The 117,971-nt window shown below is 41.0% G+C and overlaps 5 protein-coding genes across 7 annotated transcripts; 1 reads left to right on the top strand and 4 right to left on the bottom strand.

The window, feature by feature from the left end:
- Positions 1 to 9,749: 9,749 nt before the first annotated feature.
- On the bottom strand, positions 9,750 to 89,404 carry foxj3 (forkhead box J3). 2 transcript variants are annotated; one of them, XM_084348157.1, is made up of 12 exons: positions 89,077 to 89,403; positions 56,151 to 56,661; positions 32,363 to 32,437; positions 29,283 to 29,366; positions 27,746 to 27,847; positions 23,826 to 23,954; positions 21,159 to 21,333; positions 18,281 to 18,793; positions 17,569 to 17,670; positions 16,811 to 17,002; positions 15,569 to 15,667; positions 9,750 to 15,458 (listed from the first exon to the last, which is right to left on the bottom strand). In XM_084348157.1, the coding sequence occupies exons 2-12, from the start codon at positions 56,469 to 56,471 to the stop codon at positions 15,346 to 15,348; spliced, it is 1,905 nt and encodes a 634-aa protein (XP_084204283.1). In that variant the 5' UTR covers positions 56,472 to 56,661; positions 89,077 to 89,403; the 3' UTR covers positions 9,750 to 15,345. The 2 variants fall into 2 exon arrangements, with proteins under 2 accessions (XP_084204283.1, XP_084204284.1); XM_084348158.1 differs by lacking the exon at positions 17,569 to 17,670 and having other exon boundaries at positions 89,077 to 89,404.
- A 5,384-nt stretch (positions 89,405 to 94,788) lies between these two features.
- On the top strand, positions 94,789 to 98,199 carry ppcs (phosphopantothenoylcysteine synthetase). Its single transcript, XM_084349497.1, has 4 exons — positions 94,789 to 94,879; positions 96,425 to 96,959; positions 97,039 to 97,142; positions 97,487 to 98,199. Exons 2-4 carry the CDS (start codon positions 96,428 to 96,430, stop codon positions 97,811 to 97,813), a joined length of 963 nt encoding a protein of 320 aa, XP_084205623.1. The 5' UTR covers positions 94,789 to 94,879; positions 96,425 to 96,427; the 3' UTR covers positions 97,814 to 98,199.
- Positions 98,068 to 103,890, bottom strand: utp3 (UTP3 small subunit processome component). Its single transcript, XM_084349496.1, has 16 exons — positions 103,700 to 103,890; positions 103,302 to 103,389; positions 102,688 to 102,744; positions 102,535 to 102,591; positions 102,362 to 102,455; positions 102,207 to 102,275; positions 101,985 to 102,106; positions 101,729 to 101,884; positions 101,564 to 101,635; positions 100,228 to 100,268; positions 100,044 to 100,140; positions 99,710 to 99,847; positions 99,462 to 99,598; positions 99,302 to 99,380; positions 98,473 to 98,580; positions 98,068 to 98,349 (listed from the first exon to the last, which is right to left on the bottom strand). Exons 1-16 carry the CDS (start codon positions 103,714 to 103,716, stop codon positions 98,260 to 98,262), a joined length of 1,422 nt encoding a protein of 473 aa, XP_084205622.1. The 5' UTR covers positions 103,717 to 103,890; the 3' UTR covers positions 98,068 to 98,259.
- A 906-nt stretch (positions 103,891 to 104,796) lies between these two features.
- fam83e (family with sequence similarity 83 member E) lies at positions 104,797 to 111,095 on the bottom strand. Its single transcript, XM_084348503.1, has 7 exons — positions 110,544 to 111,095; positions 109,801 to 109,947; positions 108,135 to 108,259; positions 107,611 to 108,051; positions 106,032 to 106,260; positions 105,745 to 105,951; positions 104,797 to 105,332 (listed from the first exon to the last, which is right to left on the bottom strand). Exons 1-7 carry the CDS (start codon positions 111,012 to 111,014, stop codon positions 105,132 to 105,134), a joined length of 1,821 nt encoding a protein of 606 aa, XP_084204629.1. The 5' UTR covers positions 111,015 to 111,095; the 3' UTR covers positions 104,797 to 105,131.
- Positions 111,096 to 112,076: 981 nt separating this feature from the next.
- emp3a (epithelial membrane protein 3a (MAM blood group)) lies at positions 112,077 to 117,234 on the bottom strand. 2 transcript variants are annotated; one of them, XM_084349164.1, is made up of 5 exons: positions 116,519 to 117,234; positions 114,500 to 114,610; positions 114,262 to 114,364; positions 113,965 to 114,105; positions 112,077 to 112,618 (listed from the first exon to the last, which is right to left on the bottom strand). In XM_084349164.1, exons 2-5 carry the CDS (start codon positions 114,575 to 114,577, stop codon positions 112,443 to 112,445), a joined length of 498 nt encoding a protein of 165 aa, XP_084205290.1. In that variant the 5' UTR covers positions 114,578 to 114,610; positions 116,519 to 117,234; the 3' UTR covers positions 112,077 to 112,442. The 2 variants fall into 2 exon arrangements, with proteins under 2 accessions (XP_084205290.1, XP_084205291.1); XM_084349165.1 differs by having other exon boundaries at positions 116,539 to 117,234.
- Positions 117,235 to 117,971: the final 737 nt, after the last annotated feature.

Raw genomic sequence — 117,971 nt, 5'->3', positions numbered from 1 at the left:
CTACATTGCAGCTGCATACAGTTCCTGTGTGGACATGTTGCCACATCAGTCCCCAAGTACGCACAGTACAGAAGTCATATTGGTTTCCAAAGGGCAAGATAGGTAATCCTGACTGTTATCTTTCTCTACAGGTAATGTCTGCGACCACTAGAGGCTGCTGTGCCACCATAAACAGGCTGTGCCTTCCTCAGACTGAAGCGGATCTCTGCACATGTGTGAACCTCTCTGCAACAAGGTGTCTCTGTATCTATTTCAGTTGTGGTTTCTTACAAAAACCCTCCAAGAATAAAAGTTAACAACATCCCTCCTGTTAATAATTATGAAAGGATCAGTGTTACACCTTCTGAAGGCGTGACTTCATGCCACATTAGGGCACAAGTTCTTGCCCTGCAAGTCTGGCTCTCAATGCACCTGAGGGTGCTCAGCCAGGGTTCTTATATTACAGCTAACTGCATGTCTTGTTAGCAGTTTTCCACTTCTATTCACTCCGACATATCCCAGTAATGCCCTGACAAAAGAGGAATCACATTGTGGAGCTGTCAGCACCTCATTTGCTTCTTAGTGTCGGTAACCTCAGCGATTAAAGCTCTCTCAGCCAGATGTGCTGATTCATGTGCCCCTGTTCACGAGCTTTCCCCTCTTACTGCTCAAGCAGCACCAGATTCCTCCACCCTGATGCAACGTCCACTGTCCATCAGGCAGGCAGCTGTCACGGGTCCTCCTGCTTTTTATGAGAGCCGTAACTTTTCTCCCATATGAGGTTGTCCATTAACTTCAAGTGTTGTTGGACTGATCTGACTAGTTCCCTTAAATGAAAGGTTCAAAATTGTTCAAGTCTGTCTTAAAACAACAGTCAGTCATTGAAACAGGAACCATATATTAGCTTCAAATAAAAAACTTAAGACTGTTTTTGCATGAAAGGAGAGCTGAAGCTTTTGTCCCACATCACATTCCTTGGAAGCACATTAGGAATGGAGCCTGTGTGAGCAGAAGGAGAAGGATTGGATCAAGCAGAACCTGTTTCAGTGTTCATATTGTTTCAAAACAGTTTGAAGTTTTGACGAGGGATGTGCGAGATTAGTCAGCAAGTCAATTAAAGGTTGATACACTCATGAGGTTGGCACCAGGAATACCCGTCAGTTAGACTTATTACCTCTGCCAAGTAGGTTATGTTTTCGCACGTGTCGGATTGTTGGTTGGTTGGTTTGTCAGCACGAAAACTACGTAACAGATTTCCACAAAACCTGAATGGAGGAAGGGTCTTGGTCCAAAATAGACCCTATTATCTTTCAGTGTCTGATAAAGGGACAGATCGAGGAAGGTTTTCTCTCTTTAACGTTGCATTTTTCAACATTTTCACTAATTTCTCAGGGATTAAAAGGTGGATCTCGATGAAAAGAATCAGGTGTATTTAGGTGGTTGGTATCTATATGTGAGTACAATTTGATGAGGATCTGAGTAGATGTATGGAACTAGCGGCTCTAAATATGTTTTATTTGATATTGGATTGGGTTTGATTGAATAAAGGGAACTGTTGTTGGAGGTATGCGCTCTACTGAATATAAATATTGTATGAATGTACACATTAAATGACATTGAAATGACTATAAAAACAAGCATCCGTTCATAACACTGGTTAGCTGTTGCGTCTAAGGTGTAATATATGCAATATTTAACTTTATTGATTAAAATCTGATCAATTCTGACTGTTGTCTGTGTGTTTTCTTAATTTTAGACGAGTTAACTATAGTCTAAGTTTAAACTTCCTTCTAAATGTCGTTCCCCATGTAAACGTACACGGAGGTCACATTAGTGCTGTTGGATTCTCCTGTTAACATTTTTTACCTTGAAACTGACGTTTCATGTCGCTGGTGTTTTGTAACCTGCATATTGCCTCCTTTCATTTTACTGCTCTCATGCATACAGGCTGGACACACAGCCTGTCCTGGACTCTCTGTTCCTCACCCACATGCCCTCAGACACACTCAGCTGAAATGTTCTGCTCTTTATTGAGTGCACTCTCCTAGTTAGTGTGTGTAATGACTGCTTCGTGTGACTGATTTATCCTCTTGTGACAGTATAGATGTGTAATTTGCTCTTAGATCACTCTTGTAAAGAGATCTTGATCTCACTGACACCTCCCCTAATAAATAAAAGCTTTAATAATAGGTCAATTACTGACGCTGTTAAAGTTGCAAGGTACGTAAATCATACTGTGACACTCCCAGTTCTTGTAAATCTGCATTTAATTCATACACGCTCTTTTAAACAAGGGCAATTAAAAGCGTACAACACTTACAGTAGGATTTGTTCACTGTACATGAATTGAATACAGAACACAGTTTAAAGCTTTCATTTGGAACAGCATGTCCCCCTCGCCATCCTAAAAATATTTACTGTGTGTAGGATGAGCCGCAGACATATAGCTGGTACTGCAGCATGCCAAAGTTTGATTGATAGGAGTGCTCTCGTCTCATGCTGCATGACAGAACAGGAAAAGTGATAGGCCTGCTTGGCTCTTAAACATCACATAGGAGACATGTGCTTCTTCATGCCTGTGGTGGACTGTACTGTATGTATGAGCCAAGGGACCGATGGAAATGTACATATTGTACATAGAGGACATTTTGTGATTAAAGGCTGGACAAAGTTTGAATGAACAAGAAAAAAGAAATATCCACTCTTCCTGCACTTTAATGATTCATAATTAAAAAGCTCAATAAGTAAAGTTAGAAGTGCATCAAAGTTTTCATCATACATACATTTCAAAATCAAAACATGATCACTCAATGAGTCAGAGCGTTGATAAACGCTCACTGTCAAATACACATTATGTTTTCAGAGCACAATAACCATCCTTTTTAAAGTTGGTCACATGCTCATGATGATCAGAAACCAGTGCTATACCATTTATAATATGACATTATATATGTATCTACTGTACTGATAACAGCCATTCTACAACTTACATTAGGTCAAGACACAGTTTTAAGATCAGAGGGGGTAAATGTGCGTAAGTGCAATGTGGAGATACTTATACTTGAGTATTTTTATAATGCTTCAAACACTGTAGCATAATATTGTATATTTTTTACTCCACTACGTTTATTTTTACATACAAACCTACGACCATCCTGTAAAATATTTTTACGAGCGCAGTCTCGCATAGCAGACCTGGTCAGACCAGCACTGAGTCAGCACTGACAAGAAAGGTGGATGGGGGGGGGTGTTTGCGGGTGGGTGAGACTTGATATGGTGGAAGACTTGCAATAAGTGAGGTGAGCCCTGGCAATAAAAGTCCCTGCAAAAGAAAAGCTGAGACCTGCTAGTTTGTTTTAATTTGTACCGTTAGTAACCAGATTAGAGTTTTGCCATTTTAAGCGTGTAGGCTGCAAGCTCGGAGGCTGCTGTTGTTTCCTGTAGTGACAGGGATTTGGAAAAAATAATATGCATAACCACAGTCTGCATCCGGTGAGTCAGACTATTACGAGTGGCATCCAGTTTTGAAAGAATGCAATACTTAAGATATTAATAAAATTGAGTTTGCAAATGTTTTCTGAGGATAAAATGCACTCAGCTCTTATGAGAACTCATGAGTACACACAATGCATTCTGAATGTCACCAAAACATTTACTTTTTTAGGAGTACTCGGCTAAAATGAATGAGTATCGTCTGAGTAAAATGTGGTGTGTTTACCAGGAAAAGTACAGACACAACCTATTAGCCCCAGACAGGCACTGAACACACAGAAATAGCACACTGGCTTGCTAATTCTTGTCTCTTTTGTGGTCTGATGCAACAGTTAATTCATCATACCTCCCTCCCTCTGCTTGTCCAGCAGACTAATAGGGCCACGAAAGTCTCAGACAGATTTTTTTTGTGGTTTACGACAGGAAGAAGGTGCCTGTTAGTTGAAACTCACTGCTTTCCTTGCCTTATACCATTGAAATACTTGATAGATGCATTTAGCACGGAGTACAAGGACCATGAAGCCTCCCAGGTTTTCAGCATTTGAAATTAATACAGTATACGCAAACCAATCAAAGGGAGAGTCGAACAGCAGTGGGATCTATAACAACGCGCTGAATATGCTTCCATATTTCTTCTCAGTTAAATATGAACGTTCTTAATACCTCTGCTGCCACCGGTTTCCATTATTATAGTGGCTTTCTGGCTGTCTAAACCTTGAAAAACTGGGGAATTTCCCTCACTGGACTTTTCTTAAGTGAAGATCCAATGCAGAGAATCTGCTCAGTGCTTCAGTTTCTCCAGATGTCGTCAACAGCTATTCAATTTGTCCATTAATCTTCACTTCAGTGTCCTAAAACAGGAGAAATAGCAGTTTAAATTTAGAGACACAAGTCATTTGAACACTAATCCATTTGATAAGTAATTATGGATTCATATTAGATCTGGTGACATTACTCACTTATATTCACCGCAGTTTCTTGGATATGGTCGTCCAAAGAAATCCGATAGCGATAAAAGACGTCAGTGTGAAGAACGCTGCACTGAGCACCGCCCCTCGGTTCAGCAGAACTGCAAGACCAAAACTGTCATTAGTGAAAGCAACACACATAATTGCTTAATGCAGTGACATTTAACTTTTCTCACTGTGAGCTCTTAAGCAGACACAAGCATGTCCTCACAGCACTGTCTGTGCTCTAGAGATCAGTTGAGGTTTTTTCCTGCTTATTTTTAGAAACTGGTATTAATTATATCCTGGAATTTTGGAATATTAGCCAAAGGACGTCCAATCATTACATTGTTGATATAAAAAGATAGATTCAAAATGTGACAGAGGCACATTTACAGCGTATTGAAGTTCCAGTTCAAGGTTTTGAAAATAGCTCCGTGCTGGATTCTTACCTTCAGGTTCTTCTATCAGTATAACTGCAGATTTAAGATCTTCAATTTTTGTGTTCATGCTGGCGCCTTCACGCCATCTCTGACGAGCAGAAACAATTTTTTCCACTGCATCTGGCGCAGGAGCTGTGTCAGGGTCAAGCGCTGCAACATGAACCTCTGTTGCAGCTACTGGGACGTCCTCAACTGGATCCACTTCTGTCTCTATCATCCCAGTATCAGATGGGGCTTCAGTAAATATCTCTGCATCGCTGTCGCCTGTTTCATTTTCCTGAGGTGCTATGTCCTCTTCCAGTTCTGCTTCGCTTAGGAGAGGATCTGATTGGACATCTTCTTCTGTGATGTCCTCTGGAGCTTCTTCTTCTAGGTCTTCCAGGGGAATCAGGAGGATCGGGTCTTCTGAAGCTGGTTCCTCACTAGTAGGTCCCACAATAACAATGACAGGTTCTTCTGGGGCTATTTCCTCTTCAGCCGCTTCCTCTTGACCTTCCTCTTCTGTGTCAACTTCTGCATCGACAAGGACAACAGATTCCTCTTCTTCTGGCGCACTTGGAGTAGGTTCTTCATTAGTAGCAGGGTCCTCTTCAGCATCTTCTACTTCTGTATATCCCTCTGGAGCTTCTTCATCCAGTACTACTGAGGAAACTACTTCTTCTTCATCTACTTCTTCTTCAACTTCTTCCAGCTCTGATTCCTCTTCAGCAGGATCCAAAGGAACAATAACAACTGGATCTTCTGGGTCTTGCTCTTGTGGTGCTGTTTCCTCTGCAGAAGGTTCCACTTGGCCTTCAAGGTCTACAGGAAGGATCGCGACAGATTCCTCTTCTTCTAATAAAGGAGATTCTTCGTAAGTAGCTAGGTCCACTTCAGCATTTTCTTCGAGGACTACTGGAGCATCTTCTTCTTCTTCTTCTTCTTCTTCTTCTTCTGTAGCTTCTTCTTCTTCTTCTGTAGCTTCCTCTTCTTTTGTTTCTGACAAAATAAGAGGGACTGTTTCCTCTTGTTCCTCTTGATCCGGCTCCTGTTCAGCAGGTTCCACAGGAACTATAATAACAGGTTCTTCTGGGACTGACTCCTCTGGTTCTGTTTCCTCCGCAGCAGGTTTTCCTTCGCCTGCCTCCTCTGTTTCAAGTTCTGCAGGGACAAGGACAACCGATTCCTCTTCTTCTGGTGTCAAAGGAAGAGGTTCTTCTTCTACTTCAGTATTGTCATTAGGGGCTATAAGTAAAGGTTCTTCTGGGACTGACTCTTCTGGTGCCGTTTTCTCTGCAGCAAGTACTTCTTGATCTGCCTCCACTGTCTCAAGTTCAACAGGGACGAGGACAACCGATTCCTCTTCTTCTGGTGTCAAAGGAAGAGATTCTTCTTCTACTTCAGTATTGTCATCAGGGGCTATAAGTAAAGGTTCTTCTGGGACTGACTCTTCTGGTGCCGTTTTCTCTGCAGCAGGTACTTCTTGATCTGCCTCCACTGTCTCAAGTTCAACAGGGACGAGGACAACCGATTCATCGTCTTCTGGTGTCAAAGGAAGGGGTTCATCTTCTACTTCAGTATTGTCATCAGGGGCTATAAGTAAAGGTTCTTCTGGGACCGACTCTTCTGGTGTCGTTTTCTCTGCAGCTGGTACTTCTTGATCTGCCTCAACTGTCTCAAGTTCAACAGGGACGAGGACAACCGATTCATCGTCTTCTGGTGTCAAAGGAAGGGGTTCATCTTCTACTTCAGTATTGTCATCAGGGGCTACAAGTGAAGGCTCTTCTAAGACTGACTCCCCTGGTGTTTCCTCTGCTGCAGGTTCCTCTTGACCTGCCTCTTCTGTCTCAAGTTCTGAAGGACCAAGGACGACAGATTCTTCCTCTTCTGATGTCAAAGGAAGAGGTTCTTCTACTACAGTATTCTCATCAGGGACAATTAGTAAAGGGTCTTCTGGGACTGACTCTTCTGATACTGTTTCCTCTGCAGCCTGGACCTCTTGATCTGCCTCATCTGTCTCAAGCTCTGCAGGGACAAGGACAACCGATTCCTCTTCTTCTGGTTCTGTCTTTTCTTCTGCTTCTGTATTGTCATCAGGGACAATAAGTACTGGTTCTTCTGGGGCGGCTTCTTTTTCTGCATTTTCCTCTAGAGCTTCATCTTCTGAAGCTTCTAAAGGAAGGACTGGGATTGGTGCTTCTGAAGCTGGATCCTCCACACCATTCTGTCCTGGGGACTCACTCTCTACAGCAACAGCTGGGACAACTTCTTCTGGAGATGCCTCTTCAACAGCAACTTCTACAGGGACAGTGTCCTCCTCTGAAGACTCTTTTGGATCTGCAGCCAAAGGCTCCTGAGGGGCTGATTCCTGAGATACAGCTTTATCGGAGACCTGATCTTCGATTAAAACTGGTTCTGGTTCTGTCACAACAACTGGAATGTCTTCTTTAGCAGGTGATTCCTTAGCAGATGGAGCATCTTTCTCTGTAACAACTGGTTTCTCCTGAATTGGTTCTTTCTGACTGAGGTCTTCAGGAACTGGTTGTTTGGCAACAACAGGACGCTTAACAACTTTGCGAGCTGCAATAGAAATTAGAGGTTCATCAACAAGTTGAACTGGTTCTCCAGTGCATCAACAGTATAGCCATTTGGTATCTTATTTAAATTAGTCAACAAAGGAAGCCTTATTTACCTCAAATCTGTTTTAATACATATCAAAACAATAAAATACAGAATTTATAGATATGTAACATTTCTGCATTTGAAAGTCTTAAAGGGACTAGACCTTGCATACTTTAAAATGAACCCCATGTTGATTCAACTGTAATTATATTCAAGCCAACGTGCGTTTCATTTGGTTGCCTGTTGCTCTAACTAACATACAGTATATTTACAATGTATTTATTTTCTTTTAATAAATAAAGTTTCTCATTAGTTTTGGATCGCTTAAAATGCACAAATGTTTTTTCTATTTACATTCAACTGAGCTCAATTTAGTGTCACATATTAATTTGTACTTGAAAGCTAAATGTAATCTAAAGGGGTTTTGAAGTAAAGCATCTCATCACAAGAGCCATTTTCCAAAGTAAACCATACAGCACACTGCGGCTCTAAAAATCAAATGTAACGACTGCTGATTATGTAACAGCTAAGATCTCCAGAAGGAGGGTGTGTAGTGATCCAAGTTTAGTTCACATGTCTCACAGGGCAGTCTGCTGTGTCACTGAACAGGCCATGAAAGTATTTTGAGATATATTTGGTTGTTACATTCAGGAACAGGAGTTTTATTCTTGTTTTACGTGGGTGACTGAGGTCAGTTCCCAAACTGAATGCATATTTTTATTATTCATAGCTAGAAAACACCTAAAGCAATATTTGCCTTTCCCTGTCTTCTTTTCTGTTGACTCACAATCTACCTATTATGTAACACCAAACACAGGTTACTAAATTAAACAACAATTTTATGTACTTGTCTCACATATTTCTGAATTAAGCTGGCTGTTCTACATTGTTTTCCAGAGAGGCAATATGTTGATAATGCATAAAGCAGCTTTGCAAGAATATGTCATTGATCGAGGACAATTTAAGTATTTCTTTCTGATATTTCCATGATTATCAAACAAAAGGAGTTTAGAAGAAATACCTGTCTTGCGTATTGGTGCTGATGAGCACAGGTGAACAGTTAACATCAGGGTCAGCAGGAGCAGAGAGGAAGCTTTGAACATGATGTCCGTCTGATCCGAGTCCTTTCATTAGAGTCAAACAACTCCCAAAAACTCCAATACAGCAGTCCGACCGGTGCCCCAACTGTGAGGGAATATCCCACTGAAGCACACGTGTAAGGTGTCAGCATGGACACATGACGTGACACACCATATGGAAATATTGGGAGGGTGCTTTAAGGGCCGGGGGAGGTAAAAAGAGAAACCTTCAGTGAGATCACATGGACTTCTTCTACAAGACACCAACTGTTGGTTATCCTGGATCAAACTTCCAGCAGCTTGAGCACTTTCTTAAAATGGAAAAAAAGCTATATGAAGTTGTATGAAGAAGTATTCACAACAATCTACTTTTGGTCCCTTTGTTGAGTGGGAAAGAAGTTCATGCACTGATTTTTTGTGGTCAAGAGGCAAACTCATTTTCCAAGTTTAAAAAAAATGTAATTTTCCACATTCATTTTTGTTTCCATTTACAAGTAAGGTATGTGCAATAATTGACTATCATGGTTAATGATGACTGCATATAAAAAATGATGAGCTCTCCATTTAATCTCAAAAACATTGGCTACTTTTAAGGTTGAATATTATTTACTCAGAATAAAGAGGAGCCAGAAAACCCTGACACTGTGGTCTGAAGTGGAAGAAAAAGTAAAACTTGTATGTTGATGATACAGTGTACCTCCTAAGAAATGCCTGAATATGTGTTTGCATGTATTTATAAGTGATTTTTTATCCAACTAAATGTGTGTAGCATGTGTTTAAATTTGGATATTGTGTTAATAACTCCAGTTTTTAACCACATTGTGTTTTTATGAAAATGTTCCCATACTGTCCTGGTCTGTTGCTTCTTTGCACCTCTGAGCTGCAGCTTACTACCGCCAGACATTGTTTATAATGTTAATTACCTTTTTTATTGTTATTTCACCTTTTATTTGTTCTCTTTTTACCTATTCGCTGTTTGTTATAGCGTCAAGTAAAGAAGCTGCATACCGATATTCTAATTCTGATTCTTGTGTTGCCAGTTAATATTCATGTTGTTGTTGTTTATGATGTTGTTCAGAGGAGACGCTCCTATCATGACAGATTGTAAAATGGAACAAAAAGATATCTATCTGATCTGATAATAATGATTTTATATTGATAATATTGACAGAACTTTTCAGGAACAAAGCTCAAACAGCACATTAATCCACAGTGAAGTTACCATATTTTATTTCTTTAAGTGCCATTCATGCATATTGGGGGAAGGGGGTGGGGTGGGCGGTGGTATCGACAATTCTAATAACACTTGAGTTATTTTACAGCACTAAACGAATACAAAGAGTAGCTGTGTCACCTCATTGGACAACAAAAGTAATAAACCGTGCAATAAACAAAAAAAGGACAAATAGGAGAAAAAAATACAAGAAATGACAAAGACAAAATCAAAAAAAACAAAAAAACAAAAACAAAAAAACAAACCAAATATATATTATCAACACTGAAACACTGAATGTAGAACCATAGTACAGGTAAAAGGTAGTGTCACACAAAAAGCCAACGCATTTTCATCACATATATACAATATAGATATATACATACTGTCACCCTCTGATTGGACAATAACAAAATACTCTATTCTTTTACCTCCTCTCTTTCGTGAATAAGACCCACCCCCTGCCTTGATACCCCACCCCCAAGAGGAAAAAAGGGATGATTGAAAAGACATATATGTACAAGCACAACAACACACCAGCACTGAATAAAATAGGCCCCAATCAGCAGTACTTGTTGGCAGTTCTCTCCCACATTGTAACAAGGCTTATTTATTATTTTTTTTAATCTTTTAATCTTTTTTTTTCCCACTAATAGTAATCTCTCTGGCAGGTACATGTCCAGCGGAATTTAAAAACTTAAAATCGTCTTTTCTGATAAAAACAACTCACACAAGCCAACACACAAATACACACACACGCGCACACACATACAGACATAATGTAAAATTGTGATTGTGATCCAGTCATTGTCTTCAACTTTTTCCCTTTTAGCCACATCCGTTAGCTCGTTTTTTTTTTTTTGTTTTTTTTTAGTAGCTCGTGCGCTCACAGTCTTCACCTGGAAGAGCTGAAACACACGTCACCTTCACACCAACCAACGACTCACAGGACGTTCTCTATTGTAGCTCCATAGAGTCCGAATGAAAACACAATGATGCTCTTTTTCCTCTGCTGTCTTCAAGTTGCAGTCCTTTGGCCCACACTCACCTAAAAGAGTCACGATTTGGGTCACTCAACTGACTAAGTGGGCGCTAATTAAGAAATTCTGGCAGTTGAACAAAACTCATAGTTGAGATCCACAGGCAAGGCGATCCTCCACGTACAGCGGACATTTCATATACAAAGACAGACAAAAACATCGCAGAAGGAAGCAGGAGTGGACAGGTGTGATTGGCAGGAAAAGAAAACACAAAGCTATTACCTGAAAATATAAAAAAAAATGAATGGCAGTATCATCAGTTGATAGAAGAGAACTTGACTTCATCTGCAGCACAGTGCAGTTTAACAGAAGATCGACGGTATAAAATTGGGCTGGGTCTAGCTTCAAATAACCTACATGTGTCTATTTATATCCGATAAAACAACCGTGTGAGACTTGAAAGTGCCTTTTCTCACAATTACAAATATGTAATATCATAAAAAAGAATCCATGATTGTCATCCAATATGAAAACAAGACTACGGTGACCACTGGAGCCCCTCGTTGCTAAATTATCTTAAAAGGAATAGTTTGATATTTTTGGGAAATATATTTATTTGCCTTCCAGCTGTGAGTTTGATGAGAAGATCGATATCTTTATCATGTCCGACAGACAGTAGACAGTTAGCTTAAAGCTTGGGTTGGTAAGTTCTTCCAGAAGCGTTTTTTGTTATGTTGTAGCGAATTTCTTTGCATCTGAACAGCAATGAATAATTCAAATGCTCACAATAAAAAAATAAATTAAAAAAAACCTGTAACTGCGGCTGTTGCTAGCCTCGTGTCTTTCAGGCTACCTGTCAGTCTGCTGACCTAACCTTTCGAGATAAGCTTGTGACAACTAATTTTCATGTGTTTACATGATTATGGCATTTTGGCTTTTAACACAGTTGTTTATGTTTTGATGAGTCTAAAAGGCTAAGAGAGATTGTCGAATGTAGCGAGCTAGCCGCTGATACATCTCCCAGCTGAGAGCTACGGGGCAGTCTGTTTGGTCAGGCATTTTGCGTTCATGTGTTTCAGAGGAGTGGCTCTGAAGGGAGGAGGTGGGAATTTTTTGGTTGGACACTTAAATAAATTTAGCTCACTTTTGCTGGTTTCTACAGTCCTACCAACCCAAGCTTTAACATAAAAAACTGAAAATAGGGGAAACAACTGTCCTGGCTGTGTCCAACGGTGACAGAATACAGCTACCAGCACCTCTAAAGCTCATTAATTAACATGTTATATCTCCAGAAGGTGACGACACCCAGACAAGAAATAGTCCAGTAAACAACAATAACTCGTGGTTTTTGTAGGGGGGCTTCCAGGTGGACTGCGTTACCTTTGGACACAGTCAGTCTAGCTCTAGCTCCTGTTTACAGTCTTTATGCTAACAGGCTGTAGCTTCATATTTACTTTACAGACTTAAGTGATAACAATCTTTTTAGCAAGAACACAAATAAGTGTATTTCCCAAAATGTTGAACTATTCCTTTTAACAAGGACTCACAGTGTCATAGATGCAAAGCACCACTCAGAGTTCAGCAGCACTGCAGAGGAGAAATAATCCTGTTCACTGTCAACTGTGGACAAAGCCTCATAATTACCTCTCGGTGTCAGATAACTGAGTGCATGAATAAATGACAGAATGATTTAGTGAGTGAGATCCAGGGGGTGCTTTGCATCTTAAAATCTGTTACGATCAATTAAAAGGTGTGCATACGGTGTTTTTAATTTTTCTTTTTAACATAATGTCTCTAAAGTTCAGCACCTGTCTGATTGAGGAGCCACTTGTTCGAGGTTTCCAGAACCGCTGATTTCCCTGTTCTGTGCTTGAGAAACCCACAAATAATAAAAAAAAAACTGCACGTCTCAAATCTCATCTTTACTCACTGTGTGCATCTGCTATTGTGCTCATAGATAGCATAGAGATTGCAGCCATCAATCATAGCCCTAAAATTAAAAAAAAAACCTAAAACACACACACACACACACACACACGCACGCACACACACACACACACACACACACACACACACACACACGCACACACACACAGACTGTATGTACTGTATCATGAGTCACATTTCTCATTCTGTTATGATTGTATCATAGCAAAATCGCACGCTATTGAACTATCGCAACAAAACATTGGGCAGTTAAAAACAAGAATCGTTTCTCCATAATTTAAATGCCAGAAGTGACGATAAACACTGAGTGTAGCATCGAAAACTCACTTTGATGTACGACAGGCGGAAAAAGGCATGAATCTGGACGTAGAAACTTACAGTAAACTTGTGGTTTGTTGCCTTTTTCAAACATCTGATGCATTTCCTATTGATCATTAATCAAAGTATTAGGACATTTATGTTTGGGAAGCTTCCGTTTTTCATTTTAATACATTTTATCAGTCTATTGGTGATTTTTCCGGTCAGTGACGCTTGAAACCATTACTCTCAAAATTGCACACAGGCTATTTATGTTTTACTTATTACACTTTAATGTGGTTTGCATACAACTGAAGTGTAGATTATATGGTAAATATGAAGCCACCTCCAGCACACAATCAGCTTAGCTTACTCTTAGTTAGGGTGTAGTCTAACATTTTAGGAAACATACTTACATACTTAATTTGCAGAAAGTAACATGAGGAGAATCTGTATGGTAAATACGAAGCGACTGCCAGGTAAGTTTGGTTAGCTTAGCACAAAGACTAAAAACAAGGGGAAACAGTTAGCCTGGTTCTGTCTGGTAACTAAATTAGCCTACTAGCACCTCTAAAGCTCACAAATTAACAGAGTAACTTTGCAGGAAGTCTCTTCAACCAGCAAAAAAAAAAATAGAAAAAGTTTTTTAGGTTTAGTTATTACACAGATTAAATAAACAAGATATGTTGTGTTAATTAATGAGTTTTATAGATTCTAGTAGGCGGATTTTGTTGCAATTATACAGAGCTAGGTTAGCTGTTTCCCCAATTTCTGTCTTTGTGCGAGGCTAAGCTAACCATATTTAATGTACAATGTCCTCATCTAACTCACTTAGCAAAATACCATTTTCCCCAAAATGTAGAGTGTACCTTTAAAAAGACCAAGGAACTGACTTGAACAGCACTTTTAAACAACTACTTGCTTGCAAAGCAGAGTCCAACCGACACTAGGTTGTTGAGGCAGATATGAATACCAATATTTGAAAGTTTAAATAGATAATGAGATATTCTTTTTTTAAAACTCTTCCACAATTGTATTTCTTTAAAGAAATCTGACCATGATTGCTGAGCGGGATGCTCAGTTTGAAAATAAAACTTTCAAAATCAAAGCTGTTTCTAAATTATCACAAAAATATCTTTGACATTTCTGTACCGCAATTTTTGGTTACTTATTGGTCAATATTTATACCATTACCAGCTTATCAGTAATGAGCTAGGACTGGCATTACCAATATATCAGTCTGACTCTATTGCAAGCTATTTCATAATTTTTGAATGATGACGACTTGTTTAATGATCAATAGGCTAATCATCTATAACTGATGAACTTTACAATTAAAACTAGCTTGAGAATGTGAATTTGTTGAGTATTTATCAAAAGCTTCTGATTGGTAAAGCTGCACACGGAGAACCTAAACCTCAAGTTACTTTGGGTTGAATGAATCTTAAAAAGACATAAAATGTCTCGACTTCCCTGCTTTCACCTTTTTCTCACACTCATCATATTCACTCATCTTGAAGTGCTTGAGACAGAGAACAAAGAAAAAAAAAGTTGCTGTACTCCCATTACTAGTCTGTTGATGAACCTGATCACATTGGTTGGCTATGGAAAGAGATCACGACACTTTCTGTCATCTCTTTGTTTCAAATCAAGCCTGTTTAAACATTTAACACCCTGTTCAAAACCTCACTTATTGTAAACCTAACGTTACCACCGGTTCAGCCAACGTGGGGCCCACTTTCTCCCAAAAGTGACCAACGAGCACCATCACATTACTCACAGAGACGGCCTGTGTTTCTTAAAAACAAAAATAAAAACAAAATAATTTTTTTTAGAGAGATAGATGATAGATAGATGAGAGATAAACTCATCCAAGAGGCAGCTGAGGCCAATGTCAACACGAGAAGAATTACAAGCTGAACACGTCGCTCAAATCACATAACAGTTACGGAGCAGGGGGTCGGGGGGGAGAGGGGTTCGGACTTTGGAAGGCTGCTGGCTAGGGACGGGGAGAGGGCTGGCTGAGGAGCTGAGGAGCATGTGGTTTAGACGTGAATGTGTTCTACTTGTCTCTAGACAAGTACATAAGCAATCACTTGAACATGTCCGACTAAATATGATTGTCTTCAAATAAACATTTTCTAGTTATGCTTTGCTTTTGTAAAAATGTCAGGACTCTGAAGTTTGTCTTTCTCCAAAGCTTGTCAAATGTTCTTCTGCATCCCGCTCACAGCGGCCTCTTCCTCCTCCACCTCCTCCTCCTCCGCCTCCTCCTCCTCCTGCGGCCTTTCAGCTCAGCCTGGCTTCCTCTGGCTTCCACCTCCTCTCCTCGCTCCCTTTTGTTTTGCAAAAGGAGGTCTGGGAGGGCTAGACAATGGAGTCCCAATCAAAGTCATCCTGGATGTCATCAGCTGGCATGCGATGCATCTGGAAGTTTCTGGTAGGTATCATGTGCTGCTGGTTCATCTGTGCATGGTGTCCTGGAGAGAAAAAAATCAGAATCAGATTCATTAATTAACAGTGGATACGAGGTGTCATTGTGGCTGTAAGTGATTATGTTGTCATGTTTTTCTCCGTGGCTTCAAGTCACCTGTCATTGTGGGTCCTGTGCTGCTCATAGGGGGCATGTGGGGATATCCTGGAGGACCCATCATGGACATGCTCTGTCTGGAGTCCATGTAGAGATTTCCTGAAGAGGGAATAAGAACAAATCTTTATTTTAAGCTTTAATTAAACCAGGTAATACACCTGTTAAGATACAATTCAAGCAATGTACTGTCAATGTACAGGAGTAACGAATTATCTCAAATTATAGCACCTACAGGTGTCAAATCATGGTCTATAGTTCTATTTACATGTCTGGACACATAATATTATCATCTTTGGGGTGGGGTCAGGCTTATATAATTATAGTATTTCATTTTATTTTAATTTAACTGCATTTTATGTTGTATATTATATTTTTCTTCACATATCGTTCAGCTCAACTTTGTAACTTTGGAGTTTGTGAGTTACAGTACATGTGAGCTCAGTCGAGTTACATTAGGCGACACTAATGAGGTTTAGGGGGCAGAAACGAAAGCCTAATTCTGCTACACAAATTTGAGCTTATTTTTTCAGACATTCCTCTCAACTTTTGTTTTTTCCAAGTTAATTACTGAATAATTGTATCTCTTCAGGCATCTAAAATTATGCAAATATATTAAGGAAAAGAAAATATTGTTAAGTTAAGCTGGGCGCAACTGGTATATGACACATGCAGCCGGTAAGGAGGGGTTGTGTTGACTTAAGAGCTCAAAAACCAAAAAGGTTGGGAATACTGGTGTAAAGGGCAAACAGAGCTTATATTATATTATATTGTATTATATTTTATAATATTATATTACATTCTATTATATATTATAAGGACAGAGGATGTTGTTCACTGTACAGATTGTAAAGCCCACTGAGGCAATGTGATTGCGGGCTGTGTGCCACACATTTGACAATGCATATATATTTATTTTTATTATTATTACTTTTTTATTTATTTTTTACACTTTTTGGAGTTTAGAGTTTTAGAGGGTGAAAAGACCTCGTAACTATAGTGACGTTGTTGTTTTGAAGTTTTAAACTACATGAGCTATTCCTGGAAAACAAAACCAGATTACAGGGAGTCAAACGTGTCTGAATCTGTCAAGATGCACGATGTAGATATCTTCCTTTCTTATCACTTTAAAAACATCCAGAAACTTTCCTCATCGTCAAAACAAAAGCTCATTGTGACAGCTACATAAATTAAATCAAAGCGTGACATAAATAGGGTTGTAGGATTATGGAGCGAGCGTTTAACCTGTGTTGATGTGCTGGCTGGGTTTGTTGGGGTGCATGGAGCCATGACAAACAGGAGGCTGCACTGCCCCCTGTGGCTGGATTACACCGGTGCGGGCAAAAAACTGGTTGATGGACGAGCAGAGGTCGGCGATCTGGGTGGGTTCCAGGGACCAATTGTTCAACTCTGCTTGTCTCATACTCTCTCTTAATCCTTAGAAACATAAAAGACACATTTATAGACACAACAAACAGAGTTACTATCAGAGCTAGAGACTGTTTCTGTCTGTAAAATACCTTTGTGACAATGAAATGTATGAAACTGCACCAGCTGACTGTCCATGAATAGAATACATTTTAGTAGGGAACTAATTTACAAGCATGAAGCAGAAACTTTGGTTGCAATATGTATTCATCATGTCAGTAACCTTCAGTGGGTGATATTTAAAAAACATCCTACCTTGCAATCCTAGACTGTAATTGGATAAACTGACCTGCTGAGCTCAGTGTTTTGGTAATTAAACTTGAAGGCAGTGTTATTTAATTGAAGAGCTCAGTTTAATTAAACTCGTAATCAACTCCACAGTGTCAACACTTCAGCACTCAATCAAAAGCTGGGGCAGGACTGTACTATCGGCTCCTGGCTTGAATTTTTTTTATTCTTTCTGTAATCTAGAAAAACTTTAATCTCCCACAAATAAATCAAAAACATTAGAAATATGACTATATGTTTATTTTTTGTAAATGCAATCAGGTCTATTGATAGTGTCCAAACCGCACCTTGGAAAGGTGAAAGGTCGACATCAGCCCAGTTATAGCTGCTAGCAATACGACAGCTTTCTTTCAGTGCATCCAGATTTGGGTACCAGTCAGACAGTAAACCTGCAACACACACACACACAGGATACTATCTGTAACATTACAAAATAAGAGACTTGAAGGATACAAGTAATTCTGATTCCAACACCAAGCTCACTCCTGGGACAAATACAGATTTAGTCCCAATTACATCATTTATGGAAAACTGCACAATTACTGCTGCTGGAATTATTATTTACTGTGGGTTCACTTATTAGGCCAGATGATGCATTTTCATTATAGTCACATTTTTATAGCTGTGCAGGCAGTCTCGTAGTGTTAAACGAATGAGAAGGTAACACCAAATAAAACAGTTTATCAGGCTTTTTAACATTTCAGCTCAGCGTTGTGGCCACTAGGAGGAGCCAGTCGACTCTGCAAGAGCTGCTCGAGTCACTGGATGCAGCATTGCTTTGTTCTCACCACAGCACAGATAATAAATCAGATGATGATTTACTGCTTTACCACCTGTAACAATTTCTCGACGCTTTATGACAAAAACAATGAGGACTGATAGGAAACTGCATTCAGCTGTATTTGTTTTTGTCGATGTGTATGCATGATGAACAGGATGAGGAGGAAACAACACGGCGGCGCTGGTTCAGAGAAGACAACGACAGGCAGAGGGTCTTACCTGTGTTGCAGGCCATCTGTTGCTGGGTAGGATGGGGCTGGTGGGAGAGGCTCTGATGCTGTTGTCCGTGTTGAGAAGGGTGCTGGCTGTGCTGCGTGTGTTGGGAGGGGTGCGGCGTGTGTTGCTGTGGGTGCTGGCCGTGGGACGGGTGCTGCGATGGGTGCTGCCCATGCTGGGAGTGCGCAGCATGCTGGGGATGCGCAGCGTGCTGGGGATGCTGTGGGTGCTGACTGTGTTGGCTGTGCTGGGCGTGTTGGCTGTGTTGGTTGTGTTGGTTGTGGGGGCCGCCGTGCTGCGAGAGGTGCTGTGCGTGGGGCGAGCCGTGGCCGGGGTGGGCCTGGGCAGGATGGGACAGAGGCACCTGGCCACTGTTGGCGGAGTGGCTGTTGGGGTGGTTGTTGGGTTGGTTGTTTGACAGGCTGTTCTGAGTGCTAATGGTGCCACTGGGGGAGTGCTGATAGGAGCAGGAGGTGTGTGTCTGCTGGGAAGAATCTGACGGTATGCCCATCAGACCTGGAAAACAAAACACACCAACACAAAGCTTGAAACAGTCCTGAATCGAAGACTGGATGACAGGAAATGATGCAAACAAATAATTTCAATCATTGATAGCGCTGGTAGTCCCTTTTAATTATAGATTAATTTGCTGATTATTTTCCAAATTAAGGAATTAGTTGTTTTGTCTATCAGATTTTCCCAGAGCCCAACCTGACGTGTTGATACATCTTGTTTTGTCTTCTTCAAAAAATCCTCGAATATTCAAGGTACAATTGTATGAAACAAAGAAAATTAGTAAATACACTGATACACTAATACGCTTTTCACTTGAAAATGGCTCTAACAACTCTTGATCATCAGAATAGTCACAAATTGATTTTCTGTCGACCAACTAATCGTTTATCACGCAAAAAACGCCTAAAGGGCTTCAACTAATGATTATTTTCATTCTTGGTTAATCTGTCAATTATTTTCTCAGTTAATGAAAAGTGTCGATCAGTGTTTACCAAAGCCCGAGATGAAGTCCTCAAAGAAACCTGAAAATATTCAAATTTAAGAGGCTGGAATCAAATAATTTTTACCTTATTTATTTATTTATTTTTAAATTACTCAAAACAATTGATTAAAATTGTTTGAGATTAATTTAAAAGTTGATAACTAGTACCCATTTGTCCCAGCTTCTCAGCTGTGAGAATGTTACGCTTTTCTCCATATTCTTAGTATATATTGAATATATTTGAGTGTTTGGGCGAAAGCAATTTAAAGACGTCACCTTATGTTCGATCAAATCGCTGGATCTAAAATTAATTGAAGAGTTAATTGACGATGGAAACAGCTGTAGTTGAAGCCCTAGCCGGGGAAAAGAGACTTTCACATGGTTTCAGATTGTGTTGAAGTGCGTTATACTTACACAGCTCAAACACACAGACAGCAGGGTCTTCACATGTAAAACCAGCCACTTAAGGTCTTGTATCTTAACATCTTACAATAATGGGATCTGGGCCTCCCGTGTTTTAGTAGTTCTACACTTGAGACAGACCAGCTGCCATTTTGTTGTATCGGGGAATGACTCAGCATTAGTTGTGTCTCTGAGGTTCACGAGCCGGAGCTGCCGTCGCCTCTCCTCTCTAGCAACACAGCCTCTGGATCGTCTTTGACAAATTTATTGTACTGCCACGCGGCTCTTTAACAGACAGGACTGGAGCATGAACATCTGCACAACCTACTGCAATCATCTGAGTGGCAGGGAGTGGTCTTAAGAGGCCCTGTCCTTCACAGCTTTGGCACAGTAAACCTATTTCACTGGAGTGCTTTTAGAGCTGACTCCGGCCCTGCACCTCCACAATCGGCACGTAACACTCACTGCAGGGGTGACAAAGGTGCATCTCTTATCGGCACAGAAAGCCCATTGTCCAACCAGGGAAATACAGAAAGCAATTAACGCGGCACCAGAATAATAATGCGAGCTCATTACCTATTATCAAAGCCAGTGAATTAGCTCACTGTCTACAGCGGCAGAGTGTGAAATCCTCTAGCTCGATTATTTACGCTTTTTAATTGCTAGAGCTTGTCTGACTAAGAGATTTCACTTTTATGCGCATAAAAAAAGGTAACAACTTTCAACTAATGAAACATAGATGATAGATTAAAGGAGAGGAACTCTTTGAAAACATTAGCATGAAATGCATTTGATTTGTGAAAGTAGGTTATACACAGAAAGCTCAGTCTACTTTGCTCATAACCCGCTTGTCAAGTGCTCTTTGTTTATCAGTCAATCAGATTACAAGCAAAAATGCATTTTTGTTCTGCGGGGACTCACAGGCTTTTTGGAAGACTGTGCTCCATCCACCACTATGTATTATATCATACAAATTCCCCATCATTATGACAAATGAACCTCAAATCCAACAGATTTATTGAGGACTTGGGCTGCCTCTAACCTCTTCCACTTCTTCTGATGAATTGCAGCAGCATGAGAAACCATTTCATGACAAGACGCTGAAAACTTTCATGTGATTTGAAACGGTGTACTAATTCTGAATTAGCCATTAAATAAATGCAATAACATCTCTTTACATCCTCTAATTAAATATTTAAGACATGAACTCTCAGGCTCTGCTTTTGAATATGAAATGAGGCCTTTCATACATTGCTCTGGCCATGAATACTACGCTATAATACAGTATAGATTTACGCTATAGACTAGTCCGCCTGTTGAATACCTGCTCACTCCTCAGTAAACCTAATTAGTGCCTAAAGACTCTCTATAGCCACAGCTGTTAAGAACAAATCCACATTAGGAAAATCGTTCTGAGAATCACCCTGTTCCTTGATAAACGAAGCTTAGGTTTCCACTTGATTCTCCCTCGAGGCCACTCACCTTGTTGGCTGAAGGACTGCTCAAAAACAGACTTGTAAAGGCTGCGGAAGGAGGCACTGAGATCTTCAAATTCAGAAAACAGGAGCTGCTTATCCCTGTCTGGCATGTTGTACTGGGACTGGGGGGGCTGCTGCAGGCTCATTGACTGGGACACGGGCTCTGGGTGACTGGTCACCTGTAGAGATGAAGCGATAAGGAGAGTTAGAGATTTACAAGAGCAAAGAGCGATACAGAGAGCAAAGTAAGATGTTTAATGTTTAATCTGTGAAAGTAGACTGGCTACAGTTCTGCGCCACAGACTACAGGGACTACTGATGCTAAGAGAAGCAGGCTATAATGTTCAAACATACACATAAATAATATACATACTGTTCAAAGATACCCCTCCATCATGGAGCCAGGGAGAAAAATAAATCAGAAAACCTTTGGAATATTTAATTCAAAGTGGTGGTTTATGTGCATATACGCAGCAAGTCAAATACGAGGATCGTTTCGAATCCTCTGAGACACTACTGTAAAAATGTTCTTCTGTATGAAGAGGTGTCAGTCAACACAACATTTAAAGAGCGATTACACAAACCGCAACAATCTAGGTCAGTGCTTACCGCCTTGGCTCACATAACATTAAGAGACCAACTCGAATGGACACAAACCCAATACTCAGGTGGCCAAGCAAAATGTATTTAAAACAAAATCAATAGCAATACCTTGTACAAATAAGCAACCATTTCATCCATGTATTTGTGTGGGCAGTCGGTGTTATGCACCGGCCCTGGGTGTGAGACAGAAAGCATTGTTCCCCTCCAGCAACGAGTTTGTCTACGAGATTCATCACGGTGAGAGCAGCGATGCAAAACCATCGCTATTTCACAAAGCGGGACCTGACCCGCGTCCACTGTGGGCTAGCATTACAAGAGAGGTCACGTCCAATTTTTGATCATAACATCTTCCTCTTCCAAGATGTGGGCAGGCTGCTGAAGTGCATGGCTCACAGTCTGGCTTGGGTAAGAGTGAAGAGGTGATAATAAAGCCAGAGTGTTTACTGTGAGCTGCTGCTTTGGCTGCGAGAGAGAGAAAGAGAGAGAAAAGAGAGAGACAGCGAGAGAGAGCACATCCATCAGGCTGAGCCGATCGATGCCCAGAGCCTGGAGCAGGGAGCACTCCAGGATGCGGGAGGACCACACCAAAGAGGGGGCATCTCTGGTGGGAGGACATCAGAAGAAGCGCTTCTCTTTGTCTGGATTCCAGGAGCGTGCACATTTTTCTCTGTTTCCCTTAACCCCCTTCCTGATGTTATACTCCAGCGCATGTCCACCCTGAACCTCGGTCTATTGCTGTCTACGGCTCAGCTCCTGTGAAGAAAGCCTCCTGGGGCTTTCTGATCAGATGAAATATGGGATACAGTGCATTTTCTAAGTCTGGCAATGTTTCATTTTCATTCATTCAGTGACTGCGCTACCCCCACAGTTTGAAAAATGTGAATAAAATTAAAATTTATCATTTGGCTTTGGCACTTAGTGCAAAAAGGAATCATCAATTACACCACATTTATATAAATATCTTGTTATAAATATCCAACTAAGAGACTTTCATAAGCTGCAACATCGACAACCAGGATTACCAGAATCCTCACACCTACACTATTAATTTCTATTCGCCCTTTGAAGGAACAGCAAAGCTCAATATATTTGTGGAAAGAGAAAGCAGGAACTTATTTGGTCTGTGTTTATACTGTAACGGTGCATAACGTAGATTGAAAGGTGCAAATGAACCAGAAGTCTTCAAACAGTCCAAGAGACCTGACCCACCCAGCACGGAATTTGGATCAGGTCCAATTTATATACAATCTAAATGTGTTTTTAACACAAGAAGGGAAAAGGTCATTTATCGCTACTCAACAACTGTGACTGATCGTTAATTAGTGGCGCATCATACTGGTGCCAGTGGCAGTTTTCTCTCTTTATGTGAATGTGTTTAGTGCCGTCAACATTTTGGATCACAGCTCATCATCCTCAGGTATTTTCAGACTGGGGACTGAATTAAGTTTGTTTGTAGTGTACAGCAGAGGGGTGATAAGAAATTAGGAGAGATGGTGAATGACGTGTAACAAACGTCCCTGGCCAGACTCATACTGGGGACACTGTGGTTCACAGTTAGTTCTTCATCCCCAGCTCACCAGGGCAATGCAACTGGGTATCTTTAGTTTAAAATTACTTCAGGCTAGAGCCCGACCAATACTCCAGTAAAAAAATTCACATGTCAATATATCGGCCAGTGTACACTTTTTTTGCAATGATCCCTCAAATGTGGTTATCAAGCACTTGTGATAAAGACGTAATGGAGGCAGGATATTTTACATTTCATCAATAACCTTTTTGTATAAAATGACATCAGTGCACTGACACAGTGAACTTCACCGTGAATGTAATAATTATAAATTACCCCAGGCATCTTTTTCTGCATTAGAGTCCTTTAAAATAAAATAAGTTTTCCTATTGGCACATAACGGACAACATAAACACCGATACTGATATATCTGTTATAGGCCAATATCGGCCAAATGATATCGTTTGGGCTTTACTTTCAGCCACTCCACTACAGATTTTCCAAACTTCTAAGATGTACCCCATCACTGTAGAGTCGTGTCCCTGTGAAGAGTGGTCTTACCGGTGTATAGCTGTGCACGCTGCCCACACTGTTGAGATTGACGGAGGCCAGACTCTGATCAGACAGGCTGTTGTTAAGGCTGCTTCTTGGACTATCACTCCCTTCCTGGTCTGTGTTGTACAACGCCACCTGAAACACATACATGCACATTAGCTTATTCTCTTGCAGACACACACACAGTAACGTTACCAATATCATCTCCAGTCTTGCCATCAGCAAGCATGTCAGCATTCCTCTGAGATAATGAGTATGAAAGGTAATGTTGGTCTATAGTTAAACAATGTAATTTAGAATGGGAATGTAAAGCCTGAGCATGTGTGTGCTGCATGCAGTGACATGCCATAATAGCAGAGTACTTTGTTTTCACTTTATAAAGAGTGTGTGTGTGTGAGAGACACAGGGTGCTGCTGAACACCCACCACAGTCACTGAGGGGTTCCAGCTGAACGTGTAAAGGGGTCTGGAGACAGCTGAGACATTCCCATCACTAAAGGTCACACTACTGGCGATGTCAGCCACATCTGCTCACCAAGCGCAAATCCGTTTGGGACAGCTAACAAAGGATTTCAGTGCAGCCGAGACACTGACCTTTCAATGTAGCAGCAAAACTAGCCGAACCACTTCAGGACGACAATCTTAATTATCGTCTAACAAGGTTTAGCCCTCCTCCCACCCTTCCCAAATAAAGTGCGCCGTCAGACAATTAAGACAATAGTAAGAAGAACGATCCAGATAATGAAATTAATGATACCCTCAGAGAATAGCCCGTGTGTTGAGTTTTGTATTGTGAGAAAGGAATGGCAGTAACGCACTGATGGTGTGGCAGTGGAAGAGGGCCTGGCATTCGAAGATCGGAGTGTGTGCATGTGCTTGTGTGTGTCAGTCCATGACTGACTGCAGCATGGTGGCTTCTGCTCATCACTGTGAGTGGAACAGAGTGGGCTCTGTGCTCAGCACAATGAGACAGCAGTGGCAGCAGCCTTCAGGCAGGCGGATTGGCCCAGCCCTGCCCAGCACCCTGCCTCTCAGCAGCAGCAGCAGACTGAAGCCTCTTGTCTTATTGCTGAGGCGCAGCGAGCTACCACAGAGGCCACAAGGAGGCAAGGCGGCAAGGAAACCCTCTCTGCTCTGACTGATCGGTCGGCTGACTAACGTGCTGGTACGAATCCAGGACCCACACATGCAGAGTGAGAGCGTCTCATATTAAGCTTTTAATATGGAGCTTGGCTCCTGAGCTGGTAGAATGAGATAGAAATACTGCAATTTAAAAAAAACAAAAAAAAAACAGAGCGAAAATGCTGAATCCAAATAACACTGTACAAGGAAGAGGGGTGAGGCTGAGGGAGAGGGAGAGGAGAATAGGGGGCTAAGTAAGAGAAGCTCATTAGGCAACTCTAGCCTTCCTCCACTCAGTGTGGGCTTGGCTCCAGTGTTCATTAGCGTGAAGGGGAGCTCAATGAGCAGCTAAGACTGAAGGCTTAAGCACGTCCACAAAATCAGCCTTACAATGCTAATCAAAAACAGCGCGCCACAGAAATATAAATGTTATGTGTAATGAAGTCATAAAACAGGCTTATAGCCTTAAGTCTCTCACCGCAATCTATTTTTACTCCACTCACCCATAAAGTGTGATGATTTCTAAACCTCACTGCTCTGTGGTTTACGCAGACCCCAGAGTCCCCTGAGTGAAGACGCCCACTCGAGCACGCACTGTCACAGACGAACACCCAGTCACATCTCACCCACATACGTCGTAGACGCATGCACAAACACACATTTCTACAGCTAAAGATGTACACAAAGGTGGGCTAACACACACACGTACAAAAACACACAGACAGAGGCAGGCATGCTCATACAGGCAGGAGCGGCTCCACGGTAAATACTGTGTACGGTGTTAGCTAGCAGGCAAGCGAGTCAGAGATCTATTCTTAGCAGCGAATTAAGTAAAAAGCCAGAGGTGTCTTTTACATGGGGGCCTAATCTGGAGCATGAGACATGGATTATGAAATCAAAGCAAGATTGGCCCAGGTGTCTCCAACAATGCCAGCTAGTGTTCAGCACAATCCCTGCATGCAGGATTGAACAGACAGGGAGAGGCAGAGGAAGAGAGGAGGAAGGGATATGAGAGAGAGTGAGAGAGAGAAGAGGGGAAAAAAGGCCAGACTATTCATCAGCAAACACGCTTCCAACAATCCCCGCTTTCCCTTCATCATCACACTTCAGTGCCAGAGTGTCATCACATTCATGCCAATGTTTAGGGCCACCTCAGAACACAACCTTTGGGGGAGAGGGGGGGGGAGAAAAATCTGAGTCTGGTGTGTGAGAAAGGCACGAGTAAAAGAAGGGGGGGGACGATCTTGCGAGGAATGTCCGACAGGAGAGAGAAAGAGATTCTTGCTGGTTCAGTAGTCGTCTTGCCAGCGTCTCCCATTGGTCTATGTGAGAAGGCGGGAATGAGGGAGAGAGACTGGAATAGAAAGGGAGAGAGAGAAAAACAGAGAGAGGGAATTCCTGTGGCTTGGCACACTGCGCCGATAGAGGCGTGGCCTGTCGTGTGTTTACAGTGTAAAACAGTGAGAAACAAGCTCTCTCCGAGGAGTTAGGCGCTCAGATCTGTTGCTATCACACTTTGTCTTCTGTTCACTTCACCACCGTAACAGGTTTTGTCACAATCAAGTGGAAAAAAGAAAAAAGAAAAAAAAAGAGACAAATCAAAACTTCTTTTCATCAGCACTCACAGAAGTTCGATTTGTGGCGATTTAATGTTTTCTGCTTGTTGCTCTTCTGAGTTATTTGACTGGAGGTATTTGATGGCAGGAGTCCAGACTCTAAACTGTCAGCTCTTTACATTAGGGCCTCATTATGCTGTCACTGCTGGTGGAGACTGGTGCTGCGGCAAGTGCTTGTTTGTAGCAATCAGAGAGGAAAGAGGGTCATCTTTCTCCACACTTAGGCCCCTGAATCTGTCTGTTGCAGCAACATGAAAAACTCTGTGTTCTCCATAGAAGTGGCCCCTGGCTACTTGTCACTGACACGCTCGTCAAAACAAGCAGAAATACTCTGTAACATACTCTACATACATGTACACACACGTTATAACACACGCTGGCATATGCTTAGACTTTCGAGCCAACGTCATACACACATACTAACTCCTCTTTCCCCTGTTCACATTAAACGTTTTTTTTTTGTAATGCTTGCAGCAAATGAATAAGCCACTCTTGTAGGCTTTTTAAAAGTACACCTGAGAGCTGCCCCCACTGGGCTCAGAGGATGAGAGCTTAAGGTTAAAAAGCCTATTTAAATTTCAGAGTGAGCGGCACACTCATAGCTAACAGCTAGCAGTCCCTGTAGCTTTGCTCTGTGATGTACAAGTGTTTCCGAGCTTTTACACATTTAAAAAAAAAAAAGTTTTTAAAAGCTACAGAGAGCAGACGGGACCAAAAGTGGCAGCGGTCACCTGTAATGGTGTCACACAAACTGAGAAACACGACCCTGGGCGTCAACCTCCACTACAGGTGCGAATACAGAAACCCCATGCAGTGTGTGGTGTATCCTATTGCACGTCTGCACGGGACTGTGTAAGGTCTATCAGGTTGCAGCGTGCTAAGTATCAGTGTGAGCATCATATTTCCATGCTGAAGATAACAAGAACCTGCTGCCTGTTGTTGTAGAGGAAAAAGGTGCTGCAGTGCAGATAGTTGTGTATTTTGGTGTGGGTTGCATTGCGGAGAAGCTTTAGGCATATGAGCGTGTGCTTCTCTGTGTGTGCGTGTGTGTGTATCTCCCCTCTACTAGAGTGCTCCTCTCTCTGTGGGGAATAGTGCTGTAGGTGGTTGGAGAAGTGGGTGGGGTCAGGGTGCAGCCGTGTAGCCAGGTGTGTGTTGGAGCTGGAGGCTGGATGGCTGGTTGTAGTACCTTGTTAGTCACAGTGTTGATTGCCAGCGTTGGAGAGGCACTTCCAGAGATCATACACTCCATCCCCAAAGACTCCGACTCCAGGCTGTACGGCGTAGAAGCCTGTGGGGGTTGGGGGTGGGGTGTGGAGGCAGACAAAAAAAGATAAAAATTCAACACTATCCAATTATTAAAACACATGAAATCCCACTGCAGGTTTGCAAGACCTGTATAATGTTTGTGACAAATCTTCAGCGCAGACCAGACACATATCCATCTGCACGGTACAACAAAAATAAAATGCAACTATTGTCACATGACAGAGCAACACCTTTATTTAGGTCACATTTGAACTGTGCTTTCTGAGAAGATGGAGACAACCCCCATCCCCACCCTCACCTCCTACCAAACACACATACAGTACACACACACAGAGACACACACACACGCATGCCCCTGTCTTGCCATATAGACGCACTGTTGTGAGAGATAACTCTGCCATGCCTGTCTCCCAAAACTGCTTACTGTAAGAGGATTGGCTGCCAACAATACCATTTTTAATTCATGATAAACATAAATGAGATTTCACAAACTCTCAATTTCAATGTCTGAGACTCTTAATGGAATGCCTTGTAGGCAGACGGTGTCTAGAGGGATGGGAAGGAGGGGGGAGGGAGGGCGAGCACAGCGCATGTGTCCTACAGAAGACACACTCTTCACTCGGTGCATTCTTTTGTGTCATGCTCAGATCAGGAGAGCTGAATATTAAAAAACAATGTACTTCTCCTGTACCGTCACCGTGTCGTATATACAACCTCACACCAGCAAACAGTTTGTTGAATGACTGTGATAGCATTTCCATGCTGCAGGGCGACTACATTAACAGCATGTTAAGTTTTATGTAGTCTGTGTGCTCGCTTGTGTGTGTGTGTGTGTGTGGGGGGGGGTAGAGACAATGGCGTCTGTTAGCGTGCGCTCATGAGTCTGCCTTGCTGCCAGCCTAACAATCCCTCTCTCTCCTTGTAGCCTCTGGTCAGCCACATTGTGGGGAAGGAGGAGACAAGAGAGCGCTGCGTTGGGATGCCCCAGGGCCAGGTCAATCTGAGCAGCTCACTAAAACCTCTACAGCTGTACGTAACGCTGGACGAAACTCATCCATAATTAAAGACAAAAGCTACCGCTCAGAATAGCCGGCGCACAGCTCTGCATTAATTGATGTTTGTTAAAAAAAAAAAAGTGAGTGCAGAATGTAATGTATGTAATGGCTGCCTGGGGCATAGTTTATTAATAAGGACCCCACTTCATGACAGGCTAGCGAAGCAGCATGGAGAGGAGGCAGTTACATAAAGTCTGGATATGAACTCCTACTGAGTCTCTGTGTGTGTCTATGTGTGTGTGTGCGGTAGAGAAAGAGTGGGAGAGAAAGGAGGGTAAAAGGAAAAGAAAACTGAGGCAGAAGTAGAGACAAAGAGGCACAGATGAATCCTGAACCAAGTAGAGATAGAGACAGAAGCTTCAGCAGAGGAGCAGCATATGTAGTTTCTCTGACTACACTCACCCGCTCTCCAGACCTCGGCCTCTTCTTCGGCCGTGTTGGCAGGGCGTCCTCCTTTGGGTTGGTGTCGATGGCCCAGTAAGAGCCCTGCAGAAAAAAGAAAGACCCGTGAGCTGATAAAACACAACAGATCGCTCTTTCACATGGCATCCCTAGGCTGTTTGGACTGGACTGACGTGACAGGACACGAGCATCGGATCTTTCTTTGGCAATGTATTTAAAAATCAGGAGGCCTCACATCTGCTCTGCTAAAGTCTGTTCCATCAGCTGAAGCCTTTATTTGAGTTGATAGCTGCGAGTTTGTGCGGCGTGTGGGTGGGCTTTGTTAGTACGAAAGGCTTGGCTTTTCCTCCTCTGCGGCTGCTCCTCAATGAGAAGCTGGTGAGGGCAGCTGGTGGTGGTGAAATGCTAAGCCTTTCCTGAAGCTGTACTTCCTCAGCCTCAGGTACTGAGTCAGAGCGCCGTTGCCAAGGATGAAGGCTCCACAGTCTCAGTGCAGGAATGGAGGCAGCGCTAGCCCTGCCGTGTTGCTTTCTTCTGAGGTCTGAGCGAGGCTAATCAAGGAGAGAACAGTTGGGGCTGGCTCTGGGGCTGCAGCGAGCAATTCCACAAGCAGGCTGCATTATTTATCTTTGCATTCGGCCCCATTTAATTTATTTTTCAATGGTGTTCCTCCTCGAAACCAACGAGAAATCAGCTTACAGTACAGATTTTTACCCCAAGGCCCTGCAGGTTCTGAGTTTATTTTTAATATTTCATATGGCCCCTGATAAAATCTCAATTGTCAAGAGAAAGTGAGATCAGGACCTTTAAAATTACTTCCTTAGCAGAGAGAATAATTGTTATTTCCATAAGAAATTCTCTGAACAACAGGAGAGGCCACAGAACAAGCTGTATCTCAAGTATCTATACAATAACGGCTGCATACACAATGGCCTGCTCTTGTTAAAGCTGGAAAATCTGTTATTTTCACAGCTCACATACACAACTGCTGCAATTGTTAAAATGAAAAGCCACGGTTGGCCTATATTCGTCTGGGGGTTAAAATGATAAGTTTTAATATGTACAAGGCTTTGGGGTCAATTAACATTTTCCTCAGAGGGAAGGATAATTCACAGCACAATCAACCAAAGATGAAGAAACATCTCATATTGATGTAGGTTACAGTAAAATGCAGTGGAAACCTCATTACACACCCGATATTTTGTACAAGAAGCTTCCAAAAAAATGTTTGAAAAAAGGTGAGAAAAGTGTCTTGACATGTGATCCATCTCTGTGTTGAGATGCAGGGGTTAATTGCAGGGTGTACAGAGGCAGATGTTTCAAAATTAGGATTCAGACAGACAAAGCCAGGCTTGGTGGTGTTCCTTTTAATTAGGGGGGTGAAGAACACATTAAGTTAGCCCTCATGGGAGGGGAGTTTCTGCATTTCCCTACACAGACCCCAGGAGAGTTGGCAGGGAAAAAGAAAAACATATAAAGAGTCATTAAATTATTCACAAATACACTGCATTATACTGTAGCAATGCCAAGCGAAGTGTGTCCGTGGAGTCTGGGGCAACAACGTCGCAAAGCTACAATATTCACTGCAGCTATGAAACAAAGGATGCTGTAAAGATTTTTTTTTAAACAGGTCCTGATAACAAATGTGCTCACTTCCCAAAAATGATGGAGCTCATTTTCATACATCAACATAACTGATGTCATCTACTTCCCCTTTTGTGTGTAAATATAGGAAGGACGAACACAAGAAGCACACCGGTCATCCTGGAAACTCCGGGCCGAGACATGCGGCCAATTAAAATAGAGATTATTAACGGTAGCCTTCACAGGCTGCATTTCTACCTCCGAGGTAGACAGGGTGTGTATGTGTGTGTGTGAGTACAATACCAACCGTCATCTCTTACACCATCTCAGAGAGAGAGACAGACAGAGAGCGACATGACTCTCCTATCTCATCCAACCAGCAGTTCTCATATTCCTGCCACATTACAATATTGATGCAACATATCAAGAGCGGCTAGCGCCTCTTTGAAGTTGTCTTCGGGGGGGAGGGGGGAGGGAGGGAGTGAGGAAAATTCCAAATTAAACATTAAGGATGCGAGCATGTTGGCCATGCATTTGGAATGGGATCCATACAGCAATAGATTATTTTGTATTTAGTGGAGCAGCTCCCAGGAGTGTCAATATCAGAGGATTACAGCAAAACATGAAATTAGCATTCAGTCCCCATCCTCTACACAGCTAGGCGTAGCTCTTCATGCATGTGTCGGTGTGTACGTGTGAGTGCGAGTGTGCGTGCGCGTGTGTGTAATTATTTGTGCGGTTCCCTAAGCATATGTAGCGTATGTTCTGACAGTGCTGGGATGAAATCTGGGTTAGGCTACATATGGTTTATGGTTAGACCTATGCATGCCAGTATACTAAATATAGGAATATATGCTCCTTCTTCGGGAACTTCTCCGTGGACCAGGGGACACTATTTATCAGTTTGCTACAGATTGTGAAGTAAATCAGGCGGAAAAAAGCAACTGTAGGTGGTCCTACTGAGACTCAAATGTTAAATTAACATGTTGGACTTGGACATCCTTTAACAGAGAAGAAAAATGGAAGACTGAGAGCTGAGTAGAGAGCATATGAGGTCTGTTTTTTTTAGTAGGTTCAGCACCTTGAGTAAATACTTCAGGGACACAAGATTCTGGAAATGACCTGACTTCAACCTTGTTATGGCCCCATCTCTACCAGTCTTTGACTTTTTCTTCCCTCACCCACATCTGCCGTCTGTGCCGGTCCAACAAACTAGTCTCTCCTTACATTTGAAATGCAATTCTGTGGGGGTGGGAGGTTCATAATAGATTACGAGCATGCCATGCATTTCCAGACTGTCAGAGTCCTGGCAGCCATTCAAAGGTAACATTTTTCTAGCAGAGATAGCTTGATACACGGCAAAAAAAAATAAAAAAAATGTTCTAACAGAGAATGCTGCCAGCTGGGAAACTAAACACTTTCTTCTATTTGTATTTGCTTCATAGTTATATGCATTTGTCTCGGTTTGTAATAAAATTAATGTTTAAAAGGCTCACCTTTCCTGGGTCATCTTTGGAGCGAGGCACTTTGAGAAAACACTTGTTCAATGACAGATTGTGCCGTATTGAGTTCTGTGGGGGAAAAAAGAGAGAGAAAGCCGATGAGGTGAGTGAACACATATCAAAATTCAGATTACACAAACAAGTCTGTAGTAACTTGAGTGTTGAGAAGATCACTGCCAGCAGCAACGGGGACATACAACTTGTTGGCATGTAACATTTAGGTTTAGTCACAGCTCCTGTCATCGAGGTCAGCTCGTTTCAGTGGCATGAGGATCTGGCCTACAACTGTGTCCAGATTTCACTCTGCACGCATATACAGGAACTCAATCTGTGTACAAAGCCACCAGGAAGCAATATCTTTCATCAATGTCCAACAAACTGCATTTTGGTTGCACAAATATGTTGAATTCCACGGGTGCCAAAAATAGGAGCCAGAAGGAATCCCACACTGGGATGGTTGCTGATACCAGGGCCTGATATTAATTAATGCTTCAGCGAGCTCCTGAGGGGGCAGGAAATAAATTATGTAGATCATTCTGAAAGTTAACTCATTACAGTGTTACAAGCTACTCCACAGTGGTGAAGAGGGAGGTTCATCCAGCTGCCTGATTGGGGAGGCGAGGTGGGCTGAAGTAGCCACAAGGGCTGGAGAGCGATGCTCCAGGCCTGGGTTAACCAGCTACAGCAAGGCCCTCAGAACCAGCTGGAGGCAGGCCAGCGGAGGGCTTACAAGAGCCAATGGATGCACACGTTTCTCCACTCCACTTTATGGAGTGGTATTGACAGATGGCCACACTGAAAAGCTGTAGGATTCTCTGATGAGTTTAACGGATGCAGGAGATGAGTAGAGAGAGGCACAGAGAGAGAGAGGCACAGAGAGAGAGAGAGAGGCACACAGAGAGAGAGAGAGAGAGAGAGAGGGAGGCACACAGAGAGAGAGGCACAGAGCGAGAGAGAGAGGCACACAGAGAGAGAGAGAGAGAGAGAGAGAGAGAGAGAGAGAGAGAGAGAGGGAGGCACACAGAGAGAGAGGCACAGAGCGAGAGAGCGAGAGAGAGCGAGAGACCCCCAAGTGCAAACGATGGGAGCTGCTTGTTCAACAGTATAGGCAATTATACCACAGGAGGGATGATAATGACAGCCTCGTTGTAATGCTGTCAATCTCGCCGCTTAAATCACTCTGAAATGCCAATGCAATCCAGGCGAAGTCTAACAATGTTCTCCAACAAAAAATATAGAAGGGGAAACTGGCGCCATAGTCAAAATAATTCTCTTCCTGTGCCAGAAGGAAATATTTTCTGAAAGTAACACTCAACCCAGAATTTATCTTTTGAGTATCAACCACTCGTCCCTGCAGGCCTGAAATAAGGCTGTAAAAAGACTGCAGTTTGCTCTATTCAGAAAGAATTCTTGTTCAGTGGATCCCCAAAAATGTGTTCACGACATTGGCCCTCTGTTGAAGCTCGCATCGAATTTAAGCCTTGTCTGCAGAGCAGTGAAGGGAACTCCTACCAATCCGACCTCTAAACCTCGGCCAGACCCTGCACAAAGAAGCACAAGGCCACAGTTGTCGCTCGCGTTGGTCAAAGCGCTACTCGAACTGCCCACTGAAGTCAGGATGACAAAGTAACAGCCCTTATTCTGTTGCAGGCTTAAATCCCAACTTCTCACACAACACCTTGATTGCAAGCACTAATTGTCCTAAGCAACCGTACTGTAGCTCTAAACTTGCTGTTATTTGTTGTGGGGGTGTTGGGCTGCACTTGAATGTTGAATGTATGTATTGTAAGTCACTTTGGACAAAAGTGTCCGCAAAAATGAATGTAATATAAAAACAAGACGTTTTAGGGAAGAAGAAAAATGTCCAATGGAACCTCTTAACACACTTGAATCATAATCCACCATTCTGCTATACCATTGTATGCTCAACAAAGGAAATATGGCTGAAGAAGCTCCTTTTATGCCTTTATATCTCCTTTCCTGAAACTGCATAACTCTACTTGAAGTAGCGTAAACAGCCTTATTTTTGGAAAATGTGTGTTCATATCATACTAAGCATATGTAAGGACAGCAGAGAAGTGGATAATGCTGTAGGACATGTTGACACTTTTTGTCTTGCCACCGTTGTATTCCAATAAAACTGACAAAAATTCAAGATTACTATAGCTGTGCTAAATTTTAACAGCCACCTTCAAGACTGCCGGGCAGAAAGCTTAATACTCTAAAGATTTTGGGTGGAGTATCACCCAAATACCTGAACTGAGGAAATTGAATCCTTACACACAAACACAACAGTACAAAATACAATAGATGGGGTAATAAGAGACACAGACTCTCACAAGTCATATGCCAGCAGGCTGTCCTACGCCCACACACAAGACTTTAAGGAATCAAAACTCAAAAATGTTGAAAAAAATCCCCCAAAAGAAAACATAAGAATCACATTTTTAAAAAAAAAGATGTAGTCTATCTTAGTTATTATGTTCATTATCAATAAATATATCAATTATATTGAGGATTATCTGATAAATAATTTTGTCTACGACGTGTCAAAAAAAGAGAGAGAAAACTGGCAACCATGAGTTCTGAGAGGCCAAGGTGACATCTTTTCTTGTTTTATCTGAACCAAAGATACTAAATTTAAAATAATATAAAACACAGAAAATTACCATATCTCAACATTAATCTTCATATTTACTTGTAATACAATTATCAGTCAATTTTCTGTCGATCGACTCTGTTCATTGAACACTTTTAGCTCTTGTTTCTCTTATTTTAAGTATTAGCATGGGCATACAAAACATTATCGACCATTACAGCCTCTGTTACACTCCAGAATACATTTATGGAACGGTCTCAAGCCACAATGTATTTTGGTCACACTGCTATCGGATCTTCAAAACTACATACGGAAGCACTCAGGCTTACACTGATATCAGAACTCTCTGGTCTGAATGTAATCCAGCTACAAGAAACTAATCTGAAGAATCAAATCTGAAAAGTCACATACAGTAGACCCTGGACCCTACACACGAGTACGACTAGAGATCCTGCTCACTCTCAGGCTCACATATGCTTTTCCTTGTCCCCGGCCCAGGTGGAGTACTTTACACAGGCTGCAGTGACAGCACCATTACATAGGCCCTGTCCTTTTAGCCACACTCTGTCCCTCGGCTTGTTACAGTTCAACACTAGTTCAGATGAATAAAACAATGCAAGCGCACGCAGAATGTGATCATGCATAGTGGATGGTGACAAACAGATACGAGGCCCTCCATTTAGCCACCCTATGCTACTTTAAAACCCTGAAACATGTCCAACAGGGGAGCATCTGAGCGGGAGGGTGTGTGATGCAAGCTGTACAATGCCATACACCCTTAAGTACTTAAATCCATTTCTCCTTCACAGCCTGTGTGTGTATGTCTGAGTGTGTGTGCCACTTGATGCCAGGCGGACAGAAGCAGCTGACCTTGCACAGAGAGGTGGCTCTATCCATTAAGGACCTTCTGCTGGGCCTAAATCATTGATACAGTCAAGCAGTCGAGGCCTGCCGCTACATTAGAAGTTTACTTTTTAATGAACTCTGCCTGCCCGCTCGCTTCTCCTGACAGGCCCTGTGCCCGGCGACGTGCCATACTGTGTCATACAAACTCCTTCCACTGCTTTAGACACATATGTGCAGTGAAACCAAGGGGAAGAGACGAACCAGAACAAAAGGGGGACATTAAAATATTACAGCAGCAGCAGGGGAAGAAAAAGAAAACATGATGACAGCGACAGTTGCTGCGTTTGATAGATCATAGTGTGTTTGCTGAGTTGGAGAGAAAGGGGAGCGCAAGACAATGATAGGCTGATGAAAAATTAAGGCCAATTACTGCTGCGCATATAAACAATATGTCAGCATTTGAGCAGCCGCTTCTTAGATTTATCTAAGCGTGTGTGGTACAAAGTATTTGCTTTAAGACATCAGGCTAAGTTGGTATAAGTGGATCTACAGTACAGAGGGAAGTGAAGTAGGTGGAAGAGGTCAGAGGGTGTGAGCAGTGGTACACAAAGTGAGTCAGACAGAGCTCACTGCAGGGGTCCTGCCCAAGTGCTGCCCAGCATCTACCTGCAACCCCCACAGAGCACTTCATATCCAACCTCAGCACAGGCCTGAGTGTGTGTGTGTATTTGTCTGTGTATGTGGGATGCCTCCTACACACCTTAAAACAAACACACACACACACGCACACACACACAGAGGAACGTGTCTCCTAACAAATGGCGGTGATTTAACACACCAGGACAGCAGTGGAGGCGTAAGCAGCTCCGCCCTCGCTGCCCCCCCTGCTGAGGAGCGCTGCAGCTCAGCAGAAGGGCCGCCAGGGGAAAGTAGGTCAGGCTGACCTCTGCGCTCAGCGTGTCAAACGTTCGGAGTGAGCTAAAGGGACAGGCCATGTCAGAGCCCTGCTCCTCACAGCTGGGGAGGAGGAGGCGCCCTGTGCACACGGTTAGGGACCCAAGGGAGCAAACTCGGCATGCTAGGACAGACACACGTATGCACACATACTGGTTATGACATAGGGATGAACACCAGCAACCGAGGGAGAGGAAGAGTCACACTGTGGTCCAACGTGAGTGAATCAATGCCCCCGTAGGTTCCTGGCCTTCCCACATTCACACCATCTTTCTGCAACTTTATGCCTCCAGACAAAGCTTTAAAAAAAATAAAGCATGCGGGGGCTCTAACCAACCAACACACGGCCCACTCTTATATTTCCCACAACAATGAGGCATAAGTCCAGTTGTGAGTTTACTTGAAACATTCCTGGGACCAGGTGAGAGTCTGAGACGACCTGGAGGAGCTCTTAAAGTGTTAAGATTAAACTCCAAATGGAGAAGAACTTAAATGCTGCTGGATTTGCAGTCTTTGTGATCAAAGTGCTCTCCCTAGCATTGCAGTGTGTGGGAAAAATAGGCGGCGGTGAACAGTGTCAGGAACCAGTGGTTAAACATTACAATGACCTCTGCTACAGGAGCTGCTCATAAAGGCTAATATTAAGAAGGGAAAAAAAAACCTGATTCATGAGTTCAATTCACGTTTCCAATAAAGAGCAGGTCCGGGGAGGAAAGCAAAGGATGTGCAGTTAGCTCAGAGTGAGGCAAGGTGAATTTAGGTGACATTGCGTACCCAATCGGAGCACCCGGCCTGTTTAAGTTTATCCCATTTTGTATGAAATCAACGTGTCTTTCCACATTTAAAATGAAATAAAAGACAGGATGTACCACAGGGCTTTTGTAAGGATCTCATTCAGGCTTGTGTTGCCACATCTAATATCTTGTGTGGAGTGTCTGTACAGATGAGGGGAGAATCAGACAAACCAAAGCAAACATTTTTGCAAGTGCCATTGCTTTGAGGATAACTCTCTCAAATTGACCTGTCAGCAAGTCTGAATGATGGAGAGATACAAAAGACTTGAGCTACTACTGAGATAGACGCTTCAGATCTGTTCCAAAACACAGATATCTTTTAATGAATGAATGGTGAGAGGAATGAAAGAACTGGTCACTGGGTGGGCGAGTGAGCGAGTGAATGAATGAGTAAGTGAAACAAAGGAAGATCTCAGGGCTGGCATAATGAACATGAGTTGTGTTTCCAACGTGGTGGACTGCAGATATCAGTAGAAAGAGATGTCACAGTAGACTACACTTTAAATTTAATCACTGTGTGAAAATCATTTTATGAAAGGACGGAAGTCCGTCTACAATGACACATCGTTTCCTGACGCATGTTAGAAGAATGCAACACTTGATTTCCCAACAAGTATAATGTTTGACCTTTTAACAAAAAGAAAGATGGGTGCCTAATTCAGAGGAAACTACAGCAAAGAGGAGGTGGATTTTGCTTGAACATTATATTAGAAAGAAATAAACAGAAAGAAAGACAGAAGAAAGAAAGAAAGAAAGAAAGAAAGGGAAGTGAATCAGTAGATACAGTAAACACACACACACACACACACACACACACACACACACACACACACACACACACACACACAGGTAGATTACTGTATTTTTAGGCCTTTGTTATTTTCTATGGACCCTGTGACATGCCCACCAACACAGAACATACTCCTCAGCCTCGGGGATCTGCACCGAGGCCACGGAATGTAGCACCTTCGCTGTCTATTTGTAGTGGGTGTGGGAAGAAGGCATGTGGGATGCCACAGCGTTCGCTCAGCAAGGCACCGCTTTAAAAAAAAAAAAATAATAATAATAATTTATTGAACACACATACACACAGGTAGAGAAAGGTAAATTCGTCCAGGTGCAATCACCAGATGATTTAATCCTGTTAGCTGTGAGAGGAGCTGTGACCTTAAGGCTGTCAGAGCAAGGCTCTTCTGAATGACTGGATGAAAACCTGCTGTGTGATGACAAAGGAGTGTCAGTATGCTGTATGCTTCAGCATTTTGAGCACTTAAAACCCGTCACCTCCTATTTTACCACACGCGTTCACATGAAAATTATGAGACAAACATGCCCTAAAGGCTCCCGCTGTAGAGCAGGTCATCCTGGGCTTCAATGACAAAAATAATTACATTAAACAACTATTAAGGACTTATTTAATTCTATTTAGCACTACTCAAGCCTTATTGACTAAGGTGACCCCTCCCCCACTGACACCATACTGTCAGAAGTCTTCCAACACACACCGCAAAGCTCTCTCGCATCTAGCAAAGCTACCGAGAGACCCAAAGCCCACACTCAAATACCAATGAAGTCAACTATAACGATTTTTCAACTTCATTTTTTTAACCATCTTCAAAGGCATTTGATCTGCCTCCCTTGGCATCTAGTAGTAATGTGTTGGCATGCTAGGTTTCAAAACCCTTAGTCTCTGATCTTTACTCACTTGTATGTAGTTTTAATAAAACATGAACACTTTGCTTGCCTGCCGCAGAAAAATAACATGCCAAGGTGAAATCTGTCATACATATAATAACCTGTTACTCCACGCTAGGAGAGCTCTACGTCTACGTCCAGAATGCAAAGACAAAAGAAAATGAGAAAAATCAAAATGATCGCTAACTTTTGCTTTATAGTCTCGGGTCATCTGGTGTAGCACACTGAGGTATTATAGTAATTAAAACTCAACAGCCACTTCTGCAGAAGGAGATGACACTTTGGGGAAATTGTATTTTTCTCCCCCTCCTCCAACAGTAAACATTTGGCTAAATTAAACCCATTTTTCACTGGCAGGCTAATATAATGAGGGCAATACATGCAAGAAAGAAATTAGCTTGATAAGCGATTACATGTGTGGCCTCAAAAAGGACATGTAATCAGGAGAAGCGACAACATTGACGGCAACAAAACCCTTGGAAATGCTTGGACTTTTTAAAAGAGCTACAGAGAGTACAGAGTTAATGAACATAAAAAGAACAAACAAAGAAAAAAGAATCAAAGATGTCAACCTTCCTCCTGCAACTACAGGGGAGCCAACTGAGATGACAACTGAGGTCACCGATTTGCATCAGCCTCCACAGGTGTATGGTTTCCAGAGGCCAGAGCCATACATTCAAACTGCAGGAAAGGTAAAGAGGATAGACAGGTGAGGCTGCTGGTACAAAATGTGCTTCGTCAGTGGACAAATGCCGCCTCGGAAAGAAGTGTAAGGTGTGACATTTGTTCTAGATAAATACAAGCAGGCTAACAGCAGTCTACAGAAATAGTAGACTGTCTCTGAGGTCATATTAGACCAAGCCGTCTACATATTAACCACCGCCGGATACACATTAACCAAAGAGGTCTCCGAACGTACAGTAAAAGAAGACAATGAGCTAACCTGCCTATTCTGATAGTGTGGATTCCTCCATAACACCAAGTAAGAACAGAAATTCCAACTTTATCTGCCAAGTAATTTTGCTGAGGGTAATCCAGGGATACTGCATCCTATAGAGCGCAGACAATAGACGGAGCCAAAACAAAAACCCCATAGTTCTCTAGTGGCATATAAGAAGTTTATGAATGCTGCACCAAGGATGTTCCCTTTTCAACAGAAGCAGTAGGGTTAGAGACCAAAAGCTCCAATATAAATGTTCTGAACTCAATCTCACTCAGACACGTGCGCCCACATTCCCTTCCCTACCTGCTTTGTTGCTTTAAGGCCAACCTTGGAACGGACCTGCACAAAAATTCAAGGAAAAAAAAACAAACTTCTGCATTATTTTCTAGGTGCACTCGAGGTTACAGTCCTGGCTTGAATGCTACGTTTGAAATTCGAGCATTCCCCTTATAAATTGGGAGGCAGTCGCTGCAGATTTGAAAAGCTGTGGGGGAAAAATTCACTTAATGCAACGCTGAATGGCAGGTCACACTACAACAAAAGCCCTGAGCCACTCATATGAGGCCTATTTGATCACAGTCCTTCAGAGAGCTATCCGTCTTTGTCTCTCCCTTTTGCCGATATTTGTGTCTCTCCCACTCTGTCTCACTCTCTCGCTCAAAGCCAAACTGCACACAGTCGAAGCACTTTGCACAACCTCTGGTGTTGCTGCTACACTTGCGATCACTGCTGCACAGTGCGGCGTGCAGAAGTGTAGGATTATTCCATTAAGTGGATTATTTCAGAACATCTCTGACCTTCGACGGGGTTGTCATTGGCGATGAACCAAAAAGGAATGGAGGAGAAATGATGATGGGCACCGACCTCTCTGGAAATTGGCAGGATTGAGTGATAGATAACACAACTGAACAGTAAACCGGTCGGTACAACATAGTAGATTAGGCTGGAATGAAAAGGTTGAGATGTGGCAGGACTAAAATCAAGTCAGGAAAATAAACCTGTGCAACATCCACTGCAGAAAATCAAGAACCATGCTTCAAGTTAACTTACAGCAACCTTACTGCAAATCCTAAAATGGCCTTCTCACTGCTTTAATCATTAAATACTTTCAAATGTCAAATGTTATTTAATGGCATCTGCTTTGTAGTTGTCTGCTTCCTGTAATTGCTGATAAGTCACTGGATGTCATCTACCTTATACAGTTAGCTCCTGGTCTCCAATTAAGCAACTGACGAAGCGAGAGCGAACGTTAGCTAACAAACTAATACAGACAACATAATGTAGAGCTGGGCAATGTATGATATATGTCATTATTGTGATATGAGAATTTATATTGTCTTAGACTTTGGATATCGTTTTAACATGATAAGCGTTGTCTTACTCAACACAACAAACAGTTCTTCACACAGCCTAAAAATATTGCGATATTCATCCACTCCTACCAGAGAGCATTGCACATTAGGGCAGTAGAGGATGAGCGAGTACACCATCATCTGTATCTGTATACTTAACTGTTCAACCAACTGAATTATCTGTATCTGTATTCAGAATGGGCGGGGCATAAACTAGAAGTGGGTGCTGCTTAAATCAGGCATGGAACAAAGTTGGTGATTTAAGCCTGAAATTGATATGAGTTGATCAGAAGTAATAATTATTATTTATTAGAAAGAGCAGTAAATAAACTTCAGCACGTCAGCTACCCAATGAGGATTTTCCTTTACCACGAGTACAGATAGACATATTTTATCCATATCATACTAATAAAAAATTCATTATCTGCTCCGGATACTTGTTTCAGCCAATGGTCCAGAAAAATCATAATGCAATGTTTTTTTTCTCCACAGATTAACAGACAGCGATTTTTATGCTTCTTTTTCACAAAATTTCTAAATCATGATGGTGTGACATTTGTTGGAGTCTGTACCAAACAAACATGTTATCTTACTTCTTGAAAACAAGATGTCTTGCCGAGGGCATCTCTGCAGCACTACCGTGCTGCATTATCATCACACATTTTACCTTTATTAGATATTTTCAGCTTCTTGCGTTTTGGATATTTCACTTGTTGCAATTTCGGTTATATTTTGAGTAATCGTGCAGCCGTATTTCTAGGTAATGGAAGTGTACATATTGCTACTCATAAAATCAAAAAAATGAGAAGCCTGCAAACAGAACTGATCCTGACCTTGATTTTTTTGGGTGACGATTGAGCACAGGGAGGTTGTAGTGACGGGATGTTTTATGTTTTAAGGGGGTCAAACTCTGTCAGTCTGTCTACACTCGTGCACTCAGCGCCTAAAGTCATCACAAGTTGCATCAGCCAAGAGGAAACAAAAATAATTGACAGATTTTTAAAATGGGAAAAAAAGACGTAGCACATACTGTGTGCTTGGTCGCCCGAGACAAACTGGGAAACTGGTACAGTACGGACTGACAATATCTGAAAAGAGAGCCGCCTTTCACAGCGCTGTAAATTGAGTCTGGTTCTCTGAGCGATGCGGGCTCACACTTTTCTCTTGTGCTACACAGGGCGCTTTTTCTCTCCCTTCCTCCTCCACTGCAGAGGCAGCACAAGGCCATGAAAGATTGGAGGCAAAGTGACGTCCTCTGGTTTATCCTCCCTGAAAGCCTTCGCATGCTCTCAGTTCCACATGAGGGATCTGATGAAAGCCGTTTGTCAGTACGCCACTTAATTATCAGCCAGAAGAAGAGCCTCTGATGCTATCCTCTGACAATGGCTCACAGCAGCCTGCTGACTACAGTGCCCACTAACAATGAAGAACTGACTGCAGCTACTAATGGTGACGGGGTAGTGCCAACTGTCCACTTAAGAGTTAGACAAATTAAGTAACGGCACAGAGAGTCTTTTGTGCGCCACTTCACTGTATATTCTTTACTCCGTGGGCTTAAGAAGGAGCACATTTTACATCTACATACCAAAACTGTAAAATGTGATGTTTGGATGACAAAATGCAAAACAGACGTAGTGAAAACACACTATATTGAGCTGAGGAAAAACTGAGAAGTTTTGACCTTTTATTTTTCCTGCATGTCTACACAAACATTATAGAGTTTATGCTGCTGCTCAATATGCACGTTACCATCAGAATACAAATAAATAAAACAGTCACATGCGCTCCGTAACCTTCTATCTTTGCATAGTCTTTTGACTGCAGACTGTAGAGAAACAAACAGTGATTATAGCTATGCACCAATATTATTTCTGTGCAGACAAAGAAATAAGTCCATTAACTGTGATTTAGTTAAAGAAACTCTATCATCTGAATTAAACATGATATTCATATATCATACGGAGGGAAATCACCTGTTCGACATGAGCACCACTCTGGCTTTGGCTGCTTTAACCTTGCTGGTGATGCTGAGTCTATTTCAAAAATGACTAGGGTGCAAAAGATGAAGATCAGCCAGATAAAGGGCTTTATTTTCTTAATCGGCTGTGTTTGTGTCATGAAAGTCACTCTTAGATTTACAACATTCATCCCTGAGGCTCTTGAATACACTCAGCTTGAAGGCTACTACACAAGCTGAGGAAAAAAGTAAGCCATTTACCATCATCCGTATTAATCTGATCTGATACTTAGCTTTTCATTAGCAAAGTACATTACTGTACATGTCCATGACAAACACAGGGTGATGACTCAGTGTAACCTTGGACTCCCTGTAGTAACCTGTCAGCAGGGCGCAAATCCACAAAGCAGCATCAAGAAGCAACGGCTCATTTTAAATCACTGCTCTGCGCTCACGAACAAACTCTGAAAAAAGCCAAAGAGAAGCTTTTTTTGTAATATGTATTAGATTTGATTTCCTTCTGAAAGGGAATCACAGACCCACCCTACAGTCCATTAGCCAAGTTAATGCAGAGCTGCCAGACTTGCTGACCCATTAATAATACATTGCAGTGGTCAAAAGAGGCCAGACACCTCCGTGCACCCCTTCATCCCTCTACACGGCCACATTAATGGACTAATTCAGATGCAATTAACTGGTGGGGAGAGGCTGTGGCCTTGCGGCTGGTGGAGCACAGGCTGAAGGGCTCACAGCCAGGGCTTGGATTATAATCACTGCGAGCACACACATGAACACACACGCTCACAAAACAATTTACATACTACTAGAAAGGAGCCGACACATTTGTAGTAACACAGAATGTAGCCATCGCCCTCGGACCAGAAGAAAGAGGAAATTAATGAATATCATTTACAGTAGTCATCATATTTAGCCTTAGAAATAAAGTGACCCTTGGTTGAAAATGTGTTTTAGCTAAAAAAAATAAAATAAATAAATACATAAATAAATAAATAAAAAATCAATTAAAACACCATACATTTTTGTTTTGCTTTCAGTCACTTGGAGGAGGCAGAAGCAACAACCTTTCATGGGGTTTTGTTTGTGTCCACCTGACGAATGAACACCGATATTTACTCTTCTTTTAGCTCTGATTTGTTTTCCACTCACTCATGACATATGTCAAAAAACATCTGTATCTTTAGCTGCTAAATGCTCAACTATGTTCACCTGCTATTAGTCAGTACATCTGACAGCCATTTGGTGCTGCATAGGAAATGTACAGTCGGTTTTGGGAGCTTTTTTTGTTGAAAATAGCTGCCTGCTGTGTCCGAAAACAGTGCGAGAGCTGTGCGAGGGAACCAAAACACTAAAAATTAGGAGATGGAAAACCAAAACAGTGAGCTGAAAGACACTATGAAGTACAACTGAATAAAGAGAAACAGCACAACAAAGTATAAGGTGTCATTTGATCATTGTAAAAGGCATACCATGTACATTTGAATGACTGGACCTTTGTAATGTTTTTTTTTGTTGTGTACTGATTATCCGAAGTACTGATTAAAACCCAGAAAAATCCATAAATTATTCAAGGTAACGATGTGTTTGATTTGTTTCCGTCAATGGCACCGTATCTCGTTTATCCTCTCTACTAACTATAACTTTCGGGGAAACAGGAAAAACCAGATGACATGTCAGAGAATGACAAACTAGTTAGCCAGCCACTCTATTGTTCACTATTTTCGGTTGGACCACAATTATTTTCATCTGCGGTGGTGCTTGTATCAAAATGAAGAAAAACTCCCATGATCCCACACTACTTCACAGTGTCATCAAACTACATCTTTTGTTATGTTATCATTTGTGCGTTTAACATAATAATATCAACTGAAGCCAGTTTAAAACACCAGGAATGCTTTTCCTAAGCATTTTCCTTGTGGCAAATCTGCCTGAGACGACAAAATGTGAAATGCTTACACTGCCCCGCTTTAATTTCATCGGATTCTTTTTTATGTTTGTCCATTATATCAAGTTTTGTTCGATAATGTAGCTGCGGAAACGTGCTCTTTGAGAATGTGACTTTGACAAATGAGCAATTACAGGAGCGATATTCACGTGTCACATCTGTGGCCAGCATGACCCACGATTAGCCCTACTGATGCCGAATGCGAGATGCGAGAGCCGAGCCTGTCAACACAGGCGCCTGGGAAGGCAGCGCGGCCCATTCTGGCATGTCATCCATCACTGGTTCCACTCGGCTGCCGCAGCTGTGTCACTGTCCCCCTCTCACAGACCGCTGACCCCACTGAGGACGCACCAGCAGGATGATCAAATATCTCTCTGGGATAAGAGACAACCATCCTGCTTCACTGACAAGGCAAATGGACAAAAAACCCTCTTTCCTACATATCCTCTGCCACGATGACATCTTTATCAATAAGCAGCATTTAATACCAGAGAGCAGCAGCAGAGTCGTGTAAAGACATAGCTGCTCGCCTTTATTTCCAAAAAAAAAAAAAAAGCAAGGATTGTGAAGAGCAGAGTGAAGCCATTAGCTGCGGGAAGCTGACATAGAAGGTGAGGGGGGTTAAATAATTGCCAAGAGAAGAGAGAGGGTGGATTGGAACGAAGATGAAATGGAATGACGTATTCCCGAGATAATTACTTGCCATGCAGATTTTATCAACATGGCAATCATCAGGGCCAGTCTACTCCTTTTAAAAATTTCTATCAGATGTGAATGACCTAGAGTCTGGATGTAAGGCGGCATGGCCGAGCTCCCAGTCGCTCTAAGTGGACACTCAGTACACTGCTTACCTCAGTCAAGCTACAGACCTCTGACCCTATCAGCAGTCCCAGGTTGCTGTAGACATTTCTAAAAGATCCTTCTCCAGCCTCTGCTAATTAGTCCTGCAGCCTCTTTCCCTTTCATTTCCAAAAAGGAAACGCTGCTTGTACGCCACAGTGCTGGCAGATAAATTAGCTGCACGCTTCACAGGAGGCAACCGTTCTTCAGGGAGAGCAGGCTACCTTAATTATGAATATTATTAATTACATTTTTAAAAAAAGACCAAGAGAAATAAATAAAAAAATATCAATCAATCACACTCACACTGAAAGATATTTGTTAAGATTAAATCACACCTTGTTTATTTAAAACAGTTGTGAAAATTGTATCTTATATACAGATGGAGTCAGCTGCAGCAGTAGCGGGTCTAACCCAGCTTAGATGAATTTAACAGGGCAGATTCAGTGTTAAAGGCGGATTCAGAGGACTGCGCTCTATTTATAGCATGCCGAATTCATCAGCATAACCCTCTCCTTTCTCTGCCTCCTTGTCAGGGGAAAAAAATCAGTGCACATACAAGAGGCTATGTTAAAAGGCACCATCTGTGATCGCAATGTAAACAAAGGTAGCCTGATATTCGGACTGAACAGCCATTATGGTACTACTCCATTATTCAGGTTGACATTGCCTTCTTATTAGCGTTTTCCTGGAGGGGAGGATTTGATTTTACCCGAACCAATCACTGAACTACAGTAATGCATCCAGATGCCCTGACCGTGCTGGGCTGCATACATTTAGCACAAGTTAAGCAAATTAACGGAGAAGAGCAGTTGATATTGAAAATACAAATTATGCCAAGACAATTTGCCTCTAAAATGTATCACATGGTGATGTGTCCAGGTACAGGAAAAATAACAAAAATTTCCACAGCACAAAATAAGAGTTCACTGAGTGCATCGTTTTCTTGTTTCAGCACACCGGAAGGGCATTATCACTGTGATATACTGAACATGCACATAACATGGGCAGTTATCAAAGAAAGTGTTCATTATCTTCCGACAAATAGCTGAGGCAGTAAAGATTTATTGAAGACCGTGCCTGCTCAACCCAGCCTATGTGTACTGTCCTCCTTTAGCAGCATGAGGAAGTCTTGCTTACATTTACAAACTAGTTAGCCAACTGATTATAACCATCACCAATTTTACTTTATATTCATACTGTGGTTACTTGCAGTTTACCATGTCAAAGCTTTTATTTGGAAAAGCATCTTAGCTGTTAACCTGAATTATTTTAAATTGTCCCATTTTTTAAGACCGAACCCAAAGGATCTGATTTCTCCAGTAAGGGAAAGCTGTTCAGAAGAGCAACAGAGCAGAGCTTTTTCTAAATCACTTTCAAATAAAGGGGCTAACAATAGATGACAAGAAAATCTAAGTTATTAATGTTTTCTGATGCTGTTTAATGTTTGTAAGCTCATGAGTAAAACAGACCAATTTTACAATTATAATCAGTCGAGGGAAAAAAAAAGGTTCACCCTAAAAACCCACAGTATTCAAAAAAAGGATGAAAACTTTCCTGATTCCTTTTCAGACAATCCATGATGGGCTGGCAATATTCACAGGCATTCACAGTAATATTAAGCTCTTACTGTACAACACATTACGCAAAGGCGACAGCCAACTAAGTAGAAAAATGATAGAGGGCAGAAGGCCGATTGCTGGGAAAACTAAGTTAAAATACAGGGAAAGCAAAGTGCTATTTTTGTCTAAATCTTTCTAGCCACGGAACGATGACTAAAGAGTTTCTGAGCAGCTCCCTATGGCCCTTCATCTTCCCCTCTGAAAAATCTAAGAACTAGCTAATGATTTTTCCAGTTAGGAGTTGTTCTGAAATGCGCTTCAAATTCCTTGCAGTTCATAACTTTAACTGTGAGACTGGGGTTACTTTTCTTGCCCATCTGTACTTCAAGCTATGGATATATGACACAGCACCAGCACGGCCTGCTGGAGGTGATGATCTCAGTCGCCACATAAATGAACAGCTCTGGAAAAGACATAGAATTACAGATCCTGACCCTGTCCCCAGTTATTTAAGAGTCTTAAAAAAGGTCCCACTAATACCAGTCAGCTAAATACTTCCATCTACTCTACAGTTCTCATATCCAAACCTCTATTCTGCAAAGAACACAAAAGCCATGCCTCGGTCCCAGATAACCATGTCTTTTTGATTATAAAGCAGGTCAAGGTGCTACATAAATACTACGTAGGAAAAATCACTCAATCCACTGAGAGACATCTGTCTTCAGAAATGTTCTTCCATAAACTTGTGATGTTACAACTATATAGTCACCACCTTCAGCTGTGCTCACAGCACACTGTGGTTGCTAAACACCAGCAGAACTGATGCGAAAAAACAATCGGCGGTTTCTTCTCAGGTCTGTGAGAGCTGAGCAATCGGAGCAGACTGGGTTTATCAGGACAGGGGCCTTAAGAGACAGGTGCTAAAACAGAGAGTTCAAATAGAGGGTGAATAGAAGTGCTGCAGCAATAGACAATATAAGAGACATATTATGTTTTTTGTGATTTTTTCTAGTAGACACCCAGAATAAAATACATATGCCTGAAATAAGCACAATATTGGACCTTTAACTAAATAGGGGACATGAGGAAAACTAGCAACCCAGCAGACCCGACTATGCTGACAGATCTACAGCCTTGGCCTTTCATATTCCTCCATAATTACCAACTGAAGAGCAAGCCTCAACAATACAGACTGACTAACAGTTTTTTCAAAGGCCTGAGGCTGTGACTAAGAATGTGTGCAGGGATCAACAGCCCATCATTGTCCACTGTTATCTGCATTATAAATGATTCTTAGGAGGTAGGAAAAAACAAAAACGTGGGGACACAAGTGGTGTGTCCCAGCCGGTGACTCAGGCATCGACTTCAACAGAAGTCATTATCACAGAGGAGGAAGTTCACTGAATCAATTGATGGCCATGGTCAACTGCTTTTACAACCAGCTGCTGTACCACAACTATCTGAACAAGAAGAGCAGATGGGAGGGATCTGTTATGGGTTAATGACTGTTTAAAATGATAACAGAAGTCATATATATAGGGGATGAACTGTGAGGCCAAGACTGTCAAAAAGACAGCTACAGTTTCAAGTAAAACTGAAGCCAACATTTCTACACAGGCCTGCAGGCCACAAGAGGAAGCGATAGAAGCCTCAGGCCTTTTATGTTCTGCACTGCAGTCAGCACTTCACTCAGTGGAGTGTGGGGACAGCAGCTCCTGCCAAAATGTATCCGTGCCAAGGCCTGCCAGCCTGCTCTCCCCGCCCACTCTAAGGGCCAGAGCGTGAGCGGTGGGGCGCCGGTAGGCGGGTGCAAGGTGAGGCTGGTGGGCGTGTGGCCAGGCTGGAGCTTCCTGACACGGGAACCCGCCTCACAGCAGGATCAAACTGGCTGCCGAGTGAATCACTACCCCTCCCACCACCTGACAAAGTCAGCACCGGGCCAGCATGCAGCCACTTCTGCTGTCTCTACAATTAAAGAGGAATTCAGGATGAGACAGAAGTGCTAAAAATCACCTCATTGGACTGCATCACAGCCAAGGTTCATATGACATTGGACTGAAAATGAGAAACTTATGAACTTTTTGAAAAGGATTATTTTGGACTAGGTGTTGGTGCTTCTTGTTACAAAAGGAACAGAGTGCTCTAAATATGTATCAGTGCTGCTGAAAAATTCAGTATGAGCAAAGTGCTTAAAATTTAAATGCTTGCTTTACGGTGTAATGATGATACAGGCTAAGGAAGCAGATGAAGGTATCAGAGAGTCTAGCACCGAAGCAATTTTACACTTTCAGATTTCAGGCCCTGCAAACCTAAGCTTGAGGTGTGAGATAGGGGCAGGAAGCACAAATTCTCATACCTGACCAATCTTATTCAAATAAGCAACAGGAGCAGGGATTTTCTGAGCTGTGGCTAGTCACCAGTCAGAAGCAGGAACATTATCTCCAGAGTAAATAATGTCCTGGAGGACCAGTAGCTACCCAAATCGCTTCTTAAAAAATAGAAAACTGCTCCAGGCTGCCATTATTAAGCCTCAGATCCAATGGGAAGTTGAACCTTTGATCTGTTTAGGGTACTGTGTATTTGCATTTTATAATGAGATCAAAGCAAGGTCCAGGGCCCCTGCAGAAGGCAGCTCTGTGCCCCATCTCTGCACACTGGACGATTTACAGACCAAAGCTATACTTCCCTGTTAACAAGATCATGTGAGAGCTATGGACCTCAGTGAAAATGCAGTGGGAGATTCGATGTTTGTTAGGCAATCAACAGCAGCCTACATTCTCTTCCAGCTAATTTTCTCTCCTGTACACAGGTGTGGAAGAGATGGAAAAAAAAAATAAAATAAAATAAAATCATGCCAGTAGCAACAATCTCCTCAACAGCTAAAGTTCAAGAGCAAACATTTCAAGCATTTCTAAACTGGTTGAGAATTGCTCCAGATTTTCTTTGGCATTCTTCACCTGGAAGAAATGCAGAGGGGAATTTACACACTTTGCCTGAAGTGAGCCTACGAGGAGCCGGGAGAAGGTTTGAGATGAGCATGGAGGTCAACATTTGAGAGTGTATGTGGAGTCTCTATTCAATACTGTTCCTGACCAGTTTTTTTTAACAGAAAATATACCAGAAAAGAAAATCGCACACACTGTCACTCCGCAGAGTCTCATATTTTCTACCAGCCGGAGGAAGACTGCAATCAGTTAAGACATCCATGCAGATCAATTAGCAAGTCTGTTTGCTTAAATTAGCCAAATTCAGTATGAAGGTATTATTGAAAAAACACCTGAGAGCTTAAATGTTGTTGTTAATTTGACATCAGTACATTTATTTGCAAATATCAATAAAGTGAATCATTGAAATTCATGACAGACAAAAAATAAAATGTTTTCTCAAATGTAGTATATCCTGTTTGGCAACAAATACTTCTCGACTAACAGTGACTATTTAATGTGGGTTTCACACATTTTCTGGCAATTTACAATCCAAGTTTCAAACACTCAGTCACTCATTTACAGTAAGAATGCCATCTTCTCCTTCTCATGAGAACAAGTACTTTTTAAAAAAGGATTTTTAAGCCGTTATCTTAAGATGTCTATTTTGATTTGGTTAGTTAGAATTTGATAACATCTCACCAGACTGCACTGAAAATTGTTGTAATTTAATGTTTTAAACAAATAATTTAGTCACAGGTCATTAAATAACACCATCTCTCCAGTAAACGATGATGTTCCAAAAAAAGGACCAATATATAATTGACAAGCAATACTTACAGAAACCTCAATAAAATCTTAACCTCTATGGTTTGCTCTCTAGTTGGCTACCAGACTGCCCATCATGATATGCAGGTAGAGGTAGACAAGGGGAATACCCCCTCCCTTGCAGCTGTCATCTTGAAGTGTCTTGAAGCCACACGTCTGCACATCATTTATGCACCAATTGCCCCACAAACAGTTGTAGCGAAAGTGAGAGAGCGCTGATTTGCCATTCATGACACGCGACTATGCATCCGTGAAGAGAAAGAGCAGATTTCGAGAAGTTGTGACACCAGATTTTCAAAACTATGTTCAGCCCCTATTCTGTTAATTCCATCACTAATCATACAAAGAATACACATTTTATTTTTTTTAAAAGTTCCAACATGCATGCTTTTATGGTTTCTTAAATATCAAATCTATTCAAAGTCTGATCTTTGTGAAGCGCTCATGACAGGAAGAGAGACATGTTCTGCTGACGTTGAAGTTGGAGAGGACTGCTCCCATTTACCTTATAATCTCAGAGGAGTCATCTGGGCCAGCTTACATTACCCCTGATGGCTTTAAAATGGGCAATAGATATTAACTTTGACCAAGAGAACACAAATCAGGAACACATTGAAACAGTATACTGCAGTACTCAAACATGCCTATACTCTTCTTGAAATTATGTGTTCAGGAATCCTAGTATGTGAATTAACGTCCTTAAGGAAACTGGCAGCTCTTCAAAAATCCATGCTTGACATACAATGAACAGAAGGACGCAGAAGCTGCAGTATACATGCTGAATCTTACAAAAGACTGCTGAGACAAACCCGCAAAATATGAATACCTCAGAGAGCTGGAGAAAGTGTTAAGAAAAGCACCATCTAATGGCTTGCTCATAGATGCCAAGCACACATTCTGCACTCTCGAAGGCAGCGCTCATATTTTTTGACCTTGATGAATTATCTGTTTTTATTGACAGCACTTATTGATATTTCTTAAAAGCGCAGGCTAATGGAGTTCTATTGAGATGACTAAATGAGTTGCTGGTGCCCAGATTAGCCTGGTCTCATCTCGCCGGCACAGCTTGCATTATCATACAGAACAGACGCATGCGTGCGCTGAGTCCCAAATTCCTGCGACTGACATCTCCAGGGGAACAGAGGAGCGATGACTACATCCGACCTACATTCACCCCACCCAGGCATGCTTGCTTCCAACTAATTACACACACAAACATGCATTACTCAGTCACACTATAGGTGGATTCATATCATATTAATAGTCACAGTGCAGGGAAACATTACTACTGCATGGATATTACAGAATTATACAATTTCAATTAGGTGTACATGCCACTTTTCCAAAGATGCTTCTCTGAGGGATTTAAAGCCAAAAAAAAAAAAAAAAAGAAGAAAAAAAAAAAGCACAAGCTCGTGATGATTGGGAGAGAGAAACTTTTCCCTGGCTTTTGCACAAGCTTAGATGAAAATATGATTTGTGTGATGGGTTGTGAAAATTCTCCAAGCACAAAAACATTAGGAACAAACCTAAGGCTACTGGAGCTCGTTCAAATGCCCCGAGCATGGAAACAATATTATTGGACTTCATTCACAGTCTTATGCAATGAGAAGGTTTTTGCATATACTTTAATACAAATTATTTCAGTTGTTTAGATTCTCAGAAAAAAACTATTGCAGGGAAAACACCCTATTAACAAGAACTGAGAGAGAGACTGTGACGCAGGCTCTAGCCTATGAGCGCATCTTCAAACCGCTTTTTCACTGTTTCCTGCGCTGTACAGCATCCTGGTTAGAGTGATGTGGTTTTTCACACTTTTAAATGTGAGGGTATTTCTACAGTTGCAGCCCACATTGAGGCCGTAATCTGTTGATCTGTGCAAGCTTTTACTAAACTAGAAAGTACTTGAAGAGCGTCAACCTCCACCAACGCTGACTAATTCGCTAACTTGCTCTTATAGCCAAGACATCATCTCAGTTACGTCAACAGATCTGCATTACACCTGACACTGAATAGAAGTCCTTTCCATCTCAACACTATATATTTCTGTCATAGTTCATCTCCGTGGATACTGAACAACAGTAATGTGATGGTGGAAATCACAAAAATCTGTAATCAATTGTTCCTTGATCCAAGGCCTGTCGGTCCGTTGAATTTCATTGGCTCTAAAAGAAACATAAGAGCCTTGACAGAAGTAATTAATGGATAAACACATTGAATAATACTATGCATTATGTACTCAGGACTCACTGGAAAGTAGTATTGATACTGAGAGGATTATCCTGGTGAAATAAAGTGCATTGAATTTAATGCACATAACCCTTAACAGTCATGCTTTCTGCAACCGCTTTTCACAACTGTACTCCTGTAAAATTACATATGGTGCAACCTTTACAAATGCATCGAAAATAATAGTTTGCTGTGAACTTTAGCTTACAACCCTGCAACAACATCAGTTTTGCTTTACGGGGTATTTGTGAATTTAAAGAAAACATCTTCCATGATCTCTCAAACTGCATGCTTACTTCCAATATTGGAAATTTGCCTTGGTCAGTTAATCCCAAAGAGGATTGAATCCATTTGCTGGTTCGCAACCAAAAAGGTTGTAGAAAAATCTCAAAAATGTAGAGTTTCAAGACAGTTCCTATGATGTATATTTTGAAGTTTTAAAAACATTATAATAAAGACCTGCTTTCTATTAGCATTTCATGACATTTCCAAGTCTTGAATGCTAATTATTATTTTTAAGCATTAAAACAAGGTTTGAATTACATAAGCATGTCCCATGGTGTTTCCTGACCATGGAAATCCGGAAATAAGCACCTGATTTCAGGATAAAGTCACACTTGACAGGAAAAGAACTAAAGGCACATTAACAGGCAGCCACACACATTAGCCAAGCTTTGGTGAATTAATATCACGTGGTCGCTCCTGCTGTATCTACAGTGGGACTGTAACTCAGTGGGTAGAGCAAAGCTTCAACCCTGCCAGCAGCACCAGTCTGATTCCCACTGAGGCCACCCACTCTAAATGTATAAAAAGTGTAAAGTGTTGACTAAATGTTGTGTCTTATCTACAGTTATTTTAGTTGGGCTGGTCAGTCACACCCTCATATTTCCAAGCAATAAAATCTGTGGATGTGCATAAAACTTCACTAAATCCACTTCAACCCACCTAAATGATGATTTACTCCGAGCTGCTCTCTCAACACAAAGGAATATAAAAGTATCTTAATGGATACAGACTAAGCAATAAGTGCCTGATTTGTTAACAACTTTAACACTGCAACAAAGATAGTGGAAAATACTGCTGCAACCTTGTGCCCATGTCTGGAGAGACAGATCGTTAGTGTGCAATGAATGGTTAAATTCAATGCCAAAGGAGGTAGGCGGTATACAAAATACAGAGCTGACCTCAGTGCTGAGTGAAAATGGCTTTAACTCAACACAGGAATACATGCAGACTAACAGCACGTGTGCTGCTATGTTTCTGACAACTAAATACAAGATGATGAAGGTAAAGAAGGAAACAAAGGTTGCTATATTAAACAATTCATTTCCTTACAAAAGGCATGCCACAAAAGCTAAAATCAATCCATTTACAATAACACATGCTTTCTCATCTCCCCTTCACCTACACACACACACACACACACACACATTTACACACACACACGCAGGCTGTGTGCACGCCAGATCTTGTCGCCCCAGGAAATGGGCTTCATACATCTTGTCTGACTGCAATAAAGCAGTGCCTAAGATTCTATTTCCAATAAACGTCGACTGATTGGAAAACTCATTCTAATATCAATTTCCATCTGGGCCCTTTAAAAGGCAATCAGCATAGCTTCATCTCAGTATATCATGGGCTCCTTGAGATGATGACACAGCACTGGCTCTCTCCTTCTGCATAATGGCCTTCTCCTATCAAGGCATCTGCAATGAATAATACCACCCATGAATGGGCTATTTAGTGTGTGTTCGCACAGATAGGGGCCACTTCTCTGAATATTAATCCAGGGTTTTACACTTCATATGGTTCTCTCAGGGCTGCACCATTTTTCATTCGGGGGAGTGAGGCACTTCGTGTGATTTGGCGCACTCATAGTTTCTCTCTAAGTGACAATGGTGATTACCAATGGCATCTCACTTTGTTTAAGATAGCCAGCGACCACAAAACAATGATTTAAGTCAAGGCATATCAATTTCACCTCTTCTACAAATGCTATCCATAGCTTACTACAAAACGTAAGGTCGAAGAAGAATTTCCATTAGTGAATAAAATGATGCAAGTAACAGTACATCTGTATATCTGCCGTCGCAACAACCAAAAGGACATCCAATTTTAGTTTTCAAAAGCACTGAAATTATGTTCAGAACGTCACATTTGGTTTGACATAAAATCAGAGTTAAAGTCAGAGGCCCCACTTTAACCAGAGTACAACTCTGTCATCATCATGATGGCAATAAACTTTTAAGTCTGCTGCATCAGCTTAAAATAAAGGCCAGATGTGTCTTTCGCTCACCTTCCAGCCGCTGCCCGCTTCCCTGTAGTAGGGAAAGTTATCACAGATCCACTGGTAGATCTCACTCAGTGTCATCTTCTTCTTTGGCGAGCTGTTGATGGCAAACGTGATGAGGCTGGCGTAGCTGTAGGGTGGCTTGCCGTCCTTGTGCTGCTGCACCTCCTCCTGGTCCAATGTGGTGTTAGGATCCAGCAGGGTACTCTTCTTGCCCATGCCTGGCCCGTGGGCATTCTGGGCGTCCGCCTTGCGGATGGCCGCCTGCATGGTCAGCTGAGGAAGCCAGTCCATGGAGGTCAGGCTGCTCTCCAGCTCCGACGTCATGTTGACGGCAGGCTGGGCAGGAGGGGGGTGGGGAAAAGGTGGAGGTGGAATTGGAGGTGGTTGCTGTTGGCGCTCGGTGGCTGATGGAGAGCAGACCAGGAGTGGAATAACGAATGGAGACGACTGACAGGTTGAAGATGAAGCCTCCCTCAGCTCAAGACATCAGCATATCGTCTTCTGTAGGTCAACTCTGGAGAAACAGAAAAACAGACATGCCTTTATTAGTCTCACAAGAAGCAACTAAACGTTAGAGACAAAAGATATGCATATGAGCAACACTGCAGAGAACGAAAAGAAATGTAAGCGAGGAAGGAACTCTGAACCATCTGCCCAACATCAAAAACCAAGTGTCTCTGTAAAGTATGCTTATATTCACTGTGCAGCAGATCACAAGCCCACCACTTTCTCCACCACTTGCTGCTCTCAAAGCTGACTCATAGCTGGGACTCCATCTGCACAGAGAGAGAGTAAATGCCAGGCAATTGTTTTCACAACTGCCAGCCAAATGGGGGAATGGCTCAGGAGGAATTCCGACTCTCTTGAGGGTAGTAAACCCCCTCTCCTTTCTTCCCTGCCTGCCAGCTCGCCTGCCTTCTCCTCTTCCTCCCCCAAACGGAGCCTCTGCCGTAAACAAGCCAACCAGTGTCGTCTTGCAAACCCTCCTCGGCCCTGCGTGTCGGCCGTGCTGTGCAGAGAGTGCAGCCTGCAACAGCCTGTCTCTCTGTCCCTCTTGGCACACTGCCCTGCCTGTCTTTAAATAGAGGGGCAGAGTAGAAAGGCCTAAAGTTACAAAGGTAGGTGAACTGGGGCATCTGGGGTAAAAAAAAAAAATTACAAAAAACAAGCAGGATGACACTGCAATTTGGCTGAGGGGGGGGGGAAACAGAACGGGCAGGAGAACGAGAAATCCTCAACAAGTTGTGGGATTTTTCTCTCGACTGAGCACGCACGCACAAGTGTGTTTTTGTGTGTGCGAGCATGTGTGAGTCTGAGTGTGCACTCAGGCTGTCAGGATGAGAATAAATACAGTCTTGACGGCACTCAATAGGTCAAATACCCTATCTTTCAAACATGTGCAGTGTGGAATAACACTAAATTATTACCATTTATCCCATTTTTTTAAAACTGTGGCTCAGACACATTTTATCAAAACGACATTTACTTCAAATTGTGTTCTTTTCATGATCATAATCTTTGTCTTTATCAAAACATGGTACTTTCAAACAGGTTTGTAGTCATTTAAAAAGATCCAATCCATTAGCAGATAGTTTGCAAATCCCATATTTGATTTGCATTCATCTTTCTTGGAAAAATGGTGGCGAGGAATTTAAAAATAACATTTTTTTTGGCCTCTGCTGGTGGTTCAAGATGCAGCAGGAATAGCAAGAAATTCCTAAATTGGGCAAACTGCTTTGGCAGCTGTAAGTCACAAGCAGTTTGTGGTTGTCCCTTTCAATTGATCTCTCACAGCAGGGGTTAGCTAGTGGCCAGCAGCCAATTCAATATCTGCTATCAGTGTAGACGGGCAGAGCCAGATGATGAAGGCATTTTTCATACATCCAAACAGAATTCTGAGACGGGAGAAGCTAAAACCAGTTGGGGGAAGATCATTAATGGAGTGGAGCATCGGTCTTAAATCTTCTCTTGTAATCAGTGTTGGGCTTCATTTGGCACTGTAAAAGTTTTCTGAGTAAACTGTCTTAACATTGATTTCCTGTCTTTTTTTTCTTTTTTTTAAGTGATCTAAACTATCTTTTGAGAATCAAAAGCGATCCCTTTGAGGCTTAAGAGATGGCTTTGATGGAGAGCAGCTGCTGTGGTCACCTTGAATTCATGTCAGTAATACTCCCACTGGTCAAAAATCCCACTTAAACCAGCTAAGATCAGGCTTTTGTGTGCAATGGGAATGTGTAAACTCGGCATTTGCACCCGGGTCAATTGACTCTGCAGTAGACACAGGGTTTTATCGCCTCGCCTTATCAACATTGGGTGGTGGCACGTAAATAAGGAAGGGATTTGCGATGCGGTCTATTAAGGACATTTTATTACTGGACGCAGTGTTTTGGAGGCCGAGCCTCATTCATTCCTTTGAAAGCTGTTCAGTGATGTTTTGAAGGCAAAAAAGTTTGACTTCCCGGGTATGAAAATACCTGGATCACTGACCAAGCGGGCTAACTTGCAGTTTCGTGCCCGGCTAACCTGAATGGGGATAAAACAATTTAATAGTGCGGCTCCTCTAGACCTTCCAAATGTTATTGGACCGAATGGCTCAAATTATGATAGTGAAACAAGCTATTTTGCAGGAGTTGTGATGCTCAAATAATCACAGACTGGCTGCCTTGCCTGCAGGAAGTGGGAATGGGGTCAATAGGTGATTTTTAGCGGGTGTACTGGGTTTAAAAAACCTGTGTAGACCCGCTAATTTTGGTGGAAAATATAATTTTTTTGTTTTGTTTTTTAAAGTAATTCTGAAGGTGTCAAAACACTGCTAGAGCATAATCCACTTGTGCAATGTTCACAAGTTTGATCAGCATAATTCAAACTAATATATTTTCACCAAAGCAAAGCAAAATGTTACTTCAAAATTAGCCTTCAAGCTTTAAAAAAAGGGCAATATCAAACAGCAAATTTAGACATATTTTGGCAAAATAGTGAATATATTGAAAATACCAAGTATGGAGGTAGATAACAAAGAAGCAAAAAACAGTGTACGGGTGGTTTCAGAATTTTTATGGATGATTTGATACTTTATTCCTTTATGTGAGTATGTTGCGTTTGAAATCTATTTTAATTGCCTGATATCAAGCTGCCCACAACTTTTGTAATTCAATGAGAAGAACACAATATTTTGTAGCCACCTTTCAAGCCTTTTGATACTCAAAGATAGATTTTGGGTTGAGTTTCACTTTAATCTGTTCTCTTGGAAAAAGACATGGTTATTTACTTTTCAATGTGCTTGTTTTAATTCTTCTTTGATGAAAACACCAAAGGCTTTCAGGGACCTCTCCCAACCTCGGCAGTCATGAGCAGACTGATAGATGAGCAGGGTTGCTGACTGACTACCAACAGGTGAGTCAGCCTCGTTCCTCATCACCGAGAAGACAAACACATCATACACAACATATCTCCACCCTGTAACTGAAGTCAAGGTGACTCACAAGCTCCTAATGGCAGTAATTTTCCTCTTTGAATGGCAGCCTATTGAAATACAAAACAGATTCGACTTTGAATATTCACCTATGTATTATCATCCATTTGAATATCTGCGGCACCACTGGAATGGCCAAAATAGATAATTAGAGCACATCTTTCAATCAAGCTCCATTCATCTCACTGGGCCTCCAGTAGTGCTGTCAAAACACTGATATATCAATACTGAATATTTGAAACCATTTCAATACTTCTTTTCTGCAGTTTCCATACACGGGTACCAGCTGCACTATCTCACTCTCTCCTATCCAACAGCGAGTTGACACGCACGCACGCACACACATGCACACGCACACACACACAAGCACACACACACACGAAATGTTGTAAATGTTGTAAATGTTGAAGTGATCGCAGGTGAATTCAGACATTAGCATGTAAGATTTAACACCCAATGTGCATATAAACATATTGCAGGTTGACATATTCTAAGCACATTATAGGAAACCTGGTGATTTCAGTTAGATTTCAGTTAGTCACTCACTTGGAAGTGGTTAAAATAATATACAGTAGTTACATGTTTTTGCTCATCGAGACCATGCATTGTTTTGTTTAACACATGAAGAATGTGTCACACCCTTTATCGGATGTTGCTAATATTTTGTCCACCTCGTTAGCTTTAATTATGCCATAGAACATAGCTGAAACAGTTGAATGATCAGTCAGTCAAGGGAAATATATAGACACGCATTTTATTACTTGATATTTTCAACAATATTTTAAGTTAAACAAACAAAAATAAAAAACTAAAAGTCTCTGGTTCCAGCTTCTTTAAGGTAAGGATTTGCAGCTTTTCTCTTTTTTTATGTAATTGAAAATTGAATTCCTTTGGACAGGTCACTGGTTGGACAACACAAGGCATTTAAGGACATCATCTTAGGATCTAAACAACTCTGAAGGGCACAGGCTAAACAATGAATTGATTAGTAACCGCACTGCAAACCTAGAGTCTACAAATGACCATGGCTACAAATCATCCTTTATCAGACAGTGTCCGTTGTGTTTTTGCATTAGATTTAGCTAGGTGTACCTAATGAACTGGCAACTCAGCGTAACAGTCTGTACAAGGCAATTCTTGGTGGTCATGATGTAAATGTTTCCATTCATACCGACGTGGCCCCCCATTCATTCTGAGCCCCAACACCGAGTATGAATGGGGGTAGCCAGGAAGAAGAAGCAGGCAGAGCCCTCTGGTAGCCACCGGAGGTGAGCTGACAGAGACATGGGTTGATGAAAGGCGCTCCGCCCGCTACACGAAGACGCATGCCATTTGACCCTCTACGCTAATGATCCAGCTGCTACATAATCTGCCGGGCCAAGTCGGTGTCTTAATTAGAGAACCTTGGGCTGTGGCAGGAATGATGAAGCGCAACACGGGCAAGCAGTAAGGCGGCCCTCCTGCTGCCTTCATTACCCCGCCAGGCTGTGGGACAGTCAGAGCAGGGACAAGCCCCAGCCTGCTGCCACGTCAGGAAGGACCGTCTGAGTATGTTCACCATCGGGTCTGGGGGAAGAAGGAGGAGTATTAAAGAGGCAGGAAGGATGAGAAGAAAAGCCAGGGGAGATGAAGCAGTAGGGGAGGGTGTGAAGGGCACCATGATGCTGGCATCAAGCCTGGCAGAGAGCAGAGAGTGGCAACTGAGTGTGCATCGAAGAGGTCCAAGAGTTCAGGCGCTATGATTATTAGCCCAGGGGAACAGACTGCGATCCTGCACACACCGGGCCACTTTGATCTGGCTCTAGGAAAATGGGTTTCAGTCACTGTCGCAAACGAAAAAAGAAAAAAAGCCAACTTCTTTCTCTTTCTCTCGACTTTAATTTGTTTTTAGAACGGAGCACTGAGACTATTTTCCAAGACTGAGAGGGAGAAATGGATGGTCGAATTCATTCTCTATTCAACACTCAAAGTTTCTTTATCCTCCAGGGATTAATAGCAGATTTGGTTCTGAATGAGAAACTGAAAGCGTTTTTGAAACATCTTAATTTACCAAGTTCTTGACAGGATTTATCATCGTTCCTGCTGCCAACAGAGCACTGACAGCAAATCAGTGATTGTGTTTTGTGTCTCAGCTACTAAGTCTGAAGTGGCTCAATCAAACTGACAGCATGGTTATTATACATGTGCCAGGCCCTCTTTTATTCAAGGATCTCCAATGAGGCAACGAGTTGAGTAACATCCAGGGATTACTCAACACAACATAGCAGATTACGTTAACTTCACCATGTTGGGCAAGTACGTACTGAGATGCAGGTCAACAACTGCGTCATAAAATCAGTGCTGTTCCCCATCTACACTATTGCAAAATTGATGTCTGTACTTAGCAAGCAGTTAAAAATTTTAGTAGTACCCCTTACAATGGACGGTTCGGGATGAAATTAATATTTCAAGTGTAATTTGCTACAATGGATGGCACTTAACGATCTTCAACATGTTATACAATGACAGCAACCACCTGCTTAATTGTAATTCTAATTTAGAAAGAATGGATGTTTTATAAATGCAAGTATGTCTGTTCATACATATCTGTAATGGGGTCAGCAAACCTCAATCAGAATGTTTATTGTGCGGTCGAACAACACCAGAAACTAGGGATGTCCCGATCAAGTCTTTTTGGCCCAAATAGTGATCTAAATACTGCTGTATTGTGTTTTTGCCAATACTTTGACCAATAGTTGAGTCTGAAATGTATATTCACTTACATGCAGATTAAATGTGTATCTGCCACTACTTCATACAATTATTATTGATCCTGGCTAAAAAAATATTTGGTTTAATAAGTTAAAATTACTGATATATGAATTAAAGTTTATTTTTACCATATTATTCCGATAAGTAAATATCGAAAATACACACCCGAATATAGCATCCATGAGGCATTTGTTGTGTGCGTTATTGTTATTTCTGCATCCACTTCCATGTAAATGCTATGTTATCTTCAAAATCTATCGTCAATCTTTCAATTTGCCTACAGTTGGGAGTGGGACATTACCAGTTTAACAACTTGCTACAGCAAAAAGAACCTGATGGTAATTATTAATTTCAACTGCTACTTTACTGTGAACAATCTATTGTTCAGCAGTAACCGAACACAGTCAACAGTCTGCCTGGATATAGTCCCCAGGTGCACCATGAAATTTGTACTTGTAGCCTTTTCACAATTCTGGGCCCAGTCTCAAGAATCTGTTTCATCAGCCAAGTTACCAAAGCCAAAGTAGCCAAAGCTTTTCAAAGAACTTAAAGGTTCCTTCAGCCTGTTGTTGTTTGTGTTTCCACTGCGGTCTAAAGACCCGCGAAGATTAGGCTAATTAGTCCGCTGATGTTTGAATAAGCGACAGTCGTTTTTCAACATAATTTTTGCATGCAACCATATAACATTAATGAGGCCACATAAAGTGATTCACAGGCATCAATGCACAAATATGCATTTTTTGTTTTTTTTTGGTTGATGTGTCAAAGCTCAATGAACAAAAAAAACTCTGCTGCGTGTGTACTTGACCAATCAGATATTTTTTAAAAAGTACAGGAACATTGAGGACTGGGCTTAAAGTGCAAACACCTGAGCAGGTGCGTTTTGGGTGGAAAAAAATAACGTCCGTGCCGAATCTTCATTTAGAACCTGATCCCTGCTGTGGACACGCACCAAGTTCCTCAAAAGGTTCCTAGTCCCCGGAGAAAGTTCCTGCAGTGGAAACTGCTATGTAGAGAGTTTAGGTAGTTAAATCAAAGACTAGCGCCTCATGTGTGACATCTGCATGATTACAGTTTGATGCTTTATGGTAAATGTAACATAGTTAAAAGAGCCAGTTAATCCCCAAATGAAAAATGCATATTTTTCCTCTTATCTGTAGTACTATATATCCATTTGGGAAGTGGGATGTACCCAAATGAGCCTCTGGTTATGCTGCAGATATGCCAAAGTCCCTCCAACTCAAAGTAAAACAACAATAAAGGATAAAACTACACTAAACACAACCCCACCATTGAGCGGGTTTTATGGCTTAAACTAGTTTTTCCTAACAGAATGGCGTAAGACTGTACTTTATAACACCACTGAGCATCTTCCAGAGAAAACAGAGGGATGTTTTAAATTGCTGAATGGGTTCTACAGTATGGAAGTCTCCTTTCAAAGACCAGACATCTGCTATGGTAGGTAATGCATCTTAGTAAACATGCACAATTTCAATTATATTAAAATTACCTTAAAGTGCTTACAATCGAAAGCATTGGAAAACTCTGATTTCCTGTGTTCTGTTGTGAAGCTCTGTGAAACAGTTATTACTTCATACCATAAAGTCACTACACATGTTGAAAACTGTCACATCATATCCCCCTTTCATACTGAATATTTAGTATTAACTATTTCGGCTACAATGACTTGTATTTCACATCTGTAAAACTATAATGACAAGTAGGATTAGAACAATTTTTTAACCACTGGTTTCGTGTTTGAGGTAAACTAGCCACAAAATATACAATCCACTAAAATAAACTCAATTCAATCTCGTCAAACGCAACCTTCACTCTCATTAATGAAAAACTAACAACCTGCAACATTCTGCCAAACAGAGGGAACCACTGACTGAAGCAGAAGTAGAGGAGGCACACAAAAGGGAAGCAAGTAAAACAAAAAAAGGTGAATAAAACTGGTTTTACTATTTGAATTACAGCCCAAGTGTTTAAAGCAAATTAACAAAAATCAGGTTGCAGTGCATTCCCAGTAGGAAGCAGTGTTTAAAGACATGACAAGACACCCCACAGGAAATGTTAGTCAAGGATAAGAGGCCTAACGCAAACAGACAGCATGCACACTTAATGTTTTCAGCTGCCATTTCTGTTTAATAATGTAAGCTCAATAAACCTGACGAAATTAATTTGTACTGTGTTTGACTTTCCAAACACGTATCAGTTTACCTGTACACTGAGTGTGTGTAGGACCACTTGTGAAGGGATGAAAGCAGTGTTACCAACTGCCAGCAAATGCAGAAAGGACTAAATCAGACGGAGTGGTTGCTTTGGTGTGAAAATGAGTATTGGGGGGGAAAAATACACTGTTTGTCATTGGTGTGAATTGAGTCAACATGGCTTATTTGACATTGTTTCACGACGCTGCTCGTGACCAGCATGTTACGCAGGTCTGACACAGTTCGACCTGAAAGCATGAAGACCTGTGAAAAGGGCCTTTTGTACTCACTACAGCAACCGCTGAGGACAACACAAAGGCTTCTCTCCTCAACAGATATTAGTGGTTACTTGTACACTCAGCCATAATTCCCCCTCTTCTTGAGTGGAAACATGCTTTAACATGACTATAAATAGGAAGTACAACTTTCCTGATGGTGAATAGTAAATAAAATCATGTAAAATTAAAGGGACATTTTGGAATATATGGTTATTTGCTTTCTTTCAAGAGTGTGATAAGAATATTAATACAATTTGAATGTCTGTGTATTAAGTTCAGAGCTAAAACCAGGAGGTAATTAGCCTATCTTAGCATAAAGACTGCAGGCAGATGCAAATGGCTAACCTGGCTACTACTTCTACAGCCTACTGATTGTACATTGTGTATATTTAACCCATGCACAAATTAAATAAAACAAGAAAGTTTTGGAGTTGCTTTCTAGCCATTTCTGCCTGAGTAAAACCCTGATGAATGCAGTGGCCATCATTTTTAATCTGTGTAAAAACACGACAATGACACTGCATCAACATATGGACTTAAAATAACATCACAATATTTTCAGGCTGTATTACGGCAGACAATGTAGAACTCGATATTTTGAAATCTCCTAAAAGGCAACAGTATCAAATATCACAATGTTTTCAAAGGAATACCTCAATATCAATATTGCGGCATTGTAGAGATGACAACTGGGTGTTTTTTTTTTTTTTTAAAGGCCATACAGCCCAGCCATACTTTTAATGTAAACACTTTTTAGTAGTGACAGCTAACATACATGATGCAAGAGTTACCACATTAACATGTCCATTTTTGATTAGAACATTTGCACTGTGTCTTCAACACACCATTGCACTCAATTGAAATATTCTCATTTGCAGGATTTTTTTTTCAGTTTTAGGACTGTTGTGAAGGGTTGTCTTTTGTTCAGGTAGTTTAATTAAAAAGCACAGTAGAAAATGATTTGCAATTCTTTGGGATTTGGTTGTTTCTATGAACAAATGTTAGAGTAAATGAAATCTGAGATTTTCACCAATGGCAATAGTTTCTTTAGCAGTACCAATAATAATTCATTAAGACATTCATCTCAACTGTTCATCTCAAGTCTGTGGCTGTTCGCAATATATCAATATACATACTTTTGTGATACATTTTAAATTCACTGGTAAGAATATCATGATTTATTTACTTGAGTTGCACCATGTACAGATGTTTTATATCAACTATACAGAACATTTGATGAAATAATTTGTATTTTTACCCTAGTTTCCTGTGTGAGTTGTGATTTGCCATTTTCAGTTTGGGGTTTCATTTCAAGCGTCAGATATTTGCAAAAAAATAATTCTTTGGTATGATTACATACACACACTTCACCGCAGGTAGCCTATTTTATTTTTTTACCTAGAACACCTAGCTGCCTACCTAGAACAACTTCCCTTCAATTGCCTCTGCATTGCTGTCATCATTTCCTCTCTGAGAAAAGAGTAGGCAATTCAGCTCACATTCTCACTCCCACTTGCAGACACAAGACTGTTGATAGGTACCAGACCAGTGCTCTCCTGCACTTATCTGCAATTTCCGCGATTAATCCCCTTTTACTGCAGTCATGCATCCATCACGGGTAACACTCCAACAGCATGTGCCTGCTCAGCTACATAGACACAACCATTATGATGGCTGTACTGCCATAGAAGCTACCTCAGAATTGAAGATGTGAGGAATGCTTGAATTAAAAACAATGTCACAAGGATTCAAACAGAGCACAATAAATATTTACACCACTGATTGTTAAATGCTGCCCAGACTTTGCAGTGTGTGAGGAGGGAAAGACAGAAAGAGAGAAAGCTTATTATGACAAGAATCTTCCTGTAGTGTGATGGTAACTTGGCAAATGGGAGGGGAATCGCTAAGCGTGCTCCCTCTGTTATGCCTGAAGATTTGGCACATGCACTCACAACAACAACAGTGATGTAACCTGGTAACAAGCCTTTGGCATCTTTACTCTCGACCGAAACCCGGGTCATACCTTCCATATCAACAGCTTTATATCCAGCATGGGAGAAGCCCTTGTTTTCCTAGTGATTGTGAGGGGGATCAACAGGGAGGGGTGGGAACTCTGCTCACCTTGCCTTCAGTCAAAAGGGAGACTCCTCACTTTTTCCAGCCCTGGAGGCAAAAGTACTTAGTTGCGAGTTATTTTTGAGATATCTCAAACTAAAATAGCAGTGAGTCTGAGTATTGTGATTGCACGTGAGCTCTGTAATCATGCAGCGAACCTCCATAAGCCTAGGCTTCATTAAAAAACAAAAAGTAGGTAACGGCAATGCCAAGGCAACAGCTTTTAATGTCAGTCTTCCTTCTCAATTAAAGGCTTAATGGTTCAGCTGAAACCACCCCCAGGAAGAAAGCATTAATAACCCAGTCCTTACTTGCATTTTTAGGATGTGTCAATTATCGCTTCAGCGCTCACGCGGCTGAGCACATTGTTCAGCTTATTGCAGCCTACAGCCGAGCCGGGCAACAACCGAGGCCTCATCGCTGCGAACAGAATGTGCAAGTACGTCTGTGCTTTACAGTGCAATCTATGTGTCAGTGTTATTAGTGGGCTACGTTGTGTTAAAGTTGGTTTTTAAGATGCAGGCAAGCAGACCTCTCTGCTGCGCTCTTAAAAAAGAAAAATGGTATACATGCTCTTTCTGCTCCCCAACTCCCTCAATCCCACTTCGCCTGTGGTTGAACAAATCAAGTCCATAATTATTCTGCCAATCAATCTGGAGCACAACTGTGGCTGTGGGGCAGTTAAACGCTGAGGAGAGAGAGTTGTCAACAAAGTAAAGCTAAACCCTGAGTTCCTTTAAACCCACTGAACCTTAAAAAGGCAAGAGAGACACCTTTGTCTTATTAGACAGTGTCAGACAAAGAGAGGTCTTCTAAGTGAGTGGTAAAGAGAAAAAGCATCCAGCTGCTGCAGACGTACAGAAATACAGGCGGGCATAGGGACAGAGGATCAGAGTAGTGGAAGATCTGGGAGTTGGCCGTGGATCAACTGACAGCTTCAGGCTGTCTGGAGAGGCCACAAAGCAAGCAACAGGGTTTGTGACCTCTGAAAGCAGACGCAGCCAAACCAGAGGAGAAATGTGAATAGATGCAGCAGTGTTACATATTAGAGATATTGGAGAGATGCTCTGAACAGACTACCACTTTCCATGTTAATGTGGGTTTGGTGGGCTGAATGTATATTTAGATAAAGGCATAGAAAGAAACTGAGGCAGATGAAGGGAGCACACAGTAGCACAATGCCCTCAGCTCATTGTGCAATCTGCAGGTCAATACAAAAAAACCCACATACAACATTCTGGTAATTGAATAAGCCTTTCCAGTGAATCAGAGCAATGATCAGGCGGGGTTTGTCTCTCTGTCCCCAACAGCTTGCCTGGGAGGTGGCCTTTGTTTTGGAGGTGGCAGGGGTGCCCTGACACCGACCATGCGAACCCAATTACCCTGGTCCCACGGCCTGGGGGCCCACATTAAAATACTCCCTCTGGGAGGTTGACTCCACGCCAGCCTGGCAGCCAGCAAGATCCTGCTGCTGAATCACAAATAGACCACTTAAGGCACTGGCAGGCCAAGCGTTTTGGTGGCAATCTTGAGAGTCTATCCTCATCTGCCTTCATTGGATCCAGTTCATCGTTGATGTTTAATATTGAGCCAGCCTCTGAGGCGAGCAGTGAGGTAAGGTGAGCGAAAACTATCCATCGGCCATAGAAAAGCAAAAGTCCACGTGGGACTAGAGTTTATCTCTTCAGTAGGTATTTAGTCAGAATTTAGTTATCAACAGAAGATTAACTGGCAACTATTTTAATAATCAATTCATCGTTTAAGGCCTTGTTCTAGTAAAAACACAAAATATTCTCTGGTTCCAGCTTTTTAATTGCGAGGACATGCTGCGTTTTTATGCTGCTATCTTTATCTTTGTGATACTAAACTGAATTTCTGGGTGTTAGACAGATCAGTAGTACAAAACATGTAATCTTATAATGAATTTGGCTTCTTTCACCATCATATGGCATTGTGGATATCACACAATGAATTGATTAATTGAGGAAATAATAATAAGATTAATCATTAATAGAAGTAATCAGTTACTTCTAGTAAGTTACAGCCTAACCTGAACCGTAACTTAATATATTCTAATGTTAGCAATGCGTTGAGAATTACAAAAGATCGGTAGGTGTAAATAACTCATATTTTATTGTCTACATATATACAGCATACTGTAACTCTTACAGCAGTCTGACTTAGTTGATGTAGACTGTGGCTGTCATTGGCAACTATTTCAGATGGCATACCTCCCCTTCTGCTTCCAAAATCCCTGTCTCTATGGGAAACAACATCCTCTAAGCATGCATCTGACACGCTGAAAATGGTGAGTTACCCTCACTCTAAGATCGCTAATGGTACAAACGTAAACAAGCTAGCAATTGTTAACTATTCTTTTGCTGGGATTTAGCCATTTTAATGCAAGGGCTCGCCTCCCCACATGCAAATGTTTCACTAAAACAAGCTCTCCCCAACACAATTTTTCAAGGACACTGTCGCTTTGCGCTGCCCAAGATTGCTGTGATTCGTTCAAAGGAACACAAACAAGCCAGAGCGTTTTTTTCTCCCATAACAGAATAATAATGGATGCAGCCAGGCCTCTCTCCTGGTCTGTCGAGATAGGTCTGCCTATGAGAGGGTACTCTTGAAGTTAAAATAGTACATTTTCAGCAAAGAAAGAAGAGATGTTTGTCCTCTTATTCAACTCAGACATAATGTGACATGGTTAAATGTGTTCATGTCATCCCTGTCAGAAATAACCGTGTATGAGGCTCATTTTAAGTGCAACACAGACGTGTTCAAAAAGAAACCATGCTAGAATTACCCAAGCGTGATTTAAAGGAATTACCTGGGTGGCCAATGCATGTTCTCAGAGTGCTACACAGAGCAGGAATCAGGTCATGAATTTCAAATTTAGACAGTGGATCAGCATTGGCAGCTCTGAAGCTGAGAGAAGGAGCTGCAACACGGGTTACACTGAGACAGAGCACTCCCTTTCAAACCAAGAAAGTACAAAGTAAAAAACAAAATTCAAACAGAGTTGAAATAGCTTGAGGTTTGGTGGATTTGTTAGATGTTCCTCTCACGTAAAGCCTAAAATCGTCTTCATTTAGGATGGCACTGGAGCTGGAGTTATAATTAAAACCATTTTGCTTTTTAATCAATATTCAATCTCTCAGAAATAATTAACAGCATATTAAAGAGTTTACTGCCTGACAGAGCTGGATGCCTCTACATCATTAAGCTGTTGAAGCGCTGCTCTTTGACTCCTCATGTCCCATTTCACTGGTTTACTGCGCCTCCGTACAGGCTCTTTAAAATGCTGCTGGAGTCATACTGTACCTGCAGATAATAACACAGCCCACTGATAACATGCAGCGTGTATATGCTCTCCCACTCTCACTGAGACATGGCTTTTTAACATGTAACACATAAACACTACATGAGTGAACATGAACGTGACAAATGTACAATTTATACAAGTCTGCTGAACGCAGAAGCTTCATAGGAAATGGCATCAAGCTATGATCAAGATTTTCAAAGCATTTGGCTGAGGGGCAGCCACCTGCCATAAATCTATGCACCTTTCCCCTGAGCGATAATGCAGCCTGAATTGGAAGTTGCACAACAACACGGCAGCACAGAGCATATTAGAGGGATTACAAGTAACTGGTCAATAATTTTGTATTTTCTTTGTGCTCCATCTTCTGCTTTGCTCTTAGTGTCAGATTTCTTGACCTCCAGACTCAATCAATCTCACATAATGTGCAGGTCGCACACATCAGCAGTCCATCAGTACATATAAACACAAAGCCAAGATGAATACAGTGATCTATTATCTAGCAATACATCACATACCTGAAGATACGTGCAGTCATTGCTTACTACATGAGCATGGTTTCAGAATACAGTATGATAGCACTCCAATCAGCTGTGGAATTTAAGCACCTCTGTCTTACGTCACTGTGAATTGTCTGTGTTTTATAAAGATAATACATTTCTTGGGAATCCTCCAGACGACTTCCATGGAAATTTGGAGGACGCTTGGTTTTTGTCTACTGCCGATTATGGACAGAGCAGCCTAGTAAAACTAGTTTCATAAAGTGAAACTGGGGTCGTCTACCGCACTGTACACCAGACCAGGAATCTGTTTTCACGTGGAATGGACAGCTGTCGGTGTCTATACCTGTTGTCTACACCCAGCTCCGTTCCAGATAATTTCAATTAATTTGGTTTCCTGGAGACAATGTTGCTATTTATCTGGGTGTGGATGAAGAGGGAAGGTGGTAGCAGCAGTCATTGTTGGTTTAAGCTCTGCAGTCAAAATACCTCCTGGCAAAAAAATGGAGTCATCACTGTGTGGTAACGGCCCTTACAAGAGCAACAATAGGTCATCACAAACCTGAGGATTTACCGTAATAAACAGCAGACACGTGAGTTAGGCTCAGAGTCAAAAGTTTTTGGCTTCAACTTCTTAACTGACAGACAAGCTTTAATGTTAAAAATAGTGGCAATCAGCCTCTTGTCACTTGGAGCTTGTAGGCAAATGATTGACCTGTTACTAGGATTATTTGGGCACAAATCTACTATCTGAGCCAAGACTAAGTAAATATTACTAATCTGAGTTTGACATTTGGACATAAAAACAACAGTTGGCCTTGAAATACACACCCTCTCGGAAATATGATTTTGTTTAGGTTTCCAAAAATGTTTTTTATCTATCGTTCTTTATCTTTATATTATCTTTTATCTTGTTAAGGATGCTGAAGAAAGAGTGAATTTGATTCGAATCCGACCTAAGATCTTTGTGGTTCCGATACTGATAGTAGGGAATAAAAAAATTCTGATACCGACATATCTGCCGATATACACACTGCAATGTTCCCTCAAATGTGGTTATCTCACACACGCACATTTTACAGTTTAACAATAAAAATGATTGTGTAAAAATAACCACAGTGCACTGAAACACTAAACTTTACTGGAAATGTTAGAATTATAAATTACTCCAAGCATCTTTTTTAATCGATTATAAAATCGTTCTCATATTGGCACATATCAGACACTTAATATGCTGATACTGATATATCGATTGGCCAATATTATCAGCAACTATTGGCCGATCACAGATATATCGGTTAATTTTCATTATTGATTCATCTGCTGGCTATTTTCTCGACACACTAATCAATTAATCATTTGGTCCATAACACAGCAAAAAATACCTCTCTATATTTTCACAAGGACAAAGGCAGTTTCATCAGAATTCATATGTTTGACAAACCATGCAAAAAGGTTTGACATTTTTTCATAAAAAGGGACTTAAATGATTAATCGAATATCTAAACAGTTACTGATCAATTTTTCTGTTAATCAATAATCACTTAATGTGGCAGCTCTAAAAGATATTAACACTTTTTTTGCAGTTGCAAATCTTTGTATAAGGTGAAGTGGTGAACTGTAAACATTACTGATGTTTTGTAAAGGTGTCTTATAAGGGATAAGGAATGGGTCACAGTGCAGCAAGACGCTTAAATAAATTCAATCAATGCGTCCATGATCAAACATGGATAAAGATAATGTGTCTTTCAGTAGCTTCAAAAAGGTTGCCTATCCCACCAAGACCGCTCAAATCAAACGCAGTGAGGTACAACATGCAAAACACTATGGTAGTCCTTGAATATCAGTACTTCCCTCCAGTGTGAAGAAGCAGTCGGGCAGCAGTCGGAGAGTGATGTCAGATGGGAGGAGAGAGCAGAAGGAGATTCTGTGCTACTATTGTGAAATTGGCTGCGGTGTTTCCAATGGGGAACTCTAATTTCAGAGGAGGAAGGTGAGGGCGCTGTGTGGGCAGATGACATTTTATTCTGCTCTCTAGCATAATATTGGCCATGATGGGTCAACCGCTTGCTCGCAACTTAACATTGATTAAGTCAGTTACACACATACACAACCAAAAAAAGTACATGAGCAACACTGATCAGTTTATTGTCCAGTCTGTCAGATACTACTTTATCTGCACACGTGTCAAATTAGGGCTGCAACTACAATGCCCAATATCATTTCTTACATCTTCAAATGCCTGATCTGTCTAGCCAACAGCCCACAACTCAAATATATTCAGTTTACCATCATATCACAAAGAAAAGCAGAAATCAAACAATTAACTAATTTTTGCAGCGCTGTGTCGCATGCAATAATGCACCCAGAAATCTGACAGATATTAACCCACAGGCCTTTTCAGCCACAGTGACACAGTCCCCCAAGTACTACTTTCTACTGGTCCAAAATCTGCATAGAGTTTACAGTTCAAGATGTTTTTCCAGTCAAACACAGGCCTCAGGCTAGTACAACTGTGTACAGCATTCATTCAGATAGCAAAAACAGCACTGGCATCAATATAAGATATAAAAAAATTAAATTGCTTTTAATGTTACTGATGAACAATGATGTAGCTGACTGGTTAAAAAAAGGTGAAATGAGAAACAGGAAAATAAGCAAAGGACAGCAAGTCAAAGAAACTAAAAATTAACTTTAATTGTCAATTGTTTCTGTGTAATTAAATGAGAAAAATAACCCCAAAAACATGGACTAGATCCTCTTATTTTGGTTTCTGTTTCTTTCCCCCTCTGCACATCTAGTTTCAAACATATGTCATACAACAGCACATTACTAGGAAAAACACGTTGTTGTCCCAGACGAAGCTTTTTAATCCATTATCAGTCTAATTTGCCTAATCTTCATGGTTCTTGAAATGTGGTGTATAATGTACTAAAGGATTCTTACTTTTAGACCTTGGAGCTTATAGTTTCTGTGTCTATTTGGGTGAAAAAAAAAACCCTATTACAATACCCCCTGAATAGTTAAAGACCCCATGACATATTGTAGGTCTCAACTTATGCGAAGAGGTTGTTAACCCCCCATCGATCTGCAGAGCTCATCAAAAGTCTTGAGTGCTTTACATTATTGGATGTAGACAGAAGCCAAACCATCCCAACATTGAGTGGGGATTTAATTCTTTATGAGTGCATAAAATCACATCGGCACAGCTATTGGACAGCCCCGCGCAGACTAATGGGGTCCACGACAGACTTCATAGACTGCAGAGTGGATGGCAGGTGAAATATAGCACTGTATTTACCCACCTCCATTAATTATGAGAACTAGTATTCAGTTTATAGAAGGTCAAAAAAGGATCTGAGGATACTGTCACTCAAATGTTTTGTTGCTGTGATAACTTAACATGTTACCTCTTTGTAGTAAACTGTAAACCTCCACACATTCACAAACCTCAGAATTACATCAACAACAAGCATTTGAGGATGCTTCACTTTCAGCAGAAGCCGTACAAATGCCTCATTACATTTGCTAACAGTGATGATGATGATGCACTGTGTTTTTTCCCCTTCTTCACACCACGTCTTGCTGGTGTAAAAGATAAGGCTAATTAATGTGGCACCATTTGCATCTTTACCACGATGTCTCAACAGCGAAGGGAAGAAAGCAGCCGCGGCGGGCTAATGAATGTTTGATTTGAGAGGGAAGACTTCCTGTCACTTCCAACGCTCCTGACAAAACCCTCTCCTAAACCCCTTAAATTCTTGTGCTCCGCTATCTGGCTCGGCTGTCGGCGTCTCACCTTTTTCCTCCACCTTCCCTTTCTCCACTTTAAATTCCTGAGTTCATCCCCCTCTCGTCGTCCCCCTCCCCACTACCACCACCACCACCACCACCACACAGGCTGCGCTCATTACAGCGGATTTGCATGTCTGCTCCAGAGCAGTATGAGAGGAGATGAAACAGAACTCCCAGTGGCTGCCTCTGCAGAGCTTCACTCATCTGACAGAAAGAGCTCCACCTTGGGCCCCAGACACAGCCAGCAAACAAATGCAGGCTTCTTAAACAGGCCATACACACACACACACACACACACACACACACGCGCACACACGCGCACGCGCACACACACATATATACATACGCAAACAACACAAAGATACTCCGCCAGAAAGAATTTACACTGCACAGTATTCAGTTTAAATATATCTATATGCAGGAAATAAATTGAAAAACAGAAGTCTACCTTCCAGCACATTGCTCCCTTCCCAGTGCATTTACAATCAAGCCCGCTGAGCTGTTATGTTACTGTGTCGTCAGACTCAGTTCCCACTGAGAGATCATACACCTACCACTGATGACCATCTTTCTTTATGTGCAAGTCACGGTCTTCACCAGCCTGATTTTACTGCAGTCAAAATTGTGAGACAGCTTTGTCTGGGGATCATTCAAAAATCCAGACAAAATTCTACCCATTATGAAATAACTTTAGTAACTTCATCTGTCCCAGTGTACGCACTTCTTTTGTTCTAAGATATTGTTTATAGCACAACAGTATTGCTGTAATGACTAGTCCACCAGCTGTTTTATTTGGTTGGTTCCAGCTTTTCAAACAAGGGTTTGTCAGACAAAATGCGCAACTTGAGGACATTACTCTGGTCTCAGGGAAAATGATGTGGGCATGGTTTACTATTTTCTCACATTTTTATAGACTAAACTACCTATTTACCAAAAAATCAATTAGGTGATTAACCGATTAGTCCATCCAAAAACAAATAATTGCTAACTATTTTGATAATTGATTAATTAGTTTAGTCCCAATCTTTCAAACGTTTGCTTCCTCCAGCTTCTTAAAAAGTAAGGCTTTGCTGATTTTCTTGGTCATTTATGATTGTAAATGAAGAATTTTAGGGTTTTGTTTGACTGTTGTTTGAGCAAAAGAAGCAATTGGAAGATGTCACCTTGGGCTTTGGACTTAACAATTAATCTGTTAAGTGTGATAATAATCAGCAGACTAATAGATCATGAAAGCAACTTGCAGTTGCACACCTTCTTCATTGTGATTTTGAATATTTAATAAATATTCTGATATAAATTCTGTCCATAATCACCTCAGATCTAAAAAGGAGCATGGACGATAAGAAGAGACCATGATAAAGGTCCCTATTTCTTGTGAAAGGCTCTAGTCGGAGCAAAGATGGGGTCATCATCCTGAGAGCCGCAGTCAATTCATCCAACTTTTATTAACTACAGCAATGTAGAAGCATGTAAAAACATTTCTGAAAGAATAACTGACTGGCCATTAACCTTTTTCATGATCAGTTGGAGTGAGAAGAGGAGGCGTTTAAAATCATCATCTTCATTTTCAGTACAAGTTGGTAGATTGGTTTTCTTCAAACATGCAAGTGTTAAAATGAACACATTCTGGTACTACCACATGCTCTGTCACAACTGCAAAATTAACCATGAGCACAAATAACGTGGCAGTTTCTATGTCGGCAATGGGTAAATGTCACACTTGACTGAGCAAAACCACAAAAAGGGGAAAATGTGCGTGTTTCGTTTTTGGTGCCTTTTAAATTAGGTGCTTTTGTTCAGGATGACTCCCTTTGTGAAAGTGTTGCTACACGCGTCATGAGTCACCATGAAAGAGAAGTGCGGAGAGACCCATACCGTACATACTCCTGACCTGACCCATATTGTTCCACACTGACCACTGACCTCACTTTGGTTAAACAACTCAAAGCCTCGATGACATGCAAACTATGGTGTATAAAGGTTGTTCAGAATTTTTCTTTTTTAAAGTTTGACTTATTTATATCCTGGCCATATCTTTTTTATATAAAAAACAAAACGCATTTTGCTGCAATGAATAGTCTAATTCTGCAGTTTGAAATGCATTTATTGCATCATATCGGCAAGGAAGATCCTGCTCAGTCCACTATGACTCATAAGTGTGTGATGGCTTACTAAGCAGACATAAAAATAAAGAAATAAAAATGAGAACTTGGACATTAGTTTAAATTCAACACTTTCAGATCCATATTCTCGAAAAACTGCATGATTGGGCATTAGTAGAATGAGAATATACATTCAAATACATTACTACAACTGTATTTGAACATATTCAAATAAATAAGGAATGAGTAATTATTGCAAAATAAGGCACAACCGGGTTGATTTAAGGCCCCAGCACAAAGCAAGGGGTTGCTGGCTAATTATTTTTAAGACAATCTTCTGACAAAGAACTGTCTAGCAGACATATCAACACAGGGTAACAGGTCTTTTTGGAAACACACAGTATCACAAATAAATCTAAACACAAATGAACAAACTCGTAGGGTGAGTTGCTGTGAAACCGCAAGCTGTTGTGCAGACATAAATTCCCTGCCTGAAAGTTTTTTTTTTTGCAGTGCTTGCGCTGTCACTACGAAGGTGGTGACGGTGATGGTTGGGGCGGTGTTGACGTCATAACCCTAGTTACACCACAGCAACAGACTACAACCAAACATGTGATTCCCTCAAACTCAAACTGAACTTTAGGTGCAATGCCTATTCTTCTCTAGATCTGTCTGATCTGTTGAAAGTTGAAAAGTTGCATTTTCTTATTAAGCTACACATATCTACCTAGTCATAGCCATAACCATTAAGACCATTTAAGATAAATGCCTCAAAATAACTTACTGTATGAGACATAGGATTATAGTTCAAATATTGCTAGCTCTATAAAACTAATAAATCCTTACATTTTTATTGAGGTTAACCCCATAAGAATTTCAGTTTTGTGTATTGAGGTCAATCTTTTCCCTGATTTTGGCATTTAAGCTTTGTTTATTATTGCACCCTATTACATACCTTACAGTGTTATGATTAATTAACCAAGTTGTTTGTCGCCACAGTGTTTCCTATAACTCAATATATTTAGTTGAGAATATCACAATTTGAATCTGTACTTTAAGATTATATGACAATAGGCTGAGTGCCACTAAATAATTTCATATATACAGCCCTCTGTATGATGCAGTACAGTTCAAGAGCACCACTGACTACATCCTTCAAGACCCAATTACCAGAGTAAATTTCAAAGTTGAATCAACACCACTCTAGAACAGTTTCAACAAAAAATTAACATAGCAACGTTTTGCAGGATTGCTATATTAGACTGCATTGGTTTTAGCTAGCAGTTTCTGTAGTGATGCACAGGACAAGAAACTTTGTCTAAAACCGGACAGTATGTTCTATATTTTACAATAATCGTCGAAGATCATACAACCAAAGCTAGAAGCTCAAGCTCCATATAGTGAAGCGTACAATAAAAACCAACTGACATTAGGACTATAGTGCCTTCTCCAAATATGTCTCCAAAGCCTGAAATAAAATTGCACCCAAATTCAGATATTAAGTTGGTGACAGAGATGATTCTAGTCAAGAGGTACTGAAGTAGTCACAGCCATTTGTAACTATATTATGCCAGCTGTCATCAAGGCTGCAGCTGATGATTATTTTCATTATAGATTATTATTCTCAAGATTAATTGGTCAGTTGGTTAGTTCAGAAAATGTAAAATCTGTTTCTTATGTCTAACCAGCAGTAGAAAACACAAAATCTATTCATTTACTATCAAAAATGACAAAGAAAAGCAGCAATTCTAGATATTTAAGAAGCTGGAACGAGCAAGTGTTTTAGATTTTTGCTTAGAAAAGACAAACGATTAATTGATAATCAAAATTGAGTAATCTTTACAGCTCTATAGGACATATTTAAATTGTTTGCTTGTGAATACAATGGTACACTATATCACTTCATGTTCATTATCAAGCATTGTGTTTGAGCTCTACTTAAAATGCAACTAAAAATGTGACTTTTGCAATTCGTTCCAGCTTTGCATGCCTTGTGACTGAAAAACATGTTTGTGGTTCTGTGTCAAATAATGTGTGTAGTGCCGTAGTGTATTTTTGGGTGTGACCAGATTTTGTGCAGGACCCAGTAACATAAGTATGACCAGTGTTGGTCTGTAGCTGTGCTTCTTGGTTCAGTAGCAATATTCTTGCAACCAACCAATTAGTATATACAAGGACTGCATTCGTACTAGAAAGAGCATATAATACTGTATATAGGCGTGCCATTGAACTGGGAAATTTCATGCTTGGTCTTTACAAAAGGCACCAGGAGGATTTCAGTGAAAGCAAAATGTTTGATAACAACAAAAAGGAAAATCAAAATGCCTGAGTGGTGGTCAAAGTGGTTCACCACTGGGACCTCTTAAAAAGAAGCAAAAACATGACAAAATTCATTGGAGAAAAGACAAGATAAAAAAAGAGGTTTCAAAAAGGCAGTCATTTCGGACGGCTAAATAGGGATTATCAGGCATAAACCCGAGCAGCAATCAGCATTAAGCAAAGACTTAATAATTTGTTCCTCTCCAATTATAGTCACTTTTGTCAGAGCATCATTTTGACTTTCTTTGACTGGACTCGCACAAAAAGGCAGAAAGCAGAGCACTGTGAGTTGTCTGCACAACTTAGCTGGAGTGTGGCCGCGCTGTACAGTGCACATTAAGTCATTAAAGTCCCCATGCTCACAGTCCCTCCCTAACCCCCCACTGTAGACACCAGAAACCCCCCCCAGCACCAGCAAGTCTTTCAGACCAAACGCTGCTTTCTGCATCTTAATAAGAGGAGGGAAACTAGAAGGGAAGTGAAGGCATGGCAGTCTTTTAGAGGAAGCCGAATAAATGACTGAACACACACCCTGGGGCGGGCATGCCGGGGGGTTTCCAGGAGGTCGAGGCGAGCGGGGCCAATCGTGTCAAGACGAAGGCGGCAGACTAAAACAAAACTGACATATCAAAGCAGCCAAGCCTTGTAGAAGGGAAAAGAGCAGCCAAGACACCACATTCAACTGCACAGCTTGTTTCTGCTTCAATGAGAGACAACACGACCAAAAAACGGCAATTAGCGATTAAAGTGGAAATTCCATCCGCTGCAAAGCGGCATCTTTTTCCAATCAAAAACCGACTAAAGCCATCAAACCATCTGAGTGATCCTATGGCTTTTGATCCCAGCCTTGTTTTCTTTTCAGAGGTAGGCATACTGTAAACCACGCATTTGAGAGACTGCTTCTGTACCGAAACTTTTTTATCTCCCGTCCTAATCCGTACAATATTAAAGAGCAACTGTTCAAACTTTACCTCGACAGTACAGCCAAAACTCTATCATTACCAAAACAAACTGACTAGGCCTTCAGGCGACTTTCACTGATTCACGCAGATAAATGCTTTGTCTACACGCAGAAACCATAATCTCTGACAACCTGGATAAACTGGGAATGTGGAGTATAAAAGCACACAGATATTGCAGGATTATGGAAGCACTTAAATGAGTTATATTTTTAAATTGGCTTGATGAGAGCCATTGTGGCCTTAAACTCAGTTTGCTTCTAATGAGATATCAAAGCTCAACTGTTTACTATGTATCTTCTTTCCTTGTGATAATGAAGGGAATCCTCTGAGGTGGCAGCCGTGCTGACACAGCCTTTAGGTCCTTAAATCCAAAAATGGGTGCATTAAGTGCATTTTAATTGACTTATATTTACCCACTGTATTGTCTTCCAAATAAAAAAGATCTTCTGGCACTCCTAGAAGACTTAAAAAGTAGGTCACTCAGTCTCCTGTGAGTCATAGATTTTGGCAGGGGACCAAGCAGAGCAGGTATGGGGGAGAGAGAGAGAGAGAGAGAGAGAGAGAGAGAGAGAGCGAGCGCTGACAGGGCCTTAATAGCACTGATACAATTTCATCTGTATTATAAAGATAATCAAGTTTATTTAATACTTTGTGCATTTTGTGGTACAATGTGATAATAAGCAAAATTGGCTGTAGAAGTTTAGGGAATTAAAACCAGAAAACTGAGTGTTACACACTTAACCGTATCATAAATTTACACAACCGCAGTTATATTGTAGTCGGGCCTCCGGAGGAACATTTCAGCCTAGTAACTGCATGCAAACTCCTCTACAGTCTTTTCATTCCACCGTATAAATTTCCTTCAGTAAGCCAGAGACAGATTTCTCACATTGCAGGTGCAGTCTCGTTTCTCTCCAGAGCCGAGGCCTCAGGCTTTCCTCCCAGGGCCACGGCACCTTGGCAGAGTGGCTGACTTGTGGGGTCAGAGCTGGGCCTGAGATTCCCAAACAGTTACTTTTTGAAGGCAGTGACTCAGCCTGGTCAAAGCCGTCACTCACACAGCCACCTAGGGACAACCGCAGTTTGAGCTGGCGCTGATATGCACGTCTCATGCCCTGTGACCAACACACCGATACTTTCTTCATTCCATTGAGCAACTGGCACAGACCACGTCCCCTTAGCCATTGAGCCCCTCCTCCAGCTAACCTCACCGCCCTCTCATTCATCCACCCTGAGGGAGAGGCATGCAGGCCAGAGGAAGTATGACTCATCTGAGTAACAAGATGCATTCTTCTGAATTCTCTACAGACGTGTTGTTTGCTAAGTGAAGAGCACAGGAGAGTATGGCGCAGAGAGAGATAAAGAAAAAGAAGTAGAAAACGACAATCAAGAAGCTGACTACGTGTGAGAGGAAGAAAGAGGGATGGGGTGGGAATAATGGGGCAAGAGCGAGTCATCAGTTGTGTGGGTTCCCTGGTCCACACAGATCAACATTTCCTCCAACTCCACAGAGAGAATCCTTGGCTTCTGTTAGGGGTTTTCTGAATCACAGATGGAGACTCCAAGTACTACATCTAAGGCTAATCCATCAGGTTTCACACTGAAAAAAAGCGACAAATGATGACAACAGAGAGGTTTTGACACGCGATTCTGCTGAGCACGCAGAGGACTATGAGCCATAAGACAGAAGTGTTAAATCATCATGGTCTAACACATCCACCACAACTCCTTCCCAACTAACACCACATCTGCACAACCTGGCACTCGCCCCTACAGATCATGAGCTTCACACACAACGCATCACACACAGTCTCCAACTTCTACATGAAGCTATTTCTGGAGCAGCCCACATTAACAATGTCTGAAATCACAACGCAAATGAAGAAGCTGCGCACGGCCTCTAGGTCTGGTCAACTGACACACACGAGTCTCCCACCAGTCAGCAGAGGATGAACTTGAGTGATGTGTCAGTAAACCACATCCTCAAGACTCCACTATTTAACCTCACTAAGCAGGCTTAGGACTGGGGGCTTAATTAAACCTGACCCTCTCTGACTTTCCTCTCTGAGTCTGTAGACTGACACTCAGACATGTGAAGGATTCTTCAGTGTTACTTCAATGCTGCACACAGTACACACCTATAAGCCAATAAGCATATGTTGCCTGCCATTAGGGATGCACCGATTGTGAAATTCTGGGCTGATGTTTGAGATAACAAATTTGGCAACAGCCGAAACTGATCCTAGAGCAGCAGCAATTAGTTGATTGATAGTCAGTTGAAAGAAAGTTGTGACCTATTTCAGTCATTTTTCAAGCAAAAATGTGTTGGTTCCAGCTTCTTAAATGTTAGGTTTCCTGTTTTTCTTTATCCTTTATCATAATAAATGAAGAGTCTTTGGGTTTTAGACTGTTGGTTGGACAAAAGAGCCATTTGAAGACATCACTTTGGGCTCTGGGAAACTGTGATGAGCATTTCCAGATTTTTTGACATTTTATAGACTTAATGATTAATCATGAAAGTAATCAGCTGATTAATCAATAATGAAAATAATAAATAATTTTTCTTTGTTGTTGTTAATTTTGTTTTTGCTGCGACTTATTTCCCCTTTTGTGCGATGAAAAATAAAAATCTTCATTTTATTAAAAAAACAGAACTGCTCTAAGGTCATTCAGTCCTTCATTACCATGTTTTTGAGCACATATTCAATGGTAACAATTTATGAAATAACCTTTAATATAACCTTTTAAATGAAAAAGAGTTTTTTGAAAAGTAACTCCTTCAAAAGCCTTTCTAACCTGCAATACAACTACCTACTCAATGACAAGAATGTTTCAGTACTTACACAGCTTTACAAACTGACAGCAGGGATTTCACAAGCCAGCCAGCGAGCTCATGAATTCACCAGCGCACAATTAATAGATAGATAAAGATAAAGATCACCCACTGCTGTCAATGATTTTCATCTTACTTCCCAATAGAAGTCAACAAGGTAAATATTGGCTGATACCGATGTTTGGCTGATCTATCGGTGCATCCTTAGCAGACATTTTTGCAACTAGCATTGCACACCTCCCTTATGGATACTAATACTTCTGCAGTACACAAGCAAACACATTTTACAAGAGAAAATGCCACCAACATCCCTGACCATCTTCAACAGGTGAGTTAAAGTCTTCATAAGACAGGGGTAGCCAAAAAGCAATAATTATTGTATTATTTAGTGTTAAGAGGCCAAATTTACTGCATCCATGCTCAGATTATGAAAAATAATTCATAATTAGGGATCCTAAATATTTAAAGTAGTTTTACCTCATAAAATATAAAAAATGTCATAAGCAGTGAGATATATTTTGATTTTGAAAAATTAATTTATATATACATTTCTTCACTAGAAACATCTGGTGGGCCAAATCAAACCAACTTTCCTTCACTTTGGTGTCACTCCGTTGCTGTAAATTTGTAGCCGACAAGACAGCCCGTTACCCCCACATCTCTTTGAATCAAGAGTCAGTACATCTAACGTTCTGGTGAACTGTACAACATCCAGTGTTTACCTCATAAACATGCACCAACCACCGCCTCACAGAGCAGTGAGATTATCATATTCATTCAGTTCTGGTTTATTCCAGACTCTACACTTGTCATCGTCATGGTATCACTTTTAAATTACAGTAAAACGCATGCAGGCCACAGAAGGAAGCTGAAGGTAACATTTGGGACTAGAATGTCATCAAATTGTCATTTCTCAATGAGATTTTAGTACAGGAGCTGTTATCTGTCATAAATAACAGCTCCGTGGCTGCTAATCTGCAGACAGAGCTGCCCGCTGTTGGTGCTCCCGTTTTAGCTTCAAATTTTCCCCAGTCAAAACTGACAGAACACCCCTCATCTCCTACATAAATACTGTCTCTGGGTATTCTGCCATTTATACCTGGAAGTGTATTTTGTATCTGCCACAGGAGCCACTGTAATGATTAAAACAGATACCAAATACTACGTTGAAAGCCCGGTTCTTATTACTTAAGCTGTGTCAGCTTAGCGAGCTTCTCTCCCTGCACACAGCTCGAAAGTCTCCTCAGAGTGTGAATCATATAAGCATATCAATTGCTTCTACTGAGTGAGGAACAAAAAAGCTTAAGAGAAATACGCTGATACTGAGGGCCTATCAAAACTCAAGGACAAAGCACACAATATGATGAATTATTAAATCCTTCAAGGCACAGAAAAGTCAAGACAGTCTTATTCATTAGGACTTGGTTATTCACTGTAAAATCTCAAAAGACACAGATATGTACATTGCATTTACTCTGAAAACTTTAGTCTTACATGTCATTAAGCAGCACATTAACTTCCCTTTAATAGAGGGGATTGGTAGGATTTTGTTAATGTACGTTTTCCAGTTTGTAGACTTGAACTTCATGCAAATATAAGATCAAACCAAACAGTCATAATAGACACTTGCCATGAAATCTATTAGTCTTTTTGCCACCACAAAGCTGGAATGAGTCACAGAAACCACCATGAGCTGCAGGAGCTGCCAATCCCCCACCAACCCCCACTCCTCCCTCTTCTCCTACACTTTCTAAACTTACCCAGCAAGCTCTGGTGTGGGTAGTTACAGTACTTCCCCTGTAAAGAGTAGGGCCCTGATTAGTCAGACTGAGGACATAAATGGCTAAACACTTTCAGATAAAATATATATCCGAGCACATGTGCCGATAACATTAGGCAACGAACCAGTTGAATTAAACATCACATACCTCCCTCACTGATTCATGTCCACACGCAACCCCAACTCAGGACGTGAATCGAAGCATATAGGACTAGTTTGCTGACAGAATCAACTCAATAGACTGGGAGGAGGTGGGATATGAGGAGAACTAGGCAGTGTACTGCTGGATGAATAAAAAATGAAAGTGTAGTGCTTCAGTAAATTCGCTCTCTCCATCCCGTGAGGAGGGGTGGGTGGTGAAGGGGTGGTGAAGGGGTGGTGGTGGTGGTGGTGGTGGAGGGGTAGTGACGGTGGAGTAGAGACTCGTTTGAAAACTGAACCAGTGCTGCATTCCCACATCCACCCGTATCCAGCGAGGGGCTCTTTAAAAATTCATTAATTTACAGCAAAAATAGATTAAAGCACCCAGCTGAGCAAAACTCAAAATTTGGCTCCTGAATAACATTAATGATAAAACATCTCCCTCAAGCTCAGGGGGTTTTGCCTGAAGAAAGAGTGCTGCCTTTTTTCACCTTACAGCACCTTGAGAATAATTTATTTTCAATCATTACTAAAATAATGCATTTCTAATTGTCATTTTTAATTACGCCTTTCTTCGGGTGAAAAAAAAAAGGAGCTGTGCAAAAACCTGCAGAAACTAATTAAAATCCATCCAAGGATCTGCCATTCCCATGATGCCATGCCAATGTCATTCTATTCACCATTTGATATCTCAGCTACAGAGACTCAATGACAGCTGCTCCAGGCCCCAAAAAACGCCTAGAACTGCAGTTACAGTAATTGCTCTGGCCAGCACTAAATGAGGTTCACTTAAGTGCAATTATCCCCCTCTGATCTCTCACATAAAGAGACTTCTTTAACATGGAGAAGTGGGCTCACACAATGTGACTGCAAACAAGATTCAAATTGGAATCAGGGAGGCATTTCCAGCAGATGAATGGCTTCATAGCTCATCTGCATTCTAGTGATGCACAGCGTTGCTAATGAAGACTGAGCCAGTCCCTTCTCACCAACACGGCTTCCATGAGAGCAAAACTTCACTCTGGATATAAGCAGAGTACGGGGAGAAATTTCCAACAAATCTGGCCAGTCATTTGGCTCTGGCTGCATTAGAGGACAACCGAGCCTCCATGCAGAGTCAACAGCTGCTGAGAAGAAAAGGAAGTTCCTGTCTTTTTTTTTTCTTTTTTTTCGTGAAATCCAAGGTGAAAAACGCAGTGAAGGACAAGATGATGGGCGATGGAGGGAAGAGAAAGAAACTCCAACCTAAAATAACTTCACATCTCAGAGCAGAGAGGAATTGAAACAAGCCCACTTTGGATTTGGACCAAAAATAAGTCATCATAAAAATACTAAACAGAGGCCTTTGACCAACGGCATCACCACTACACCATGCCAAAAAAATATATCAGCCGTCCTCATGAATAAATTGCCATCTGCCAATCGCATAACACAATAGGTTTTCAGCCTGAGGGGTAAGATGTGGCCGTCTAATAGGGGTTGCTACAGAGGGTACCTGTTGGGTGCTGTCCAACTAAACAGGGTGGTGAGGAGGAGGGGCTGTGATGGGCATTCATGTTGCCACAGGCTCAACTACCACCAGGAGTCTGATAACTGCATCTCACGGATGGCCATTTGAATAATCACTTCAACAAGGGGAGAAATTAAAAAGCCTCTCAGTGAGACGGGGCAAGGCACAAGGCCACATCCTGAATTTCAAGTGAGGAGCTTGTAGTCAAAAAGCAGAAACCGGCTCTAAATTCATTCTACTTTCAGGCTTACTGACCCTTGACATCTCTCCAAATTAGCTCCATATCATGTCATTATTCTGTTTAATCTATTAAATTATACACCATCACCCCCAAGCTGAACATTATCTGTGACACAATGATGAGATGTCAATATTTGTTTACACGTAGTTACTCTATGTTCCTTGTCTCTAACAGATGATCACAAAGTCATTTTTCTTCAGAGATGATAGGGGAATGTGCTTCCAGTGCTTTACACACACACGCAGAACACAGGAAGACCTTGGAGAAGTAAGGTGTCGTGTTTTTAAACCATTAGGCAATAGACTTCTTAGAGGACTGCTGCAGGCTAAAACCACCATTAAAGAGAAGCTGTATCACATCCTCCTATTCACATTTTAAATGGTTACTGTGTGAAGAAACAGATGTGTAAACTTCTCTATATATTCTTTACACCTACTCAGTTCATTCATCAGAAAGCTGATTGTTTTCTCATAGAAGGGATTACTAATTCTGCTCATTGTGATTTACGGTAAGATAAGAAGTAACAAAACATGCATAAACAGGAGCCTTTAAGTCTGAGCCAGCAAAACATCTTCAGTCATGAACGAAACTGAACAACCACACTGCTCATAAACTAACAAAATTTGACGGATGCAATAGGAGTGCTCTGAGGAACAAATTTTACAATGTGTGTGCCGTGATTCACATTTCTGTACGCAATCTGAAAAAAAGCACGCATCGGCTGCACTCTACGTCTATTCTTTAACAGCCAGCCAGCAAACAACAGCAAAATGTCACTTCCGCTGTCTATGCCAATTATTCTGCAGCTGTATTTCACATGGCTGTTACAACTGATGCAAGTTATTGAATGTAAAGACAACAGTCTTTGTGAAAAGCTGGATTTCATGAACAGCATTTAGGACCAAAGTATTGCTCGTGAAGGTATTAAGATGTCTTTCAGTGTTAGACCAAGCTAGGGACACTGCAATAAAATGGCAATTAACATAAACTGCACTTGGAGCCTCTTTGGTACCGTTTCATGAATAACTCAGAGAGGAACAGAGAGTACAGTAGCAGAAGACTTCACAGAATGAGACTGTAAAATTCCCAAACAATACGACAAATTTAAACTACTCTGGCTCTGCTTACCTGGATGGAGCAACCTCAAAACCTAAACACCATGTGTCCTCTACAGCTGCATGCACAGATAGCCCCGATCCAGACAGCTCGCTGTAGGCCTGCTATTTAAAGGATGGGTGATTAAGAAGCAAACCAGGTCTGACCTTTGATTGTGGGTGCTGACTAACGCTATGGGCATTTTGTTAGCTGAAGTGGAAGGTCTAGCAGGGTTGGGGGGGAATTTATAATGTTTTGTTTTAGTCATAAATTCAACCTCTTTCTGCTGGCTTTACGACAGAATAAACTCAAGCACAGGAGTGTTTGACGATCACTTAATAATTTGCACCTCATTGCACCTCAATCATTAAAATGACAACGTGACTTCATTGATAAAACTTGCACAAGTTGGACAGCGGGGCAAATTAGGAGTTCAGTCATCCATTCACTAATAGAGGCCGTCAGGATAAAGCAAGGGCACTGTTTTGTATACAGCTGCACGCAAATGCCACAGCTGTTTAGTTTAAAGTCGTGGCATTAACTAATCACTGTCTGCCCTGTGCGATCACACACACCAACTGGTGAAACATCAAGGCAAAGGGAAAGCATGCCCTGAGAAATGTCTTGCACACACGACCAAATATTTAACTGCAACACCCGTCTGTGCCATCTCAGGGCAATCCGCAAGGGTATGCCACCACCAGAGGCAAGAGACGGTCCTGGGATCAAATTCAGCAGCATAAAAAATCACCTGAAACATGCTTTGCACTTGTTGATTGTCCACCCACATGTCAAGCCTCCTCCTCCTCATACAGGTCGACTGGTTTTACATAAAAGGATCATTATTTTTCCAGAGGAATTTATTAGCCGCCTGAGAAACAGACGATTGACAGACGAGAAAACACACTGCAACAGCTGTGAGTCAAATACCATCAGAGCACGCAGGAAAGCCAAATGACACTGGGTTCACACACACGCACACACACACACACAGACACACACACTTCATGCTGGACACACAACGTCTCACATACCAAACAGCTAGCTAACGATAGCTGTTGGAGGGCTGAGATAGGTCATTATATCCACCTAAAGCGAGCAAAACACGCACACACACCTAGTGCTGGCCCAGGGAGAGAGCACCGACAACGCTCAGCTAAAGTTAGCTGGCTACCAAAACTGGCTAGCTAGCTGTCAAAGTTGCCCTGTCAGTTGTCACCGGTTGCACGGCGGTGCTAGCAGGCTAACGCAAGAGCTGTCAACTTGGAGAGTTACAGCAACACGGCCGGGGTGTACTAACACTGACCACAGGGGAAACACGGACTGGCTCCCCGAGAAAAAAGGTGTCCCCGCACGCCCCGCCACAACGAGCGGAAAGCTGTGTGTCAGGGCCTGTTCACCGGGCTCAATCCCCAGAACTTCAGTGCTGCTCACTTCCCCGTTAAAGTCGTCCATTTCGTGGGCCTTAGTTCAACTTCCATGCCCGTGTAGCTCACTTACTCTGGGTGAAAGCTGCTGTGACGGTGGCTCTCTGTAATCCTGACGGTAGTTTCAGAGTAACTGCCCCCTCCCCTTCCTTCCACCTCCTCTTCTTCAGCTAGCGAGGGGCTCCCCAGGAGTGTCCTGAGCTCTTGACGTTATCGTCCTGTGCAAAGAGCCGCTGTAGTCGTAGCTTCGCCGGTGCTGTGCCCGCGGTGCCGTGGCGTCCCTCCTCAGCTTCTCTCCGCCTTCTCCCGTTCGCCTTTCTCTCGGCGGCCGAGCCAACATCCGGGACTCTCCCCCGTTTGGGTTAAGTGCCCGGAACTACTTTCACATACGACGACGCACATGAAGGTGTTTCTTCTCTCTCGCGCGCGCTCTCTCTCTCTCTCTCTCTCTCGCTCACCACCCCTTCCGCCACAGAAACTAGCGCGCGGTCAAAAGCACAAGCCCGCAGTGGAAACAGCAGCGGGCGCGCCCACACACGAGCCTGCCTGTCAATCAGTTGATCAGCAAAACAGCTTTATTGACTGAGCATTGTAGCTGAATATTAACCAATGTGCCTTCTAGCCTAAAGCATGGCATAATAAAAAGCCTTAGAGCTGAAAAGACATGAGTAAAATCACAGAATAAAAGCAGGGGAAAAAAGGATAGTCCAGATGTGCAGCCATATCTGATAAGGAGTTTTGATAAATAATAAATAATTTAGTGATGCTTTAGTTACAAGACATTAAAAGAACAGTTCAACCTAAAAATGAAAATGCACTCATAATCTACTCGCCTCCATGCTGATGGAGAGTCATGGGAGGTTTCACAGTCCACAAAACAATCCTGAAGCTTCACATTTAAACAGCGTGGCAGCACTCTCCAAGTAGATGGGGGCTTGTTTTAAAGGGGCACTGTGTAGGTTTTGGAGAAGGAATTCAGACTCAGAATTTTAAAAATGACAATATTAATGAGGTAATGATACAAACTGAGAATCTTTTTTTTCGTATCTGAGTAAACAAGCTGTTCTCAGAGGAAAATAAGGTCCCCAGAACACTGAGTGAAGCTAGAAAAGAGGCAGGGTCCGCCAAATATAAACACAGCGAAACAAAATTAAACTGTGTTGTCCTTGAAGGTCAGTGTGTTTATTCAGTTTATTCGGACATGAAAACGAAGAGAGTTTGTTGTTCAGGCATACAAAATCAGTCTATTAACATCTTTCTCTTCTGATTAAAATATCTTCCCAAAATCTACATTGTGCGCCTTTAAAATATTTTTTTTCAAAACCCCAAAACTAAACATAAAATGGCTCCTCACGGCTCTTCCGGTGTAATCCCACTCTCCAGAAGCCCTGAGATCCCATATTGATTTTGAAAAGACATTATTTACACCCTTGTCGAGCTTGTGCACCCACTTCAGATGGGGTGCATGTGCACCCTTTTAGTTAGTAGCTGCGGCAGGGATCCAGGGTGTGACTATTTTGATTACACATGCGCTCAAAAATCTGCCTATATACACATTGTCATTGGTCGCACTGGTGCACCCTAAATTCAGTTATAAGTTAATTTAATCTTTTAAACAGCTGAGGTTATCGCAATTTCTTGTTGCATGTGCTGTGATTTAAATGAAGAAAAGCATGTTTTTGCATCATTATTCCTGTTCACAATCATGTGTTTAAAAAATAATAATAAATTAAAATGTATTGTTAGGTACACCTAAATGAAAACGTTAGGTGCACCGGTGCAACCATTGTGAAAAGTTAGCCTGGCCCCTGTACAGTGAAGATTCAGCTTTAAAAAGGTCGTTAAATAAATGTCTTTTGAGATTAATTCGGGTTTCAAGAGAGGAGCCACATGGAGCCACTTTATGTTTTTGTTTGTTTATTTCATTGTTTTTTCACATTTTAAAACAAGTCAAAAACACAATGACAAAACTTCTCTCAGCTTTCCATCGGCATGGTAGTAATGACTGAATTTTAATTTTAGGGTGAACTTTTCCTTTAATAAGAGAAAACTTTTTGGCTGCAGACTCTGTTTGGTAATATTGCCCTTATATATGATGATAATCTATTAATGGGGTTCACACACTTTCTAATAAGCCTTTAAACATGAAGTTATAGCATGTCAATATGTTGATAATAAATGTTTTTTGGTCCGGATGTGCTGCTCGTGTTTCCAGGAGTGGAAGTCATCCATCAGGGTCTTCCTGATTAATCACACAGCTAAAAGGGGTTTTATTAATTTTTTTACAACCTGGCAAGATGAAAGTTGTTTTTATTAATGTATGATAACAGGTCTGGCATTAGTTAATGAGCCAAACAAATTAAGGGTGCCATATCTTAATGTGGCACCAACTAGAAAATATAGAACGAGGGAGCTATAAAAGATTCTGGTCCATGATTAAAATATTCATCATTTGGGAGTATTTGTTTAAGAGAAATAAAATAATTGGTAGAAAAGAGTGGACATGGACAGCACATGGCTGACAGGCCCGTAACCCAGGAGTTACAGCCCCGCTAAAAATTTCCGTGGGCCCCTATTTTAATTTTATATTGTGTACAAGTCACCTTTAGGTACTAACAAGTGTTAGTCTTTTTGACACCACAACAAACAAATACATAGATTACACATATCAGTTTGCTGCATAATTTTAGTTGCAGACCACTGTTGAAAAAAGACCTTAAAAAATAAGAGTTTCTAAATATGATCATTTATTAATTCAGTTCTAGTCATCAGCAGCAGTATACAATATATCCCAGAGCTCACTGTCTACACCACGGTCGGTCTGAATGCAAGTGACGACCTAATGTAAATAGAGTAAGTATTAAAACAAAGGTGTGTATTTCCCCTTTAAATCCCACCATGTCTATCTCACCATTTTACAGTGTAAACTGTGCCTAAGGTTATTTAAGTGCAGTTTACTGAATTCCCAGAATGCTTTTTTTCCAAGGACATGGCCTCAGTGTCCTCCACTAAGTAGTCTGTTGAGTTCACATTGACCTTATCGTAACTTTTCTAACCTCCTCACATATAGCTAGCTAGCTATTATGAGGTATACTTGAGTTATATCCTGTTAAATGGCTCATGGATGACATATGACATAGTAATAAATATGTATCTAAAAGGAAGGGTTAACATGCCTGAACCATTTTATGAGTTCTTATAACAAAGGTCTGAAACATGTCATTCTGAGGCCTTGAGATTAGATTATGGCTCAGCTAACAACTGTAGGTCGTTTCAGTCCACTCAAAGGGCGCAAGTCTCCATTTGTAAGTAGGCTACATAACATGATGTCAGTGATGATAGCGTCTTGAGTGGAAAGCAAAAACAAAGTATATTATTTTATATAGTAGTATATAAAATCCCAGCTAGCTCTTTGCTGTTTTACATTTTTACAAGTTAATAAATTAAATATTTTTGTATTCTTCTACAGGCCTATAATCTATTGGCTACATTTATTACATTTATTTATCATTCTACAATATGATAGTTGCTGTTTTGCATCACATTGATATTAAATCATTTTTAGATTTTATCCATATTTTCTATTTCCAATTTGACTCTTGAACTGACAGCAGGACTCCAGGTAGCCTTTGGATTTATTTAAACCTGAACCAACTCACAGGCCTAATTAATTCATCTAACAGGTGGTGTCTCAGTAAAAGAGTCATTTGGTTTTTATAAATGTTAACACACTGCATACATCAACAACTTTTGAGTGAACTAGGTTAATCAACACAATCAAACTTGTATCAAAGAAAGCAGCCGTGCTGAAGTGTTGTGATCAGCAGGGCAACAGCGCCTCTTGTGGGTTCATTAAAGGAACTGCTGTTAATAAATCCTGAAATGTTAAGAATTAAAGTTTCTATGCAGACATTTCTAACGATGATTATTTGAGACCATGTGAGGAACCCTAACCCTATTTCCAATAATCCTCTGTACAGGTACATTCTTTCTGGATGCACTTGTATTAATCATATATATAACTGTCTAGATTGTTTTATTTTATTTTTCATTTCATGCTTCACGCTCATTTCATGTTTGTATCATTGCTAGTTTAAAGGGGCACTGTGTAGTTTTGGAGAAGAAATTCAAAATCAGAATTTTAATATTTACAATATGAATGAGGTAATAATACAAACTCCATAACTGAATAAACAAGCTGTCTTTAGAAGCTAGAGAGCACTGTTTGAAGCTAGAAAGGTGGCAGGGTCCGCCAAATAGTATGAACAGTATGAAATTGTGGTGTCCTTTAAGGTCAGTTTGTTTATTCAGTCATTAAAACAGTGAGAGTTTTGTTGATTTAACTTGTTTAGGTCTAAAATCAGGCAATGAAGATATTTCTCCTCTGATTTAGATTTCTGTCCCAAATCTACACAGTGCACCTTTAATTATTTGCACACTTGTTGTATTGTACCATGAACCTACAGGTATAGGTAAGCTACATTTAAGATAAACTTGTAGATAATGTTAACATTAATCTTTTCCATTAATATTTTTTTTTTTTTAAAAGTCTTTCCTTGCAATCCCTACAGAGGGGAATGTTGCTGTTTGTGGGTCATATCAAGTTACCAGAGCATATCCAAAAGAAACAGAAATATCAGCTATTACATAGCAACAATATCTGAAATGAGCCAAAAGCAATAATTTGTGGTAAATGTTTATAAACCTGTTCCCATGTAAATGCTTATCCATTGTTTAAGACCAAATTTGAGAACTATTTTTCATGAAGAGTGCCCAAAGTGTGGCCCGAGGGCAGAAGTTGAAGGTTCAATTTGGCCCGCCAGATTTGTTGCCAACAAAAAAGAGTAAAATTTGGTGAAAAAATGTTTATGCTGTTTTATTTTTTTGCGAGGTAAATTGTTCGTTTATTTTTCATCAAAGTTGTATATAATGTTTATATATAATCTTAAAATTGTGCATACACGGGATCAATGATTGTTAATTTTTCATAATAGTCTCAGCACTGGTGGGCAGAGTGACGCTTTCATGCATGCAGGAAGTCACTCAGTTGAAGGAACTTAAGATCCTAGAACCATTTTGCATCTTTATATACAACTGACGTGGTCTAGGCTATAATAATAAACCATATTCTTAATTAGCATAGTTATTTATACACTACTAAAAATTAGTTAGGGATATTGGGATACGGGTGCATATATGCATGTGCAATAAAAGTCAAATAAAAAAATATTCACAAAACACAAAATAAAAATTCAGATAGGCTACTAAAGCCTCTGAATAAACAATCAAGTGAAACACTAACATATCCCAATATTCCTAACTAATTTTGAATAGTCATTCAGTGCCATACTGAATTTCATTACTGTGCCTGCAAATTTTGATATGAATCTCGGTGGATGGGAGATCCTGATAAACTGAACTGTCTTGCCTGAGAAAGTATAAAACTGTATGAAACTCACCAGAAATGATGATGATGTCAAAATGGAGCTTTTAATTTATGCCATTCCAGCTTAAAGAGGAGACAACAGAGAAGATCCTACGAGCAGCACACTAATAAAAGTGTCTTTTGTCATGACTCTTGCTGAGTCAGTGGGACAGTCCGATCTCAAAGATCCCCTGTTATACAAATTTCCCCTTCGCCCTCGTGGAGTGTGTGCTCGCTCATGTTCATAAAGCCTGAAACCTCATATGAAAGTGAGAAACGGACTGAGGGCACGACTGACGGATGATGGTGGTGTAGTACCGCTCACGTCCACAGGGGGCGCCGACGGGTTTCCCTGCACCTGAATAAAGACCAACGAGTGAAGCTCAGTGCTTTCAGGAAGTGCAGAAGTTGTTGTGAAGCTGCTCCGGACTGAACAACCTCCACATATAAAGTAGGGCATTTTGCAGCTTTGTCTTTTAATATTAAGATAAAAACGAGATTTGATTTTGTATAATTGATGGTATTGTCACGGTGGTAAGTTACTGTCAAATAGCAGATAATGTGTCGTGATTTTTTATTTTTTTTTGTAAAAGAGTGCAGGAGACGACTCACCTGCCCTGTCATATTACTGAACACATGTTCACCTTATTTTGTCCTCGGCAAAATTATCTAAAGAGAATTAATTTCCTTAAGTCAAGCAGCAAACAGACTTTTATTAGGCAAAATGTGAAAGTCAGGCTTCACCTGTGAACTTTACTTAGGTTTAGGTAGCCTGTATTTATGTATTTGTTTGTTTGACAGTGACAGTGCACAGCTTCTTGGCTGCATCGGAGTTAGCTGAAAGCTAATTTAGACAACGTCTCAGTTATGAAAATTACAGGACAACACTGAATCACTATACAAAACATCAGCGACCTCAACATCAACAACAACAGGATTTCAAAACATTAAAACATGACAACAATAACAACCGGAATTCATGGTATTGATATGACATTACTGTAGGGATTAATAAGATCCTGTCAAGTCTACAGACATACAGTGATTTCAAATCTGATCTGCCATGTTTAAAGTAAAAATTCTGATATTTATACATTGGCTGGGAAAGACACATATTTTGCAATAAAACACTAAAATGTGGTTATCAAACACTTTTGATAAAAAAGTTGTAACAGAGGCAGGATACTCTACAGTTTAACAATAAACGTTACTGTCTAAAACTACATCATAATCGCAGAAAAACAAATTGGACAACACGTACACTGATACCAATATATCTGCAATTAGCCAAACAAGGTATCTGTCAGGCTCTGGTTTTTAATATTATATCACCACCAATATTAATTAGGTGAACATTTTTAGACCTCACAGTATAATGTAAACCAGCTCTACATAGCTATATAATATATATATTTATTTATTTATATAGCAGTAAAAACATCAAATCAAAGCAATAAAACCCAAAAATTATGACATAAACAAGATAAAACATTTAAAAACAACAATAAATACGAACAGTTAAGGAAAAGCCATACTATTAAAATGATTTTTAAGAAGAGATTAAAAGGAGGATACTGAGTTTGCCTGCCTGAGATCCTTACTATTGTCCAGAATTTTTGGCATTGTGCTTATTTTGTATTGACACTTTTTTTTTAACTCGATGTAGGCAGGACATTTTACAGTTTAACAATACAAGTTATTGTCTAAAATTACATTATACCCTCAAATGTTTGTTTTGCATTTAGGATTCAGTGAAAAGTTTGACTTGGCTGCAGGCAGCAGTGTCAGATTTCTACTGTATGTCCCACATTACATCATCAGGTTAACTTCTTAAACTTGTGTTAGCTTCCTCCAGACCCACAAAAGAGATTATACAACTGGTTAAACAGGCCGGCCAAACTAAGATCCCCTTTTTAACCCCAGGTCTGATGCTCTGTCCTCGTCCACCGCTATTCTGCTACACTGACTCCCCTCTCCTCTCACTCTCTTTTATCAGGCAATGGCTGAACCTAGAATATCTTCCATTGATGGGAAGTTAGCTGAAGAATTTGCTGTTCCCTCCCATGTTGAGGAGGTGAAAGAGAAGATGGCTGCCTTTGCCGTGCATCATGCTGCAGCAGGTCGCAGGGTGGTTCTCATCACATCAGGAGGCACCAAAGTTCCCCTCGAGTCCCGCACTGTTCGATTCCTCGACAACTTCAGCAGCGGCAGACGAGGAGCCTCCTCAGCAGAGTATTTCATAGAGTCTGGCTACGCCGTCATCTTCCTGCACAGGCATCGCTCCCTCTACCCCTACACACGCATGTTCTCCACCATGAACATGCTGGACGCCCTGAAGTTCAGAAGTGACGATGGAGCATCCAGTAACTCTGAAGTGGTGGTTAACCAGCAGGTGCTTCCGAACATCGCTAAAGTGCTGAAGCGATACCAGGAAGTGAAAGAAAGCAAACTCCTTCTGCCTATTGAGTTCAACACCCTGTCAGAGTATCTGCATCTACTCAAAGCAGCAGCACAGGCACTCAGCACAATAGGTAAAACTTAACATGTCAGGTTACAGCCGTGGCTCTTATTTAGGATGCTGTTCATAACTTGGTTTTATTCTGTGCTTAGGATCCAAGGCCATGTTTTACTTGGCTGCAGCTGTGTCTGATTTCTACATCCCAGCATCTGAGATGCCTGAACACAAAATCCAGTCTTCCAATGGACCTCTTCAAGTGAGTGCAACCTTCCGACAAATGCTGATGTAACGCTGCAATCCATTGCAATTTCTGATCAAATACCAAAATATTGATAGTCTGAAAATGTTGTTCAGTGTTTTCAAAATATTAACACAATGAGATTTTTGATAAATGTCTTAGTGGGTAAGGGCAAGTATTACAACAAGTAGAAGAGTCTGGTAAGACCAAAAAATGACATCACTTTATTGTAACGCAGCCTTTAAAACCAGGAAATGACAACACTTGTATATCATGATATAAAAACATCTACAATCCAAATGTGTTGCCCAGATCTACTTGTTATTAATGAAAATAAACCTTTTTTTCCCCCTCCCTTACAGCTCAGTATGAACATGGTCCCCAAGATATTGTCCCCCCTGGTGAAGGAATGGGCACCTCATGCCTTTGTCATATCCTTTAAGCTAGAGACAGATGCAACCATCCTGCTGGACAAGGCCCGGCGGGCTCTGGAGACCTACAGGCACCAGGCGGTCGTGGCCAACGTGCTGGACTCTAGACGGGGTTACGTGGTGGTGGTGACTCCTGAGACTCAGGCTGAGCTGATCCTCACAGAGGAGGATGAGAAGAACGAGGTGGAGATCGAGGATAGGATAGTGAGCAACCTGACATCAGCGCACAACAAGTTCATAACTCGACAAGGGGGTTGACCGTAATCGCCCACACTGCATGTTTGGGTCAGTGACGCAGCTTTAAGTTGTTGTCTGTGCTTTCCAGATCCTGAGCTCGACTTAATTCATACTTGCCTGTTCTGCTGACAAGTTGCTGTATATGTTGTATGGTTCGATTACATTAGAAGTAGCTATAAACACATCTTGCCTTCCCCTGTCTTTTCAGCATGCTTTAAAAACGAGCCTCTAAGCTTTTAAATGCTGTCTCTGTACAGGGACGATATACAAGTTAGTGAAAGTTTGTAAAATGTTTATTCGCACAGAAAAACATTTTGATGTCTTTTCTACAACAATGACTGACAGTTCAATAATTCAGTGATGTGCTTTACTACAAGAGTCACCCATAATAAACAACAAGTACAGTCCATTGGTGTTTCTTCAATCCTACGGTCCCACTCGGCAACTTATTTCGGATTCTCTCCTGGTTACTTAAGTTTGGTGCCCTTCTTGACACCAGCACGAATACCAGACATCTCTCCGCTGTATCTCGTCTCCTCCCGACGAACCTCACGGACCTGGTGAATATGAAAAACAGTCTTAGTGTCGACTTAAACTCTTGATTTCCATCTGATGTGCCTACAGACAATTCTCGAGAAAAAAATACTTGTAATATTCTCATCAGCGTGTGGAATACAAACCTGGCCCTTTCTGCGGATTTTGGCCCGTCTGAACTTCTCTTTGTTCTTGACTCTGGGATTGCGGTCAATTTTCTTCCTCTTTGGTGTCAGCCCCTTGTTCTTGGCCATCTGTGGAATTAGTAGAGGTGTATAATTAGAACAAGTGCTCAAATATGACAAAGAATAACATGTTTCTTTTTTTATTTGATGGGGAGAGAGCACATTAATGAACATCAATGAGAGGGGAACCATATATATAACATATTTTGCTTAAGTCTCAATGCCAAAGGGTTGAGAGACCACAGTGATTAGTAAGTACTCAGACACGTGAGCTACAGTGAGGCAAACACTTTAAAACAACTGAACTTCCAGTGTAGTCCATATTGTTGTACTACATAGACGGATACAATTTGTGATTCACAGAGTATAAAAAGGTGACAAGTATACATATATATATTTTTCTTTCCAAACAAAGAAAACTTAATGCTAAGACTAAATGTTAAATTTAATCCTGTTGATACAATGGAAACCAGTATAAGATTATCAAATAAGGTGAGGCTACAACAAACAATTATTTTCACTGTTGATATTTTCTTCAATTTGATAAATCGATTATCAAAATAGTTGCCGATTTGATATTTGACAACTAATCAATTACTCTAAACTCAAGGTTGTTATTTGAGCATTAAAGTTGACATTAAACTCTGCAGTATACCTTACACTTAAACCCAAAAACAATATGTCTATCTAGGCATATCTTCATCTTCATACTGTTCAATATTGGACCATTTCAGTTAACTCTGACCGTAAACACTAATATTTCAGCATGTAAGTGGTCGTAACTCAGTACCTGGTACGTGATTCCTCTCTTAGCATCTCCGTCAGGCGCTTCCTCCTCATCATCATTCACATCATCATTCTCTCCCAACCTGCAACAAATTGACAATTCAGATGAGATGCCCCAGTCGATTATGTCCCAGCCGCCACTTCAAGACTCAAGTTATTCTTACTCTTCAGCCTGTGGTTCGTTGCCCTTTCTCTTCAGCTTCAACCGCTCCTCCATCTGTTTGTAGAAACGCAGAGCTGCTTCCTCATCCAGGTCAGAGTCCAAGTCCTCCTCAACCTCAGGCACAGCTGCTCCAGAATCCTGCAAACAAATGTTCACTTGTTACCATTCAAGTTACATATTAAACATCAGCATCAGCTTCAAACTGAGGATGTCCCACAGGTCTGAAAAAAAATCATACATAAATCTCACCTTTTCCTTCTTGCTGGAGACTCTGGTCTTCTTGCCTGCTGCTGTTCTGCTGCCAGCCTTTTCTTCCTCCTCACCAGCTAGTAGCTTGCGATATTGTGGTGCAAGTCGAGCGTCTACTGCGCCAAGTTCATTGATGAGCTGCAGGCAGGTATTGAAGAGTCAGTAACACATAGGGTTATAACTAATGTTTACAGTTATTGCTGCCATTGTCAAACTGTAGTGATATTAACAGTGGCAGACTTCAGAAAGTTGTCCGAAATAAGAGTTTAGAGCATACAAAGTACATTCACTGTCCCACTGGCAGCAGGTGTTAATGTGTATAGTGTGGACTTACATTTCTGTAGGTGAGCAGTCTTTCAATCACAGGATGGTTATGAGCTGGGATCCGTTTTGCTTTAAGCACCATGTAGAAACTGATGTTTGTGCAGTAACTGCAACAGGAAAGGATCATCAGCCATTCAATGGAGGACTGTGACAGGATGTTTGCTATATCTAATTACAATTTAAGGACAACTTACTTGAGATAAAGCTGCTGTTTTGTCTTGAGGTAGTCGGCACCCTTTGGAAAACCAAATGAAAGTCATTCAGATTCACATACTTGATTTCTATGTACATGACATCACATATCCACACCACAAGCTGACACAGCACCACGTTTCTCCCTTATGTACTCTACAGCTAGAGAGAGGAAAACCCTGATCATTAATAAATATAAGAATAGCCATTAGATTACCCCAAATATTTTAATGATCAATATAAATGTTGTTGTGATTACAGTTATTTTAACAAAGCAATAATGCTCATTAAGATTTTAAGAGTAATGGCTTGTATACCCCAGGTTTAGCAGCTTGTGGGAACCGTTTTCATAACAATAAAAAGACGAAGGCTCCTTTAAAGTCTTTAAATATGCAAAAATAATATTTGGTCACCAGGGGGCAGCAAAGCCAATGTTGAAAATCCATCACCTTCTACGTTAAAATGACAGACTTGCTAGCAAACAGATGCTTATTTACACATCCAATCATTTCATAGTAACATCGTCATTAATTTAGAGTTGTGTTTGTGTCCCGCTGATAATGTTGGTGCAATATTCTCTTTTTTCTCTGTTTTTAGTCTCTAACAACCAACTAATGAGGGAAATATCTGGCTCTTAAGCTGCTAAATGTTCCATTACACATTTTATTATTTATTCTTATATACTTTTATTTAGTATATTACTACACTATGTGTGTATTACAATGTCACGTGCAATTACCCTGTGCAAATTGTCCACCTCATTTGTATGTGAAAAGTGAATAGTGTACACAGTCTTTATTATTATTTGTATTTTATTATATTTCTATTACTCTATTGTGTATCCGATCTTTCCTTTGCTTTTATCTTGTTCCAATTTTCTTATCCTTGACTCAATGTGTAAACTGCCATAACACATGAATTTCCCCAGTGAGGGATCAATAAAGTCTTATCTCATTATGTTCACCAGCTGGCGCCTAACTCTGCCTGTCTGCAGTTTAGTGCTGAACAGGTAGCATAAGTATGCGTTTAGAGATATTTTGAACAGAAACCAACTGCCTGCTGCAGCCAAAAACAAAGAGAGCAGTGAGAGTGAAAGTTTCGGAGGGGAGAGTAAACAAGGAACTGAAATTCAATTTAAAGCTCTGTAAAGTCGCATGGAGCTTCAGATTCAGATATTTCTGTTTCACAGTCACATTGTTTTCACATTCATAATTTAATACACTATGTTATTGTTATTATAAATACATATATATAAATAAATACATATAGACTATAGCTGCTTTAAATTCAAAGTCTGGTGACAAATTCACAGCTGGAAAAGAAACTAAACGCACTCACCTTTCCTGGTGGGATCTTTCCATCTTTGACCATCTGTACAAGGGGCTGCAGCTCATCCTTCAGTTCAGCGAGCTGCAGACATCATACAGTAACACATCAGTTACATGTTTGTCTGTGGAAAATAAGCAAATACCTTTTGGCTCATTAAATCTGAGGTTGTTTTACCTTTGCCTTGAAGTCTTGGATAAGTTCAAGCAGTTCTGGCGACTCCTTCTTCAGAAGTTTCATCTTCTCCTTCTGGGACATCTGCTTCAGGTCTTTCACAATCCTCTCCTCCTTTTCAACGGTCTTGTTTTCATCTTTCTCCTCCACAGCAAACTCCTTCATTAGAACATAAAAACAACCAAAGTTAACAAAAACATGTTTTAGCATCATGTGGATTCAACTGCAGGTGTTGATGAGAGGTTTACAATAAAAATACCTGGAAAAGGTTTAAATCATAATCCTCCTCGCTCAGATTTGCAGCTAAACGGTTTTGGATATTTTTAGCCTCTTCTTCTTCCTCTTGTTCCTCAGTTTCCAACTCTTCTCGAGACCTCCCTTCTGTTATAACAAAATTATAATGTTGCATCAGCCAAACGTACAACAAAACGATCATGAATTTCCTTGATATTTATTATTGCAGGAGAGAAAAGATGCTTACTGGTGGCCACATAGTCAGTGTCATAGTACATCTTCTTCTTGGCTCCCCACGCCATTTCATTAGGAAGATCTGAGGAGGACAACAAACTTACAGTTAAATAGGCAAGGATGACAATAAACCAAATGCTAAACATAAACTGTTGATTTTATGTTCACCTTCATCGTTTTTCCCCTCTAGATCACTCTCCATATCTTCCTCTTCTTCCTCCTCCTCGTCCGACTCAGAATCGTCCAGAGCCATCACCTCCTCCTGTAAAATTTAGATGAGCTTAATTTGTTCATGAACTACATTCCTTTCCCTGATCCAAAATAAGACAATAAGCCATCACCTCATCATCCAGTTCCTCCACGTCGCTCTCGATCTGAACACCACTGGCGAGAAGTTTCTGTGTCAAAGAGAACACAGCCCGAAAAAAAGTTAATATATCTATGAAACAGCACCATACACTTACAAAAGGCCACTAACACTGAGGTGAACTTACTGCAATCTTCTCATCGTGAAACTCATCGATTTTGTCCTTTGTGTAACTTGCTGATTTCTAAAAGGGGAGAGAGGAGACGTGTTTAAATCTGTCTGACGGCACCTTTGAAAGTAAAGACCCCATCCCACGGCAAAGCTGATGTGGTGGTAGCTGGGAGAAAAACCGTTTCATCAATAACACAATATATGACTAGATAACATTTAACTGTGCATAGGTGTAAGCAAACCTTGAGCTTGAGTTCATGTTAACAGCTGTATGTTTCTAGTTTTTAAGCTTGCTGTGGCACAAATTCCCCACTTGAGGCAAATAATAAACAAATTGATATTAAATTGGATTTAAATAGTATCTCATGGCTGCATACAGTATAATACAAACTTTATTCTTCTGCTCTCAGTATGTTGAACCTCTATTACTTGTTGATTTCTATGGTTTCCCCCTTGTGCATATAATCAGATTACATTGTACATATGATTCACATAATTTAAGCACCTTTATCTAATACAACCATCTACAACACAGACACATACAGGGCTGTAATGGGCCTTTCAGTCAGTGTTATAAACCACACTAGTTGATGCAGACAACAACACAGCAGCCTAGCTGAGCCCTCTTACCTTATCAGGGACAGGCATGTGCTTGTAGCCTTCAGGGTCATCTTCATCATATTTTTCTGTCTTTCTTAGCCTTTGTAAGGGCTTACCCCTGAGAGGCAAAAGAGAGGAGACAGGTCTGAGCTGCAGTATTTACAGGATGTTCATATCATTGGACAATCTTGTAACGCTTGGTCTTGCCGGGATCTTCAAGGGTCCTGGGTCAGGTCTAGCTAAAATAGCTAAAAGTTACCATAACACGACGCCCTAACTGTTAATGACCACAGAGAAAACAGTGAAGGGAGGATAGCTAAGTGCTTCAGTGTTAAAGCACAGGGATGCTACGTTTGGAGTTAGCACAACAGTCACATTAACTCATGATAACGCGCAGCCAGATATTAGCTAACTTTAGCCGAACTCACCTTTTTGCTCGAACCATGATGGAGACGAGTTATACTTGTTTGTTACACGTAAACAAACAAAGCGAGACTTTACAATGACAATAAAAAAACACGCTTGAACGCCACTGGTTATATATGGAAATTAAAAGAAAAGAAAACTGTGAAGATCCAGTTGAGTTGTACACATTCCCACACTGGTCTCCATGTGCTTCCGGGATTTCTTCTTCTTCGCTACTTTTGACGGTGGTACAGAGCACTGTGAACGGTGCATACCGCCCCCTGCTGCACCGGATCATATCACATCATTTTATTTAGTTGTGTTTTTAAGTTTCAAATGATTTGTTTGTATGTTAAAATAAAAGAAACAAAAAATACTAATGCACATAGAAGGTAAAAATGATTTAGCTTTATTGATGACCTCGTATGTATGATGTATGTATAAATGTACAAAATGTATTTTCTTTAAACAACGATGATGATTTTAACCAAAAAGATACTCTCAAAAAAAAGATACTCTTGTATCTAATTGAAAATTGACCTGGTTTGAGAAGATGGAGATCTTTCATAATCTACCTTGTTTGTTTCCAAGCCTGATTAATTCTTTAATTGGTCGTTCAAACCTTGCAGATAATTTTAAAGAGGCTCTAAAAGCTCTGTTAAAGAGGGCTGTCTGTCTTAAATATTATCTAAATTATGGTTTAAAGTTGAAATTGAGTTACAAAGTGGTATTAGCAGGCCTAGCTGGTAAACATGCAAACTTTAGTGGATATGTACCTCTGCAATACAATACACGTCTTGACCACAATGTCAAAACTGTTATTTCTTCACACGCTGGAGATCATTTTAGTTGATTTTTAATTAAATTGTTAAAATTTAATTCCTGCATCTTTAAAAAAAGTTCTCAACTTTAACAGGAATTAAATTTCTGCGGTTGTATTTATTAATTTATGTGTATTCATGTATTTTTCTTGGCCCACAAAGTGTGCCTTTAAATGCTGTGAATCTTCAAAAGTGTTGATATATGTGTCTGAAAATACTGCTTGCCACTAGATGTCCCCCAAAAATCCTGGAAAGAAAAAAAAACATTCTGAGGACATAACATCCTGGTTTTTGCGAGTTTATTGGCACCATTTCCTTTTACTCTCTCCTGAGCCAGAATCAAAGAAAATGAATATCTATTGACAAAGTGTTAACAGAATAACTATAACTATTTACATTCTGGAGTAAAGCAGTGCATCAAACACTGTATATAACAAACAGTGAGACATCTTATCATCTAACTCTAATATCAAATCAACAGACAGAACCGTTACTGTATATACATTCATCATTTCAATGGTTTTATTCTCAAAGTCACAGTCTGTTTAGAGCTTAGTTTGGGTAATCAACACTGCAGAGGTCATATCTGTCACCAAGATGTTATGACAGAACATAATGCTCATGCATTTTTTTTTTATTTCCACGCTCCTGTTTCTTTTTCTTCCTCCGTGTCTACCAGCGACTTCCTCCAGTCTATACCGAGGGCGTAATTGGAGCTGCGAGGCCTCTCTCTGGGCAAGACGTGTTTTGGAGTCCTGTACAATAGAGGTTTGAATTCCTCGTTCCTCCTCTTCATCAGGGCTAAACCAGCTGTCATATCATCTGGGTCAAAGCCCTGCCAAGGAAACAGACAGTGATAGAAACAAAGAACGTTAAAATCATTGTGGTTGAATTAAATTTTATAACTCCGGCTGCTTATTTCCATCACTCCTCCTGGGTTAGTATATCAATAATTCATGTTAATGTCTGTCTGTAGGACAATGTTTACCTATTTGTCAGTGCCAGAATAAAGTTTAGTTTCTAGATGATAAGAATTATGATTAAAAAATATTTCTGTTGGATTTTTCTGACTTTTCAGAAAAGCTTATTTTATTTTCATGTTACACTACTTTTACATGAGAAACATATTCCAGTGGTTCTCCTACTTCAGTGAACTAAAAAGTCAACTCCTTTCTGTAAGAAGTATCTCTTCCTCCATCACTCCTTTTTCACAAGCATACAGAAATATGATGAATCCACAAACTTACACTGGCCTTAAACCTTGGCGGGGGGACATCATTTGTATCTGTGGTGTCTACGCTCAGGTTCTTCATAGACCGACTCAGCTCTGATGCAGTGGCGTTCGATTCACTGTTGAGCTGCCCAGAACGGTTCTGCCTTGACTTCAGCCTCATCATAATGTCATTCAGAGAGCTGAAGCTCTCAGACTGTGGCACCCTCAGTATTAAAGGTTTCTGTGAGGTGAGAAATGCATCTCAGCTTTTGTATCAAGGTTATAGCTCAAGTGTTCTGACAGCAAAGGCCGGTTACTTACTCTCGAAGTAGGTTTGTTCTCCGCTTTGGAGCTGGTTTCATTTGTGTACTCCTCTTCTACAATGGGCTCCCTGTTCGAATGCTCTTGTCTTTGCGAAGGGGCAACTTTGAGCTCTTTATCCGTTTGCTCTGGTGCTTTATCCCCAAGTGCTGTTGTTGTTTTGTCATTTAACTTGGTCTTCTCTTTGGAGTGTTGTCTGGAGATGAGTTTCTCTATTATGTCGTCCACCCTGCAGGAAAGAAAGAAACATTTTCTTTTGTACAAGACATTTTAATAATAATTACCTCCGACAAGGAGGTTATAGTTTCATCCGTGTCCGTTTGTTTGTTTTTCTGTCGGTTTGTTGTCAGCAGGATTACACCAAGATGAATGAATTTCTAAAAAATGTGCTTCCTTTATCTTTTGAAAGTTGCCTTGTCATACTTTCTGGAGTTGTTGTGTCTGTTGGCAAGAGCCACGTGTTGCTAAAAACGTAATAATGAAGATCCCTAGGAATGATTTCCATAAGGATGAATCATAAGGAACATTCTGGTGTCAGTGTCAATTAAAGCTAAATCATTGTACAAAAATAACAAAAACATCCTGTACAGCCAGTCAGATTACTTTGAAATGTAATGTAAATGGGAGCTCACATGAAGGTCTTTGCTCTTGTAATCAAAGAGGAGCACTTACATTAAATGTTCATCTTTCATTTTAAGTGTAAACTGGAACGGACCTGTGGAGTGGGCATACCTCCACCAAGGCCCAACAGTTCCCGATAGACCTCCTTCACTGAGAAATTAACAAAAATGTGGAAACTCGCCCTATCTCTCATTGTTAAAGAAAGTGAGGAAAATGTCTGTGATCCGGCCTTTTATCAGGATCCGCGCCAAAAGTTAACAGGGTCTACTCTTGGCTGAGAGCCATCCTCCATCCAAGTGTTGTGGAAATCCTCTCTGTAGTTTTTGTGTTATCGCTGCTGACAAACGCACACATGTATCATAATCTCCATTGGGGAGGTAAAAATGTGCTGAAGAAATTCATGATAATGTAACTACAATCTAATCGGGGGGCTGATCATAGTTATTTTTTCTAATCTGATTTTGTAATCTAACCTGATGTGTCAGATAGTTTGTTAGACAGAACCATCTTAGAAGTCGCCTTAGGAACTGTTTGGAAAAGGGAGGCGCTTTCAAAAAATACTTGTGTAAAGGTGTTTGGACGAACCATCTGTTTATCATGGGCTAACTTCAGCCAATCAGATCAAAAAAAAAACATTAGATGATGTTGCAAAGTGCTACCGGAGGAGCCTGTTGGTTGATCAAACTTCTTGCTGAAGCCAGTCAAGAGAAGAGCGACAACATCAAGAGAAGAGCGACAACATGTTTCCCATCGAGAAAAGCCTTCAATGCCGTTACTTGCTCTTCTTTTCAATGAAACATACTAACCAACTACATGCTGTAGCAGCATCAACACAAGCACACATTTGTTTGAATGGAAAAGTGGATTTTAAATCTGTATACTGTTTGCTTGGTCCAAAAACAACTTCCCAGACTCACTAATGGTGTCTAAGCTGGTTAAGTCAAGATGATCCATGTACCTTTTCTTATCCGCATATTGGTTTCCATCGTCAGTTAACCCATCCATAACGGGCGTGTTTTTATCAAACTGCATGCTGCTCTGCGGCAGCGTTTCCTCGGCCACAATGTCCTCCTGTTGGTCAGGAGAACTGTCAGGGACGTGCTGGTTACGATGGAAAACCCCCATGGCCTCCCAGTCCAGGACCATATTAGCAGGTGGGGGTGGAGGGCTGCTAATCTTCTCAGGCTGCAAAGGGAGTTTTTGTTTTGGAAACCTGAGATTTGGTCGTTCTTTCAGCTGATGGGTCACAGCCACAGGAGAACTGGCAACCGTACATGTGGCAGGGACGGGGAGCGAAGCAGCGTAAAGGATCCTGAACTCCGTGTCAAATGATTCAACAACCAGGCCGGTCAGAACGGTGATGAGCTGCCGGTGCAGGTGGGCGTCCGACCATGAGAGGCTGCAGAGTACAAAGACAGCTCGTTACATCACTCTCAAGTGTGTGGATACATATAAAAGGAAAGAGCTGACCTTACGACTCACCTGTAGCTGCCATGAATCACAGTCTCTGAGTCCACCAGAAGGAACTTGTCTTTCATTTCCCCGACCACCATTCTTCCCGTCCTCGAACAGAAGGTTTTCCCTCCGAGAACACGGACCCGTATGAGCTGCCGGATCACAAGATTACATTTAAGATTGAATTACATCGAAATTTGGTGTTTGTCTATGACAGAATGTGCTGCACATGTTGAGCCACTGTGTAACAACAACTGAAAATCTTTCTCCATGTACACAAATCCTAAATTTCACATTTCACACTGCATTTTCGTCCAGAAAGCGATTTTTATTGAAATTAACAATGATTTGTCTCTAACCTCAAACAAAGTGCTGTTGTTAACTAAACCTAATTGGACTAGATGACTCTGGTATGACAGTCCTGCACTTAGTATGCCAGCCATCCGCCCTAACCACCTACATACGCCTCCAGCATGTTTCATACACGTAGTGTTTTGTTTAGTCAATGAAACGTGGTGTGGGTACAAAAAAATAGTCCTGCTGAGAGTCACAAAACCAATTTAAAATGCACATGAATCATATAGTTTATATTTTGTGGCAACTTCATGAATTCTATGTTGGTAATCGGCCCAATGTTGGGAAATTGATATCATGCGTATCATCGGTATTGGTAAAAACTATAGCTGATAAATGGACTTGAAAATATGAAGCCAGATTGTCTTCAAACTTCAAACTGCTGCACCCGTGAGGGTTGCGGGGATGTTGCCGCTCTATCCCCCCCTTTCAGGGAGTTGCAGGGGTTACTGGAGCCAATCCCAGTTTTCAATGGGCATCTTAGTGTACAGCTGAATATGATGATGTCATTTCAGTAGTTTTTTGATTAAAAATTTGACCTGATGACGATGCCAATACAAAGTTATGGGATCACCAAACTATGATTCATCCTCAGGGGAACATGAATGTATTTACAAAGCTACTGGCAATCAATCAAATAGCATTTTCATTAAAAAACAAAAATATCAGTCAGATGGTGGATTGCAAAATCTTCTGTCAATCCACCATGTAGCTGTAGTTGAGATACTTCACCGGATAAGTGAGAACCTGCTGGCCTGCTGCTGACGCTAAATAAAAAAGTCTGAAGACCAAAATCATGAGGGTTCATCCTCTGGGCAGCAGGACAGACCTTGCCATCACCACGAGCATGGCTAAAAATTGTGCATCAGATTGTTAAAGCTTGACATAGACATATGATTAAGACAGTATCTTAGATCTTCTGATCATGCTGGAAAGTAATTCAGTCATGCATAAATGTCAATCAGTTTCGTCTTTTGATGGCAGGTTTTCGACCACTTCAAAGATAACACAGACAACACTGAATGCTGTGCAACCAGTTCAGCTATGTGTTGCTACAGATACGCTTTGCATTCCTAACATAAGCATACCAAAGCCAAAAGAAACACTTGCAGTTAACGAGATACCTCTCTAGAGTAGATATGCAGTCTGTCAAGCTTTTAATAGCTAGGATGTGCACTTACTTTCAAATGTGTTTTTGGCTTGTTGCATAATGTTTTGACATGATGGAGTGGTGCTGCTTGATTTTTGCCCACATAAAATCTCCGGTGTAATCACTGATATGTCAAATATGAACGCTAGGATGGCTTATGGGTGTGTGCTGATTTAGGAGGTGACTCACCGGATGCCTGAGCCTGCTGAGCGTGAAATTCTCCTGAACGGACCTTTGGTTCAGGATGATGTAAACAGCGACACCCCTGGAGGAAGCACTGTGTAAATCGCTGATTATTGCACTGTCTGTCAGTTTGTCCGTCACAATGGCAATTACCTGCATAGCACACAAAATGTCTGTAAGCCTATAATTGAGGGAATTACTCAGAAAGTGAAAGCTCTCACAAAACGAAACCCTTCTTTTGCTTCTTATTTTTCTGTGCTGATAGAAAGGAAATTATCCGATCATTCACCTTGAGGTAAGGTGATGAGGCCATCCCAAAGCGTCAGTTATCGACAAGTTGGGAATAACGTTTTTTACAAATAGCACCTTTAAACTGAATAAGTCCATTATATTTTTGAGTTTATTGTAAAATTTAAATCAAATTCTTAAAGGTAGGGAGGGCAACTCTGGAGAAAGATAGTTGATCTTTGAGTCTCATTCCCAGGTTGTCGCATACCGACGCTTAAGGTCAGAATTCAGGCCGAATCTTGACCCAAAGCGTCTGTATTTTACATCTTTGGAGGCTAAACAGTCAGCTATCTTTCTCCAGAATCACCCAACCTACCTTTAATTTAAAAAGAAGCAATCGGCTCAAGCCATAAAATAAATATAGTGGAGCAAAAGTGCAACCGGTCTCTCTGAAATGTAGTGGTGTATTTTTTTTTTTTAAACCCATTCATACAGATGGGATCCACATTATATTTACATACTTTCGTGGCCTTTTGCAGGTGCCACCTGATGACCTCTCTGACAGGAGGCCTGTTCTCAGTAGGAGGACTGGTGTGGACTGTGACGCTCCCCTTCGGCACCCAGAAGCTTTTCTCAGGCCAGCCCAGCTCTAGCGCCGGGGCTGGTGTGTCTGAGCAGGAAGGGAAGTACGTGGAGCAGAAGTCCTCCGTCTCTGAGCCGCCGATCCCACCATTCTCCTGTCTTTGCACCTCAAGTTGGGAGAAGCGAAAGTCCTCGGCCCAGCTGTTTATTTGGCTGACCTCTGCAGGAGAGAGGAAGCAGCCGGAGCTCTCTTTGGCGTCGATGAAGTTGTAAAAGGCCTCTGGCCCTTCAATGATGAGTCTCTCCACTGCCTGACGCTCCTTCTCACAGTGGAGGAACCCTGGGGAGGACTCAGTCAGTGGGCGGACCACTGCATTTTCATCCAGGCTCTGCTCTTGGTAGTTCGACATGACTGTCAGTCGACACCAGCCTGGTGTGTCTCTGGGAATAAGTGCTACCTACCTACTGTATCAAAGTGACTACAAGGCTATCCTGGGTCAGCTCATGTCACCCTTTAATCTCATTAATGTCATTTCACTCATCCTTCTGGCAAAAAGTCACAACATTTCCATGTTGGCGAGAACACATTTGCAGTCTTGATGATGAGTTTGCCTCAAAACGTGTTCAGGGTTCACAAGTTCAATCCCTCTGCAGCAGCCTTGTCTCCTAGCTCGTGTTGACACAAGAAAGAAAGCAGAATATTAAGATAAGTAACATAAAACATCAGTTTGAAGACACACAAATCAACAAATTGTGAAACCCACCTCCTGGACAGCATGTCTCACCTCTCCGGCTTCGGTATTACTGATGAACTTTCTTGAGCTGTGGCTCTGTGCTACATGTGTCGCCTCCCCTGCATGCCATCGCACTCCTCTTAACCCTTCCACTCCTTGTTAGATTCCAGACATTCTGCTGCTGACAGACGGGTACACTGCTCAGACACACCGGCACGATGCTATTGTTTTTGTCTCTTACCTTATAGGCTGATAATTAAATCAAACTCTTAAATATTCTGGTTTCAGTTTACACACTTCCTGAATGTGTGTGAGTCGTGTAGTGAATAAAACTGCCATGTTTACTTAAAGAGGCTGTCACTGATCTCACGTCTTTATAGACTGGTCCGGCTTGACAAGTGGCTTTGTATCACGTTATACTGCGTCTGACTTCCTAACTGAAGGCGGTGTAATTAAAGCGGCTTCTATTACATATCCTTAGAAACGTTGGAAAATATACTAGTGTCACTAGCCAGTTTTTAACAATTGTTTATCCTGTTCCTCTAGGCTACTTTTCTGGAGAAAATAGCATGAGCATTTAAGGAATGACACAAACCACAATGAGAGATTAAATGACAAAGATGGCACACCCTTTTGCAATCACAGTTTTGTGTTGGATGATTGCACCTGCATTGTGACACACATGAAGCACTAAAAACAAGCAGAACAGGCCTTACGCAGATTTAGATTGTAAATACATGAATGTTTTAATAGGCAAACACAAATATACACAAGCAATGCAAAACATTGTCATTTGAGCACCATATTGCCCTAATCACAATCATTCATTAAGCATAAGTAGTAAAGCATCACCTAATACTTCTATGTCAGAATCCTTTCATATGAGTCTCGTATCTTATAGCATGACTGAGTTTCAATGGCTTCTTTCTCAATCTGGTCTTGAGCGACAACAGTAAAGAGATGCCACCACGATGACGCAACATCCTGCGTACAATGCAGCACTGTGGGGTGGATCTTGAGTCACAAAGAAAACAGACATGTACCACCCAAAGACCAGAAAGCGAAGGGAGTGAGGAGGATTTTTCATCCTCCCGGTTTCTTCTCTCACTGCTTCTTGCGCAGGTGTACATATAGTAACGCGCTGATCAGGAGGAGAGGGATACACAGCCACGCCAGGATGAAACAGTAGCCGAAGCGCCCTCTGCTCAGATCTCTTGAGTCGTTCAAGATCTCCTTTCTGTGGAAGGTGAAGATGAGGCACGCAGCAAAGCATGTGAAACCTGCGAGAGAAACACATGACAAAGTTGTAGTTCAGATTCTCTCATGTCATTACAGTGAGACATTTTCATGCTAAGGTACATTTTTAATGACACTTAAGGGATGAATGAGACTTTCTTGATGAAACCTTAAAGGTCCCATATTGTGCTCATTCCCAGGTTCATACTTTTATTCTTGGTGTCTACTGGTAAATGTTTACATGCTTTAAAGCTGCTGTAAGCTTTGTCATTGTTTAAGCTAACTTTCAGTCTGTTTTGCAGTCAGCAATCTCCTCCCTCCTCTCTACATCACCACACTTACATTGTCTCCTTTTCTTTTCCTGAGGAAGCTATCTTTGCCTTTTTTCTTTTCATCAAGCGTTTTTCTTTGCTTGGCATGCTTTTTAGTATAAACCATCACCGTCAGCGCTGAAACTGGTAGCTTTGACTGTTCCACTAAACGGGAGGATCCTGTTTTGCATTTTAATTCATGTAGCACATAGATCTGCTTTATAATCAAAAAACGACATTGAAATCTTACTTTCTACAATATGGAACCCTAAAGGTTAAATCTATTCTGAAGGGATAAAAATGGCATTGCTCTAATATTTTTGTTAGTGTCAGCAAATGCTACAAAAAGACCAAAACCAACAATGCGTCAGTCCGTCTCACAAGTCTCCAACTTCCCTAAACTGTCTGTGGTACCCAGCCTCAATCCCAGTGAGTCTTACCAAAGATTTGATTTTAAAAAGAGGGCCAGAAAAATGTCAAACACACCTTTTTCAAATGATCAGCTCGTTGTCGAACGCTGCATTAGCCCAGTAATGACCAATTAATTTGAATCAGGTGTGTTGGGACAGTGAAACGTCTAAAACATGCAGGACAAGGGGCCTGTGCTGTGGAATATTGAGCACTTTCGGTTTTAGTAAATGTTTCTTAAACATGAGTAAATAGTGCATTTGTTGGGGACTATTTTTTGCTGCGGATTAATACACATTTGGTGCTCTTTTGAGTACAGTGTCCATCGTAATGGCTGAACGTGTCATCCAGTGCAGCATTGTGGTTTATCAGTGTGTTTCTAATAGGCTTTAGATAGGTTTATTGTTGGTTTTGATTATTTTACGAGATTTGTTGACAGTAAGAAAAATATAGAACCCCAAATGTGGATTACTTTGCTAAATTGCAAAAGTGCAATAATTGGACACCATTCACAAAAAGTATAAAATAGCAAAAATAAACTAAGCTGTCTCTTAAAATCTAGAAAAGTAGTTAAGTTGATACTGTCATAAAAGAAATCTGTAGATTTTATGATTTATTAATGAAATAATAAAATGCATGTTATGTGGCTTATGAAAAAAGTCTTCAGACACCTGCAAAGGCCTGACAGAGGCCTGTGAAGTAGAAGAGCCCTCCTCTGGACATGGTGATCAGCTGACCCAGAAAAACCAGGAAGGAGATGGAGGAGAAGACCACAGAGAGGACCATGAGGGCCTGGACGGACTGCAGCCAGTCTGAAAGAGCAGGTCGGAGAATGAGGTATTGACATTGACTCACAAGCTAAAAGCTTCAGGCAGTAATGAAATATCCAATCATGCAGCAACAAGACCAGTTAATCAACAAACCAGGACGCTCATGTTTTCAAGAAAGCATGCGGATAAATACTTTACCGCTTTCATTGGTAGTAGCACACAGCCAGGTCTTTGTTTCATTATCGTGGAAGCAGTTGTACCAGAGGTCTCTGATTTCTGAATCAGTCCATACCCACCAGGACTGAAAGCCAGAAAGAAAGAAAGAAAGAAAGAAAAACCACAAAACCACAGTCAGCATGTTGTTGTGCAGCATTTTTGAGTGTGCTTTGGTTCACATCATACAGGGCTGAACAGTGACATCTGCTGTGTGTCTCACCTTCTCCAGGGTGGCGATGAGGAGCATGGCCAAGGTGGTCAGATGCAGCACAATGATCGTTGCAAGCAGGAAGGCCATGGTTGCTTGGAGATGAGGGAAGAGTCTTGTATCCTGTGTACAAACAACCCAGTGTAGTTATTATGATGGCCCGAAACACCGCACTCTTGGTCTGCCTCTGGAGGACACTTTAAGCACTTTCATCATGCTTCTCAACATCTGTACCGGCAATCTCTGCCCATTTATCAAGCCACAAACAGACAGAGGGATCTCTTTCTGTCTTCAGAGCCTGACCTGTCTCTGAGGAATACAACAGAACATCAGCTCCCTGTAACTGCTGTAAACAAACTTGTAGTCTGAAAACCACAGTCTGACATACTGAATCTAAATCTGGGTATAAACTTTATACGGTCTGTCGCATATTTGAGGTACAATTAAAAGACCTAAAAGTCTTATTCCCTTTTCAAATACTTCCCCTCAATGATCCACACCCTATGAAGTTATTGTGAAACAGCGTTTAAGTCAAATGGCAAAAAGTGATGAATGACTCAGATTTTATTTCAATCAGTGACTATTTCCATCAAAATATTTGTGAGGGCACAAGCAGAAATGGGAAGTCACATTATTAAGAAAGAATTGTTCTTTTTGATATTTTCAGTTCCCCTAGATACAGCTGTTAAAACAAGAAAAAACACTAATAATAAATAATAAATAAAAATAATAATAATAAAAGATGTAACTTCTCCTTAAACACGAATGCATTGTTGTCTGCCGTTTTTCTACTACATTATATGAAGCTAAGAGCGTAATGCACAAATTAAATGCATTTCATACTTTTAAATCTAAAAGTTTTCTCAATTTTTAAAAAAATATATAAATAACAATATATAAATATTTTCTATTAATAGCCCATACGTAGACAACTGGCTGGTATCTATGGTATGTTGTCCACAATACGTTGCACTACAATCCCCAGCAACATCCTGTGTTTTTACCCAACTTGGTGCCTGCTGACAATGTAACAATGTAAAAAGAAAAAAGAAAAAAGCAGAACCAGCAGGCTCTGGGCAGGGCGTTGCCATGGTAATATATAAAAAACAGTGGAGAGGAGTGTAGTAATGAACAATACACACTTAAATAGTATCTAGATTTAAAGGGGCTCTTTGTAACAATTTGTTGCAATTTACATGTATTAATCACTTTTTTATTGGCCATATATGAAAATACGTGAAAAACGAGACCTTCCCTGTCTGTCTCGGTTGCCTATACAAGCCTATGGACGGTTTGTTTAATTTGTTTAATGCTGTTGGACTGTGGATTTCTTTAACAAAGACGTGAACTGGATTTTAACGTTAGTTTAGAAATGGAGTCCACTAACATAATTTGAGGACTGGTTTCCAGCACAACACAGAAGTAACACAGCGCCCCTTTCAGGGTAACATCAGAGGAGATGCAGACCTTTAGATACCTTAGGTGTCAGGGGGATACATAATTCATAGACCCTTAAGGATGTCGCAAGATAATTTGACTACCTCTCAGCAGCTATGGTGAAAAAGATAAAATATTCCCCATATTTCAGACTGGGGAATAGTTTTTACATTACACTACCTGTCCTGTCAAATTGCCAACCCTCGACTGTACAGTCCACTCAGACTTTCTACGCCTTGCACATGTTTGTCTTTCCCACCAGCTCTGCCCATAGAGGGAAATCTGTTGCCATTAGATTGTGGACAATTCAGAGAGGCATGTGTTTGATTACATACTGCTACATCTGGTTAACAGGACAGCGTGAGGCACTTGGCACAGACAGAGGGGAAGTACTAGTGACAGAAACGGTAAGAACGTCACAGTGGAGGAGCAAAGTTGTGTCTTCAAAAATGTTAAAAAAGCAATATCATCATTTTGTTAGCATTTGGCCACATTTGGGTGTGACCGGCATACACCATACTGAACTGTATGTGTCAGAAAGGAATAGAAAATCCATGCATGTCACTTCTGTTTATGTTTGGATGAAGTCCTTACCCTTCAGCTTCAGTCTGCACCCTTCAGTGATCGTCTCTGATTTTTTTCCACCCCTGTTGCTGCAGTCCTCCCTCTGTGCTCTTTCTGTCCTCGCAGACGTTTTAGCTCCAAATCTTGGGGAGAAGTCTACAAAAGAGGAATGTGGAGTTAGATATAGGAGGAGTTCTCAACACCCATTTCCTCAACACTTTCCCTGCCCTCCCCCTCAAATCTCTGGTCTGGACCAGCTCAACACCAAAACTAACAATCCCCTGGACTGGCATGAACACAACATTTTCTCAAAAAGCTGTACGACACACATCCAATCTGCATTCAAATTCAAAACTAAATATAATGAGGTTGTGAATCCCAAGTTGAAACTTATTTGTCAAAACAAACAGCGTGTTGTATAACTGAAGCCACACTTTTGTGCCAGTGCTGCACATGTACTCATGCTGTTCATTCAGCTGTGCTGCTTGGCATGAAGACAAACAGAGTATTTCCAGAGGGCAGTGATTGAGAGGCAGGAAATAAGGGCTGATTGCTTCCCACTCTTCATCGTACATGTGCAGGAAGTCTTGGACCACCCAAGACACAACAGACAGCGTTTGATCCTAAACTTGATCCTCAGAAAGAAATTGAATTTGCATAGAAATAGTTTAACACAGGTCTCACATCATCAAATTATGGAATTAAAATCTCCCAGCTTGGTATATTTAATGATTTTTCTTCATTTTATCGATTGCACTTAAAAAGACTTTATTTGCAACGTATAACAATTAATGTTGTTATTTGTATAATGAACACACATTATAAGCAAGTTACTGGCAGCAACATCAACAATGGATGTCAATACTTTATTAGAATTGATTTCATTAATTAACCAATAATTGTTGGTGAGGGATGTATTAAGATCCCTAAGAAAGAAACAATACCACACAGTAAAATACTCCTATAAGTAAAAGTCCAGGATGAAAAGTATTAGCTAAATGTAAATAAGTATCATGAGTAAAATGTACTCATATTAAAGTATCACAAGTAAAAGTGTGGTCATCATAAGTATAAATAGAAGTATAGTAAGTATTAGAAATTATATTGTGGAATCTGTGCAAGTTGCATAAATGTGTGTCACCATTTAATTTTTTTAGTTGTTTAAGGTGGAGCTAAAATTAAAGCAACATTATGTAGAAATTGGCATTTTTTTGCGATGTGGCACCCCCCACAGTTTCTGAGTGCAACACCAAAGTAGTAAGTACAAATCCCAGGCCTGTAACAATTTGTCAGACATAATGTAGGTGCTGCCTACAAACAAAACTCATTACATCATAACCATGTTATATGTTGACAACTTGCATGTTGAAGTAAACATGCATGTAACGTTGTGATCCTGCCCTCTCACTGAAGTTACATGGTGCAGAAACAAGTGACAGAGACACCATTCACCCTATTACAAGACACTGTACCATCAACATGA

The sequence above is a fragment of the Pagrus pagrus genome (assembly GCF_965226575.1).
Source record: "Pagrus pagrus genome assembly, chromosome: 3".
Classification (NCBI taxonomy): domain Eukaryota; kingdom Metazoa; phylum Chordata; class Actinopteri; order Spariformes; family Sparidae; genus Pagrus; species Pagrus pagrus.
This window is presented reverse-complemented; position numbering and strand designations above follow the sequence as displayed.

Coding starts and splice junctions, on each gene's coding strand:
- foxj3 (XM_084348157.1), bottom strand. CDS start 56,471: ATGACGTCGGAGCTGGAGAGCAGCCTGACCTCCATGGACTGGCTTCCT. Junction 23,955..27,745: donor TCAACACTGTGACTAACAAG/GTACTACAACCA, acceptor TATGTGTTTCAG/GTGGCGTTGTACAACACAGA. Junction 18,794..21,158: donor GCAGTCCTTCAGCCAACAAG/GTGAGTGGCCTC, acceptor TTTGTTTTCCAG/GTCTGATGGGCATACCGTCA.
- ppcs (XM_084349497.1), top strand. CDS start 96,428: ATGGCTGAACCTAGAATATCTTCCATTGATGGGAAGTTAGCTGAAGAA. Junction 96,960..97,038: donor ACAGGCACTCAGCACAATAG/GTAAAACTTAAC, acceptor TTCTGTGCTTAG/GATCCAAGGCCATGTTTTAC. Junction 97,143..97,486: donor CTTCCAATGGACCTCTTCAA/GTGAGTGCAACC, acceptor CCTCCCTTACAG/CTCAGTATGAACATGGTCCC.
- utp3 (XM_084349496.1), bottom strand. Junction 102,592..102,687: donor TTCACGATGAGAAGATTGCA/GTAAGTTCACCT, acceptor TCTTTGACACAG/AAACTTCTCGCCAGTGGTGT. Junction 101,885..101,984: donor ATGATTTAAACCTTTTCCAG/GTATTTTTATTG, acceptor GTTCTAATGAAG/GAGTTTGCTGTGGAGGAGAA.
- fam83e (XM_084348503.1), bottom strand. CDS start 111,014: ATGTCGAACTACCAAGAGCAGAGCCTGGATGAAAATGCAGTGGTCCGC. Junction 109,948..110,543: donor ACCTGCAAAAGGCCACGAAA/GTATGTAAATAT, acceptor TGTGCTATGCAG/GTAATTGCCATTGTGACGGA. Junction 105,952..106,031: donor AGAACAAACCTACTTCGAGA/GTAAGTAACCGG, acceptor CTCACCTCACAG/AAACCTTTAATACTGAGGGT.
- emp3a (XM_084349164.1), bottom strand. CDS start 114,577: ATGGCCTTCCTGCTTGCAACGATCATTGTGCTGCATCTGACCACCTTG. Junction 114,106..114,261: donor TGCTACTACCAATGAAAGCG/GTAAAGTATTTA, acceptor CTGCTCTTTCAG/ACTGGCTGCAGTCCGTCCAG. Junction 112,619..113,964: donor CCTCTGTCAGGCCTTTGCAG/GTGTCTGAAGAC, acceptor TTTCTCTCGCAG/GTTTCACATGCTTTGCTGCG.